This window comes from Kogia breviceps, chromosome 17, assembly GCF_026419965.1.
Source record: "Kogia breviceps isolate mKogBre1 chromosome 17, mKogBre1 haplotype 1, whole genome shotgun sequence".
Classification (NCBI taxonomy): domain Eukaryota; kingdom Metazoa; phylum Chordata; class Mammalia; order Artiodactyla; family Physeteridae; genus Kogia; species Kogia breviceps.
This window is the reverse complement of record NC_081326.1, coordinates 20,903,295-21,047,473: the sequence shown is the minus strand read 5'-3', so window position 1 is coordinate 21,047,473 and position 144,179 is coordinate 20,903,295. Positions and strand designations below refer to the sequence as shown.

At 35.5% G+C, this 144,179-nt stretch overlaps 2 protein-coding genes across 3 annotated transcripts; one reads left to right on the top strand and one right to left on the bottom strand.

The window, feature by feature from the left end:
* Nucleotides 1-10,280: 10,280 nt before the first annotated feature.
* Nucleotides 10,281-58,485, top strand: IL7 (interleukin 7). Its single transcript, XM_067017169.1, has 6 exons — nucleotides 10,281-10,434; nucleotides 16,332-16,465; nucleotides 51,154-51,234; nucleotides 52,318-52,449; nucleotides 54,847-54,900; nucleotides 57,274-58,485. Exons 1-6 carry the CDS (start codon nucleotides 10,425-10,427, stop codon nucleotides 57,391-57,393), a joined length of 531 nt encoding a protein of 176 aa, XP_066873270.1. The 5' UTR covers nucleotides 10,281-10,424; the 3' UTR covers nucleotides 57,394-58,485.
* A 13,630-nt stretch (nucleotides 58,486-72,115) lies between these two features.
* ZC2HC1A (zinc finger C2HC-type containing 1A) lies at nucleotides 72,116-125,029 on the bottom strand. Of its 2 annotated transcripts, XM_059042432.2 has the most exons (10): nucleotides 124,607-124,695; nucleotides 109,550-109,623; nucleotides 106,587-106,703; nucleotides 101,837-101,978; nucleotides 99,571-99,719; nucleotides 93,132-93,231; nucleotides 92,399-92,498; nucleotides 84,774-84,890; nucleotides 81,121-81,228; nucleotides 72,127-74,711 (listed from the first exon to the last, which is right to left on the bottom strand). In XM_059042432.2, the coding sequence occupies exons 1-10, from the start codon at nucleotides 124,620-124,622 to the stop codon at nucleotides 74,546-74,548; spliced, it is 1,089 nt and encodes a 362-aa protein (XP_058898415.1). In that variant the 5' UTR covers nucleotides 124,623-124,695; the 3' UTR covers nucleotides 72,127-74,545. The 2 variants fall into 2 exon arrangements, with proteins under 2 accessions (XP_058898416.1, XP_058898415.1); XM_059042433.2 differs by lacking the exon at nucleotides 84,774-84,890 and having other exon boundaries at nucleotides 72,116-74,711; nucleotides 124,607-125,029.
* Nucleotides 125,030-144,179: the final 19,150 nt, after the last annotated feature.

Below are 144,179 nucleotides of genomic sequence, written 5' to 3'. Positions count from 1 at the left end.
GGATACTATGCCCTCCTTCCGGTTACTGTAATGAAATGGGTTCTAATAAGCTCCAGACTCCAGAAAGCCAGCTACCTTCAACAGTATGCCTTCTCTCCTTCCAAAGCCCAGAGGCTACATGCAAACCTTTCTCTGATTTCACAAAGGGAGGAGGGTTCTTAGTGTCATCTTCTTGCAGTAACCTTTTTTCTTCTATGGGGCATGTTCATTTTTTCTCTCTATAGAATTACTCCAAAGTCCCTTTGATATCTTTTGCCTTTCTTTCTCTATCATCTCTTCAACTGATTCAATATGCCACTTGTGAGAGAGTAAGTCGTAGGAGTTAAGGACACAGACTAGAGTCAGACGGTCTGAATTCAAATACTAGTGCCACCATCTAATTCCTCCATGACCTTCAGCTGGCTACTTAGCCTCTCCATAGAGCCTCAGCTCCTTCTAAAATGAGGATAATAATAATGCCTATTTGTGGATCCATACACTTAGCACTTTTTTTTCACTTAGCACGTTGACTTTGTAGTTTTTCTCAGTAAGAAGCAGAGTCTATTTCCCACCTTTTGAACTTGGACTAGTGTTTTGATTTGCTTTGTCTAATAGAATATTAGAAAGTGATTGTGTGCAGTGTAAACTTAGGTTACAAGAAGCATTGCGTGCATCCACTCTTTCTCTTGGAATCTTGGTGTGGCCATGGGAATACTCCTAGGTTAGCCTTTTGAAAAATCAGAGACCACATAGAAAAGAGCCAGGTTGTCCTATCTAAGGCCATCCTAGACCCACAACTCCCATTCCAACTTGACAGCTGACTGCAGACAAATGAGCAAACAAAGCCAAGGTCTTTTGAGCTCAGCCCAGATCAGCAGAAACAGTGACTTGTAAAAAAACAATGCATTGCTATTGTTGTAAATTGTTTTACATTTTAAAGTTTTTGAGTGGTTTGTCATACAATATTATTGTTGCAATAGATAATTGATATGCTATCGCATAGTGTTGAGGTTTAAATGAGTTGATACATGTCAAGTATTTAAAACAATGGTCGACATTTAGTAAGTCTTATATAAATGTTGATTTTATTATTATTTGTACTAGTAATAGTAGTAGTAGAGAAATGGGACTTGGATTGGAAAGACAGATCTAAGAACAAGAATAAAGGTGGCTACAGAAAACATGACAATAGATGGGGCTCATAGAAAGCATTTAAAAACCTAATTTCGGGCTTCCCTGGTGGCGCAGTGGCTGAGAGTCTTCCTGCTGATGCAGGGGACACAGGTTCGTGCCCCGGTCCGAGAAGATCCCACATGCCGCGGAGCAGCTGGGCCCGTGAGCCATGGTCGCTGAGCCTGCGCTCTGCGGCGGGAGAGGCCACAGAAGTGGGAGGCCCGCGTACCGCAAAAAAAAAATAATAATAATAAAAACCTAATTTCATCTGCTTTTTAAAGCTTGGTAGATTGAAATGTGCATTTATTTTTTGCCAAGTCTAGAAACATTCCCAAAATTAAAGGAATAAAAATTGTAAAATTCCATAAAGACAAGGAGAAAAAGAGGTTAGCAGATGAAAAAAGTTATATCAATTAAAAGAGAACAGGTTCTCCTTAGCAAAAATTCTTTCATCAGCTTCTATGCATGGAAGACAGCAGTAAGAAGTGTGGCTGACAAAGCATTGGAGACAAGTGTCTATGCAACTTAGTTTGATTCCAGTCCCACAACCCTACCAAGCAAAGAAAGACTATTACTATTTCCACCCATCTCCCCAGCCCCTCATAGGAGTCTGAAGATAATTTTCTTGGGGAACAGGACCTAAGGGACTGAACTTTGAACAATAAGCAAAGTAGAAGGAGGTACTATGGTAAAGAGAAGAGATAAAGAAGGTTAAGAAGAGGGGCTTCCCTGGTGGCGCAGTGGTTGAGAATCTGCCTGCCGATGCAGGGCACACGGGTTCGTGCCCCGGTCTGGGAAGATCCCACATGCCGCGGAGCGGCTGGGCCCGTGAGCCATGGCCGCTGAGCCTGCGCGTCCGGAGCCTGTGCTCCGCAACGGGAGAGGCCACAACAGTGAGAGGCCCGCGTACCAAACCTCCCCCCCCACAAAAAAAAGAAATCCATACCTGGAAACACCATAGTAAAACTTTATAAAAATTAACACCAATAGGCAATATTTTTAGAGTCATAGGGAAAGGGACAGATTATTTTCAGAATAGCAACGTATCCTATGATCAGCAACTCTACACGCCTGAATAAGTTTTCCAATGTATATTCTCAATAAGCAGCTCTCTAAAATAGACCTAAATACCACCTGTGAGTTAGGCCATTCCATTGTTGGATAGCTCTAAATGCTAAAAAGTGCTTTCTTTCGCTAAGTCATTATCTGACTACTTGTGCCCAATGGTGTACTGGTAAATGATACATTTTTAGTATTTGCTGGTTTCTGTGGCAGAAGTACTCTCATCATGGCTTGCTTCAAGCAACCAATGGGACCGTCACTGAATGCAGAGCTGAGAAGAGATGCTTGTCATCAGCTCTCCCAGGACAGCAGGAGCCAGTACTGGAACATTCTTTTTTTTTTTTTTTTTTTTTTTTTTAATTTGCGGTACGCGGGGCTCTCACAGTTGTGACCTCTCCCGTCGCGGAGCGCAGGCTCCGGACGCGCAGGCTCAGCGGCCATGGCTCACGGGCCCAGCCGCTCTGCGGCACGTGGGATCTTCCCGGACCGGGGCACGAACCCATGTCCCCTGCATCGGCAGGCAGACTCTCAACCACTGCGCCACCAGGGAAGCCCTGGAACATTATTGATTGTACTCCTGATTGTACTCCTAATTATGTCTTTTCTTGTTAAGGTTAAATATGCCTAATTCTTTAGTTATTTCCCTGATGTAGTCAATTATCTGTGGAATATTCATTCATTCAATGAATATTTATTAAGAACTTAGTATTTGCCGGGAAAGGTTGTTAGAACTAAGCATACATCAGTGAATCAAAAAAATGTCTTCATGGAGCTTATGTTATAGTGAGGAGAAAAAGACGAACAAACAAGTAAACATGGAATCTGTCAAATGTTGATAAATGACATGGAGAAAAATATGTGGGAATATGGTAAGGGGAATTGCTATTTTATAAGGGAGAAGACCTCATGGATAAAAGACCTCACGGATAAAAGACCATTTCTTCTCTACTCTCACTCTTTGCCATAATACTATTGATTAATTAGAGAGGAAAACAGTTGGCATGAAGAAAGTTGAATTTATGAAAACTTTAAGACGAGCTTACATAGCGTATGCCGAAGACTGCAAATCAAGTGTTCAAAAGAACTGAGCAAGAAGATGCTTCGTACAGACATCCATGTGACTCACTCAATCACATATCAGTCTTTGTTTAAATGTCACTTTCCCACTGAAGCTCATTTAGAATCACAACACTCTTCCCCACCCACACTCCCCTCCACATACACACATTCTCTATCTTGATCCTACCCATTTTTTCCATAGACCTTAATAAATTTCTAACGTTTAATATAATTTTTACTTTTTTATTGTCTATTGTCTACCTCCTCCACTAGAATGTAACCTCAACTTAACAGAAATTATTTTTGTCTGTTTTGTGCACTGAAATATCCCACACAGCTAGAACAGTGATTGGCACATAGTATTACTTGAAAACTATGTGCTGAATTTTTTTTAAAGTATTATTTAGGGTTGGGAGAGACTTGAGCACATTTATGTCCTGACCTTGACTATTTCTAGTAAGATACAATGATTTCTTCAAACAATGCAGCGGAGTATTATATATTTCTTGAGTAACATGTCCTATGAAATGGCGGCTCTATGCTTTGATTTGCTTGTTTGTTTTACTATGTTAGCAATTCTCCCTAATGTTTAACAGGTTTTCTAACCATGTCTTCCTCATTAGATTTCTTTTTTTTTTTTTTTTTTTTTTTTTTTTTGCGGTATGCGGGCCTTTCACTGTTGTGGCCTCTCCCGTTGCGGAGCACAGGCTCCGGACGCGCAGGCCTAGCGGCCATGGCTCATGGGCTTAGTTGCTCCGCGGCATGTGGGATCTTCCCGGACCAGGGCACGAACCCGTGTCGCCTACATCGGCAGGCGGATTCTCAACCACTGCGCCACCAGGGAAGCCCTAGATTTCTTTTTTCTTTTTTTTTTTTTTTTTTTTTGGCCTATCTGTCTTAACTAAGACATTGATTTTGCCAGTGAAATGTAATATTTTCTATTTCTTGTTATTTCCCTCCTTTCAAAATGATTTTCTGTGTCATTTTCATGCTCTGCGATTTCTAAACTTCTATTCAGATTAGAAAAGGAAGGCTCCTTTGATTCTAACTCCAAACTAACCCATACTATAACTTTTTTTATCCTAAAGTAAGCTTTTGAAATTAGCTTATTTTAATGTAGATTAGCAAGTTTTAAAATGTGCTGTTTACCAAATACAAATATGTCCTTAATGTAGTAAGCTATTTCAATTTATTTTGTAAGTTTTCAGTATATATATTTTCATTTTGTAATACTTGCTCTAAGTGGCCTACAATGAGACCTAATAAAAAAAATAGGACCAAAAAATGGCTGTCGTGTGTACTGGTACATTGGTCATTTAAAAATGATCCTCTGAAACTAGCAGTTTTTGCAGGCATTCTCCAATAAGCGCCAGATTTAAATCAGTGACTTTAAAGTAAAATCTAAAAACAATCAAAACAAAATTGAGGATTTTCAATAGCCACAAAGATTACTATCAGAAAGAAAAAAAGAAAAAAAAGATTAGAGGCCCAAAGAAATTTGGGGAAGTTGAATCTAGGAAAGTGATGGAGTTGATCTTTTTTTTTTTTTTTTTTTTTTGTGGTACGCGGGCCTCTCACTGTTGTGGCCTCTCCCATTGCGGAGCGCAGGCTCCGGACGCGCAGGCTCAGCAGCCATGGCTCACGGGCCCAGCCGCTCCGCGGCACGTGGGATCTTCCCGGACCGGGGCACGAACCCGTGTCCCCTGCATCGGCAGGCGGATTCTCAACCACTGCGCCACCAGGGAAGCCCTGGAGTTGATCAAATTCGTACTTTGTTGGTGTTGGTATTGTTATCGTTGGTTTGTGTTCATCCTGATTGAGACTACCATCTTTATGACCTATCCAGGTCTTTCGAGGCCCTTGAGAAATATTTGTTTTGGTGACGTAAATTTGACTTCATACAATTCCTTCTTTTCTTTCTCCTGATAAATCTTTATCAAATATTAAACTGTAAAAGGAAATTAACCTAAAGGCAAACCTGTTCTTGCAAGTAAATCTCCTTGGCAGTTCTCTTTCGGTACTTTTCCTGTTGTGTAGGTGCAGCTAAGTCAATATACCATTTCAGTAAATGGAATGAACTGGACCTCCAATTGCCAACACATCCATTAGTGTACAAACAGATTGGATAATGCAAACTACATAAGCTACAGCTGCTCCTTCTGAAAGGCAATTTGGGCAGTATTTTTCTCTGAGACTAGCCAATACTCAATCCAGAAGTAGACAAGTGAGTGCCCTAGAGAACGTTTCAATAAGGAACATAAATTAGGCATAGTGGATTTATAGTGGATTCTGATTATTTAGAATTACAGAATTTAAGGAGTGAGATGAAAGCGGAGGGGACACAAGGGAAAAAAAAATAAATCTGCTGTCTTGGGTTTCTCGGTTCCAACCTTTCCTACTTCTTCAGAAAAACCCAATTTTAGCCATTAATATATAAATATGTTCTACTACCTCTCATACATGAAAACAGAAACTTCTATTATGCTTTACATGCCTTTCAAACCATTACCTGATTCCTTTTATCTTCACCAGACATCTTAAAGAGTTGTCTCCTCTCACTTTCTTTGATTCTCCCCTTAAGGTCTCAGAAACTGGAATATTGTTTCTAACTACACTGCTCTTCTCAAACGGTTGTCATGAGGACCACAGACAATCTCTACTATGCCAAACTCAGTGGGCACACTTTGCAAACTTCATTTTGTTCAATCTCTTTGTGACATTTGGAAATACAGACTACTGAATCTGTTTTGAAATTCTATCTCCTTTTGCTTTCTGGGATGCTAATGCCTCTCTTACTTCACGGCCTATTATTTGTCAGTTTGTTTCTTGGCACCCAATGCTCCATCTACCCTTAATGCCCATGTCTCAGGGTTCCTCTTGGCACTGACTGTCTCTCTCTTCTCTCTTTGAAGTTGCAGGTTGGATGATTTCGTGCATTTCCATGGCTCAAGCAATCATTGATATGCTGACATACACATTTCCAGCAGTTCCTGATATTTTGATGGGGCCATTTTGATTCAGCCTTCAGAAGAAACCTTTTTATTTTCACTCTTGAAATGTTCGAACCTGGTAGTCACATCCTATCCCTGGACTGCATCCCATGAAATTAAATGTTTCATTGTTGAACTCAAATCAATCATATAATGCTTAAACATTACAGTTTCTAGAAAACAACAGAATGCCCAAATCCTTTTATGAAGCTAAGAAAATTGGACAAAAATGGCCCTGGCTCAGTCAAACAGAATATGAAGAACAAACACTCCAATTATGAATATAATTGCAAACTTCTAAGTAAAATATTAACAACTTGAATTTAGCATTATGGTAAATTTGTGGTTTATTCAGGAATGCAACAACAAAAAAACATTACCATGTAAATTGATGCTGGGTAGTCATTTGACAAAACTTAAAATTCATCCTCAAGCTCAGGCTCGAAAATCAAACATATCTGATTTAGAGTTATAGGTTATTCACTTATAGCTATCTTTCCATTGGATGTACATTAACCTATTTTGGAGGCTAGTTCCACTAATTTTTAAAATTAGTCTAGACTGCCTTAATCCTCTGGTTTGAAATACATCTCAAACTTTCCTTTACATAATATTCTTTATCCTTGAAATTACACGTTTAACATGTTTTCTCCACCAGACTGAAACCACCTTGAAGACATGCCTTGCTATTCACCATGTGTAGCTTAATATGTGTGAGTATGCATGACCAATTACAGAATTTGTGGGGTCCAATGCAAAGTGAAAATGAGACTCCCCTTGTCCCAAAATAATTAAGAATTTCCAGACAGTGACTGCAGAGCATTAAATCAAACCCAGAGCCCTTGCTAAGCACAGGCCCCATGTGTTCTACACAGAACACATGCCCATGAAGAAGTCCTTCGTATGTCAGTGAGTGTGTGTGTGTGTTTGAAATATGTTGAATATTATGCCTGGAAAATTAAGTTATAGGAACTTCAGAAAATATCTATAGACAGGATGATATCTAGCATTCAGATCTCAGACTACAAAGAATGGTCATATTAAGTTGGGTAAAAATACTACAGATAATTATCAAGAAAAGATTTTCAGGTTACCCATAATGAACTATTTAGATTGAAGATTGTAGAACATTTAAAAAGACATTAGTTAGCCTTTAACAATTCTCTCTTTAAGTTGACATTCATATTGCTTTATTTCCATTTGTTTCACTACATTGAACTAATCATTCTGAAAATGTTGTCTTCCTTCTTAATGTTTATTGGTTATAATTCATAAACTTTATATACTACTTTGTTTACATATTGGCTTTTCTGCACAATTCTCGTGTCTGTGAGTGAACATAATGGTAACCACTCCATTTCTCTATTACAAAACATTGGCATATAAAAATTCATAAAACATTTCTTTTTTCCTTATCTATCTGTCTTATGAAAAATAATGTTCAGTTTATCAAAATATCAAACACGCATTTAAGACTACATTTGGATATCTTTTTAAATGGTATTACTGCTGTCATCGAAGAAAATAACTTGATGTAGTTAGAATGTGCCAATTTTCATAAAACAATAAAAATGCCAAATGCTTTACGAATATTGTCTTCAGAGTGATTCTTCACGTTTGGGGTCAGAGTCCAGTGTGAAATGTACATCTCTCCTGGAGCTCTGAATAATTTCCGTTCACGCTCCCCAAAAGTTCAGTTATGCACAAGCCCTTGCTCAACCAGGTTTTATGGTGATTGCATGAAAAAGGAAGATGGATTTCCTGTTGAGCAAGTTATTGGTGGATGCTCTTTTATCTGTCCCTGAAAAGTTTAAAAAATTTTAAAACCCTGCAGGCTGTGTGCAATTACATACCTCAATGCTGCTGTCAGGGAGTTTTAAATAAATCAACAGCCAAGCTAGCTGTGTTTAGTTACAGCATTCATTTTTACCAGTTACTCGGGGCCTCCTGTTTCTCTACTCCCCACCTCCAGGCTAGGTTCCAGTCAGATGGAAATAACTTGGCTTTCCCCACTGCATTCTGCCTCCTGTTCTCTTTTGCTTCCCTTGTTCTCTTCCCCTTTCCTCCTATTCCCCTCCTGCCCACACATACTTTCCCTTCCACACATGTTCTCACTCACGCATCTCGCTCAGTTGTCCTCTCTCGTTCCGTTACTCTCTGCGTGGCTGTGTGCTAGATATTGTTCTAAGTGGAAGTCAGTTTGGCTGAGCACAGGGCGGAAAAAGGCCATGGGTGCAGAGGAAGTCACAGAGGACAGCGGGGCCCAGATCACACAGGGCCTTGAAAGCCCAGTGTGCAGTGGGAAGTGGCCAGAGAGTGGTCACAGAGGGTGTCAAATGTAAATACATCTGCTGCTGCTGTGAAGAGAAGGAAAGGGTTGGGGGCAAGAGTGAAAGCTGGAAGATCCCCCTAGACAGCAGGGTTTTAATGGTTTACCCTTAGGCAATTCACAGAATAGATTCGGGATTTATTTTAGAGGTAGAGTTGACAGGACTTGCCTATGGGTTGGATGTGAAAAGTGAGACTCAAAGAGAAATAGAAATCCAAGTTTCAGCCTTAAGCAACACCGCCTCACTCTCTATTTCCTTGTTTTTCTCCCTTCTTTCTTTTCCTCTTTTCTTCCATCACACTATAGCAGAATCTGGAATATTCACATGGCCAAGTTAATTGACCTGCTCGGGTCTCAATTTAGAATTCACAAGCTCCAGAAACTTTCCCCGAGGTCCCCATGCTGCGGCAAAGGCACGTTCACATGATATGTGGCCCTGTCTCTCTCCTGGCAACAATGTCTACATTGTTCACAGGACTTCTAACACAGGGGTTCCAAGTGCACACTCTAGAAGCTGGTTTACAGTAGGTTTGTGTCCCAACCCTGTTACTAACCAGCAGAGTGAATCTGGCAGATACTTAAGGAAGTCTCAGTTCCTACATCTGTGAAGCGCAGATAACAAAATTGTCTACCACACAGAAAATTTTGCTTGAGATGACATACATAAAAGACTTAGCACAATTCTAGTACAGAGCAAATGCTAGATAAATGATTGCCATAATACTATTTTCACTGTTATTACTTTACATTACTCACCTTCATTTAAGCAGGATTTCTGCAAATATCAGAAATCAAATGAAAACAGAAAATACCTAAATAATTCAGACCTGAAAAAAAAAAAATAACCCTTCTGTAACAGACAGTCAAGATGGATAAGTTGATTTATTAGCTAATTCGGATAAATGCACAGGACGCAGTCATGTGTGCATTTATCTGTTACCGTCTATTGTCAGTCTCCACTTTCTCCACCTAATTTGGGCTTCGATTTTCAGGTCCAAAGATAGCACTTACCAGATTAGGTGGGCACACCGGGTTATTTTTCTTTGAGGTCTCACCTGGGCAGGTGCATGTACAAAAGACAGAGAGGAAGGAGACTAGAGAGGTTAGAGAGGCGTGGCCCGTGGCCCTCTTAATCATTCTTTACTTCCTTTTTTTTTTTTTAACAAGACGACAAACTTGGCGTCGTCCACCACCACACCCGCGGCAAGAGCTGCGACGCCTCCTCCCTGGCGTCCGCTTGCAATAGCCCAGTTTTCGCCCTACACGTTTGTGTCTTCTGTGGACACATTAGCAACCGATGCTTTCAGATCCTAGTCGCCTGCCTTTGCCAAGGCGTTTTAGAGGTCATCTGGAAAGTCTTTGCCTCGAATCGCCCCGATTTAGAAGGCCAATTCATTCCTTCTACAGTGCTTTGGGACTCCGCGCCCTCCTCTGGTCCTGGTCCAGGTGCACAGGAAGCGCTAGGGGAGGACGCAGGTGACCAGGAGAAGGAGGTGTGCGTGGAGGTGAAGGTGCCCCAGTGATTAACTCAGAGATCGAACCTGCAGACCAAGCGCAAAGCAGAAACTGAAAGTACACTGTCGGCTGATCCTACGGAAGTTATGGGAAAGGCGAAGCGCACAGCCGGTCCGTGGTGTGTGCCGCCCCCCTTGGGATGGATGAAACAGCAGTCGCGGCGTGGGTAGGAGGAACCAGCTGCAGAGACGGCCCTAGCCGGCACGGACTCCCGGCAACTCCGCGGAAGACCAGGGTCCTGGGAGTGACTATGGGCGGTGAGAGCTTGCTCCTGCTGCAGTGGCGGTCATCATGACCACGCCCGCCTCCCGCAGACCATGTTCCATGGTAAGCGCTCCTCTCCCGGGCGCATAAATTCGCGCGCGCGGCACGCCAGGGGACTCTGGGACATGCTGCGGGGCCCCGCGCCCAGGCGTGTCCGGGAACAGCCCGGCCTTGCACTTTGGACCTGCGGAGAGCCCTGGCTCTGCCCTTGGGCAGCCGGCAGCCTCACCCGAGTACTCTGGCCCATCACCACTTGCACCTGGGGCTGCTGAGCCTGGCGGGCTGCGTGGGAGAAGCAGTCCCCGACGCCTGCTCTCTGTCCCGGGACCGGGCGATGCAGCCTCCGAGCCGCTCAGCGGTGGCAGCCCGCGCCCAGGTCCCAATGCTTCTCCGTCAGTCTCCCCTCGCCAGCGCTGCCCGCTGTCCACCCGGCGCCCAACCCACCCTCCCGGGTCGCGCCACGGTACTCACAGGCGCCCCGGGACGGGCGAGGATCTGGGCTCTTGCAGCGCCAACCCCTTAGAGAAGCAAAAGCGAAGCTCCCACGGGACACGCTTTTAAACCTCAAGGGGACAGGTCTCCGGAAAACCCCGTTTTTCCTCATTGAGGCTGGGAGTTTCCAACTGGGGCTGTACCCTGTGTCTTTTGCTGGGAAACCAAGTGCTCGGGCTGGCACTGAGAAAGGCCACTTTCGGGTTTTGGTTTCTTTCCTATATGGGTACTCCTGGACGGAGGCAGGATTAACAGGCGTAATTCTAAATTCTAGACCCTTGCCGAGATTCAGTCTATTTTATCTGTGCGAAATACGGACTTAAAATGGACAAGGGCAGAGTTGAGGCGAGCTGGATTCCCGTTGGCAGCCATATGGCCAAGGTAACGGGTCCAGAAGTTGAATGGAAGAAAAAAGGGGGGAAAGAGATGTGAGTGGAGAGGATCTGCTGAGGGAAATTCTACTTTTTTATGGTAAATACTTCCTTAAGCAAAAGGAGACGGGTGCGGGAGGGTGCCAGAATAGGGAGCAGATCGTTCTTGTGTTTGATGCCTGGTCTGTGCCCTTTCCTGGCGGCACCGTTAGATCAAAAGAGCCCTATCCCTACTCACAGGTATTAAAGCATCAAAAATTGACAGTCAAGAAGTACCTGATCAGTAGCAAAGTAAAGGGGGGTGGGGAGTGGGTTTAGCATTTAGAAGATTTGTAATGGGCGTCCTCCAGAACTTTAATATAGAATTAGAAATTAGGTATATCCCTGTTTTCCTTACAATGCCCATGGATCTCCTGCAATTGCTTTTTTCTGGACCACTCCCAGTTCTAATCTTTCCATCACCTCTGATCTAGAGTGGAGAGGTAAAACAAGAAAAGGAGGCTAAGGTGCCCATTATTAACAAGGAACCTCTATTTCCTGAAGTATATCTATACTAATCGTGCATCATAAGTTATCAGCAACCAAAATATTAGAATTCTAAACTCCTAATAATAATAATTATGAGTGATTTTGATAATGATTTTTTTCCAGTAGATTTTACTAGAAGCTTAAGGATAGGGTTACTTTTTATCCTTTTACTTTGCCACTTCTTTTGGGAGTTGAGGTAGTTGAGGACCTACTATGTGGTCCTCAGTTGTGCTATCTAGTTTAGATAATTTAATCATATTTGAGGACCCCCAAAATGGAATAGTAATAAAAACAGAGAACTGAGAAAGATTTAAAAGCCTGAACAAGTATAAAGGAGGGTTACACAGGGTACCACATCAGTGCTGCAATACCTTAAACAAAAATGGAAAATGTTATTTTGTAGAACCAGCTTACATGTTGATGTCACACACATGATGTGAGATTGCTTTTCTGGCCTCATCTCTGACACATAACCTTATGCAATAAAGCAAATAATCAGTGTCTTTCTTCCTGAAATAGGAGTACGTGATGCCGTGTTTCAGGAATTGGCCAAGGAAGCGCTGTAGTGAGGTTCATCTGGAGGAAGACGGACTTTTGTATATTTCCCTTGACTACACACATGCAGTTATTTTTATAGGAAGCAGTGCAGCTCAGTGGCTAAAAGCTTAGTTTCTAGACTCTTGGATTTGAATCATGCCTCTTACAAGACATATTTTATATGGGGAAAAATGTTTGGGCCCCAGATTCTCCATCTGCAAAAATGTTAGTGATTGGTAGTACTTACCTCAAGAAATGGTTATGGAATTAAATGAAATATTGTATGCAGTATTATAGGATGGCTTCAGAAATGTCTTTAACTGTTGCTTATCATGGGACTTGTGGATAGAATTTATAATCCAATCTTAAAATGTTTGTGGAATGTATTAGAATTCTTTATGTGAGCATAATCACATTCATTTTTGTAACCTTAAAAAGCTGAGTTTCATATAACATATGGTTATTGCCTACAGTTTATTAACTTTTTCTTTTTTACTCACTGACTTGTGCCAATTGTTCATATTAAAGCCAAGTCTTATATATTCAGATAATGTCTTTCATTCCATCCTAAATGTCTTTTGACCATTTCTTTAAAATCTCAGTGAAAATAGGTCTATATAATGTCTATAATAGACAATCAATAAACACTGATTGGTCCTAAACACTAATGAAAGGTTGGATTTGAAGGACTGTTGAAATTAATTTGTTCATGTTCACTTTGACCCCATAACTTAAGCATCTGAGGATTAAATGTATTATTTGGCTTAATTTAAAAACCAACAAGAATTTTTTTTTTAGACAGCCATCATTCTGGTTTAACCAAATTCCCTACTGAAAACAAATTCTCCAGTTTCAATCCCTTCTGGAAATCTGAAGAAAATTCCACAAGCCCAAGCTTGCCTTGCATTATTCTTTATGGTTTGTCTTTTTTGTAACCTAAGGGAAAGTTCAAGATGGGGGGAAGGAATGGGTATCTATGTATAATCTAAAACAAAACAAAAATAAAAGCAGAGTCCTTTTCTATTGTGATAACAATGTCAAAAGCAGGCTCAAACTAGGAATATTCATATGTTACTGTCTATGTGGTGTGGAGAAAAGACTTCAATTGCAGACCAAACCATAAGTCATTAATGAGAAAGCTGGGAACCTCTGAGATGTGGGTTTGAAGCCCTGGGTGTGTTTGCAACATTGTTGGTCAGGCGATTTCAAATCTAAAGAGTTATTGTATTTGGATCGCTAGCTAGATTCTTAGAATTAAGGTGCTTGAGAGTTGAAAGCGAAATTAAGAGATCATTTAGTCTAAAGTGAAGCTTTTAAGGGGCTCTGTCCTTCAGTCAGTCACACAACTCATTGGCATACCAACACAAAACCCCACGTCTCCCTCTGTACTTTGCATTGCCCTAGTCTATCTGGGGTTAGCCTATTTAACAACAAAGATGGCAACCAAAGACATGCTTTACAGATAAAGCAAATATTGTTTTAGAATTGAGAAACTAGTTACTCAAAAAAGACTGAATTTTCCACTAAGCCGTCATTTGAAAACCTTGACAAAATGCCATCCAATGAGTAAATGGGTCGATGTGAATTTTGGGAGCACTAATTACTGCAATTTGGAGTGAAGAGGGCGCAACAACTAGTGCTCATAGAAAATAAAACCACCTCCTTTATTAAAACATAAAATGTGGGGCTTCCCTGGTGGCACAGTGGTTGAGAGTCCGCCTGCCGATGCAGGGGATGCGGGTTCGTGCCCCGGTCTGGGAAGATCCCACATGCCGCGGAGCGGCTGGGCCCGTGAGCCATGGCCGCTGAGCCTGCGCGTCCGGAGCCTGCGCTCCGCAACGGGAGAGGTCGCAGCAGTGAGAGGCCCGCGTACTGCAAAAAACAAACAAACAAAAAAACAAACAAAAAAACCCATAAAATGTGGACCTTTTAAATGATGTTTATGTATAATAGTAAAAATGTCTCTTTTTCATTCCAATATTTAATTATTTTGTTATATTTCTTTTAAAGCTCATTTCAAATTATATGCTGTATAAATTTTCCTTACCATCTACTCCTCGCAAAGTATCCCTGCTGGACATCTGTACGATGACAGAGAAAGTAAAAAGTTTGGCTCTATGCAATCTGTACAATCTATACAAAGCTAGGACTCAGTAAATAATTCGCAATTGATCGTTGCTTGAGAATCTTCAGGATGAAGGGAGTGTGGTGGAAGAAAGAGAGGTAGGGCTGTATAATAGTACATGGAAGTGGTTTTCATTCAGAAGATCAAAGTGATGACATGTTATCAGAAGATAACGGGCATTTCTGATCAAATCCTGGGGAAGCAACCAGCTCAGGTTAGAATCCAGACCTGACACCTTACTATTTATGTTTTATAAAAAGATTAACTAGGGCTTCCCTGGTGGCGCAGTGGTTGGGAGTCTGCCTGCCGATGCAGGGGACACGGGTTCGTGCCCCGGTCCGGGAAGATCCCGCGTGCCGCGGAGAGGCTGGGCCCGTGAGCCGTGGTCGCTAAGCCTGCGCTCCGCAACGGGAGAGGCCACGACAGTGAGAGGCCCGCGTACCGCAAAAAAGAAAAAAAAAAAAAAAAAAGATTAACTAGCAGGTAGGACCCTTTTGATCCTTAGATAGTAAGTATAAGGCACTAAACAGTGCTTGGTACACGACAGGCACCCAGTTAAAGGTAACTGGTATCATCATCATTATTAATCTCCAGAGTGAATTCTTGCTCATCACGCATATGGAAATTTAGTGGCACAGCTACGAATAGACTCCACACCTCATTTTGTTTCTCTTACCTTGTCAAGTGTCAGTGACATATTAAGATTAGATGTAGGATTCATGTTTGTTCCCCTGCCTGCTGCCCAGCCTACATTGTCTATTGTAAAAATATAGGTCACTAATGGCACATAACTTACTGGGGAGAGCTACTAATTTTTATTTGACAGATAATGATGTAATAGATGAGATTGTTATGGGAAATTTATGATATATTTGACAGTCTTTAGGTTGTTTTCACAATATTAGTTCCTTGGGTTCCAAGGAGTATTGTTTGTAATCTTAAGCAGGAGAAGGCATACATGAAAAATATCTTGCACTCGACAAGAACAGTTAAAGTTCACTGGGGAAAATCACAGGAAATATATTGTCAACAATACTCGAGGGTTTACAGAAAGATGCAAACAAGACACTCCAGCAGGCTTATGAAGAAATAAAATCAGTCCCTATAAAACCAGATTTTAACGCCTCAGGGAATCACTGGCTTTCTATCAGTGTATTACTACTGCCCCAAATGATACCATTTATAAATTCATTCCTTTTGATTAACAGTTGCCCCCTAAATGAGAAGACTTATTTACAAACAGATATAAATCATTAGTTAACAGGGATGAATTTATTTATTGGGTTTTCCTAACATGTCAAGAAGCTAAACAGGGCTGTGTTTGAAGAGAATGTGGGTCTCTGGGCATTTAGAAAAAGAAGATACGGAAAAGATAAGGAGTCTCATAATATAAATATCAACTTTGTCACAGTTCTGAGGAGGGTAAGCCTTCTAGGATCCATCGTTAAAAAGAAAGAATATAATCACAGTGCAGTACCATGCAGATACACTTCCTGCAATGTTGTTTCCAGGAAGCAGCTGGACACTTGAACGACCATCAAGTTTTACATAAATACACAATCACGTGCCATGGATCATAAAATTTCAGAAATGTATAATTGTTTACCTGTAGTTTACCTGTTTTTCTGTTGATAAAGCAAAGAGATTTTGCTGTCATCACTCTTGTTCTGTGCATTCCTAAAGAGTTATATCTGAATAAAAACTGAAAGAAACCTAGACTCTAAAATATTGCCTTTCTTTAGTAGTTCTATAATATCGAACTTTAAAGTTCTTCCTACACTATGTAAAACCAAGATACATTTTTAAAATTATTAGAAATAAGTGGTCAGGCCAATTGAAATACCACCATCAAATGATATAAAATGACTTATGACATTTAGCTTATTCTTACTTATTGTTGAATTTAGTTTCTTTTAGGTATATCCTTGGAATTCCTCCCCTGATCCTTGTTCTGTGGCCAGTAGCATCATCTGATTGTGATATTGAAGGTAAAGACGGTGGAGCCTATCAGAATGTTCTAATGGTCAACATCAATGATTTGGTATGTGTTTTCCTCACGTTTTAACTCATTGGGAAAATTTGAAATATACTGTTGGTATGCAGTTTTATATCCTAATATTTATGTATAGTCCATGAAATAGGCTGCTAACAATATTTCTTTTTAAGTTGGCATTATTATATCCTGTAAAAAGAATTCTTTCCTAGACCTCAGACTCCCACAGCTCTCCTCCTCAATCCTAATTCCCTTCACTACCAAAATTTTTCTGAACATAATTTAACATAATTATCTGCATTTCCTCACCTCCCATTGATGGTCCCTGTAAAAACAGATTATATTAGGAGAAGGAAAATAACAGAATATAATGTTTAAAAATCAACATGAAAAAGTTGTATAGTTATTTTATTTTATCTGAAAGTGTGTACATGCATATCCCTAGGCATTTTTATACATATGTGTAGATATATAAAATTTGTTGTTATTTTTTTACCTACTATGGACTTTTAAAATAATAGCTATTATTCTTTAGAGTAACTTTAAGTTTACAGAAAAGTTGAGGAGAAAGTAGAGAATTCCCATATACCCACTTTCCCTCTACACAATTTCCCCTATTATTAACATCTGGCATTTGTGTGCTACATTAGTTACAATTGATGAACCAATATTGATACATTGTTATTAACTAAATTCCATAGTTGACATTAGGGTTTACTTTTTGTGCTGCACGGTTCTATGGGTTTTGACAAACGCATAAGGTTGTGGATCCACCATTACTGTATAATACAGATTCGTTTCACTGCCCTTAAAAATTGCCTGTGCTCCACTGATTCACCCCTCCCTCCCTGCCTCTGAACCCATGACAACCACTGATCTGTTATGGTCTCTGTGGTTAGCCTTTCTAAAATGTCATATAGTTGGAGTCATGCAGTATGTAGCTTTTTTAGACTGGATTCCTTCACTTAGCAACGTGTATTTAAGGTTCTTCCATGACTTTTTGTGGCTCGATGGCTCATTTCTTTTTATTTTAAAATAAAATTCCATTGAATGGATGTACTACAGTTTGTTTATCCATTCACTGATTAGAGGATATGTCTTGGTTGCTTCTAATTTTTGGTAGTCATGAATAAAGCTTCTATAAACATTCATGTGCAGGGTTTTGTGTGGACATACGTTTTCAACTCATTTGGATAAATTCCTAGGAGAATGATTGCTGGATCATATGGTAAGACTATGTTTAGCTTTGTATTAAACTGCCATAGTGTCTTCCGAAGTGTACCATTTTGCATTCTCACCAGCAATGAATGAGAACTCCTGACATTTGGTTTTGTCAGTGTTTTAAGTTCTAGCCATTCTAATAGGTGTGTCTTGGTACCTCACTGTAGTCTTAATTAGCAATTCCCTAATGTCATATGATGTTGAACATCTTTTTATATACTATTGCCATCTATATATCTTCTTTGGTGAGGTATCTGAACTCACATCTTATCTATCTTAACAATATTGAATCTTACTATCCATGATCATGGAATATCTTTCTATTTATTTAATTTTTTAATTTCTTTCATCAGAATTTTGCACTTTTCCTTGTGTTGATCTTGTTAGTATTTTGTTAGAGTTATATCTAAGTAGTTTGTATTTTTGGTACTTTTGTAAACGGTGTTATGTTTTGAATTTCAAATTCCAATTATTTACTGCAGGTATATAGGACAGCAATTGACTTTTGTATATTAACCTTGTATCCTGAAACCTTTCTATAATTGCTTTTTAGTTCCAGGAGGTGTTGTTGTTGTTGTTATTGGTTCTTTGGGATTTTCAACATAGACAAATAAGTCATCTACCAAAATTAATTTTTTTACAGTTTAAGAGCTGTATTAAAATAATGGGATGTGTTTTAACAGTGACCAGTACTTGAAACCACAAATGACAAAGGAAAACCCTCTCAAATGTTCATAAGATGGGAGGAAATTGTCTAACCTTTCCCCTCCTTCCACTCTACTGTCTTCTCCACATACTCATAGAGAAGCGTCATGACACCTTGGGAAATTCAGTGTTATACCTCTTGGAGGGTTATGGGAAACTCAAGATGATATGTATTGAACACTGTATCACAGAGAACTGCTGATTTTGTCCACTGACCAAAAAAAAAAATGCTCACTACATGGTAATTGCCCCATTTTATATTTCTTTAACTGGGGCATTTTTTGCATTAAATTATGCTACTAAATTAATCATTTTGAGTTAAGATAATGTTTTTTACTTGTTACTTACTCTTATTGCCTTCATTTCACAGAGGAAAAATCTGAGACCCAGGGCCACCCAGTTGAGGGGCAGAGCCAAGATCTGAGCCTCTGCTGTTAACCAGCACACTCTCCTGCCTTCCAATAGCAATCTCTCTGTCAGTTTATTCATTCAGCAAACACTTATGTGGAGCCTGTTATGTGCCAGTTATTATGGAAAACTCATTTTTGTGGTGGGTAGTGGAGGTGTGGCAGTAGACACAAAGGTGGACCAGATACAGACCCTTCTTTTAAGAAGCTTACATTTGGTGATGGTTAAGTCTTGGTGTGAAGAATGCAAGTTGCAGCTTGAAAAGGAGTGGCTGCCATACTCTCATTTCAGACAGACTGGTTGTGAGTCAGATTTGGAAACAAAGATGTAAACTGTGTTCTAGGAGGAGTTGAATAGATCAGCTTGATACTAGGAGAGAAACCATATTGTGGGATGGTATGCTGATCTCCAGACTTTTTAGACAGTACACCCTTTAGTAAAACTATCTTGAGCCTGCACTTCCAATATACATTAGCATTTATTTATATGTCATAGCATTTTCATAGTAATTTTGCACACATTAGTAATGATAAATAACAAATAATGAAAATTTACAAAAGATAAGGAAAAAATGTAGAGTTCCTAAAAATTTTCCTCCCATACTTGCAGTGGATTGTCCATTGTGGACTCCACTTTGAAAAGACTGCTGACATAGTGGAAGACACAAGTGGATATATGTTATAACAAGATTGTCAGTGGTCTTCATGTGATGTATTTAGACAACCAAAAGTCAATAGTGATTTGATCATAAAAGTAACATTGAATTACAATTAAAATTTTGAGCATTTACTATGTGCAATGTGAGCCATTAAAAAATAAGATAGTCCTTGTTCTTCTACAATTTATGAGGATAAGGTATACACATGTCACTATAATATGAAATGATAATAGCAGTGCATTAAAAAACAGTTTCATACACATTATTTTATTTGAGCTTCATAATATCTCTATGAGGTGGTAATAATAATAACAACTAACACAAATTCAGGGTTTACTATGTGCCAGAACTGCTCTGATTACTTTCCATGTAATAATTATATAATTCTTATGATAATTCCATGTAATGAGGAAACTGAGACCTGGACCACAAGTGGCAAGGCTGGAATTCAAACCCAGGCAAACTGGTTCCAGAAAAAGCCCTCATTCTTATGAGGCAAAGCAGATAATAGCCCTGGTTTTTTGTTTGCTTGGTTTTTTGTTTTTTGAGGGAAAATACAAGATAGTTATGATGATAACATAATGAAAGAAGAGTATCAGGGACACTAGATGGTGACTGAACTGGTTGAATTGTAGGGAAAGGTGATGGGGAGCTGCATAGATGTTCTGAATACTGTTAAAATCATCCAGAGCAGGACAATAAGGTAGAATTGAGTTGTAGAAATAAGAAAATAGAATTGATGGGAACTATTACATAGAGTCCAAATAGAGCCTGGGGTAAGGGTGAGACTCATTTTTCTACCTAGCTCAGAGGGAATGGGAGGTTCATAATAAATAACAAAGGTCCTTTTTCTATATGGTCTACTAAATAAGGAATTCAGATTCCTAGAACTGGGATGACTAGGTTAAATGGAATCAGCACTTTAAGCTTCTTAATACATATTACCAAATTATTTTCCAGAAAGGACTCATCAGTTTACAGTTCTTACAACAATATATGAGATCATCATTTTTGTCAGCAGTGAGTATTTTTATTTTTGATAATATATGCCAGGGTAATGGAAAAATAACCTTCTGTTTTGATTTACATTTCTTTGACTGCTAGTGACATTGACTGTTTTTTTTTCAACATGTATCCATCGTTCATGTTTTCTGTGTTTATTTTGCATTGAGATAAAATTCCATGTACTCTCTAAAGTGTACAATTTAGTGGCTTTTAGTATATGCACAAGCTGTGCAATCATCACCATTATCTACTTCCAGAACATTTTCATCACCTTAAAGAGTGATAAAACCATTTGCTATAGCTTTCCATTCCTCATCACCAGACCCTGGTAGCTACTAATATACTTTCTGTTTCTATGGATCTGCCTTTTCTAGGTGATTCATACAAATGGAATCATACCATATAGAGCCTTTTGTACTGGACTTCTTTCACTGAGCATAATGTTTTCAAGGTTCACCCATATTATAGCATGAATCAGCATCTCATTTCTTTTTATAGATCAATAATCTGTTGAATGGATATACCACATTTCTGTTTATCCATTCATCAGTTGAATGGATAAGTTGTTTCCACTCTTTAGTTATTACAAGTAATGCTTCCTCAAATGTTAGTTGTACAAGTTTTTGTGGAATACTCGTTGATATACACCTACAAGTGGAATTGCTGGGTCACATGGTAACTCTATTTTTAACTTTTGAGGAAATGCCAAACTATTTCCAAAGTGACTGCACCATTTTACACTCACACCATCAGTGTATGAGGGTTCCAATTCCCCTGTATCCTCACCGAAACTTGTTGTCTGACTTTTTTACTCTAGTCATCCTAGTGGGTGTGAAGTGGTATCTCACTTTTCCATTGATGTACATTTCCCTGATGACTGATGATGTCAAGCATCTTTTCAATATTGACCATTCTTACTGGCCATTTGTGTATCTTCTTTGAAGAAAAATTTTTTTTTCAAATACATTGCTCACTTTTAAATTGGGTCGTCTTTTTATTATTTGGTTGTAAGAGGTTTTTATATATTCTGGATACTAGACCTTATCAGATGTACAATTTGCAACTATTTTTTCCCATTCTCTGTGTTTCTTTTCACTTTCTTTATGGTGTCCTCTAAAGCACAAAAGTTGATTTTGATAAAGTCCAATTTATTTATTCTTTCTTTTTTTGGTAATGCTTTTGGTGTCATATTTAAGAAACTATTGCCTATTCCAAGGTCACAAAGATTTACACTTACATTTTTTCTAAGAGTTTTACAGCTTTAGTTCATATTTAGGTCTTTGATCTATTTTTAGTTAACCTTTGTACGTGATATGAGATAGGGGGTCCAAGTTCATTCTTTTCCAGTTGTTCCTGCACCTTTTGTTGAAAAGACTATTTCCCCCCATTGAATTGTCTTGGCGCCTTTATTGAAAATCAATTGTACCAAAATGTATGAGTATATTTTTAGATTTCAAATTCCATTCTATTGTCTATATGCCCATCCTTTTGTCAGTACCACACAGTCTTGATCACTGTAGCTCAGTAGTTAGTTTTAAAATTGGAAGTGTGAGTCTTCCAACTATGTTCTTTTTTAAGATTGTTTTGGCTCTTATGGCTCCTCATCACTTATATTAAATCAACTGTTGATATTTATTCTACTTAGGGATTCTGTTGTTTAAAAGCTTTAGAATTTAAATGCAGTACAAAACTCTGGTGATGCCATTCCGTGCAATAATTATACCCCATAACTCCACACACCTGTAATCATGGCCGAGTCAGTGGCATGGACAGAGGCAATGACAGTGGACAAGGCAGAGACCAGCTTAAGGATATCTTCTCCCTTATAGCCCTCAAGATCCTTTGCCATTCTCCTATTGGCTTTTATTGATATTCCCATCATTTGGTCGGAGCTCATTATATATTAAGTATGATAACTTTACGACTGTCATATTTGATGAAAATATTTTCCAGTTTACAATTTACTCTTTATCTTGTTTTTATGATACACAGATTTTATTTTATGTAGTCACATCTATAAAATAGAATTACATATAAAATAGGGCACAATGTAGGCATCAAAATGGGAGCTGCCATTTCCATCTTTAGGGAGGAGGTCAGTTAAGACTTCATAGAACACATGAATTATTTTTTGCCTTGACTTTTTTTTCAAAGACAACTTTTTAGAGCAGTTTTAGGTTTACAACAAAATTGAGAGAAGGGTACATGTTTCTTCTGTACCCATGTTCCCACGCATGCATAGCCACCCCTATTATCAACATCACTCACTTTTTTATGAAGTACTTTTTTTATGAAGGATGCACCTACATTGACTTATCATAATCACCCAAAGTCCACAGTTTTCCCTTAGGGTTCACTCTTGTATTGTACATTCTGTGGATTTGGAGAAAGTATAATGACATATATCCATCATTATACTGTAATATCATACTGAGTATTTTCACTTAGCTAAAAGTCCTTTTTTGCTCTGCCTATTTATCTTTCCATTCCCCCCAACCTCTGGCAACCACTGATCTTTATATTGTCTCATTGTTTTGCCTTTTCCAGCTTTATGCCTCCTCTTCCAATCTGTATACCTTTTATTTCCTTGCCTTATTTCATTAACAAGGACTTATTGCATTAGCAAGTACTTCCAGTACAGTTTTGAAAAGGAGCGGTGTGAAGGGATATCCTTGCTTTCTACCTGATCTTAGTGGGAAATCTTCGAGTTCCTCACCATTAAGTAAGACATTAGCTGTAGTTTTTTTGCATAGTCTTTATCAAGGTGAGGAAGTTCCCTCTTTTCCTAGTTTGTTGAGAGTTTTCTTTCATGAATGGGTGTTAGATTTTGTCAAATGCTTTTTCTGCATCAAATGATAAGATCATGTGATTAAAAAATATGTTGATGTGGTGGATTAAATTAATTGATTTTCCAATGTTGAATCAGCCTTGCATGCTGGGAATAAATCCCCCTTCGTTTTGGTGTATAATTCTTTTTGTATTTTACTGGATTGGATATGCTAATATTTTATTGAGGATTTTTACATCTATGTTGATGAGAGATATTGGCCTGTAGTTTTCTTTTCTTATCATGTCTTAATCTGATTTTGCTATTAAAGTAATGGTAGCCTCATAGAGTGAGTTAGAAAGTGTTCCCTCTACTTCTATCCTCTGAAGAGATTGTAGAAATTTGGTCTAATTTCTTTCTTAAATGTTTATTAGAATTCACCAGTGAACCCATCTGGACCTGGTGCTTTCTGTTTTGGAAGGTTATTAATTACTGATTCAATTTCTTCAATAGATATAGGCCTATTCAGATCATCTATTTCTTCTTGTGAATTTTGGTCACAAATAATTCTTGAATCTTAAAATGCATGTAGGTTTTGCCAGATGGAGCAGAACAGGGTTGGGGGGGCTCCCCCAGGAAGGGGATAGATCACCTTGCAAATGAATGCAAATAAGAAAGCAACTGCATCGTGTGGTTGGGTTATAGGATACAAGAAGAGAACCAAATCCTCAGAGGAAGCCTGAACCACTGAGTGCTGGGCCTATTATACAAAGGAGTTTGGATTTTTTTATCTAAGCACTAGGAAGTCACTAAGGAATTTGGAGGGGGAATAAAAGGCACTGAATATAACCACCACAAGAATAGAAATCTTTGTTCTTTGTGTTCACTGCTGTACCCTGAAGGGTTAGAAGTCTCAATAAATATTTGATGAATGAATGAAGAATGAAATAACATCATCAGATCTTTATCTTATAACTGTTTTCTGGCAACCATGTAGATAATTTGTGTGTTAGGATGGAAAGCAAGGAGACAGTGGGAATCAACTTCAGTGATTTAGGTGTAAATCATTGATGGTTGTAGACTAAGGCAGTGATTCATAACTTTAGGGTCTTTCAGATGAACTGAAAGCCTTGGTAAAACACAAATTTGTGGACCCTACTCCCAGAGGCTCTTATTTTGGGGGAATTTTGGTGATCTGGGAATTCCACTGGATAACTTCACGTATGTCCTTGACGCATATGGAAAGAATTCATAAACTTAAAGGAAAAATTAGAATAGTACCCTGATTTTAATCTGATACCTAAATTCTATTGCATCAAATCTGCAAAGCCATATATTACGCTCTGGGGGTATCAGCTGCTATGAGGTTTCTTTGTTTTTTTCAGTATTTAGCTCAACCACAGTAAGAAAAGCTACACAATAAATTCAATTAGCCATTATTTTAAAGTTATCCATTTTATTTTAGAATCCATGATTAAACATCTATTTTAAGGATAAATAAAGCAATCTTTTGCAGGATGGAAAAATATTTTTTCATTGATAGCCTTGATTAGATTTCTTTTCAGTGAAATAGCATTGCAGTGCAGTGTAAAGGACACTGAGTGAAGGATCAGAAGACCTAGTTTGTTACTAGCTTTGTTATTAGCAAGCACTGTGATCTTGGATAGCTCATTTAACCTCTTTGGTACTTTTCAATCCCCTATAAAATGTGAAAATTGAATTATCTCTGGGATCCATCATTGCGCTCAAATTTTTTGAGACAGGGAAAAAAAAATCATGTTTTATTTTCTTCTTCCTCTTCCTCCCTTCCTTCATTACCGGCCTGAAATTGACTATTTTCCTCCTTTTATAAATATTTATCAATCTTCTACTATGTGGAATGCTCTGTGTCAAACATTATGCCTCTAAGTTAATAATAATAATAATAATTAATAAGCTATCTGTTGCCAATAGATATAAAATCAAGGACTGGAGTGAAATTTATTCAAAAATAATTATCTTATAAAGCAACAAATAAACCATATTTATAGAAGAAAAGACCATTCTTTCCCCCATTAATTAGTCCTTGCACCTTGTCAAAAATCAATCAGTTAACTGTAGATGTATGGGTTTATTTCTAGACTCTTCAATTCTATTCCATTCATATACATATTTATCCTGTGCCAGTACCAGAGTTTTATTACCATCGCTTTGGATTAAATTTTGAAAGCAGAAAGTGTGAATCCTTCTGGTTTGTTCTTTTTCAAGATTGTTTTGGCTGTTTCAGTCCCTTGCAATTCCATAAGACTTTTAAAATCATCTCTTTAATTTCTCAGAAGTAGTCAGCTGGGATTCTGCTAAGGATTTTGTTGCCCCTATAGATCAATTTGATGGGTATTGCCTTTTTAACAATGCATAACAATGCTTCTTATCCATGAATATAGGATGTTTTCCCATTTAGTTAGGTCTTCTTTAATTTCTTTCAACAATGTTTTGTAGTTTCCAGACTGTAAGCTTTGAACTTATTTTGTTAAATTTATTCCTAAATATTTTATGTGGCTCCAATGCTATTGCAAATAGAATTGTTCTCTTAATTTCATTTTAAAATTAACTGTGATTCTTAACTCTGTACTCCTTGTATACTTACCTAAGTCTGTGTCTTAGTTCCCCATACAAGTCTATAAGTATCTTAAGGAGAGTTTACATCTGATTCATCTTTGTATCCCACAGAATGCTCAGCACAATACGATGCACATTGTAGTTTTCCATGTAAATAATAATATGAATTGTGATAATGTGTAATAAATAACTTATGAATTGTAAATTGACAGCATAAGTTGATGGAAACCCAGAACTTTCAAATAGGCTAAGAAGTCTTTTTTTGTTGAACATCTGTTTGTTTAGAAATTTGTTATGAATCAAATGTCAAGTACTTTTCTGATATCCAATATGAGCTGGTTTTAGATGTTATACAACATTATTTTATCCATAAAAAATCGTTTTGCCTAAATATAACTCATATGATTAAATGATGTAACTCTTAGCCACCAAAACAGAGTCTGGTAAAAATAATAAAGGCTGCTAAAGATGGCCAAATACTTTCTAGGAATGACTTAGTCTAATTGCAGGCATATAAAGAGCTGTCCTTTAAGTTATTAAATTATAAAATCTAATGACTAATAGGTTATAATTGGCTTTTATCATTTCTAATATCTTTAATTCTGTCTCTGTCGCTATTCCAAGGGCCCCCACAGATTTAAATTCAATAGATAGCTCTCAAATACCCTCAAGTCTATACCTCTTTTGTGAACTTTAAAACCATTCAAGTCAAATACCAATTAGAAATCTCTACCCAGATGTATGTGGCACAATGGAAGACTGATTATCATCACTTTTAGCCTGTTCCTCCTTCTACATTCCCTGTCTTAGGGAACAACATTTGCCCGATCATTTAGTCATCAAAGCCTGGACTCACTCTTAATACCTTTGCTCCTTCATCTCATCCACCACCAAATCCTACCAAGTAGTATATACCCTTAATACCTGTATAAGTCATTCACTCTGTTGACTTCCACTAGCTTAGTCTTAGTTTAGGCAATCATCAAATTTCACTGGAACCACGTCTATAGCCTTCAGTAAGCCACAGCTGATCTCTCTGTCACCTGAGGGCATCTGTCCTCTTTACTGGCACTTGAGTTATCTTTCCAAAATCAAATCTAATACTCTTTCTCTCTCCTTTTCAAAAACTTTTTAATTCTTTAAAGTCTCTCTCCCCTAATACCTGTTGATCTTGTATTTGATTGGTTTGTTAACAGAGGCAGCTAAGGAAATAAATGATCAAATTCTAGTCGAATATTACTTTAGAAATATGTCTAAGTGTATTATGTTTAAATAACTGTAATTAACTGAGAAAAGATTTAAATTGACTAAATAAAGACTAAATTAGTTCTCTATTCATCAAGTTATGCTAGAAGATAAAACAAATTTCCTGTGTATACAATTTAGCAGCATGACTGAATCAGTTACAATTTAACAGGAGAAGTAACCTTTTAAGAGGTAAGTCTTTTCGTTCTATTAATGACTTTTTTTTTCTTTTTATGATATTGGAACTTCTTGGAACTATTCTATTTATTTATTTCTTTAACATCTTTATTGGAGTATAATTGCTTTACAATGGTGTGTTAGTTTCTGCTGTATAACAAAGTGAATCAGCTACATGTATACATATATCCCCATATCCCCTCCCTCTTGCGTCTCCCTACCACCCTCCCTACCCCACCCTTCTAGGTGGTCACAAAGCACCGAGCTGATGTCCCTGTACTATGCAGCTGCTTCCCATTAGCTATCTATTTTACATTTGGTAGTGTATATATGTCAGTGCTATTCTCTCAATTTGTCCCAGCTTACCCTTCCCCCTCCACACGTCCTCAAGTCCATTCTCTACATCTGCATCTTTATTCCTGTCCTGCCCCTAGGTTCTTCAGAACATTTTTCTTTTTTAGATTCCATATATATGTGTTAGCATATGGTGTTTGTTTTTCTCTTTCTGACTTACTTCACTCTGTAGGACAGACTCTAGGTCCATCCACCTCACTACAAATAACTCAATTTTGTTTCTTTTTATGGCTGAGTAATATTCCATTGTATATATGTGCCACATCTTCTTTATCCATTCATCTGTCAATGGACACTTAGGTTCTTCCATGTCCTGGCTATTGTAAGTAGAGCTGCAATGAACATTGTGGTACATGATTCTCTTTGAATTATGGTTTTCTCAGGGTATATGCCCAGTAGTGGGATTGCTGGGTCATACGGTAGTTCTATCTTTGATAAAGGAAGCAAGAATATGCAGTGGAGAAAAGACAGCATCTTCAATAAGTGGTACTGGGAAAACTGGACAGCTACATGTAAAAGAATGAAATTAGAATACTTCCTAACACCATACAAAAGAATAAACTCAAAATGGATTAAAGACCTAAATGTAAGACCAGACACTATAAAACTCTTAGAGGAAAACATAGGAAGAACACTCTATGACATAAGTCACAGCAAGATCCTTTTTGATCCACTTCCTAGAGAAATGGAGATAAAAACAAAAATAAACAAATGGTACCTAATGAAACTTAAAAGCTTTTGCACAGCCAAGGAAACCATAAACAAGATGAAAAGACAACTCTCAGAATGGGAGAAAATAATGGCAAATGAAGCAACTGACAAAGGATTAATCTCCAAAATATATAAGCAGCTCATGCAGCTCAATACCAAAAAAACAAACAACCCAATCCAAAAATGGACAGAAGACCTAAATAGACATTTCTCCAGAGAAGATGTACAGATTGCCAACAAACACATGAAAGGATGCTCAACATCACTAATCATTAGAGAAATGCAAATCAAAACTACAATGAGGTATCACCTCACACCAGTCAGAATGGGCATCATCAAAAAATCTAGAAACAATAAATGCTGAGAAAACCATAATTTCTACCCTGAGAAAACCATAATTCAAAAAGAGTCATGTACCACAATGTTCATTGCAGCTCTATTTACAAGAGTCAGGACATGGAAACAACCTAAGTGTCCACTGACAGATGAATGGAAAAAGAAGATGTGGCACATATATACAATGGAATATTACTTGGCCATAAAAAGAAATGAAATTGAGTTATTTGTAGTGAGGTGGATAGACCTAGAGTCTGTCATACAGAGTGAAGTAAGTCAGAAAGAGAAAAACAAATACCATATGCTAACACATATATATGGAATCTAAAAAAAGAATGGTTCTAAAGAACTAGGGACAAGACAGGAATAAAGACATAGACGTAGAGAATGGACTTGAGTACACGGGGAGGAGGAAGGGTAAGCTGGGACGAAGTGAGAGAGTGGCATGAGCATATATACACTACCAAATGTAAAATAGATAGCTAGTAGGAAGCAGCTGCATAGCACAGGGATATCAGCTCAGTGCTTTGTGACCACCTAGAGGGGTGGGATAGGGAGGATGGGAGGGAGATACAAGAGGGAGGAGATATGGGGATATATGTATAAGTATACCTGATTCACTTTGTTATAAAGCAGAAACTAACACACCATTGTAAAGCAATTATACTCCAATAAAGATGTTTTTAAAAAACCTAAATTAATCAGAAGAAAAGAATAAACAAAATTTAGAGAACAAATTGAAAACAAAAAATTAATAGCGAAACTCATTGAAACTGATATCTGGTTCTTCGAAAGATGAATAAAATTGGTAAACCGTTCTCCAGCCAGGCTCACCAAGAAAATAAGAAAGAAGACGAATTGCTAACATTTGAAATAAGACGGGTCATTACTACTAGTTCCATAGATATTAAAAGAATAATAAAGGAATGTTACTGTGATGGTTAATTTTATGGGTCAACTTGGCTTGGCTATGGTAATCAGTTGCTTTGTCAAACACCAGTCCACATGTTGCTTTGAAGGTATATTTTGGATGATATTAACTTTTAAATCTATAGACTATGAAGAAATCAAGTTAAGTTACCTTCATGATGTGGATGATCCTTGTTTGTTATGGACTAAATGCCTATATTATTCCCAAAATTCATATATTGAATCCCTAAACTCAACTGTGATGGTATTAGTTTGGGACTTCAGGAGGTAATTTTAGATGAAGTCATGAAAGTAGGATACTCATGATGGGATTAGTGCCCTTATAAGAAGTGGAAGAGACACCAGAGCTTCCTCTCTCCATCATGTGAGGACATAGTGAGAAGATGGTCCTCCGTAAGCCAGGAAGATTCTCATCAGGAACCAACTTGACTTGCACCTTGATTTTGGACTCTCCAGCCTCCAGAACTGTGAGAAATAAATATCTATTGTTTAAGCCACCTAGTCTGTGCTATTTTGTTATAGCAACCTGAGCAGACTAAAACATCATTCAGTCTCTTGAAGACTGTAAGAGTAAAGACTGTGTTCTCCCAAGGAAGAAGGAATTTTGCCTCCAGATTGCCTTCAGTACAAGGTTCCAACATCAACTTCCCTGGACCGCCAGCCTACTGACCTATCCTGCGAATTTTGAACCTCCCAGTCCCCAAAATCACATGAGCTAATTACTTAAATATATATATATATATGCCCCCATTGGTTCTGTTTTTCTGGAGAACCTTGCCTAATGAATTATGAACAATTCTATGTCCACAAATTTGATCATTTAGATGAATGAACCAATTCCTTAAAAGACACAGTGACCAAAGCTCACACATGAAGAAATAGATGATCTGGATAGGCCTATTTTCTTTACTAAAGAAATTGAGTCAACAATTAATAACTTTCCAAAACACAAAATTCCAGGTTCAGATGGTTTCACCGGTGAATTCTACCAAACATTTGGGAAGAAATTATACCAACTCTCTACAAACTCTTGTAGAAGTAAAAACAGAGAGAATATTTACTAACTCATTCTATGAGGCCAGCATCACCCGAATACCAAAACCTGATGATGGCATTACATGATAGGAAACCTCCAGATGTATATTTCCATGAACGTAGGTAGGAAAAAAACTCAACAAAATATTAGCAAATTAATTCCAATAGTGTATTAATTATGCATCATGACTAACTGGAATTTATTCCAAGTATGCAAGGTTGGTTCCATAACTGAAAATCAGTTAATTTAATCAATTAATCAATAACATAAACAGCCTAAAAAGAAAAATCATGTTAATAAATGCAGAAAAAGGATTTTACCAAATCCAACAGGGATTCATTATAAACACTTGCAGCAAACTAGGAATAGAGAGTAATTTATGCAACCTGGTAAATTTTATTTACAAAACACCTACAGCCAACACCATACTTAATTGTAAGAAACTAGATACTTTCCTTTAAGACTAAGAACAAGTTAATGATGTTACCCTCTCACCACTCGTATCAACATCATTTGAGAAATATAGCTAATCTAATTAAATGAGAAAAAGAAGTAAAATACATACAGAAGAAATTAAAAAGTGTTCTGTTTCTAGATGACATGATAATCTTGATTAAAAAAAAAACCAAAAGAATCACAAAAGAACTCCTAGAACTAATAAGCAATTAGAAAGGTACAGTTACAAGATACAAGGTTAATTACAAGAGACTATTGCTTTCTATATACCAATAATGAACAGTTGTCATTTGAAATTAAAAACACAACACCATTTACATTAGCATGAAAATGAAGTAATCAGGTAAAAATAAGTACAATAACAAAATAAGTACTATATATATATGAGTAAAACACTAAAACTCTGATGAAAGAAATAAAAAAGAACTAAGTAAATAGATATTCCATATTTATCAATAGAAAGACTCACTATTGTTAAGATGTCATTTCTTCCCAACTGTCATGCTAATGTTCATAGAGGTTTTATTTATTTATAATGGCCAAAATGGAAACAACCAAGATGTCCTTCAACAGGTAAATGGATAAACAAATGTGGTATATCCATTCAGTGGAATATAATTAGTGATAAAAAGAAATGAACTATCAAGCCACAGAAGGACATGGAGGTATCTGAAATGCATATTGTGCAAAAGAATCCAGTGTTAAAGGGCTACCTGCTATGTGATTCCAATTATATGACATTCTAGAAATGACAAAACTATGGAGACAGTAAAAAGATTAACGGTTCCAGGGATTGAGAAGGGAGGGAGGGAGGAAAGAATGGGTGCTGCACAGGAGAATTTTAGAGCAGTGAAAACTGTTCAATATGACACTTTCATGGTGGACACATGGCATACATTTGTCAACACCCATAGAACTTTATAGCACAAAGAGTGAACCCACATGTAAACAATGAACTTAAGTTAATAATAATGTAACAATATTTATTCATGAATTGTAACAAAGCCGCCACTAATGCAAGACATCAATAATAGAGGAAACTGTGGATGGAGGGGAGGGGATATATGTGAACTTTGTCCTTTTTTTAGGTAAACAAGGTCCTCTGCATAGCACAGGGAGCTATATTCAATATCCTATAATAAACCATAATGGAAAAGAGTATGAAAAGGTATAAGGTGTGTATATATATATATATATTATATATATATATATATATATATATATAATATATATATATATATGAATCACTTTGCTGTACACCAGAAACTAACACAGCATTGCAAATCAACTATACTTCAATTTAAAAAGAAAGTACAGTTTATTTTTTTACCAAAAAATGCAAAATAAAATAATTAAGTAAAAATAAAAGAAGACTAGTAATACTTATTTTATGGTGACATAAATTCTACAAGTCCAATATGCTTTTTTATGCACAACTGGTTGCTAAGGAGGAAATAATTACATTTCCATAGAGAGTTTCCTGGACAGAATGAGATTAAGAACCCAACCTCTTATTTTTTGAGGTCCCATGATGGTCTTTATGAAAGAGTGAGTTGTTCCTGACTGATATTCACTGACAGGGTGAATTCATCATGAGAAAAAGGAATACTGACTGGTCACCGGGACTCAACGCCAGGTTCAAGATATCTGTTGGGAAAAGTTGACTCTGGAAGAGTGTAAGGACTGGCATCATTTTCAGATCCAAGAACCCTAACATTGCAAATCTCTTTGGAGACAATGCTGGGCATATAAGTATGAATTAGATAATTGTAAATTTGGGACTCAGACCTGTGCACCGTTGGAGCTTGTACAGGTATCTGGACCAGCAAGAACATCAAACTATGTTGCACTGGTTTTCTGTGTTGATGCCTTTTAGCTGCAACAAAAATTTGAAGAAAATAATAAAACAGGAAAAGCATAAACCAAAAGCTGTGAATGGATCAGATAATCTTGTTTTCTCTAGATGGCATTTGGAAAGAAACCTAGTTTGTTCTCACTGAACAAACTCTGTATTCTTGGACAATTCAGGAGATCAAAAAGAGATTTCTACAAATTTAGCAAGTGGAGATAGAACTAGTTTAATTGGAAAAATTGAAAAGATATGACATCATGAGCACTCTCAATCTGCTGAAGTATGTCATACCTATTTTGATGGCATATCATGCTCTTTTTAAAACTACTCATTACAGCAAAGAAATGATATAACATAGATTCTGACCTTCATAATGGACTTTAACATACTATTCTAATGATTACACAATAGAGTCTAAAGGTATACGTATCCCTGTCATTCATGAAGTAAAATGTACTGGCGGGGTAAGAGGACAGATGGAAGCACATTAAAATGAGCTAAAATTGGGCACCTAAAACCTTACAAAAGTATAAAATAGAGAATGAAACTAAGTAAAAGACACTTTATGCAAAAAAGTCATTGAAAGCTGGCAGCCCGAGAATGAGAAGAATCTTTCAAGAACCCACATGACTAACAGCATCTCCTAAAATGACACCCCTCCAAAAATAATAATATAGGTAGTGTAGTGAATTGAGTGGTGGCACCCCAAATGATATGTGCACCTAGAACCTGTGAATGTGACCTGATGTGGGAAAAGGGTCTGTTCAGATATAATTAATTTAAAAATCTCCCGATGAGATAATCCTGGATCAGGTGGGTCCTAAATCCAATGACAAGCGTCCTTGGAAATGAAGAACGGGGGAAAAGAGACAAAGAGGAAAAAAGGCCATGTGAAGACAGAGGCAGAAATCGGAGTTAGGCAGTTACAAGCTAAGGAACACCAGCAGCCTCCTAAAGCTAGGAGAGAGGCATGGAATTCTGTCAACACTTTGCTTTCAAACTTTGACTTCCAGAACTGTGAGAGAATAAATTTCTATTGTTTTAAGCCACCCAGATTGCAGACATTTGTTATGGCAGTCATAGAAAACTTATATAGATGGTAACAAAAGTGGGTAAAATTCTGAAAATGATCTCAGTAGTACTCCACCTTGGAGAGAGGCAGTGGACATGTAGGCTGGAGAAAGGCAAGTGAAGTGGGCAGATGATCCCTGAATATCATAGTCTCGGTCAAAAGCAAAACACTTCACTCTTAATTGGAAGGAAATCTTGAAGACCAAGTGACCACTCTCTCACCAAGAAAGGCAGCTCATCAAACCCCACAATGAACTTTAAAAAATAAATTGTTAAAAAAGGAGCACACTCCTTGTTCACCAATATAACTGACCATAACTTTGCCTTCTTGCATTCCCCTGCTTTACTACCACCCTCACGCACCCCTATCCATCCACCGTGTGTTCCCAGGCTTCATAAGAGCAGATAGAAGAGACCATACCATGTCCTCATTTAGAAGTGCTGAGAAAAGACAATGTTGTCTGGTAGGTGAGAAGAGCATCATGAGATAAGGAGTAGAGAATAAATATTAGCACAGAGTTGTCTACTGTAAATTTCAGATAAAAACAACAGGGCAACTGTATAGAAATACCAGGGACAGTAATAAGGTAATTTATAGATAAATGTTCCTACAAAAGATAACCCTCAAATGGAAAAGTAAAATAATCTGTGACAGGGGAAAGTTTTCCTCCAAATGACTGAAACAATGGAATTAACAAAGGGGAATACCATATACTATTTAAAAATTAATATAAAATGATTGCCAGTACATTATATCATGCCAGCATGACTGAACTTCAAGATAAAAGAAGAATAATTCAAGCGTTCAGGTAGAAATGGCACGTCATCCTGGGGCTGGAGGGGGCGGTGATAAAAGTGGCTTCAGATTTTCCACACCTAAATACAAAAGATAATGGAATAATAGCCACAAAATTCTGAGGGAAGTAAAATGTGACTTGAAGAATTTTATACCTAGCCAAGTTATTGTTTAAGTATAAAGTGCATGGGTAGAAAATTATGCATCCATGTCAAAATGTAGAGGACAGAGCATTCAAGAGCCTTTTCTTAAAGAAGAAGAAAAAAACTACTACAGTAGCCACAAAATCCAACCAACTAAAAGAAAAATGCATACTGTGGTGAAAGGTGAATTGATGAGCATAAAATTCACTTCCTTCTAGAATGAGAGTGGCCTCTCCTCTCCCTGCAATGTCCTATATTCTTTCATTTTCCTCATGCCTCTTGCTACTATCTGAAATTTTCTTATTTGTGAGGTCAGAGACTCTCTTGTTAATCACTATCCCCCAGCATCTAGAATATTACCTAGCACAGAGTAGACCCCTCAAAAACAGTTATTGACGGAATGAATGAATGTACATACTTTACAATATTTATATAAAAAACTTGAAATGTCATTTTAAAATTATAGTGTAAAGATGTTAATGTACATGAGTGACATTGTAAAATTTATTACATGACTTACAGTTTTTGCCATACTAGCTATACTCATGACTTCTTACCACTCTTGGTTTATGTGCTACCAATACACGCAATGTAACTTACCTAATGTCTTGCTTATTGTTGCTGGACCAGGCATTGTTTACAGTTTTGCTTTCAGAACAAAGCTCTCCCTTGTGACTCTGCACGATAGTTTGGTCTACCATGCTTGGTTATATTGCTTTGCTTGACATTTTTCTTCAGTAAATCTTTATCTTTGTTCTACCCGTGACCATTGCACTTCAGCTCACCAGAATCTTTAAATAGATTCAGTCTAGTACTTGGCCACTCATTTTCTCTCATTCATAAAATCCTATGAGTCCTATAGTTGGACAGTGATATATAAAGTTCAGGCAAGTAGTAAGGCAGTTAGAGAATAGAGTATACAAGCACCGGTGATTAGAATTTTATATTTGGCACATTTGTTAATTGCTGATTGCCATGCTTATGACATAATATGTAACCATTACTGCATATGAACCTTAAGACTGATGAGTGATTAAAATCTCCTAAAATGATCATTGTGCATATGTTGGCATATTTGCAATGAGTTTTTCTAGATCTCTGTAAAATCTTAACTTCTGTTCCTTAATAGTTCAGTTTAGCATTTATTAAGCATCTGCCGATTATAATCTGCCAGTTCAAAGATGTATGATATGCACTCTCTCTAAGAACTCTAGTGACTGGAGAATTACAATTTTAATAGGACTTTGAAAAATGGGTATGTCTTAAGGAAGTAAGATTGGAGTCCAGGTTTTAATGCAATTTTGTATGCATCTACAAAATGTCTGCTAGTCATTACCTGCAAGTTGTTAATTTTTTTCAGTTATACATATATAGATAGAGATATAGATATATATCTCTCTATACATTCTTTTTCAGATTCTTTTCCATTATAGGTTATTACAAGATATTGAGTATAGTTCCCGGTGCTATACAGTAGGTCCTTGTTGGTTATCTATTTTATATATAGTAGTGTGTATATGTTAATCCCAAACTCCTAATTTATCTCTCCTCCCCTCCTCCCATCCCCTTTGGTGACCATAAGTTTGTTTTCTATATCTGTGAGTACATTTCTGTTTAGTAAATAAGTTCATTTGTATCATTTTTAAAGATTCCACGTATAAGTGATATCATGTGATATTTGTCTTGTCGGACTTCACTTAATGATAATCTCTAGGTCCATCCCTGTTGCTGCAGATGGAATTAATTCATTCTCTTTTATGGCTGAATGATATTACATTATATACATATATACTACATCTTCTTTATTCATTCATCTGTTGATGGGCATTTAGGTTGACTCCATGTCTTGGCTATTGTAAATAGTCCTACTATGAACACTGGGGTGCATGTATCTTTTCGAATTAAGAGTTTTCTCCGGATACATGCCCAGGAGTGGCTGGATCGTATGGTAGTTTTATTTTTAGTTTTATCAGAAGCCTCCATACTGTTCTCCTCAGTGACTACACCAGTTTACATTCCCACCAATAGTATAGGAGGGTTCCCTTTTCTCCACACTTTCTTCAGCATTTATTATTTGTGGACTTTTTAATGTTGGTCATTCTGACTGGTGTGAGATGATACCTCATTGTGGTTTCGATTTGCATTTCTCTAATAATTAGTGCAACTGAGCATCTTTTCATGTGCCTATTGGCCACCTGTATGTCTTCTTTAGAGAAATGTCTTTTTAGATCTTCTGCCCATTTTTTGATTGGGTTGTTTGTTTTTTGATGTTAAGCTATATGAGCTGTTTGTATATTTTGGAAATTAATCCCTTGTTGATAAGCTGCTAGATATTGAACATGAGTATAAAAAAGACCAGTCTACGAGACAAAGTTCCAGTCCTGTAAGATCACAGTTTTGAAGGAAAGACAAACTTTTAAATAAAGAATTACAACACAATCGGATAATGCTGATATTAAAGATAAAAGTATTTAGAAACAGAAACTTATTAAGTATGGGAGCTGGGGAGTTGTCTTTAACAGTCAATGGCCTATGTGGCTTGAGCTTTGGTTGAGATGTGAGTGTATAAAGTTTGGAAGTTAGGTTGTGATCAGATCTTGGAAGGCCTTGTGTGGCAACCTGAGGAATGTGAACTTTATTTTCTAGGACTTGGTAATAGGGAGTCACTGATGGTTTTTTAAACTTCATAATGGTAGAATTAGATCTGGGATTTAGAAAGATAATTCATATGGCTCATATAAAGTAAATTAGAGATGACAAACATTCAGAAAGATGGTTATTTCAGTATTCAGAGTTTACATGTGAGAGTGGATGTCCTCTGAAAGTTTGGGAATGTGTGACTATTGATACTGTCAATCAAGCAGTAACTCTTTAATTTTATGAAGATACAATGGAAAACTTAAAAACTGATGAAATGTAATTCTTGCACCAGAAACAAATAAATTAAAAGTACTAAATGCTAAGTGAGTGGATGGAGTTCTTAGAGCAACGTTCCCAAAAGGAGTAGTGGAACTGAAATATCCCCCAGCAGCTGGAGAGAAAAAGAGGAGATTATAAATTGCTTGATTTATCAGGGTGAAATTCTACTGAACTTCAAACTTATGCATGACGATTTTGCATCTATACAACTTAGAAGTAAATCATTAATAACTGTGATTTCAAATTTTTATTTATCCATGAAATTTTTTTTTCCAATGACCCCTACATAGAACTCCAGTGAGGCCCTGAATCTTGACTATTATGCAAAATCTCATGCCTATTTATAAGGGCCCCCCAAGTCATCCTGTGGAACCCCAGGATTACCTGGGGTAATCCTGTGTGAAAACTACTGCTCAAATTCAATGAACTCATTTTTGCAGATGAGGAAATTCAAGGAGAGGCTACCATATGTCAGCATGGTGTTATAGGTCTACTGGTCTGGAATGAAAATGTTTGGGTCAGAGTCCCAGCTTTGCCACTTTGGCTTTGAGACTTTGGACAATTCAGTTAACTGCTGTTGTGCCTTACTTTTCTAATTCATAAGATTAGAAATTTGGCTTGCATAATCTCTGAAGTCCATTACTGCTGAAAAATTATTTAATGTGAATAGTGGAAATGTTAAGATGTAATTATCCACACCTCAGTTTCAGTGTTCTTCCCATTGCACTGATGTAGGACTACAGTCTATTTAGAAGAAACAGAGAATGGATGCCCTGTATGAAACTTTTATATATGTCTCATAATAACATTCCTACACATCCAGAGTAGATATGCACAACTTCTTGATCTGTGGCACTACACCAGCTATAGGTGAATATGCTGTCAGGTTTCAGTAATTATTCAGTGTTTCTATTTGACATAAACATGGATATCTATGGAAATCTGCCAATTGCTGAATAATACCAGTCCTGGAACACTGTTTCTTATCCCCAAGCTTACCTAGCCACACCTTGATTAACACAAATGAATAAAAGATCATGTATCTAAGGTGTGTTGCTAACACTGGAAAGGCATCCCATAAATATAGCAAATATTCACTTCCAGAAAAGACATGCAAGGCACATACAATTTTATACAAGATAAAGAATGGGTTTAAAACTAAAATTTATTCATTACCCTTTTGTGGTATCCCCCTTTGTTTCATATTCATAACACTATAAGAGTTTCTAATGAATTTTGCTGGGTGATTGACTTTTAAATTTTTTTAATTGAAGTACAGTTGATTTACAGTGTTGTGTTAGTTTCTGGTGTACAGCAAAGAGATTCCATTCTACATATATATTTTTTTTTCATATTCTTTTTCACTACAGGTTATTACAAGATATTGAATACATTCTCTGTGCTATATAGTAGGATCTTGTTGTTTATCTATTTTATATATAGTATTTTGTATGATTGACTTTTTTATAATTGTGCCTCATCAAAGAAATTCTATAGAGGTATTTTCACAAGTTGAAATTCACATTAACAAATTTTCTTTTCTAACTTTTCTGCATAAAAAGCATATTGAGGGTACTTTTATTATATTATTTTGACACACTATATTTGATAATATAGTCATTTTCAATGTTATTTTTGGACTGGTGTTTTTTGCTTTTATTCCTGGCCTGTTCTCTACAGACTGACCATCAATATTAATTGTTAAAGCACTTCACTTTCTATTTCCGCTATTGTTTATGTACTATGGAGACATGCAATATACAACATACTATTTTATGAATGTAAGTTAAATGAGAAGCAAAATGATAATAAATTTCATTAGAATTGCTTTACTTTGGCTACTCTTGGTCATAGGAAGGACTGGAAATAACATAATCACACTTTGGTAGCCTCAGAGCTTTGATTAACTAACTTATAGTTGTTAATTAATAGTACTGTATATTCACCTTAGAATTTTAGCATAAAATTTAGTAGGAAACATTTTAGCTATTAAATTGCTGTATTAAATATCTACCCCATTTCTTGAATATCAGAGCATAGTTATTCATAACAAAGAATAAATGCTAAAGCCAACAATATACCAAAATTTAAAAACAAATGAAAAGGAGCATAAAGAAATAGTAAAGAATATCTCATAATAAATATGAATTATTTTAATCTCTGAACTTAAAACCAATTGTATTAAAAATATGCATTATGTAAGAAATACACCTGAAACAAAACATAGGAAGTTTTTTAAAATTCCTTATATAAAATGTAGAAACTGATCAGTAAAAGACAGACATCCTAAGAAAATTGTTAAGAACAGGCTATTCATAGAAAAGGAAATGCAAACTGTCAATTAACATGAAATGATGCTCATTCTCTAGTAGTCATGGAAATGAAAATTTAAGCTATAGTGAGGCACAAATTTTCACATCAGGATTGGTAAAATTATGAAAGGCTTATGACATCTGGTGCTGACAAGGATGTGACAAAATGGGTTTCTTTATTTGCTGGTGGAAGCATGAATCATTTTTACTGAACATAATGATTTTTAAATGAATATATCATTTCCTTCAGCAAGTCTCAATTATGGGAACCAATTCTACAAAAATGCAAACATTAATATAAAATGAGATAATATACACATACAAATATATAAACACACATACATATACAAAGATGTCTATTGTAGCATTGTTTGTTGGAGCAAATATTGACTTTTTTCCTCAATAAGAAAAGTGTTGAATAAACCTTGGAATACACTTACTGTAGAATATTATGTAGTTATTTTTGAAAAGCTGTTCTAGGCTTCCCTGGTGGCACAGTGGTTGAGGGTCCGCCTGCCGATGCAGGGGAGGCGGGTTTGTGCCCAGGTCTGGGAGGATCCCACGTGCTGTGGAGCAGCTGGGCCAGTGGGCCATGGCCGCTGAGCCTGCGTGTCCGGAGCCTGTGCTCCGCTACGGGAGAGGCCACGGCAGTGAGAGGCCCGTGTACCGCAAAAAAAATAAAATAAAATTTTAAAAATTAAAAAAAAAAATTTAAAAGCTGTTCTAGATATGTTTGACATAGAATGATGATCATAATATAAAGTGAAAATAATACAAAACAAGTTGAAGAGTAATGTATATATTATGATCCTATATTTTTAAATGGTAAAGGAAAGTGCCTTCATAATCCCTATATATGCATGTATATATGTGAATTTTGTATGCATGTATGTACATTACACATATGCATAGGTTTTTTGAGCAAGAAGGGTATTCTTACCAAACTGCTAATATGAATCACCTCAGGTAGGTGATTCTAGTGGGGGCAGTGGAGAAAAATTTTAAGGCATTATATATCTCAGTATTGTTTGAATAATGATAAGCAAGCAATATATATGACATTAAAATATTTTTATGTTCAAAATAATTTAAAAATTTAAAAGATAGGAAAACCATATCATGCAAACCAAAATCAAAACACCATAGTACAGGGGCTTCCCTGGTGGCGCAGTGGTTGAGAGTCCGCCTGCCGATGCAGGAGACACGGGTTCGTGCCCTGGTCCGGGAAGATCCCACATGCCGCGGAGCGGCTAGGCCCGTAAGCCATGGCCGCTGGGCCTGCGCGTCCGGAGCCTGCGCGTCCGGAGCCTGTGCTCCGCAGCGGGAGAGAGGCCACAGCGGTGAGAGGCCCGCATACCGCAAAAAAAAAAAAAAAAAAAAAAAAAAAAAACCACCATAGTACAAATAGGGTGAGAAAATACGTTATTGCCCAAACTGAAACACTTCTAAGAATGCAAGGGGGAGCTAACCAAACAGGTTGTAATTCTGGTATAATCCAGAATGATCCCAGAAAACTGGGAATTATATCTTGGGGATGTAATGTACAGCACAGTGACTACAGTTAATAATACTGTTTTGTATATTTTGCAAATTACTAATAGAGTAAACCTCAAAAATTCTCATCACAAGATAAAAATTGTAGCTATGTGTAGTGATGGATGTTAACTAAACTTATCAAACTATACTGATTGTGGTGATCATTTTGCAATGTATAAAAATTTCAAATTATTGTTGAACACCTGAAACAAATGTTATATGTCAATTATGTCTCAATTTTTTAAATGTCTGAGGTTTGACATAGCTAAGGCAGGAATCTATGGTTTCAATATATTCTGGGCCACTTTATGGGACCCTAGATGGCAAGAGAATGGTACAGTCCTATCTCGGTATTCACCTTGTCTAGGTAAAATCACCTCTGGCTGGAATGCTGATATTAAATGATATTTAAAAACGTTTAAGTTCTTAAGAAACCAGTCACTGTGGATGTAAGGCTAATCACAAATGCAGTCATTAAATGACAGAATGTTAATCTTCTGTTGATTCCCCACCTGTCTGTATGAACAACCTTAGTAAACAAGTCCTCTCCTTGCCTCTCCATATAAGTTTTAGAATCAGGTTGTTTGATATCACAAAATAACTTGCTGAGATTTTTGAGATTATGATAAATCTATAGGTCAAGTTGGGATAACAAACATCTTGACAACGTTGAGTCTTCCAATCCATGAACATGGACTATCTTTCCATTTATTTAGGTCTCCTTTGATCTTTCACCAGAGTTGTGTAGTTTTCCTCATAAAGATCGTGTACATATTTTGTTACATTTATACCTAAGTACTCTAAACAGTGTTGTGTTTTTAATTTCAAATTCCATTTGTTCATTGCTGGTATAGAAGAAAACTATTAACTTTTGTCTAACTTTGTATACTGCAACCTTGCATAATCATTTATTAGTTCCAGGAGGGGTTGTTTTTTTTTTTTTTTTTCTGTTGATTCTTTAGGATTGTCTGCATAAATTACAATGTCATCTAGTAAAAAAGACAGTTATATTTCATCCTTCCTAATTTTTATATCTTTTTTTTCCTTTTCTTTTCATATTGAATCACCTAGGTTTTTTCATACAATGTTGATAAGCAATGATGAAAGGGACATCTTTGCCTTGTTCTGATCATAGGAAAGTTCTGAGTTTCTCACCATTAAGTATGCTATTAGCTATAGGATTTTGTAGATGCTCTTTATCAAGCTGGGGAAGTTCCCCTCTAGTCCTTGTTTACAGAGAGGTTTTTGGTTTGTTTGTTTGTTTGTTTTTTAATGAATGGATGTTGGATTTTGTCAGCTGGTTTTTCTGCAGCTATTAATTTGATCATGTGATTTTTCTTCTTTACCCTCTTAAAGTGATAGATTACATTCTTTGATTTTTTTGAATGTTGAACCAGTCTTACATATATAGGTAAATATCACTTGGTTATGGTGTATAATTATTTTATACATTGTTGGATTCAATTTCTCATATTTTGATGAGGATATTTGCATCTATTTTCACAAGATATATTGATCTGTGGTTTTCTTTTTTTGTACTGTCTTCATTTGATTTTGGTATTAGGGTAAGCCTGGCCTCATAGAACAAGATAGGAAGTATTCCCTCTGCTTCTCTCTTCTGGAAGAGATTATAGACAATAGCTATGATTTCTTCCTTAAGAGTTTGATAGAAATAATCAGTGAACCCATCTGGGCCTGGTGCTTCTGTTTTGTAAGCTTATTGACAATTGATTGAACTGCTTTTATAGATATAGGCCTATTCAGATTGCCTATTTCTTGGTAAATTTTGGCAGATTGTGTCTTTTAAGGAATTGGTCAATTTCACCTAGATTATCAATTATCATCCAGAGTATCTATTATCCTTGTTAATGTTCATGGGATCTGTAATGATGTCTCCTCTTTCATTTTTGATATTAGGAAATTTGTGTCTTTTTTTTTCTTAGTTAATCTGGCTAAGGCTTATCAATTTTATTTATATTTCCAAAGGAGAAGTTTTTTGTTTTGTTGAGTTTATTGATTTCCTGTTTTCAATTTAATTGACCTCTGCTTTAACTTTTATTATTACTTTTTTTTTTTTTTTTTTTTTGTGTCTTTTGCTTACTTTGGATTTAATTTTCTCTTCTTTTGTAGTTTCCTGAGGTGGAAGCTTAGACTATTGATTTTAGATACTTTCCTTATTTAACACATTCAGTCAATACTATAAATTTCCCTCTAAGCACTGCTTTCACTGCGTCCCACAGATTTCAATGTTATATTTTTATTTGTTTCAAATATTTAAAAATTTCTCTTGAAATTTCTTATTCAATCCACATATAACTTCAAAGTGTATTGTTTAATCTCCAAATACTTTGGGATGTCCCAGCTATCTTTCTGTTATTGATTTCTAGTTTGATTCTATTGTGATCTAATAGCAGACATTATATGATTTCTATTCTTTTAAATTTGTTAAGATTCAATTTATGGCCCATAATTTTCTCTCTTTTGGAGAATATTCCATGTGTTCTTGAGAAAACTATGTAATCTGCTGTTGTTGGATGAAGTATGAAGTTGTCTATGCATGCCAACTATATAGAGTTAATTGATTGTGCTGTCAAGTTCAACTATGTCCTTACTGATTTTCTGCCTGCTAGATCTGTCCATTTATGATAGAAAGATGTTAAAGTTTTCAACTATAATAGTGGATTCATCTATTTATCTTAGTATTCTATCAGTTTTCCCTCATGTATTTAGACTCTTTGTTGTTAGCTGCATACACATTAAGAACTGTCATATCTTCTTGGACAATTGCCTCCATTATTATTATGTATGATAACTTTCCTTGCTCTGAAGTTGGCTCTGTTTAAAATTAATATAGCTACCCTGCTTTCATTTCACTAATGTTAGCATGGTATATATTTCTTCATTTTACTTTTAATCTATATGTGTCTTTATATTAAAAGTAGGTTTTTATAGACAATATATAATTAGGTTGTGTTTTTTTGACCCACTCTGACAATCTCAGTCTTTTAATTGGTGTATTTAGACTGTTGACATTTTAAAGTGATTATTGATATAGTTGGACCAATATCTACCATATGTTTTTTACTGTTTTCTATTTGTTGCTTTTATTCTTTGTTCCTATTTTTGTCTTCACACTTTGTCTTTTACGGTTGTGACATTTTATATTATTCCATTTCTGTCCTTTCTTAGCATAACGATTATACTTCTTTTTAAACTTTTATTAGTGGTTGCCCTAGAGTGCTGTATATATATTTGCAACTAATCCAAGTCCACTTTGAAATAACTCTGTGCCACTTCACAAGTACCTTAAAATAACAAAATATTCCTAATAATTCCTCTTTTCTTTCCTCCTGTCCCTCATATCACTGCTTCATTGATTTCACTTATATATAAGCATGCATTTTATAAATATGTATGTATATAATCAAATTATATATAGTCAAATGCATTGTTGCCATTATTATTTTACTCAGTGTTAGACCAATTCAGAATAAGAAGATAAAAGTTTTTATTTTTTTCTTCATTTATTCATTCTCTGATGCTCTTCCTTTTTCTATGTAGCTCTGAGTTTCTGATCTGTATCATTTTTCTTCTCTCTAAAGAACTTTTTTTTAACATTCCTTTCAAGGCAGTTCTACTGGTAACAGATTACCTCAATTTTTGTTTGAGAAAGTCTTTATTTCTTTTTTCCCTTTGAAGACTAATTTCTCAGGGTACAGAACTCTAGGTTGGTGGTTTTTTCTCTCAATATTTTAAATATTTCACTTCACTTTTTTCTTGTTTGAATGATTTCACAAGATAAATTGGATGCAATTTTTATCTTTGCTTTTTTGAAAGTTTCCCCCGCTGACCCCTGTGGCTTCTTTCAAGATGTTTTCTTTATCTTTGATTTTCTAAAGTTTGAATATGATATGCCTAGGTACATGATTTGGGGCATTTATCCTGCTTGGTGTTCTGTGAGCTTTCTGGATGTGTGGTTTGATGTCTGGCATTGATTTGGGAAAAATTCTCAGCCATTATTGCTTCAAATATTGCTTCTGTTCCTTTCTCTCTTTCTTCTGATATTCTTGCTATGCATATGTTACACATTTTGTAGTTGTCCACAGTCTTAGATATTCTGTTCCATTTTTTCCCCTGGTATTTTTTCTTTTTTCTTTTCAGTTTTGGAAGTTCTATTGTCATATGCTCAAGCTCAGAGATTCTTTCCTCAGCCATGTCTAATTTAATAAATAGCCCATAATTCTATTACAGTGCTTTTTATCTCTAGCATTTCTTTTTGATTCTTTCTTAGAATTTCCATCTCTCTATTTACATTATCCATTTTTTCTGCATATTTTCCCATTAAAAGCCATAGCATAATAATAATTTTTTAAAAAAAATTCCCAGTCAGATAATTTCAACATCACTGCCGTATCTATCTCTGGTTCTGATGCTTGCTCTGTCTCTTCAAATTGTGTTTTTTGCCTTTTAGTATGCTTCATAATTTTTTGTTGGAAGGTAGACATGATGTTCTGCATAAATAAACCTGTGGTAAATGGGCTTTTAGTAATATGGTGATAAGGTGTGGGGAGATGGGAAGCTTTCTATAGTCCTTTGATTAGGTCTCAGTCTTTTGATGAGTCTGTGCTCCTGGATTGTAAACTTTACCAGTCCTTCTCAATACCTCCTCTCACTTAGGTGAGAAAGGATATCTAGCAAGGACTGGAGCCGGGTATTTCCCTTACCCCAGATAGGCTAGGCTCTGATAAAATTCCAGCAGGTTAGGTTCTCATAAGGGGAGGCCTTGTTAAGAATAACGTAACACTCTGGCATATTTCAAAATCAATGTTTTTTCCCTCTCTCTGCCAGAAGCACATGGGGATTTTTCTCATATTCACTGTGAGGACCTCATAGAACTCCTGTAAGTAAAGCTCAGAAAAAGTGTGTGCAAAGGGGGACCTCCAATGATAGGTCCCCTTGGAATTTTAACTCTAAGACTTGTCCATTCTGAGCTTCCAGTAATTCATCAATTACAGTTCAGGTTTTTCTATCCCAGCACTGGTTCACATGGAGGTTTCTGCTCCTGAGTTTCTGGTTCTGTAAATTGTAATTATTGCATCAGCTGTCTGTTTCTCCAATATCTGGGGAGGCAGTTTACCCTGTGACCTCACTTCTCTGACAGATATAAGAAGAGTTGCTGATTCTTCAGTTTGTTCAGCATGTTATTTGTTGTTATGATGGAATGGTGACTTCTAAGCTCCTTACCTCCCAGACTGGAAACTGGAAGTCCTACACACAACTGTATTTTCATTCTAATGTTCTTTGATTTATATAGTACTTAATTAAGTGATCTAATTAAATAATAAGTATAACTTAGTGTTAAGGAATTGACTTAGTAAATATACAACTCCAATTGTGAATGCAAAAACACATGAGTATATCAGAAACTGGAGTTGGGAGTCTTTGGTATACTGTGAGCATTAGTCAATATGTTTTACAGAAGGAGTAGAATATTGATTATCCCAGCAAGTTAAATGAAGATTAATTAGTCAATTCTTATACATATGATCATGTTCGTGCATATGCATATACATTTGAATATATGCTTATATATAACACCATTTTCTTTTGAAAGATTTTTATTATAAGCATGTTTTATTATAAGCATATGTTCTTGCTTATAAGTATTTCAAAACAAACATCATATCTGCTTAATATTTCATTTTACCATCTATTATCACCTGTTTTTCTAATTTAGTTTTGCTTTCTTTATGTGAATAGATTTTGTACAAGACAACTTGACCTTTCAGTTGGCATTGTACATTATGGATCACCACCCTCTTAAAACAGTCTATTCCCCAGGTTTTCTAACTTTCTGGCTTCTTTATGTATGTTCTTGGATCTCTGAATGCCAACTCAAACTTCATCTGTTTAAAACCAAACATATTTTATTCACACCACCTCTACTACTATTCCCTATCTCAGTGAATGACAACACAGTATATCCTGCTGCACACACCAGAAACTCAGGAATCATCCCTGGTCTGTCAATCTTCCTTAACTTTAATTCTCAAATAGTGTTATATTTGCTTTCTAAATATTTCTCAAGTCTATTCACCTATCTGTACATTCTTTCCCACCACCAAGTCCAATAAACCATTATTTCAAGCAGTATGTAATAGTCTCCTAAAGATTCACACACATACTTTCTTGAACCCTTCCAAACCATTTATCATGCTGCTATTAATATGATCTTTGAAAAAGGTATTTAGTCATTAATTATTGATTTTAGTATCAAGACAAAGCTCCTTAACATGTCCTTAAGCCCCAGCATAATTTAGTTTCCTCCAGATCTCTTTCGTATGAAACCGGTGATTTCTCTTGCTTTCTCAGCTATGTACCGGCTTTCCCTTGCTCTCTTTCATCCAGCAGCCTATCTGCCATTATTCCCTCCCACTTAACTGAAGCTATACATGCTGTTTTCTACATCTTTAATCTTCCTCTATTTTCTTTTTGTCTAGTTTACTCATGCTTCAGATCTCAGTTGAAGTGTTCCTTTCTTAGGGAAGGCTTTACTGAGGTTCCTAAGTAAAATCCTTCTTTATAGGCTTTATGGTAGCATATACTTTTTATTCATAACAATTATTAATTTGAGATTTGATTGTGATTATTGGATTGATGTCTGTCTTTACCACCAGACAGTAAATTTCTTGAAGGAAGGAACCCTCTGTGATTTTGATAACAGTTCTCTCTCCACTACTCTATGGCACATGGTAGATGTTCAACAAGTATTTGATTGAAGAATAAATGAATGACTTTTAATTTAAGCAAGGAATTAACTACCAATTCTTACAATAATCTGGTAAGCTACCTAATGGTAAAATTTGTAACATTTGAAATAGGATTCCAAGAACAATACAGACCTTTTCAATTTTCATACAGGCTACAGATTTCATTAAAAATAAGTTTCACTTTTCAAAAGGTCCTCCAAATGAGTCTTTATATACCATAAGACTTTGGGCTGTAAGTGTGCTGTGATAGTGATATTCAGAAATGAAAAATATTTCTTTAGGGACCAAGTTCATTTTCAAAGAATAGTAAGACAGGAGACTGAATCTTTCTTCTTCATATCAAAACCCCAATCCTCAGGCCCAGACCTACAAAATAGAAGAATAGAAAGGAGACAGCTATCCAATGAGAATCCTTTATGGGCAGTAAATAGACATTAGTTCACTTAGAACACATGTAACCATGAGTGCCCCATTAGAACAAGCATATGGAAGACATGTTGGATTGAATCTTAAAAAATCAAAGATAAATATATAAAAGAAAAAGTGAAATAGAAAATCAACTGTGTATATAATTAGTGTTTCTGGGGAAGGGGCTGCTGTGCATGCATTAGAAAAAAATTCAAAGATAGAAGAAAACTATGCTAAAATGAAAGAAGATGCAATTCTACAAATCGAAAGAACATTAGGTATTTTAGGAACAACTTATGTAACATGTTTTACACTGGAAAATACTGAGTTCACAGTCAATGTGATCTTGGCTTGTCTCTTGTTTCTTTCATATTCATAATAAATATGAAGAAATATTCAAATATGTCAAGATGCCTGTAAGAAACTATTACTGATAAAGTAATTCTATTATTTGTTAAATCAAAAGATAGATATATAAGGTTCTTTCCAACTCCATGATTCTACATATCTTAGTCTGAGCCGTCCTTCTCACAGGGCTTAAATGGAAACAATTTCAGAAAGCAACTGTTGTTGGCACTCATGTATGCTTATGTTAAATCTATTCATAAAATACACTAAAGTCAACTAGTCAACTATAAATGTGACTTTTATAGAAGTCAACCTTTTAAGTCAACCTTTTAAGTGAGAATTTTATCTACTGCTGTACACATTTGGCAAATTACCTGGTATGCAAACATCCTTTCTGTAACTGCCAAAAATGAGTTTTGTTAAATACCTGGAGCAATGGCTTAACCAATATGGCTTTTCAAACAGTCGTGTGTCATGCAATTTGTCAAAATGCTCCAAGAAATAGGTACTAGTTCATATAGTATTTTTGGTATATTGGAAAACATCATACAGATTAGCTGCACATTTGTTTATCTTCTTTTTTTGACGGATGGCATGGCAAAAATGAAAAGCATGTCTTATAAGAGAGAAGTGTATACATGATTTATTGTCCTTCTTAGGGTTAAATGCAAGTCAATAGGAAAATGATTTAACAGGCAAACATTAATTTTCCACTGTCTTTTCAGGAATATGTATAATGGCAACATGAGGATAGTTATAGAAAAATATATCTATTTGCACTTGAGATATTTGCAGTATGACTGGGATGTTTGGCACTAACAAATCTTCTGTTTACATAAGCATACTTTTACAAATATAAGAAGTGATGTACAAGTGTCCAAGGATGCAGCATCTGCCCTTTACATCAAATGGCATAAGAAAATGGGACTGTATTTTCTTGTCTTTGTTCCCCTATCAAGCTTGGCAGAGGACTTTGCCCATTGGCCTGTAGTAAGTGTTGAATGGTTAAATGAATGATTACATGTTCAGGCTGTAATTCCTATAGGTAAAACAGATACATTTAAAGTCAGAGAGACCATTTATGCTTTTCAATGGTGAGAAGAGTAATGCATATTTTTCTGAGAGGCAGATGAAGATTAGAAGCCCATGATTACATCCTGCCATTACTCCACTTTTTATCTGTTCCTTAGATGACAACACATAGGCTAAGATTGCTTGAAGTCCTTCTAGAAGCTCTGATAGCATGGAATGGCTAGTTTGCTGGACAGAGCTAGTCCAATGCTGTGCATAAAAATCTGAATCCTTAGGAAATTCTTCCTAATATGTCAAGTACATTCTTGATTCAGCTAATCCCCACCTTCTAATACTACATTCCTTAGAAAAGAAAAATGAGAATGTGCCAGTCTGCCTTCCCCCCTCTTACATGACAATGACAATGCACATATTCAATCTCACTTTTTTCTCAGCTAAATTCTACCTCAAACATCCCCAACTGGATTATTTAAAATGCTGCAGAATGAATTTCAACTTTACTCACTGTCAAGAGGCTTTGCCTTCATTCTAAAGTAAATTCCCTTTGTCGCTGTTTGATAGTGGCAGGAAATTGGACCAAATAACCTCTTAAATGCATCTCAACTTCGTGATTTCAAAATTTATAGTACGTTGTCTATATAGTATAACTTCTAAAATAGGTATTGTTATTTCCCCCCAAAAGCCAGTTTCTCTCAATGATTTCTGAAATTAACCTATGGAGTCTGGGGGAAGCTCTAAATACATGAGGGTTTGTGTATATACTTGTTTATTCTCCAACTATAGACAACTATACTTCCTGCCTAGTCAGCTAAGTCAGACTAAAGTTATTTTCCTTAAAATGCACATATAAATACCAAGTATTATAACATTGTTATTTTTATAATTACTACATGCTAGAAAGGTCCCCAGTTTAACCATATTATTTTATATTATTTATTACAGGACAGCATGATAGACTTTGATAGCAATTGCCTGAATAACGAACCTAACTTTTTAAAAAAACATTCATGTGATGATAATAAGGTAATGATAATTATTTGGAGTTTATATGTCATTCAAGCTTGATTTCATAGAAGCTTATTTTTTTGTATCTCTGTTAATTATATTGATTATATTAATAACACAGTCTTTTGGCTCTAACCCAACAATTCCCATTGATATGTTAAGTTATACTACGGTCTTCTATACTTTCATTTTACAAATAGCCGTATGCTTATTTGATAAATATTCCTTTTAATTTTAGCATTTCATTTTTACCTTGAAAATACTAGAAGAACTGCTGAATTCAGACACATATCTCTTATTTCTGAAATTTTTATGCAGGAAAATGCTTGTCAGAGTGACTGCTTGCGCGCACACACACACACACACACACACACACACGTAATGGGTGTAATTTAGTTGTAGGCATTTTGAAATTTTTTCTTTCAATATTTACTTATCTTCAAACCACTACCACTTCTATGTGGTATAATATTACAATCTACAGAACTTCCAACAAAAATTTGTTTCATCTCTTTCTGCAGAAACTAGTGTGCTATTCAATAGACTTTTCTTAAACTCACAATAGCTGAGTTAACTTCATGGCATTTAAGAGTATATCCATAAATTCTTTTTTTTTTAAATTTCTTACATTAAATATTTGAAAAACTTGTTTTAGGTGAATAGGCCCTTTATTTTCTTATTGCCAGCTATTCGTCCATAGCTCAAAAAGGGCAAAAATAATAACAATAAGAAAAATCACACATACCTTTCACTATAATTGCTTCCAGAAGACCTCTCCTTTAGTTATCTTGTTTAAAATTGAATAAACTTGTTATATGTTCACTCATAAGTGATAAGATCACACATAGCAAAGAAAAGAGACTTTAAAAAGTCAGATAATCATTCGACTGGGTTCTAGGCACTTTAGACTGTCACCTGGGAGCTAAACAGTTTCAGTCTAGTTGCTCTTCAGTCATGCGATTAACTGGAATAGAAAAAAACTGGGGTGGAGGTGGGGTGTTACTTAGCAATACAGTTCTGGCCTTAGGCTCCTTAGGAAAGCTTATCACTTCTTAATATTTTATTTGAAACACAGCCCTTCTGATGTTTTTTCTGTAATAGGAAGCTTCGTTTTTATATCGTGCTGCTCGAAAGTTGAAGCAATTCCTTAAAATGAATATCAGTGAAGATTTCAATCTTCACCTATCAACAGTTTCACAGGGCACATTAACACTGTTGAACTGCACCAGCAAGGTAAGCTGAGGACTGTTTGAACAAAAATGTAAACAACTCCAGTGATAAGATACTATCATTCTCTGATGATCAAATCCGTTAGCATAGAAATCTAAGTGCTTATAAGAAAATTGAAATACATTTACTCAATTCTAGAAGAGCAAAGCCTCAACTTGTAAAGTACCTATTCATCTCTTGGCTAGGACAAAGAAATCGTTTTTAAAAAGGTACTAAAAATAAATGAAAGCAACATTGTAAGTCAACTATATTTCAATTAAAAAAGGAAAATAAATAAAGGAAAGAAAATAATAAATTTTATTGTCATAGTAACTTTCAAGGAGGCTAGTGTGATAAGTTGGGTGAGGAATGGTAAATTTTTATTTCTAAAATGTCTTAATAATTTTAATCCATATATGTACACACTTATAAGAACACATAGCCAATAAAATGGGTAATCAAATGTATTTAACACATATATTTGTATATAAAAATTGGGCATATTTATGTCCAACAATTTTCAAGTTTTTTGCCTCAATAATTTGGATAAGTATAGGGATCATTTTTTTCCTACTTCTCTGCTAGTGGTCATGAAATGTAAACAATAAAACAAAATTTGGCAGACATTATCTTGAGACTAGACAACAGTTTCTTCATCTGCAAAGTGGAGAAAAATATAGTACCTACATTATAGGATGTGAAAATGACATAATATAGAGTGCTTAGTACTAAAAAGTTTCAATAAATGTTTTATAATTACTATTATTATTATTTTTTTACTCCCTCTTCAGGAATTTTACCAGCTGCCACATAAAGCCAAAAATATTTCTTATAATTTTTAAAAGAAAATTTTAACATTTTTATGATAGAAAAAGGATTGTGTTTTTAATTTTTAATACTAGTAGTTGCCCACAGAAGGTAAAATGGTAAGATTGTCCATGAGCCCTACTGACAGTGATGAAAATATATGTTGGACCATATAAGTTGGACCACTTCATTTATCATTACATTATCTACTTGATGCAAGCCAGTCTCCTCTTGGTGTTGTGGATTTGCCAAGTTTATTTCCAATCTTGTCCCCTTACTAATGTTAGTTCCTTATATGGAATTTCTACTGTTCTCTTTTCTGTAAATCTGATCTCTCTTGTTCTATGTATCCTTTAAGGTCAAGCTTAAGATTCATGAAGACTTTACATTCTAGCCTACCATCTCTTAATCCTTATTTATAGTGATTTAAAGTACAGTCAGTCTTTCATATCCAGGGGTTCTGCATCCTCAGATTCAACCAACTGTGGATCAAAAATATTCGAAAAAAAATCTCTAGAAAGTTCCAAAAAGCAAAACTCGAATTTGTCAAGCCACATCGACAACTATTTACACAGCATTTATTTTGTGTTTACAACTACTTACATAGCATTTACATTGTATTAGGTATTGTAAGTAATCTAGAGATGATTTAAAGTATACAGGAGCATGTGCCTGGTTATATGCAAATTCAGCACTATTTTATATAAGGGACTTGAGCATCCATCTTTGGATTTTGGAATCCACTGGGGTCCTGTAACCAATCCCCCACAAATACAGAGAGACTACTGTACTATCTAATGCAGGAATAGCAAGTTCGTTTGATGTTGCTTACACATCCAGTTACTTAGTGATGGTTTATGTTGTGTGTAAGCTTCACGTCAGGGCTTCAGTGAAAAGACTGAAGAGTAAACTAGCAATATCACCTCTTGGCCTAGAAAGGGTTAAAGGTTATCGGTTTGCTGTATATTTGCAATTCTTTCTCTCATGTGTTGAGCTTTGCATTGATTACCATATCCCAAAATCAACTAATTGTAGAAAAAGAAAATACACAAATAATTTAAATCTTGAAATTAAATAAAATTATGTTACAAAATTAACCTGCTACAATCCACATTTTTCTTGGAATGAGAAGGCAAGATGTTAAAGATGGTCAGCTATATTGAATTTTCTTCGTGAGTTAGGCATGCTACAAGCTTTTTATAGTTATTTCATTTTGCTTCTGATGGGTAAAGCTTAATAAAATTTATGGTAAGGATTTAACAACTTAATGCTAATGTTATTTTCACGTTGATTAAAATTCTAGTTTTGTCTCTGTTAGTATACCCTTCTATATTAGTTTTTCATACCTCACAGCAATTAACACAGTGCTGGGCATATTTGCAAAATTATGCATCGAGGTTGTTCAGAAGACTAACCTCTCTTGTTTCTCCCTTTACCCTGTTATTCTATTTCTAAATGAAATTAGTATTCTGCCATAGTAACAATAAATAATTTAAAGTAGATATTCAAATAGATTAGATGAGCTGAGAGTAATATGAAAATTAGCAAATTACATTAATGAAGGGGTAATAAAGGATTAATAATCAATATTGTAAATATGACTTGGTTTTTAAGGGTAAAGGAAGAAAACCAACTTCCCTGCGTGAAGCCCAACCCACTAAGAATTTGGTAAGAGTGATTGTATAGTTTTCTTTTCCTATCAGCTTTTTACTCAACTTAATTCCTTAATATTTCTCTTTGAATTGTTTTCTTTCATATGTTCGATTTTGAAAATATTCATTATAATGTTGGTAAAAGGAGAAGGGAGGTACCCCTTAGAAATTGGATCCCTTTAAACTGCATTTTTAAAAACCACTATTTTAAAATTAAAGAAGCTAGGGAAAATGTCAGAGCATTGATTTTTTAAAAAGAAACAAAATTAAAACCTCAGTAGGTAATAGCAAAGGACATGAACAATATAGAAGAAAATAAACTAGACAACAAGATACAATGAAAAAAAGCTACTTTGGTAAAGAAATACATATTAAAAATGAGAACCCATTTTATACCTATTTTATTAGTATAGACTGTACAGTATATACTGTATATGGATAATAGTGAATATTCTATATTTATATATATTTACACACATTCTATTAGATTATTACACAAAATTATATAACAATGTAGAAAATATGAATGAAAAAGTCAGAATATTTAATTAAATCTGATTATACACTACAATGATATAAATATTAACTAGGATGAGACATAGAAAAATGAACACACCTGGTTCATGAGAGTGATATATTCCTTTTTCACACTTCTGTTATTATGTTATTTGACCACTATATATATATATTTATTTATTTATTTATTTTTATTTATTTATTTATTTATTTATTTATTTATTTATATATATACATACATATATATATATATATATATATATATATATGGAAATTCCTTATTCCTCTTAGAGAAGCAGGGTGAGTCTGTACACCCTGGGACTCAGGAAACACTAGGAATTCCACCTGAAGTGGAATAGTTGAAATGAATAACTGAGCAATATAAATAAATACATTGAGGGCCTATGGCTAAGGGAATTTAGAAAGAAATTTTAGAAAATGGAGATAACATCTGTGTTCCCAGGATTACAGAGGCCAAATCATGGCCCTTTGTTTTTTTGTCTTTTTAATGAATGTTCAATCTTGATCTTTGAGGAAAAGTCATGAAATATTCACATCTATGTATTTCAAACCTGCTTAGTCACATAAACTTCAATTTGTACTTTTTAAAGATGTCCTGGGACCCTCATTAAAGAGAAGAATATGAGAAATTCTCCTTCATATTTATCTTTGAAATCTGTCCTCTAATCTTTTAAATGCATTATTTAAAGGGTATGGGTTACTGTTCCTAAATATATAGCTAAAAGAGATCTGAATGCGACTAAACTAAAAATAGGACAAACAAGCTCAAGACCCAATCATTATATTTACTTGATGTGTGACCATGGCAGCTTATGTATCCTCTTTACATCTCAGTTTCCTCAAATGTGAAAGGTGAAATCATCAATTTCATAATTATTAAGTAGATAAAATGAAATAATGTATGTATAGCACTGAGCACAATACCTGACCTAGAAAACACCCAATAATTGGTTGTTATCTAAATGAAGAAATTACTCAACCCTGTACTAATCCACTTCCCAGAGACTCCCGGAAATATAACTGAGTATATGCACAGCTACTCTCTTATATGTCTTTTCCGTGTGAGGTATCTCTCCACTTTCTGTAGGTTGTACAGGTAGCCCTTATTAAGATTTTTCTCAGGGACTGAAAACTAGCTTATGAGGCAGGCATCTTCCATACTGTAGAGAAGACTAGGGAACAAGCTTTATCAGGTATGTCCTTATTAATCATCTTTGACAAAATAAACCGAATATTTTCAGTATTAATTATTCCTTCCATAGAAACATTTTTTCCATTGTAAAAAACTCAATTGAATAATGTACAAATCTTTCTCACAAAAGTTTTTTTTTTTTTTTTTTTTTTTTGCGGTACGCGGGCCTCTCACTGTTGTGGCCTCTCCCGTTGCGGAGCACAGGCTCCGGACGCGCAGGCCTAGCAGCCATGGCTCACGGGCTTAGTTGCTCCGCGGCATGTGGGATCTTCCCGGACCAGGGCACGAACCCGTGTCTCCTGCATCGGCAGGCGGATTCTCAACCACTGCGCCACCAGGGAAGCCCACAGGGAAGCCCACTCACAAAAGTTTAAATGGTACTCTTTTTGTCCACTGTTGCAGTGGTGAAAATGACATCCACCTAACATAGCTGTTTAATTAATCCTAAATCTTAAACCGTAACAACCTTGACTTTCCTACACATCAATGATCACAATTATAGTTAGAAACCATAGTTTTAAAAAATATCATTCAAGATTCTTTTTAATTAAACCAAATTTTTAGTATAAGCTAGCATAATGGATATTAAAGATTAAATATTTTTAAATGTGTATTTTTATAAAAATGTGAACTTAAAAACTTTTTTATATATTTCTCTAGGAAGAGAATAAGTCTTTAAAGGAACAGAAAAAACAGAATGACCTGTGTTTCCTAAAGATACTACTACAAAAGATAAAAACTTGTTGGAACAAAATTTTGAGGGGCGCTAAAGAACATTGAAAAATACGGAGTGGCAATGTGAAAACTTAAGAGCTTTATTTGTATCCTCCAAGAATCTATCTGCTTATGCAATTTTCAAGGGTAAAATGCCTTCTGGAAGTTACTAAATGCATCCTGGTAAAAACGGATTACAGCAATTGAGAAATCCTTACTGTAGTACTAGCAGATGGACATAAACAGTGGAAACCAAATGCTGCAATCAACAAACTATTTCACATGCATGAGGACATATATCACTCGGTATTAATTCTGAACTGATTTTTATAAGACAATCTATGTAAGATATTAGTTGCAATAATACTTCGGGCCTCTCACCGCCACGGCCTCCCCTGTCGCAGAGCACAGGCTCCGGACGCGCAGGCCCAGCGGCCACGGCCCACGGGCCCAGCCGCTCCGCGGCATGCGGGATCCTCCCGGACCGGGGCACGAACCCGCGTCCCCCACACCAGCCCAACCACTGCGCCACCAGGGAAGCCCTGCAATAATACTTTTTAAACCTGTTTAAACTTTTCAGAAGACATATAAATTCTGTGAAATGTATAAAGTTTACAAGGATTAAAAATTAACATTTCATTATTACCAAAATAATTTTATGGCCCACTATGCATCAGCATACTTCAATGAGAGTGGAAATTGTTGTCACCTGTGCTGGAAATGTTTCAGAGTTATAGTGAGATATGGATAAGGCCCATGAGAACAAGAGTCATACAGCTTAAAGAAGCAGTAGCATGAAGGAATCCAAGATAATTGAGAGATGTAATTAAACATGAATGTATAACACAGTGCCTTTAATAAATAACAGATGTTTTAAAATGAAGATAAATAATAATTTCACAAAATAGAAAGTCATCTGTTCTAAGGATGCTAAACCATAGTACTGAGTTACTTTTGTCATTTATGTGTAATAAAGTTTGTCTAAATGAGTTTGCAATTTGGGAAGTATATTTTTAAGAGAATAATATATGTTGGCCTTTTAATGGAATGTATATATTTAAATTTGACACTCTTTGTATATAAAAATATTTTCATACAGTATTACAATTGCTTACTTTGGATAACATTTCTCCTTTGATAATAAATGACCTATGTATTAACACTGTCAGATTCACTTAATGAATCCCAATAGGAGTTTTGTTTGTTTGTTTTTTGGCTGTACCATGCGGCTTGCAGGATCTTAGGTCCCCAAGTAGGGATCAAACCCGGGCACCCTGCAGTGGAAGCGCAGAGTCCTAACCACTGGACCCCCAGGAATTCCCCCAACATAATTTTTTTTTTTTTTTCCGTACGCGGGCCTCTCACTGCTGTGGCCTCTCCCGTTGCAGAGCGCAGGCTCCGGACGCGCAGGCTCAGCGGCCATGGCTCATGCACGGGCCCAGCCGCTCCGCGGCGTGTGGGATCCTCCCGGACCGGGGCACGAACCCGTGTCCCCTGCATCAGCAGGCGGACTCTCAACCACTGCACCACCAGGGAAGCACCCCCAACAGAATTTTTTAAGATCAAGATTTTTAATACTGCACCACTATTTGATTTCTCACTTTCACTGAAATATAACCTTTAATCTCTTTATTATTGAGAATGTACATGAGACCTGGACCACCAAACTATACAAGAACACAAACACTGCTTTACTTCCTATGTTAAAGTTTAGTCTTTTTAAAGACACTTTTGTATATACCAGACGCAGCTTAGAAAGGTTTGCCAACAGTCTTCACTTACTTATAAAGGGAACTGAAAACACTCTTCTAGGCAAACCAAGAGTTCTAAAACAGCCACCACGGCCTCGTCATCACCTGGTTAAGAGCTGACTGGCTTTATTTGATCTACTGATGATGCTCAGGTGCCATCCTCGATGTGTGGAGGTGACACCTTCCTCTCAGTTCGCGCCTGTCTCTCTGCATCTCTTTCTCACTCTCCCCAACCTATATGGAGTTTCTTCCTCACTGGTGCAGACAGCCGTATAGAATTGTACAGACTATTGTAGAGAATGCACTGATTACCCCATTAATGAGGTGTTGACCCAACTATGTTTTCTATTTGGTTTTCATTATTAACTCCAGAAAAGGGAGTTTACTAACACTTTTGAGGAGCAAATGATTCTTCACCAAGCTTCTTCTTCAGATGGACTTTTCCAAGTAGGCTTCTTCCTTCCACCACTAAACAGGTCAACTATGTGGTGGTACATTTCCACCCTGATGAACTGGTGCTGTTGGTAAACCATCAGCTATGAAATGGTGAAATTTTAAATTTCTAAAGGGAAACTTAAAACTGTTCTTTAAGATGTTTCCTTGAAGGCTGTCTATAACCTCCCCAACAGTGTTGAAAAAATTCTGAGATTGTGGCAAAATAAGGAACAGTATTTTAAAATGCTTTATTACAAGTTATTAAAATTTTCTTCCATTTTATTTTCACCTTTGACCTTGATTTTTATCATTTGTTTATGATAGAATTGAATTTTACAGAAAATTCGCACTCAAAAATTTTTATTCAGCATGGTGTGTCAAATGCTTGGAAAAAAATACCCAGGCTTTTATGGTTATGTTTCCCTTCTATGTTTCCTAGCTACTAGCAAGGTAAGTAAAGACAAGGCAATTATCTGAGGTCAGATAATTTTCTCTTGGGGAGACTCATAATTCATGTAAGGAATTTAAAACTCTGTAAACTCATAAAGCTTTTTTTAAAAAAGTTTAACACTAACATAGCATTTCCAAAATTTGACTACAGAACACTTTTATGTAAAAACCATTAACCTATCACGCTTTGAGGAATATTGCTTTATACAAAGGAACTCCGTTAAAAGTCTTTTAAAATAAGCTTTAAAGGGATCTGCTGAAGGAAATATTCCTTTCAGTATTAAGATGGTTCAATTACAATTAGAAGTGTTTCTTTTCTTTAAGCCATTCTTTTACTGACAGCCAGTTTAAGAAGGACATCTCATCAAATCTACTGTAAATATTTCTCCAGATACACACATTTCTACTCTACAGTCTGTATTGTACTCTGTCAATGCAGTCTTCATATCTTTAGTCATTATGTTCTTACTGCTTAGAAAGTTCTTCCAAATTCTATTCAGATCCTGCTCAAACTTCTAGGGGCATCTTAATTCCTTTCTTCTCAATAGCTGTGACTTCCATGATAGTTGTAGATAAGGGATAAACTTGTTTTATTGTGCTTCGCTTTATTGTGCTTCACAGATACTGGGTTTTTTACAAATTGAAAATTTGTGGCAACCCTGGGTCAAACAAGTTTATCTGTACCGTTTTTTGCAACAACATTTGCTCACTTCACGTCTCTGGTTACATTTTGGTGAATCTCGCAATATTTCAAACTTTTTTATTATTATTATATGTTATGGTAATCTGTGTTTTTTGATGCTACTATTGCAAAAAAGATTATGACTCACTGAAAGCTCGGGTGATGCTTAGCATTCTTTAACAATAAAGTATTTAGGGCTTCCCTGGTGGCGCAGTGGTTGAGAATCCGCCTGCCGATGCAGGGGACACGGGTTCGTGCCCCGGTCCGGGAAGATCCCACATGCCTCGGAGCGGCTGGGCCCGTGAGCCACGGCTGCTGAGCCTGCGCGTCCGGAGCCTGTGCTCCGCAAAGGGAGAGGCCGCAACAGTGAGAGGCCCGCCTACCACAAAAAAAAAAAAAAAAAAAAAAAAACAATAAAGTATTTAATTAAGGTATGTACATTGCTTTTTTTTTTAGACACGATGCTATTGAGCTCTTTTTAGACTACAGGATAGTGTAAACATAATTTTTACATGCACTGGGAAACCAGAAACGTTCACGTGACTCCCTTTATTGCGGTGGTCTGGAACTGAACACGCAATATCTCAAAAGTCTGCCTCTAATGCTAATGTTTCCTCCTTTAGTTGCCAGTAGAACTTAATTGCCTGCATTGTGCATTATTATTTGATCATGTTCCTCTTACTACTTTATCTTAAATACAATTATTATTAATTTTTCTATTCACAGTTGTTTAAAATGTTTTCTCTCTCCTGAAAGAATGTATGACCTTTTGTTTCCTTCAGCACCTAATGGATAAAGCCACATATATGGTAGTTAATAAAGATGAATTGTAAATTAATTAATAAAACCTATTTAAATAATCCAGAAAATACATTTCTATAATATAGATTACTTAAAGGTAGATAAGGCCCTAAAACATAACTAATTTAAATGAACATGACCCCTCAACGTCATCTTCTCACAATCTCAATGGGACTTTCTTTGATTTCCAAGTGCTATTACTTGTGAAACATCTTTCAGTCTTGATTCTGACCTAATAGGAAATCTTACAGGATAAGAGAAACAAAATAGGTAGATACATTGATAATTGTCAATTCCAACAGTTTTTAATGTCTAAATATCAAAACATATGTATTCATCTAGATCCACAAAATTAGTATTTGAGAAAGATGCAAAAATGGTTATTCTCGTTTAGGGATAAACTGGGGTTTGTTTTTCTACCTCTCCATACAAAATGGTAAGGAAGAAGTATATTTTTCTGTATAAGAAATTTTCTAAGTGGGGGATTGGTCAGTGTTCTTTAAGATACTACCCTAGGGCTTCCCTGGGCTTCCCTGGTGGCGCAGTGGTTGAGAATCCGCCTGCCGATGCAGGAGACACGGGTTCGTGCCCTGGTCCGGGAAGATCCCACATGCCGCGGAGCAACTAAGCCCGTGAGCCATGGCCGCTGAGCCTGTGCGTCCGGAGCCTGTGCTCCGCAACGGGAGAGGCCACAACAGTGAGAGGCCCGCATACCGCAAAAAAAAAAAAAAAAAAAAAGATACTACCCTAAAGGTGAATTAATTTCCTATCACATTTAAAATGAAGAAAATGTAGACAGTGGCAATATTCACAATTTAAGTTTAGCTACTCTTGCATGCTGATTTATTCCTTTTCCTTCAAGACTCATTCTAAGGGCCCCATCCTTTCTGAAGTCTTTTCACACCTTCCCAGGTGGGGTTGACAATTCCTTTGTTTGTGTCTCCACTGCTCAGCTCAGCAAATAACTCAATCACCAGATGCTACCATGTGGAAAATGGACATGTGTTTGCCAATTTCCATCTTTGATGCTTATCACAAACTTTCTTATGTCTGAAATAATCTGGTTCTAACAGGAGCATTTTACTTAAAAATTAAACAGAATAAAATCTAATAAATTATCCTGGAAGTGGTCCAAATACTATCACAAATAAAAGGAGCTTAGTTTGCAGAGCATCCAATATGGTGAGATAAAAGCCTTCTAGTAGAACCAGAAAGATCTGACAGAAAAGTACAAAACAACAGTTATTTACTCTGTCATCTCCTTGACTCCTTCCCAACAGAAAGGAGGAAAGGGATTTGTCTTTTGCTGTGAAAAATCTTAAGTGTGTAGACCAATACATCTTTCTGCTTAGGAAAGAGTTTCAATGAGGGGAAATTACTAGGGTTGGGACTAATATATTCAGAGCCAACGGGTTTAAAGAAGCTCCAACTTTTAAATACTGACCACTTAACAGGAAGATGCAACACAAATAGATAATTCATTCACTCAACAAATACTTATTAAGCATCCATCTCTAATGTGATAGTCCTGATCCTATTGGTACAATAGAGTCTGTGCTTTCATGAAGCATTATTCTAGGAGAGGAAACAGTAAACAATAAATAAACAAAATTACTACAGAAAACAAGTTCTAATGGAAAAGAAAAAACAGATTGGTGGAAAGAGGTGGTATTTTAGGTTAGATAATCAAAGAAGACCCCCTTTTAAGAGAAGACTTTTGAAAATATTTCCTTAGTCTCAAAAATTTTAGCATTTAATACATGACTGGCAATATTTACACATTTAATAAATTTCATTGAAGGATTCAAGTCATTTTGCAACAGAAATCAAAACAGGATGCTTCAACTATAGTACATGATGCTGTCATAGAAATAAATTATGAAATTACCAAATGTTTGACTTTGAAGTAGTCTGCTACCCTAAAGTAGTGATACACAAGCTTTATTTTTTAGTTTGAAATAGTTTCAGATGCATAGAAGAGTTACAAAAAGAGTACAGCATGTTCCCATATACCCTTTACCAAGTTTCCTCTAATGCTAATATCTTAACAAAACCATAGTACATTTATCCAAACTAAAAAATTAACATTATTTCTTGTGGGTATGGTTGTGCTGTACATTGTAGGATGCTTAGCAGCATCCCTGGTCTCTACTCACTTGACACCAATAGCATCCTCCTCCAAGTAGTGACAATCAAAAATGTCTCCAGCCATTGCTCAACTGTCCCAGAGAGACAGTTGAAACCACTGTCCTAAAAGTTTTTAGAGTCATATGTTTTACAGTTAGGTCTATGACTCATTTTGAGTTATTTTTTTTTAACTGGAGTGTAGCTGCTTTACAATATTGTGTTAGTTTATACTGTACAGCAAAGTGAATCAGCTATATGTAGACATATATCCCCTCTTTTGGATTTCCTTATAATTTAAGTCACCGCAGAGTACTGAGTAGAGTTCCCTGTGCTATATAGTAGGTTCTCATTAGTTATCTATTTTATACATAGTATCTATAGTATATATATGTCAATCCCAATCTCCCAGTTCATCCCACAGCCCCTTTCCCCTTGGTATCCATACATTTGTTCTCTACATCTGTGTCTCTATTTCTGCTTTGTAAATAAAATCGTCTATACCAAATTTTTTCAGATTCCACATATATGTGTTAATATACGATATTTGTTTTTCTCTTTCTGACTTACTTCACTCTGTATGAATATAAGGTGTGTATTAAGGTTCACTTTTTTGCATATGGATAATCATTTGCCATTTGTTGAAAAGACTATACTTAATCAACTGAATTACGTTTGTGCTTTTGTAAGTTTCAATTGACTGTTTTTGTGTGGATTGAGTTATGGATGCCCTATTCTGTTCCAATGATCTAAATGTCTATCTTTTCTACAAAACCACACTGACTTGATTACTATGGCCTTATAATATCTAGAAATTGGGTTGAATGAGTCCTCCAATTTTTTCTTTTTCAGAATTGTTTTGGTTATTCTAGTTATTTTGCCTTTCCATATACATTTTAGGATCAGGCTGTCAAACCACAAACTCCACCCCCCCCCAAAAAAAAACCCCAAAACTTGCTGGAATTTTGATTGAGATTGCATTGATTCAACTGGGGAGAACTGACATCTATGCTATGTTTATTCTTTGAATTAATAAACACAGTATATATATCCTTAAATTTTTGTGTTCTTTCATCAGTCAGTGCTTTATAGTTTTCAGCATACATAGTTTGTTACATTTATGCATAACTATTTGTGTGTGTGTGTGCGTGCCTGCATGCTATTGTATTTAAAATTCAAATCCCTATTGTTTATTGCTGGCATATGGGATTAACTGAGTTTTGTATATTGTCCTTGGATCCTATGACCTTGTTAGAACTAAACTTCTAAGTTCTAGGTTTTTTTGGTAGATTCCTTGAGATTTTCTACATAGAAAATCATGTCATCTGTAAATAGAAGTCATGTGTTCCATGAATGTAGAAACTTCTAAAATCACTTTTTAAATTCTTAATTTACCTTCAGCATAACCCCACCAGCCAAGATTTTATCAAGCTTTACTTTTTGAGGTATTATGAAAGTAAAAGATACAATGAATTTGCTTTTTTAAACTATACGTTACTCCACTCCATCATCAGAAAATTTGGATACGTATTTCCCAGAGGTTTGTCTCTCTACTGCCATTGAGAATCTTTGCACCAGATTAATATTAATAAAGTTATTAACAAATTTTCTACAAAAACATTTCACTTCAGTTTTCAAATTTGCTAGTTTGACGACTATTACAAATATAAACAAATACTTGTTTTCTAAACATGTCAGTCATTCCCTGACATATCCACGCCTCCTGTAAGGGAGTCTGCACCACCCATGACTTCTGCTAAGTGACTCTGTTCTTAACCATGTGAACTCATGCCTCTATCCCAACTAATGGGAAGAGGGTATAGGGCATCTGCTCAACGTACAACTGATTGATAGACTGGGTAATGATCTGTGATGTATGTCACATAGCTTGAGAAGAGGAACTAGTTCAGGTGCTCTGTTCCAGAAATTTGAGCCACAATCCTAAATAAATTTGCCCAAAGTTAAGTCTGAAATAGAATGTTTTAAGGTTTTATTAAGTTAGGCATTGGCAAGCTAAGGAATGGAAGAACAGGAAAAGTACAAAGGAGTGAGTGAGGAAGGTAGGCAATTAGAGAATGGACAGATGAGCTAAGAGAAGCATAGAGGCTGGCAGATGAACCAATACTTAGAGCTTCCTCAGGACCTAATGACCTTCCAGTTTTAGTCCACATGCATCTTTTATTAACCCTCCCTCCTGCTTTTCAAGGTATCTTAGAAGGATCTCTGTTCCTCCCATTTGAAGGTTATGTTCAGATTATTTTACATCGATGAATGAGGAAATAAGAATGAAATATAAGTTTATGAATATTAGGTACTATATTAAGAAGGTAAAATTAACGACTAAACTTTGCCTCCCTGATTAAGACAAAAATAGCTGAGTCAATAACAAATAGGGCTTCATTTCTAGTGTGTGGAAACCTGTGAAATGAAGAAGCAGCTCATTTTGTGTTATACTCAGGTGGGGTTGGAAAGTTTCAGTCTGTTTCAACTCTAAAATGCATCATGTAATTCTTTCATGATAGCTGAGTGTTAAGAGAAGTTAATTTGATCGACACACACAGACATTTTAGCATAGAATGGGTGACGACTATTTTCTTTTGCCTTTTATTTCTCATTCATTTAGGGGCCAAAGAACACATATTCAGAATATATGTTTAAGGCACATCACGTCACTCCCTATTCCTATCTTACTCTGAGTAAGCCAAACTCATTTTGGTGGCCTCTACAGCATGAACAATCTGGCTACCTTACATTTCTAACTTTCTGTTCCTTGCTCACACCATTCCACATTTACAGGGGTCCTACCTCAGAGCCTTTGTTCTTTTTTATCTTCTGCATGAAATACTCTTTTCACTCTTGTCCACCTGCATGCTTCAAGATATTAAATACTCTTAACAGAAAGCACTTAAAATTAGGGGCAACGATCCAACAAACAATTCAACACAGTAAACAAAAAGGACAAACACTAAGGGCTCACCTCTCTCGAAGTTGTGCACTCAAATGTCACTTTCTCATTCATCATCCTTCAACACCCTACTTAAAACTGCAGCTCATGTCCACTCTCCCTCCTATCTCATTCTAACCATCTCTTCCCCGCTTCATTTTTCTCCAAAGCACTCATCACATTCTAATACAACATATATTTATTGATTTAGCGTCTTTATTTTCAATCTTCCTCCACTAGAATGTAAATTTCAAAAGGTCAGGGACTTTTGACTGTTTTGTTCACTGCCCCTAGAATAGTGCCTGGCACATAATAGAAATTAAATAACTATTTGAGGAACATATAACATGTACATATATCCAAAATTATATAATAAGTAATTTATATCATTTATTGAGAACCTGTTAAGTGTCAGACCTTGTGGCAAAGATTTTATACACATTTCTGATAATCCTAAAATTAGCCCTGCCAGATGGATATAATTACATTAACTTAAATACATTTCTTAAAATTCGGTTTGTGATTATCTAACACCATGCTTGGGATGAGGAAAGTTGTCTTAACTCAGTACCTTGAAGAGTCCCGCTGTAGAATATGGTTTTAAGCACTTTTCAAAAGGGAAGCTCAAGGTCATACCAAATTCTACCTTTGCAAAGTTTTTTTAGTTCAAATAACAGATGCCAGTCTACTTAGTTTAAGCAAAAAGGAATTTATTAAAAGCTATTGGGTAACTCACAGAACCTCTGGAAGAGCCCGCTAATCAAGTCTGGCAGTTGTTCAGCCAGAAACAATGCCCAAATCATAATGAAACACTACTCCAGTGGAGGACAGTCAGCTAAAGTGCCACACGGGGACATGTGACTTTAAATTTTCAAGTTAAAAGTAAAACAACTTTAAATCATTTAGCATTTGGACTTAGATCTGAAGCTCTGGACTCACATTCTAGGGCTGCTTTCACAGATATTGCGTATACAAATGTAAAAAGAAAGATTCCCAATTGCCTTTGAAAAAGCATCATTTAGCACTGATATTTTAATAACTCATTCCCTTTAGTCCATTTGACGTCATTTGACTTCTTCAGATGAATCAGTGTGTTCTTCCTGCTTTTCCCCTTGGCATAGTCACTGGTTCAGAGTTAAAGAGTAACAAGTCACATCTTGCAATAAGGGTGCCACTTCTTGACTCTGCCACAGTTCCCTTCAAAGGGAACTCCCAGTGTCTCCACACCATCCTCAATAGAGAAAGATGCTATACAGCGTCTGCTTCCCCGCGTTACTTGTTTCAGAATCTGAGTCTGGTCGGTAGTTCCCAAGTCACATGACTACTCCTTAGCCACAAGAAAGGATGGAAAACTAAACTCTGGCTATGATTTCGAGGCAATGGGATTCAATACAGAAAATTCACCGAACACAGGATTTTCAAAAGATGCTGTCCATAAACAGGACAAATGCCCATTACAGATAGTAAGAAAATTTAGGTTTAAAATTAGAGATAATTTTTCACTACTAGCTATGTTTTGAGCAATGTTTAACTTCTAGTATTGTTCAAAGTTTTCTATTTAAATTATAGTAAAGTATCTAAGGCAGTGAGTAATAAGTGCCCCTCCTCCTCATATCAGCTTTCTGGTAATGGCATCAGTGAGAAACAATCTTTCTAGAGATACTTGAGGGAGAATCATAACACGGTTTATCAAAAGCAAAGACCATGAGAATACAGTGCCTCACCAAGGATACAGAGCTGATCTAGCAGACGTGTTGCTCATTCAAATGGTGTTTTGATTTTGTCTACAGTAAGGAATAAATTGAAAAACAAACCTATTGTTTTAAATTTTCAAATTAACAGTTAGAATAGCATGTTTCCAAAGAGAATCACCCTTGAAGAATTAGTTTTCAAAATAAAGAAATTCTGATGTTTCTTGTGAGCTACATATGAGTTTTCCCTATAAGGACTCTTAAGTTTGGGAAGATTAGTGAAAATGGAAATCTATTTTTAAAACTTTCTGGTTCTTAAAGTATTCTTCTTGATTAAAATAACAAGGAGAAGAAAGTAAGATAACTTTAAAAAATCTTTAAAGTTTTAAAGTATAGTAGGTATGTGAAAATAGATGTGAATGTTTCAAATACACACATACACATATACACACATACTTACACACATACATACATATATACACATACACACATACATATACACAATACACACATACATACACACACATATATACACATACATACACACACATACACAAACACATATTTTTAGCCCCCATAGCTCAACAACAGAATGGCAAAAAACAAAAAACCTCTAAAATATTTAGACCAGGTTTTTTACTTTATGCTCTATAAATTAAAAATTCACTTGTATTCTTTGGACTCTTCAAATCACAGGTAATAAACAGTTAAGGGAGGGAGGGCTATACAAGAATATAATATGACTAAAATTCAAGAAAAATTATCTTATTAAAATTATACACAGGGCTTCCCTGGTGGCGCAGCGGTTGAGAGTCCGCCTGCCGATGCAGGGGACGCGGGTTCGTGCCCCGGTTCGGGAAGATCCCGCATGCTGCGGAGCGGCTGGGCCCGTGAGCCATGGCCGCTGAGCCTGCGCGTCCAGAGCCTGTGCTCCGCGACGGGAGAGGCCCGCGTACAGAACAACAACAACAACAAAATTATACATAGAGTTGACAGAAACCACTTTCAGCAACAGAGGTATCAGAAACAAACTAGCTTAACTATATTACAAGGACTATCATCTACATTTGTGAATGTCAGAAAACAAATAAGATGAGGTAGTGATTTTAAATAAAAGATTATCACATACCAGTGATACTGAAAAACATAACCCTCTTCATTTTTTAAAGATTAAAAAAGAATTACATATTCATTTAAAATTGACAATACAAAAAATATAAAGAATATGTAACATCACAAATACTTAGAAGAAACAAGGAAAATATGATGAGGAATATATTTCAAGCCTTTTTATTTGTGCAATCTTTTATATAGCTGGAATCATATTTTACACACATTCCCTATTTTAGGCTAGCTATTTGTCCTAATAATAAAACATAACCTCATCATGCCATTAAAAGTTATTTGAAAGTGCTTTATTAACTAAATTAATTTTTGTCACTACAAATAGTAGTACTATTAAATGTATTCTGCACAAATATTTTTCTTTAGATTACTCCTTCAAGAAGAAATACATCTTAGAAATAAAATTACTGGGCTATGAGGCATGTGTATTTTAAAGGCTTTTAAAGTAAATTTAGCCAACTTCTTCAAAAGGTATCATCAATTTATATCTCCACCATCCGTAGATAAGGACATTTATCTTAATGCCCCAGACGGTTTTCAGTTTTATTACAATTTAAGATCGCTGATTTGATGAGTGAAAATCAGCATTTCATTGTCAAGTATAATCTACTCACCAATACTGGCAGCCTCCTATCCCCGGCCTTATTGTTGCAGATTCAAAATAGGCATAGAAACGGAGCAAAGAGAGGAAAAAAAAAAAAAAAGACAATGAAAGTGAAAGTGAAGAGTTATGTCAGATAGGATTGAACAGCTGGAATTTTCAGTAACTTCTACTCAATACTGATCTTCCTCAGTCCTCAGGACAGTCGACGTAGTTCACATTTACAGCTCCCACCACACACATATCCTTCTCCACTGCCACCTGCCTTTTCCCCACTAAAAGGTGGTGCAGCTCTCACTTATATTCTACCAAGTTTTCTCCTAAGCACTGGGACAAGGAAGGCAAAAAAAGAAAATAGGAAATGGTCAACTGTATGACTTGTGATAAGAAGCTTCAACACAAGCATTTTGTTGGTACTTTTATAAGGAAAAGTTCCATTAAGATGAATCCTTTCACAACATTGTAAATCAACTATACTTCAATTTTTAAAAATCCTTCTTTTTGTCCTAAGTTGTAATTGTCTGTTTATATAACAGCTTTTCCAAATAAATTATCAACTTCAAGCCAGGGACTAAATCACATTTTACTTATATCTCTTGATTCCTAGCATTTCATAGATTTAAGAACATGTAAAGCATTTTTTTTAACTGTTTGGGAAGTTTTAGCTTTGGGCATCTCACATTAGTTGGTCTAACCACTTACTTAGCTCCTATCTAAATCGATGTCACTTGTGTATGTTAGATATAATGTTAAGGCTAGCTGATTGAAAGAAAAAAAAAATCCCCATCTTAAAGGAAATTGTAACTGTTATACAATTAAGATGAAATGTTAAAGTAACAGTACAAGAATTATTTGGTAATGTGCATAAGTAATATGTTTGAGATGTATAATTTCGCTAACAAAATTATGTGAGGTATTAATATGAACTATTTCTATCAAAAACTGCCAGGCTGGTACCCAAAATGAGCTACACTAGGTTTCTTAAAGACAAACAAACAAAAAACATATGGTATATCAAAATCATGACAAACTAATCAGCAAAAAACTACATCTTCTAAATCTCTGTAATTTCACGTTATCAAAAAAAAAATCATACTTATTGCTGAGGGGCCTTCAAGTAATAACTGGAGGCTGGCAATATAAATTATCCAAAAGCACCCTCTAGTGGCAAAAAAGCAATTCACATATAAAAGCAAAATTGTATAGAAATAATGAATGACAATAATACTTAACTAAAATTTTTCTAAATGAAAATAAAAATGTGTGGCTACCATAAACTTTGTTTCAATGATTCTCCACTGCTCTATGCAATAACATAGTTGGAAAAATCAACTTATTAGTACTAAAAATACACTTACCATTAAAAAACTGAAAATATACTTAGCATATAAAAATACATATATCTGCAATGCTAATAAAGACATAAGAGTTCTGCTGACTTTCTGTAGCTATGTACCTATTCTACTATTTTTTCATTCCCTGAGCTTCTACTCATGGTAGAAAGTGTCCACCTCTAGCCTAAGGAAAACTGAGTGCAAATTAAGCATGTCTAATCTGATATTTTCACTAGAGACAGCTCCTGTTTAAAATTTTAAATATGATGATCTAAATCACTAAGTACTCATCACAAATGCTTTCTGTCATTGAACTGTATATTACCTAATTAGAAATATCCATAATGTTTCCTATCAACCTTGATTTCCCTAATTTTTTTTTTCGCGGGCCTCTCACTGTTGTGGCCTCTCCCGTTGCGGAGCACAGGCTCCAGACGCGCGGGCCCAGCGGCCATGGCTCACGGGCCCAGCCGCTCTGCGGCACGCGGGATCTTCCCAGACAGGGGCACGAACCCGCGTCCCCTGCATCGGCAGGCGGACTCTCAAGCTCTGCGCCACCAGGGAAGCCCTTCCCTAATGTTTTAAAACTGCTAAATTTTATTGGCTATGAAGAGAATGTTTCTATGCCTTAATAATATTGTGAAGAAACAATGCTTTGAAGTTATAAAACACTTCAATAAAATCGTAATAATTCCTTTAAAAGTTGACAGCACAAAAAAACTGCCAATGAAAACTCTTTTCTCATTAAAAAGTCTATATTCTGACTTCGAATATTTTCTTTATATTTCAGTACATTCCTATCTTTCTACCTGTTTCTGGATAAAAGATAAGACATCAATGAAAACCTACTAGCATTTTTTTGCTTCATGTCTTTATTGAATAGGTTCAAAAATGAAGACATTATTTGTAATTAAAAAACAGTGAACAAGAGACAACAGCAGCCATAATAATCTTACTTTTCCAAGCTAATGACTTTCAGAATATTACATAAGCAATTTTTACATTTTTAATTTATGCTTACAGTCATCTTTTTTATCCTACCACAATGGAAAATACTTGTGAAAATAAATAAAAATAAAATAAATGATGCATAGATCAAGGAAAATTTCTTAAAAACTGAACTATTGCACAAGAAATCAACATGAGAATAATATATGCAAGTAATATAAAAATGCATTTAAATACACTGCATCATGTTTCATAATTCATAAATATATTTCACCTACTTACTGTTTATAATAATCTCTGGGGTCTGGAATTAGATGATTTCTTACCAACCCATTTCCATGTAGTACATTATAACATTTACTTGCCACAGTAAAATTCAGTGAGAAACAAACATGTGCCACTTTAAGCTCATTCACCTATCCCTTCCTTGGGCAGACAAAAAATGTGATCTTTAAAAATATATTTGAAAGAAGACAGTGCTCAATTCTAGATCAAGACAAGAGTTTGAAGTTCTTCTTCAGATGATTTATAATAATTAGAACAGAAGAGCAAACTACTGAAATGGAATCCTAATATGTACATTATTCTCCTAAATTTATTACAGCTTATTCTAGTTGATGGAAAAAGCTGTAATAAATTTTTTGACTTTTGACCCTTCCTTTTGACCAATATGAGTGAATAAAAGGCAACCAGAAAACAAATTAATAGAAAGGAAAGAAACTATAAGGTAAATAATTCCCATTACTACTCAGTTATCCCCTGCCCAAATGGAAAAAACAAAAAAACCCCAAAACAAAAAAACTAATTAATAAAATTATAAAGTATATGTATAAATAAATTTCAGAGAAAGTTATAAGCCACAAATTTCTACACTGATCCTTACAATTGATCAGAATCATAAATAAGAAGTTAGAAACTACCTATAAAAGATCTGCTTGTACCTTTATAATAAGATCAAGGCTCTGTTAGGTTTGATTCGACAAAAACTACTACTGAATTACTGAATATGGCCGCACAAGCAATCAAAGATGTCTACGACTAAATACTATGTTACACTGAAAGTGACAATGATTAAAAGTGGTATTTTAGTCAAAGTTAAAGAGGAAGTATAATTACATTTTTGTGAATGTTTAATTACATAATAAATCAGCTATCCATTAAAGCAATGCATTTTCAGTGGCTTTTTATTGTGATGTGAATGGTGATTCAGTGCTAAACACTAGCAAGGAAATATGAGTAGGAAAAATTAGATGTTCTCTTAACCTACCCATAACTACATATAACTATACTTCAAGTGACTACAATTCAAATCCCTTTAAACCTGCATGCCCTGCACTAATGATTAATTGCTGAAGTTACTGTCTATTAGGTGAGATGGTTTGTTTTAAAATCCATTAATATGATTTCTTCTAAATCAAGTACATAGATATAAATGCAAGATGTTGCAAGGAATTTTTTGCATCTTCTATTAATTAATATGCAAACTTTGCAAAACTGAAGTAGCAAATTAAAATTACTGTTCAGACATGAGTTTATGGAAAAGAAAGGAAAAAAGTGAAATTTGAAGACAATTAGCAGTAGAAAGAATATATGTTCAATACACAATGAGTTAAAAAATCATTCAGCTATAACTAGAATAAGATACATCTGTATTTTCAGCCTTGTATCTCTGAAAAAAACATTGCATAATTAAAGAATTGAGTAAAGATCTCTAAATTATATAATCAATAATACACCGAGTAAAGGACAACAGAGACCACAGGGGGTTTTTTCTCCTCTCTTTCTAAAAAATATTTATAAAATTATTAAAGAGCTCTACAGAAGAACGACCTCACATAACTAAGTATAACTAAAAATATTCTCTTCAGTTCCAAAATTCCAAGCATCCCATCCTTAAATGATACTATCTGAAAATAGGCACCAATAATAAAAATGTTTATTCTGATTTTTTGCTCAAAGTAATGATCATCCTAAAGCTTAAAGGGCTAAGCACTAGTGTTTGAGAGTTTGTGGAGGTATGCTTAATGTGCTTTACCAACAGAAAAGTAATACCTAAGTTAATGATTCCACTTGAAAGTATTTTCTGACTGATAAGTGAATATCTCCTTGTATGGCACAGTTTAGGTTGTCAGGTATTTATTATATACAGTATATGTACACACACATATATACACACACACACTACACAGCCAAAGGATTATGCTCCAAAAACTGTTGAAAAAAGTAATATGAATGATTTTAGCACAAAAATCACTAAAGGAAGTGCTCTAGATGTCCAAGCAGCAACAGTCATAAAATTCTGGACTTAGCTCTTTTTCTTTCTGGATTCTGTTCACAGAATCATTCTTCGAACACCACATTCACAGCAGAACTTTGCCCATTCTACAGGGTATTTAGTCCCACACTCATGGCAGAATTTTGGTAAGTGTCCCACTGAATTTCCTTCAATGCCTTTAATGTTTCCACCATTAAGTGAAGAGACATAGTCTCCATCTGGCCTGGAGAGGTATAGAAAGAAAGTAGAAACACAAAGTTCATGTCAGTAGTTTTCAATCTGTAAGCCTTGGGAAACAGTGTAACTAAAAGCTTGCTTAATCTCATTGCTAACATTCTTCTAGTTCAGATTAAACAATATCCATGGGGTCTTTTTCTAACCGCTCCATCATGATCCATTGTTCTATTTGTCTACCCTTAAATCAGTATCACACAAATTACTATAGCTTCATAAATCATTCATGCATTATTCTTTAACTTGTCCTGCCTAATGTTAGGCTTTTGTTCTTTCATATGAAAAGAACTTGTCAGGATTCATAAACTTTGTTTGAAAATTGAACAGAATTTAAACACTGATTTAGGAGAGGATAGATAGCTTTATAATATTGAATTTTCTTTTTTATAAAGAAGGTATATTTGTACTTAGGTTTTAACATCTTTGAAGTTTTGTAATTTTCTCCATCAAAATTAAACTTCTTGCTTGGTTTTTAAACTGATTCCGAGAGAGAGAGAGAGAGAGAGAGAGAGAGAGAGAGAGAGAGAATTTCTAAAGACTGAATTTTCTGTTTGTTGCTGATAAACAGACTGCAATAACTTTCAATATAATGATAACAAAACCGGCAAATTTATTAAAATACTTCATTATTATTTATTCATTAATTTGTTTTTTTTGGTATTCTATATATAATCATTATATATATATGTAAATATAACAGCTTTGTGTCCTTATTTCCATGTCTTGTAATTTTAATTTTTTAAACTACACTAGCTAGATTAAAATAGAAATCATAGCCGACATTCTTGTGTTATTTCTGCTTTTACAGAAAATGCTTCTTACATGCCACCACTAAATATGAAGAGTGACGTAGGGTTCTAGTAAATCTAGCATTCTTGTCAATTTAATGACATTCCCTTCTATTCCAAATTTTCTAAGAGCTTGTTTCAAAAAAATCAAAAATAGATGGTAAATCATATATTATTTGACGAATATTTTTTAATCCTTCTACCTGTTGATGTGAAAAATTATATTAATAGACTTTCTAATGTTAAATCAATCATTTTCTGTGATGAATCTACAGTGTCATGAATTTCACGCCTGTGGCTTGGGTTTGATAAATTTCTTGGAGATTTTTATATGTATTTTGAACTTTATAAGTAAGCCTGATCATAATTTTGCATTCTCTCATTACTCTGGATATCAAGGTTTCACTAACCTTTGAAAAAGAAGTTGAATAATGTTGTTTTTCACCTCACTCCCCTGGAAAAGTTTGGTAGAACTTAATATATAAAACTATCGTGAGCCCATTTTGTGTGTGTGTGTGTGTGTGTGTATACCGTGTGTGTGTGTACGTGCACTCGTGTAGTGAGGAAGCAAGCATAGTTTAATTACTGATCCAATTTCTTTAATGATTATAGTGTCTAGTTCATTTGAAATCAGTTTTCAAAAGTTATATTTTTCTAGGAAATTGTGCATTTTATCTGTTTCAAGTTACTGGCAAAAAGTTGTTCTTATAATTTTTAATCTCTGCTGCATCTGTGGTTGCATTCCTCTTTTCATTCTGCATATTATTTGTACCGTCTCTCCTTTTTTGCTGATCCATCTTGAGAAGTTTATCATTTTAAATCAACCAACCTTCTCGTTTTGAGTCTTCATCATGTATTATTCATTCACTTATTCATTTAAAAATATTTACTGGGAGCCTAGTTTATGTAAAGTACTCCTCTTTGATCCTAGAGTTAAGAGCAGCAACAAAACATAAAAATCCCTGTGCCCAGGGAGCTTAGTTTTATGGAGAAGACAAGAAACAACATAAATAACATATATAGCATGTCAGCTAGAAAGCAATAAAGCAAAGAGGACATGGTACCGGGTGGCAGAGACTGGTCAGAGCCATTAGGATTGCAGTAGAGGGGATGAAGAATGAAACAGTTTGGAGCATTTTGTGACAACAAAGTAAATTAGAACAAAGGGCCTGACAAAATTCAACCTGATGACAGCAGGTTGATGAGAATTTGAATTAAAGGTGAAGTACCACACAGAATCCTGAAGCTCCCTCTCTACCTCCTGCCAACAAAGATACAGAAGCCAAGATTCAGATCTACAGGTCTAATCAGGATCTCTAGCAGTTGCTCAGCACCATCTGGGAGGAAACTCCTATTTGACCACCAGTTTTTTTCCTTAATGCTCTCCATTATAATCTTTTTATTTCACTAATTTCTGTTTAATCTTTATTATTTCATGTACTCACTATTAGTTTAGATTTATTTAATTACTGATTTCTTCACCAGTCCGCCTTGCAAAATTCCTCCTCTTCTGTACACTTTACTCTTTTCCAAGGTACTGCCTTTGAATGTTCTTTTAAGTCACGGTCTATAGCTGGTAAATTTTCTCAATATTGTTTGTCTGAAAATAGCTTTATTTCATTTTCATTCTTGGACTGACAGTATAGCTTCTGTGGTTCACAAAGTGATGTCCTTACTCTGGCAGCGTCAGCATTACGTGAGCATTTACTATAAATGCAAACCTGTGCCCCACTCCACACCCACTGAATCTGAAATCCTCAGGTGGGGACAAGGAGCTGTGTTGAAATTAGTGCTCCAGGGGATTCTGATGCACATTAAAGCTCGAGAACCACTGGTTCAGCTGATGAACAATCAAAGGTCCACAGTTATTTTCCGTCAGCACCCTGAATGAGCAGCACCCTGATCGACTCCATTGTCTTTTGGCTCCAAGTGTTGCAAGTGAGCTCTGTACCAGCTGGGTGATCCTTAGGTTGTCTAAGTAACGTCTTTTCTCTGTGGCTGCTTTTTAAGACCTTCTTTCTCAGGGTCTGTCTCCCCAAGTTTCATTACAATGCATCTACATGTTGTTTGCATTTCATTTGTCCTGCTTGGGATTGTTGTTCTTTGATTATGAGAACTCATGTTTTTCATTAATCCTGGATTATTTACAGGTATAAATTATTCAAATGTTGCCTCTCACTCATTCTAGTTTCTTCTTTCGACCTCTGACTCAAATCTTAGACCCTATTTTACCACCTATGATTTTTAATCTCTCTCACGCCTTCCTTCTCTCTTAGGACTACACTCTAGATAATGTCTTTGAATCTTTCCTCTGGTTCACTCCTCTCTTCTTCAGCTGAGTCTAATCTACAATTTAAACACCATCTTTTGAGGGTTTTTTTCCCTTGTATTGAGTTGTTTGGTTCTTTTGTAAAGATGCTCTAATCTTTTTTTGATGTATATTATCACTGTTAATGACTTCAATTCCCTGTCTTATTTCCTTATATACTTCAAACTGACTTATTTTATAAGTCATAATTATGATGATTTCAGTATCATAAGTCATGGGGACATGTGTTCATTTTTTTGCTCTCATTCATGATTGATTCCTTGTTTCCTTGTACAGTTTGAAATTTCCATGTGTGTTCTGTAATTCAGAATTGCAAGCTCACGTTTGTTTACCTGTGAGAATCAGGAGGCCTGGGTTAACAGCATTTCACACCAGAGATGATTCTTTTTGCTGTTGCTTTTACAAGCTCCAAGGAAGCTCGTAAACCAAGGGTATCGAAGTTATTTTTTTCAGTTAAGAATTTCTTAGAATATGCAGATGTTGTGCTTTCAAACCTTAAACTCACGGGAAGGTGCACCTATAGTTATGAATTATCTGTGGGAATTCTCACATCCCTCTGAGCCATGGCTGAGACAGACAAGTTTCCTTGGAGTCTCTTATTCCTGGGTGGTAAAAAAATTTTTTTTTCCTAGTCCATCCTTTCACTGAGAGATAACCCTTTGAATACTGTGAGAGAAGGGTTAACACACTCTTTCTCCTTTTCCCTGGACATATTTGACCTTGGGATAACTTCCTAGCTCTGTTTAATGAAAACCCAACATAGGTGAAATGCCAGCTGTGTTTCTAGGCAATGGTGCTTATAAGCAGTCCACTGAAACTGGATATCTCCCTCAGGATAACCTGAAAGCTATGCCTACGAAACTGTTATATGAGATACTGGCTCCCTTTGGGGACAAAGGATTTCTCATTAAACTGTCCCTACACCCACCTATGAGAACTTATTCTCTCACACCTAAGCTGTCAGCTAGACAGCCAAGGAAGACAAGCTCCAGGACCGCTGCAAGGGCTCCCATGAAAGAGAAACACCTGACACTGCCCCGCTATTATCCTATATTTCTGTAAACAATTCCAGTGACAAATGTAATATACTGTCATATAAGTATCTCTGGCTGAGTCTAAGACTCCTTACTGAACCTTTCAAGAGTCTTGGCTTAGAGCAAGAGGCACGGCGGAAAGGGTAAGGAAAAGTTGTTTTTAACACTTCATTTTGTACAAGTCCAAGAAGTCAACTCCTCTCTCCCACAATGACCTTAAAACCCGTCTCTACATAGTGAAGATCACTGAAAATCTCAAATGTAGCTGCAGTGTCACAGTTAATTTACAATTTGACCTCTAGCTTCCTTTATATTTTTGTTCCGTAGAAGTTCCCATTACTTTTCTGAGAGCTAAGCTATACATTCAGAAAGATATTTTTTCTTTTTTATCCAGCATTTCTAGGTGTTTTGGGTGGGAGGGGTTGTCCTGGAAATGTGGTCTATCACACTACCAGAAAAGTAAATCTCTGAGAATTCTCTATCTGTTATGGTTATAATTATTTCTGTCTGGGATGGGGGTAGAGTATAAGTCAAGTGAATAAGGTTCAGGCCTTCCTATCACATATAAAGATCTAAAAAGTAAAAAAAAGAATAAGACAAATAAGCTTATTAAAAAACAAGCCATTTTTAAATGTGATTTTTGCTCCTGCCTGTTGACACTTCTTTTGTCCACCTCTTTGGAAAGATAAAATGATCCTTTTATTCAAGCATATGTATTTATTACGTTTTTCATTTTATAAGAACGTTAATCTTATACTCAGCATTGATTCAAAACACATGGTTCCACACATATACAACAACAAAGTAAAACCACACTCCAGGACTCTAAGAAACATAAGTTCACTTCTTTGATATCTAACATGTATTAAAACCTCAGGTGAGACAAACAATATTTATTAAAGAATCTAGCTGAAAAGACAGCAATTCACCAATTCCTCTATGGTCCTCATCTTATGCATAGGTATCACTCTTAAAACTTTCCAAATGGCAAGTGCCCAGATCCCACTCTCCAAATTAAAGACATCAAAATCTCAGGGAGGGACCCTGACATGTTCATTTTCAGAAAGCTCCACAGATGCTTCTTTTTAATGGGCAACCAGAATGGAGAGCTAGCATCTTAGATACTTGAAAATCTATCCCCCGATTAAATCTGAATAATGACTATGTACATGTTACATACTTACAACAAAAGCAGACAATATATACTTACACATAACATACCCACATCACAACTGGTTTTGGGGAATCATAGGATGTCATGTTATAGGCCTGCATTGAGGGCATCTTAAAAAAAAAACACCCTATGAAATCCACTGCCATATTTAGTATGGATTCAGTAGGGATGTTAATTAAGAAGTTAACAATTAAGTTATCCAATGTCTCCTTATGAGAAATCAAAGGAGAACTTTTGAGCCCTCAGAACTAGTTGTACTTTCACAGAGAAAGTGATTTATTTTTCTGTTTTAGACATCATGAATTATGTAACTACTCCTATCCTCTCCTGTACTTAGGCTCCTAAAACAAAGTTCAAACTCCACTTTGTGGCCCAGGGCTAGTCCATCTACAGGGTCTCATGACACACATTTTGTGGACTAACCCCATTCCTTTTTCCAGTGTACCTTTTAATTCTCATCTTTCCTTTTCCTATTCTTCCTTCATTTAAAAAAAAAAATGCTGTTATCTCACTAGACATCATGGCCTTCTGTACCTTTCCTTAAAACTTTCTGGAATAAATTGGGATACATATAAAAAATAAATATGTATAACTGAAATGATTTCATTATATGCTTAAAAACAGAGTGAATGTCGAAGCTGTACAAATACTATAACAGATTAGAAAGGGAAGTACATAGATAATCACAATCTCAGCAGGGGAATTTAAATGTATTAAAATGCTGCTGAAAATTAAAATAGCAGTGGTGTAAAGGGTCTATTATTCAATTTCTAGAGGTAAAAATAAGCATGTTGCAGTTAAAATAAGGACATAAAAAACAAATGCATCCAGTGTAACTGAACAAACATCCTTGAGTATTTACCATAAAAATTGTAACTATAAGGTATGAGAAAACATTATTTATGCCCAAACTATTTCTTTAGTATATAACATAAAAGCCAAATTAAATCATATAGCAAAGGAAAAATTAGATTTTCTATAAATAGCTTGATAGAAATTTTTGTATATGGTCCTTGGAAAACAACATATACTCATTTTTATTTTAGTTATTAGAATATCAGAGCTAAACATACCTGGCCATGTAGCTCTCAGTATATGTTTTTCTTTTGCTTGCAAGCATACTTGAGGCAGGATTTCTAGCCAAACTAGGTGGTGTGGAATTTCGAGGTTTGACGTTAGCTCTAGAAGAGAAAGAGAGGGCATAATGAAAAACCTACTGAATAGCAAGCATTTATTTCTTGAATTGCTTATTTACATGACTAGAAAAAATAATTAGGTACATATATACAATGGAATATTACGCAGCCATAAAAAGGAATGTAATTGGGTCATTTGTAGGATGTGGATGGACCTAGGGTCTGTCATACAGAGTGAAGTAAGTCAGAAAGAGAAAACAAATACCATACATTAACACATACATGTGGAATCCAGAAAAATGGTACAGATGAACTTATATGTAGGGCAGGAATGGAGACGCAGATGTAGAGAATGGACATGTGGACACAGGGGGCAAGGGAGGGTTGGACGAATTGGGAGATAAGGTTTGACATAAATATACTACCATGTGTAAAACAGATAGCTAGTGGGAACCTGCTGTATAGCACAGGGAGTTCAGCTCGGTGCTCTGTGATGACATAGATGGGGGGGGGGTTGGAGGGGGTGATAGGAGGGAGGTCCAAGAGTGAGGGGATGGATATAGGTATACATACAGCTGATTCACTTCACTGTACAGCAGAAACTAACATAACATTGTAAAGCAATTATACTCCAATAAAAAATAATAATAATTAGAAGCTGTAGAGAGGCAAATTCAAAAGATTAAAATCCAAATGATTATTTCAAAACGGAAATCCTTAATACTAAGGATAAACCAAAGCATTCTGCATTTACTAACATTACCTTGATGGTACATAAAATCATTTGACATATGTATATATTCTTTAGATGAAATTTATAAGTTAATCATTCTAAAAGGTTTCAAATTTTTTAAAGTTGAAATCTATAGTTCCCTCAAAATAGAGATGTGTTAAGTGCCTATGAATAACTGTTAAATAATAATGTTAAAAGCGTATGAGATGTGGTTCAAAAAATCAGCTAACCATTTTAAAAGGATAATATTCTATTTACAAAAGTCTGTTGTTGGAAAGAGCAACTAAAATAAGTGGGTTAATATAAAGATTTAATTTCACCAACTATACAGCCCGGACTACCTGTTGTTACCAGTAAAGAAGAAGTTGTGGTTGGATCACAACTGAATTCCCTTTCTGAAACCGTCCAAATCAAAGAAAGCTTGTAAACTATATGAGTTAATAATGGTAAAAGTATAGGCTTTGGAATTCAGATGAATCTGGATTCAAATTCCAACTGCTTCTCAACAGCTCTGTGGTAGTGGCAACCTCTCTGAGTCCAAGTTCCCTCATTTATAAAATATGACCATCATCGCTTATCTTATGGTGATAATACTACTATTACTACTATGGCTATTGCTACTACAAATTAACATTTATATAACAGTGCTTACTATGTTTGGTATAGCTACATTTCTAATTGCCTTCATATAAAACTTATTTAACCTTCATAATAATCCTATGAAGTAGAAGGATTAATAATCCCATCTTACAAAGGAGGCAACTGAGGCAAAGAGTAATTTACCCAAGGTCACAGACACAGTCAGTATGTTGCAGAACCAGGGGTAAGTTGCTCAATAAAGTGTTAGTTCCCTCCCACTCTTTAGAAATTTAGTCAAATCTTTTCATTTCAGAGATAAGCAATGTTGTGTTATATGATCAAGTAGGATACTTTAAAAAATGACTTTATATTGGAAGTTCTCATACTGGCTGAAATTCTTCCTTTTCTACTTATACAAAGTTGGAGAGAGTCTCCCCAAATTTTAAAGGGCTATCTCCAAAATACATGCAGGAAATAACAACATCTACTATTTTTCAAATGCCCATTACATGCCAAATATGATACCAGGTACTATACAAACTTTGCTTCTCTAATCTTCACAAAAATCTCAGAAGATATTATTCCCATTTTAAAGTTGAAGAAACTCATATTCAGAGAGATTAAGTAAAGTGCAAAGCTATTACATGACCTGAGTGTCTGAACTTGAATTTATATAGGTGGGTCTTATTACAAATCTTATATTCATCCATGAGGTGTATTCTACTCTACTTTTATACAGCCCCTCTAGGGAGGTTGCAGAACTATCACATGCCTTTTTAGGAACTCAATCTCTGCAAATTCATTGCCAAAGGACGGCAATTCCTCCAAGTAATAAGAGTTATAAGAGAATCAGGAAGGACACATTTCTTTTTTGGGGGGGCTCTAGAATAAAGTCTTGTTAGAAATACTATCACCTTCATATAATATTTACATGAGATATATAGATAATGCAAACAAACCCATGCATATACACACACAACTTCATTATCAATAGTTATTCAAATAATTAGAAAACTTTAAAAATTAGAGAAAAATATAAGGTTATCAACTACAGCTGCCATTATTCAATGCCAATTGTGTACTTTTAGTAACATCTACGAAGTAGAATCAGACCCATTCTTAAGAGACTGGAGAACTAGAACCATTTTGAGCAGTACTTAAAACATGTAACCCCAGTCTCACATGGTCAACGCATTTTTCTTCCTGGCAAGAGTCTGAAAAGTGCTACCCATATTATGTATCTCTAGTCTGCCTGCTGTAGTTCAAGCAATAATAAAGAAGGTTTAATTCTGGAACTGCATTTAATCTACCTCACTGCTAATCACTGTTTCTTTGAGATCTGCTTCAGAGGGTATAGAGAGCTGGAGTATAAAGAAAAAGGCTCAGGGCACAAATTCTTCCTTCTAGGATTTATTACTAACTACTTAAAAATAACACATGACGGCTGCTAATGCATCAGAGACTTTTCCCATCTTTGTTTTATTGTGTATCTAGTTAAATTTATTATAATCTAGTGTTAAGAGAATGTTGTAGCGGGCCTTGGTTTAAAATTTAAGTAAACTCTATTTAACAACATATTTTTCAATGTTAATAAGTAGTTTAACTTATGAGACCCTAAGCTCATCATTTTAAGATGAGAGGGCTAGACTTGGTTTGGGGGCCCAAAAATAGTAAACCTTGAAGGCCTGGGTGGGAGAGCTCCAAGACTGCCACTGCCTCTCTTGCCTCACTCCTCAGTCTGCTAGGCCAGTACACAGAGGGGAGTGTGCTTGGCAGTGTCATAACCTTTTTCCTGTTTTATGTGGAATTTGTAACCATCTAACAAAAAGACTGAGGATCCTGGATTGAATGTTTTCTAAGATTTCTTCTTTATCCAGCTTTTTAATAATAATTTATCATCTGCTTAACTAAAAGATAATCTAACAATGTTATATATGATGTAATATTCCCCATATTCTTCTTTAAAAAATGTTACTCCTAAAAAAGAGCTTCATAAAAATAACAATTATTGAAGGTGACTCCTATTTCAACCCCCTAAAAATTAAAATTTAATGGAATAAAATGAAAGCTCTAAAAACAGATTTAGGACAGTAGAAATGTTCATCAAAAATCAAAGTGTGATAAATCCTAGAAGAGTATGTAGTACTTCTTGCCTTAAAAATGATTAAAATTAAAAAATTTTAAGTATAGGAATGTACAAATTTACAGTATTCCATTATATAAAGCCTTTAAGGAAATATCTGAAAAAGATTAATCAAACTGAGTTACAAATACTTACTTGTAAATGGGTAATAACTCATGTCTTTTGATGGCACTGTCTGATTTTGTATCACTGTCATGCAACCTTTGCACATGTCTTCCAGTTCGAAGTGGAGGGCCTAACTTGTCCATCTTACTATTAAAATATATAAAGGTGTACCCATAAGGAGAATGCTACTGTTTGTTTCTTTATATTAAAAAAAAATTTTTTAAGACATTATTCTGGTTCATCAGAAATCCAACCCCCAAGCTCTTAATTATCTGCCAGGGTAAGGACTAATGTCAAAAAAGAATCCTCAGAGAGTTCATACAATTGTCCATTATTAGATATGAATATTCTGACTACGCAGGCCACCCTGCCAGTTTTGATAAATATCCTAACAAATCCCACACTTACACACAGCAGGGCAATGGAATCAATACAAAAAACTTAAGGATTTGTTTCAAATAAAATTCGTGAAGCCAGAGATGAACTGAAAGTTGTTAGTCTGGTAAATAAAGACAGATTTGACGTTTGCTCTTGTGGAGCTCACAAATAATCTAATTTTCCCCTTCCTTGAATCATAGAACCTTTCTCTGTTTTCTTCTTTATTATTTTATGATTTCCCCTACCTTTAAAAATTCCAAATATAAAATAATGAATCAAATAATGTATTTTTATCTTTATTCCTATCTGACTTTCTAACAAAGAATGACTATTTCTAAAATTTATCCAGAGAAACATAAAACATGATCCTATGAAAATGTGGATGGCAATTCTAAAAATCACATGTAAAAATGTTAAGTGGCCATGCCATCTAAAGCTTACTAATTTTTTTTTAACCAGAAGTATAAAGGATTTCCAGCTAGTGAATAATAGAAAAACTACAGGTTTGCAAAGAACTCACTGTTTTACATCAGCCAAATTATATTATCACCAACCAATATCCATTCATAGTAGGGAGCAGGGAAAATTAAATTAGGAAACTAGAACTATCTTAAATGACTACTGAATGACCCATCACTGCCTGATAACTTAAACAGTATAGCTTTTTTTTTTTTAAAGTTTTTTTTTTTTTTTTTTTTTTTTTTTTTAACTCATTTAAACCCTGAGCACCTACTATGTATCAGGCACTGTGCTAAATTCTGGGGATATTGTGGCAAATAAGACAGACCTGATGCTTTGTTCCTACTAAGGAGTTTAGTATCTAAAAAGAATTTGTTCATTCCTCTAGATAATAAGGGTCTCTAATGAAGGACACATTTTATCCACTTTCTGTTCCTTCAGTATCCTATACATATCAGGCATTTTGTTATAAAAGGTGATATTAATATTTTGCTGGTGGTGATACTTAAATTAGGTGTTTACATCATACTCCTAAAAACATTTTAAATTTTTTTAGATGCCTCCATTAAATATATGTATATATATCAAAATTTCTAAAATTTCCAAGATATTAGTCTCAGAACATTAATTCTGAGACTCATGTCTCAGAATATTAATTTTATGGGCTTTATTTGTGAGAGATTACTAGAAAATTCACCTATTTAGAATTTTAATTAAGAAATCAGATTTTTCTTTAAATTACTTAATAACAATCAAAACATTATTGTTCCAAACAGTGTTTATCTCACAAAAGGCATCTGTGGATTTGGAAAAAGAAATAAAAGATCTTACTTTCTTCCTCAGAAAAAAGTTATTGCAATTAAAATTTTAAAATTTAGAAACATTTAAAAAATGGATTCCTCTAACATGATAAGAACTATTAAAATCTTATGTACAATAAAACAAAGGAGATGAGTAAAATCTAATAAAAATCTAAAGGTAATTGTCTAGTGGGGATATTACATATTTTCCATGTGTGAAAAAACTGCTAGTATTTTCAGATTTTAAATATAATTAAAAGGCAGTTCCAATGATGATTTTACCGTACCACATACCTGTGTTATGAAATTCAACTCAATTGATATATCTACCTATGTATATGTATGTGTATGTTCAAATGTTACTTCGGCTAAATGTTAGTATATGTTATATTAAGCTCATATCACTTGAACTTCTGTTCCACTAAAATCTGCTACTGTTATGCTATGTTATTATCAAGGTCTAACCGTACAAAAATAAAATTTAAAAATTTCATAATGTAATAAAGATTATATAATATATAAATTTATACATAATGTATCTTCTATAATTTTTAATAAATATAATTTTATATAAATGAATTTATATATTTAAATGTTTTTACATATAAATTTTGCTTATATATCTTAAATACCATGGAATAATAGTCAATGTTGGGGTAAATAAATAAATTTTAAAATTATCCTGGGACCTAATTAAACTTAAAGGCTTTTGCACAGCAAAAGAAACCATCAACAAAACAAAAAGACAACCAACTGAATGGCAGAAAATATTTGCAAGTAATACAACCCTTAAGGGGTTAATATCCAAAATATAACCAGGTCATACAACTCAACATCAAAAAAACAAACAAAAGACGTGAATAGACATTTTTCCAAAGACGACCTAGAGATGGCCAACAGGCACACGAAAAGATGCTGATCATTGTTAATCATCAGAGAAATGCAAATCAAAACCACAATGACCTATCAAAACTTACACCTGTCAGAAAGGCTACCATCAAAACGACCGCAAATAACAAATGCTGGTGAGGATGTGGAAAAAAGGGAACCCTTGTACACTATTGGTGAAAATGTAAACTGGTGCAGCTATTGTGGAAAACTGCAAGGAGGGTTCTCAAAAAACTAAAAATAGAACTGCCATATGGCACAGTAATTCCACTCTTGGGTACAGATCCAAAAAACACTAATTCAAAAGGATACATGGACCCAATGTTCATAGTGGCATTATTTACAATTGCCAAGATATGGAAGCAACCTAAGTGTCCATCAACAGATGAATGGATAAAGAAGATGTGACATCTACCTTGCTCCAGAGGCCTTTCCCGATTCCCTCTGTCCAAATCAGGTCCCTCTGTCCCCATCCCCTGCCTTATTTTTTCCCAGCCTTCTGTTATGAAAATTTACAAACACGCAGAAAAATTTAAAGAATTTTATAGTGAAGACCCATATATCTATCTACCACTGGGTTCTGTAATTGACATTTTACTCTGCTTGCTTTATCACACATCTCTTCATCTAATGTTTAAATATAATTTCCTGATAACTAAGTTGCAGATACCAGTACATTTTGCTCTTCAAAACTTAAAAACAGTTCCATCCTTGGGAATAAATGAAGAATCCTTAAAACCCATACCTTCAAATTATAAATATCTAATTCCTATGATAATTCGCTCATTCAGAAAAAAAGGGAGTGGCAAACTTTTCCTGTAAAAAGCCAGACAGTAAATATTTTAGGCTTTGTAAGCCACACCATCTCTGTCACACTCAACTTTGTCACTGTGGCATGAATGCAGCCACAGACAATATATAAACAATTGGGTGTGGCCATGTTCCAATAAAAACAATTGTTGGGCAGGATTTGGCCCTCGGGCCATAGTTCAAAAAGATCACCTGTTCTAAAATATCAAAATTCCATACATGAGAGCATTCCAGTATTTTAAGATTTTGAAAATCTAAATGAAAGGCAGATTTCAATTATGATCTTTAAAATTTTACTGTAAAGAGTTATGATAAATATCACTAGATTATCCTGTATTCCTAGACAAAAACACTTAACTTTTTGTCAAGCTATTGCATTTCTATAGATGCTAAACTCTTCAATTTTGACCTAGACTTTTTAAAAGGACTATCTCTAGTTGCATGTAATTGCTATGATATGATTAGTGTTTCTAGAAAGGAACAATACTTTGGCAGGCCTTCCAAATATTCACAGCTGAATGAGCATTTTAAAAAATATTTGGCAACAGTATCAATCTATTTCTAATTTGAGACAAACTTTAACCTAGGGAAGGTCCTTGTTTATGGTTGATACCATTAGAATGAACCCTTAGAAAATAAGCCACTCAGTCCTGTACAACTGCAACAAAGCAGAATAGATAAAATTTTAAAATGATGTCTGAAATAATTGGGGGAAAAAATGTATCAAGTGGTATTTTGTATCTTTGTAGACATCTATAGCTCTGATACTTTCAGGCACTCAAAGTTTTGAAATCCGTCATAAAATTAATGACACATTAATTTTAATCCTAAACGCATCAATCCTATACAGATAATGTAGTATTCTCAATTCCATGGCAAAGTGAGCTTCCCTAGTCCAACAGCCTAAATCACTGTTATCCACAAAAGAAGCCAAACTGAAATTCTAGGTTGTGGCATTTCTCGATCATTAATAAAAGACAGAGAAATTCAGAAAAATGTAAATAATGATCCACACAAACCACATACATCAAAAGACTGGCTTATAAGAAAAGCCTGCTTCCACTCATACAAAAATATACTTAAAAACTAGACATTTATTTCTCACTTTTGGTAATATAAAGTATGAGAAACCAATTTCTTTTATTTTTTTAATGCTCCTTACATACATTCTGTTTCTCTAGTTTTACCACATATGTCTACTACATTGTATCTCCAAAGTAAACTCCTGTTTTTCAGAGTAACTGAACAGAAGTAAATCTTTGAAATTTGATAGTTTAGCTATTGAAAATTATCAGCTGAAGTATTCATTTAAGGTAGTAATTAACCATTAAGAAAACACAATTCTCAAGGCATGACTATGTAAACTCTCTGACACAATTCAAGCATGGCAATATTTATTTAAAAGCTCTGTGTTTCATCATATGTCTAAAACCTCTAGGAGTAAAGAAAATCACCTTTTAGCTAAGAAAAAATTTTCTATCAGGGGTATGTTTTGCTTAAATAAAAATTCTGTTTAAATCAGTCAACCCACAGGTTGTCTAGAATTATCAAACATGAGAATTTTTCCAAGTAAAAAGATAAATTTTTCTGTGGTATGACTCCAATATATGCTAAACATTACAGACCACTGATATGTATGATTAAAGCTGACCACAATAAAGATTATATATACCAGGCTCTAAATAATCAAGCCACTAAAACAACTCATTTTACTAATCTCAGAAGGGTGCTCAACTGCTTGAACATCACAGCTAGTCAGATGTCTTAATTCTATCTTTACTCAATCCTGAATTATCTGTGTCAATAAAAATGATTATTGTCATACAAACCTCTAGTAATTTTCTCACCACTACCAGACCATGATTCTGTGATGGATCAAAAAATTGACAAATGAGGAATTTATTGATTCACTATTTTTTTCATATATTCACCAAAAATTTGTGTGCCTATATGCCAAGCATTATACTATTTACATTTTGTAGTTATATCTGTAAGCAAAGCAGACACAGGGCTTTGCTATCACAGAGCTTATAATCTAGTAAGGGAAAGAAACAAATCATTACCTCAATAATCTAAAAAAAATAACCAGTTGTGCCACTAAATAGTCCTGAAGAATTCTATTCAATATAGTAATATAGTAATGTTCCCGTTAATACAGTAAAATATTGGTCAGAAGCACACATCACCACTCTCCTTCCAGTAGTTGGAAACGCCTTTAACACATAAGGATCATATATAAAATTGGGATTTAAACAGTTATGTTTGACAGTTTAATATAATATGGGACCACCAAAAATTTTAAATTTTTATAGCATTGTAGCAGTGCATAACATAAAATTCTTGTGCCTAAAGCCTTTGCTAGTTAGTAAAAACATTTTCTCCTAAAGATCAATAAATGTCGGTCAGATTTTCTTAGATCAGTTGGTCAAGGTGTAAGCAGAGTCAGAGAAAGTTGTCAGAGCGAGACAGAGAAAAGAGATATGCACAAAGTCATATAGGTATTTAGGGGCAAAGTAGGATCTAGCTTTCTAATCCAAAGTCAGTAACTCTTTTCATTTTACCAGCCAGCTTCACATGTCCTCTTTTAAAAAGATTCAGTACAACTTAATAGTGTCAACTGATAAAATTACCAGGATAGGAAAGGTACTAAAAAAAATACCAGCCTTTAATCATAATCAACTAAATGAAACTACTGTTTGTAAAGTTAAAACATATTGCTATGTCTATACTTCAGTTAAATATCTGGTGGGTCAACTCAGCAGAGAAGCAAAACAAACAAAAAAAATCGATGAGTTTTTTTTTTTTTTAGCACTGGAAGACGAGAACTTTTTACTTTTCAACCACCTGTTCTACTGATAGCCTGTCTCTTCTTTTTGGAAGCACAACAAAGAGGAAAGACATTTAACTAATCAGATCTCGTTCTTTTTCTACAATAATTACACTAAACTCTTTTTAGGTCTTATACTTTCTATGTAGTGCAAATTAGGAAACAAAAGGCAGTTAGTCTCTATGGATAGATACCATCATATGTATTTCTTACATAAAAACCAAAGTGAGAACCTAGATCTGAAAACAATGTATGCTATGTTTCCTAAATCAACTTTATCAGTATGTGTAAAGATAAAAAGAATAAGGCTGCATTCTAATAATCATATGGCAATTCCTTAATTTTCTAGTTTATCAGAATGGAAAGTGAGTTTCTACTGGAATAGAAAGACTTCTATTAAAAACTCTAGTGTTATCTACAAATTTTCCGAGATTAAAATAATTGTTGAAAGCTTAATTATGCTACTTTATTAAAAGCCATATATATAAAACCATAGAAAGATAAAAAGTATTTTAAAATTATTAAATTGTTATAGCTTCGGGGTGTTCTATAGGATAAGAAAAAAAAAAAAAAAATTGTTATAGCTTCTATCAAAGTATACATGGAGTTTGTATCCCACATACTTCTCCTATAATATAGCAGGATCATCTTTTTTTTTTTTCTTTTGTGGTATGCGGGCCTCTCACTGCTGTGGCCTCTCCCGTTGTGGAGCACAGGCTCCGGACGCACAGGCCCAACGGCCATGGCTCACGGGCCCAGCCGCTCCGCGGCATGTGGGATCTTCCCGGACCGGGGCACAAACCCGTGTCCCCTGCATCGGCAGGCGGGCTCTCAACCACTGCGCCACCAGGGAAGCCCAGGATCATCTTTTTAAAATTATATATATTTTATGATTGTGTAATATACTTTTGCAGATTTTCACAATTTGCTATTCAAACAAAGCTAGACATTTAGGTGATTTTATTTTACTTTATAATAAAAACGTGAAAAGAGACCAGCGTTTACTGCCAAAGAGACTCCAATTTGTATCCTGCTTCCAACTCTTAACAGCTGTGTATCTTTGAGAGAATTACTCTGCTTCTCTGATCCTCTCATCCTATGGCAGTGGGTAGTTTTAATAAAAATAATGTAAAATGTCTAGCACAGTGCCTGATACGTGCTTAAAAAATAATGATTATAAAAATCTACCATATTTTAAGTGATTTCCTTAGACTAGATTCCCAGAAATAAAATTATTCAATCAAAGATATGAATGTTTTTAAGACTCTTGATAAATGCCACCAGAATTTCTTCCTAACTGGTTATACTAATTTAGATTCTCAATAGCAGTGTGTAAGCTCCTGACAAGAAATATGTTAAAAGACAAACTTAGAAATTAAGATTAATGAAAAAGCCAATTACCTAAACAAAATAAAACCTTAGTATCGTGTATATATATATATATATATATATGTGTATGTATCACTAATAAATTAAATTCAATGTAGACTTACCCTACATGAGGGACTGCTATCCCTTTATGGGAGGGAGACAAAGTCTGAAGTTTGTTTCCCAAAGAGCTGCTAACTGAAGACACTTTACCTGAAGGAACACCTTATAATAAAAAAGGTATTAGTTTTAATGACAGTCTGAAAAACAAAAATCACATAAAACAGAGCATCTGACAAGGAAAACAATGCTTTAGTGGCAATAAATCTTCGTGGCAAAGTAACAAAATGAGTTACCAAATAAGAAAAAAATTAAATAAAATTTCCAGGGAACAACATACACATCCTTCATTTATAATTTCTGTATTTCTTTCCTACAATTTATATACAAATAAAGATACACTTCAGTAATCAATATTTTCTTCAAACCATTAAATATTTGTCTATTAAGGATAACTGTCAAGTTCAGAGAGGGATAGGTAGAAACGAGGGGAAAAATACTGTGGTCAAAGAATCAAGAAAAGAACTTGGTTGACTATTCTCAAGAGATGATATATCACTACTACACTGAGGGTAGATATATAGCTTAAAAAAAAAAAAAAAGACTATAAAATATATAAAGTAGAAGCTACTGAAAGTTACTTTATTTCTAACCAAAATAATTACTTATCCTCCATATCTCATCCTAATTATAAATCTACTTTGAATAATCCAGAACAGAATACTATATTCATTTCCTTCTGTACCAACACTGTTAAAAGAAAAAAAAAAAATCAAGTTATTTTATGGATCTCATTACCTACAACAGTTTTGTTAGTGCCACTTGGCTGTGGTAATCGTGAAGATCCTGATGAGGTGGCTCCAGGAGAACTGGACTTTTTAAGTGCAGGAGGCTTATACTAAAATAATGAAAATAAAATATTTGATCAACATCACTCTTTGATTATGGATTATAAACCAGTATTTCAAAAGCATACATTACCTTAAATGAGCAATCTTTTTATTAGTTACTGAATTATCCAAATTTAGAAAGTATAGGTTAAAATATATCACCTCACAGAGAGGTTTCCCAAAATATGTTTCTTCTCAAAACTGGAGGACTAAAAGTTTGGCTCAGATGTTGTACTGCTAAAATAAACTAAGAGCAACTTTTCCCAATTCAAAGAAAAGAAAATGGATGAAATGGAAAAAAAAAATCTCCTCAATGTTAAGATTTTAAATGCCAACCATAATAACAGAAAAACTTTGAAACACCCAATGATGCTCACTCAGTGGTGTAGCTTTAAAGGTCAAAATTTTTACATGTTCCTGGGTATGGTTTTATATTTCATATATATAATCCAGTCATATTTCTTACTGATAAAAATTCATAAGAGTCCCTATCAGTATGAACAAGTTTTACAACAGCTGCTTAATGGATTATTGCCCCAATGTGGAGAGAAAAAGCTAATTCTGGCTTTATTAACCTCACCAGACCATGTTAGATGAATGGAATGTGGGCTGAGAAAGATGGGGTATTTTAGCTTATCTCATTTATTCTCATTTTTTCTCTAGAGATATCACCATTAATTTTATTTTACTGTCTCTTACTTGAGCCAAATTTTGCTCTGTTACTGAATTTAAAAGAATCTTATTTAACACCCACTCCAATATAAAGAAATGAATTTGCCCAGGGTTATACCCCAACTTAACAACAAAATAGGAATTAAGACTCACTCCACCTAGTTCTAGCCCTATACTCCAACTATAAGGTGATTACTGTGCTTGCATGTATGTGTAGTTGAGCCCAATGCATTATTTAGATTGCTTTGGACTTAACGAGAAAAATTGGTTTTAAACCTAATTTTCAAAAATCAAATCATATTTATAACTTATAATCAGTATAAAATTTAAGATGTGCTACTAATGAAAACTGCTAAGCACAAATTTTGAAGTCAAATATTGTCTCTCTTCAAAATCAGTATCTGACTTTTTACAAAAACAAATCTTGGTAAAATGGTCTCTCTCTCTCTCTCTCTCTCTCTCTCACACACACACACACACACACACACACACACACACACATATAACATGGACATTTGGCAGTATAATGCCAGAAACTGCAATTTCTTAAGCACTTGGCAACTAGAAAACCTTCTGTAACTGTCTGTCAAATGAACAAATGACTCGGAGACTTTGGAGATGAACCATATAAATATAACTGTTTCTTTGAAAACCTAAGGGGTACTTCTGGTTAGTGTCAGTCTCTCCTACTAAAATACCAATGCTAATGAAGACATTAGTCAAGATTTTAAAACTAACAATTTGGAAAAAAAAAAAAAAAGACCTAACAAAGATTTGTCAAAATATTAGAGGAATGTCTACTAAAAATAGGGTCAATAAAATTGGATTAAGAAACAGGATTGGGGGCTTCCCTGATGGCGCAGGGGTTGAGAGTCCGCCTGCGGATGCAGGGGATACGGGTTTGTGCCCCGGTCCGGGAGGATCCCACGTGCCGCGGAGCGGCTGGGCCCGTGGGCCATGGCCGCTGAGCCTGCGCGTCCGGAGCCTGTGTTCCGCAACGGGAGAGGCCACAACAGTGAGAGGCCACAACAGTGAGAGGCCCGCATACCGCAAAAAAAAAAACAAAAAACAAAAAACAAAACAAAACAAAACAGAAACAGGATTGGTGACCCACTCATATTGTGCTAATTACCAAAAATAGAGCAAAATGATTAGCATTAATAAAAGATACTGGTATAGCATATTACACATTGAGAGGTCAAATTTTAGGCAGGAAGGGCCCTGGCAGCATTATATACTGGTACTAGAAATTTTTATTCACATATTAGGAATTACTATTATTAACTTAATGGCTTGCAAACAGAAAAAGGCAGAATATTCCTTTCAAAAGGTGCTTTGTTTTTCCTCTCCGTAGAGACCTCCTACTATTTTACTCAATTTTTTGGTCAGATCTTCTGAGATGACCAGAACCTAGCCCAACTTTATCTCCTATAATATTTCCTATTACTTTCAACCAAAACTAGTCACGTTAGTTTCCTTACTGAATCCTCATACTACTCTGAATGCCTCTTGTTTAAAACATATTCACCTGTCTCTCAGTAACTTGCTGTTCCCCTGACCTAGATAATATGACTCCTTCCTTACTGACCTGTATTTTATCTATTCTACAACATAAAGCTGAAATTCTACTGGTAGGCTTTCAGGATGACTCTTGCTAGCAACAATTTTGTATAAATTTACTATAATGGTCAAAAGAACAAACTCTGATTTTATAGTTATACTCAATACATATTTCATTCATCATATAAGTATTTCTTTAGGTGATTATTTCATGTGTTTTTATACAGATCACAAATCTAATAAATTTTGTTAGTAAAATATTTATATTTACAAAGACTTTTTATTGAAATTGGAAAAAGCTTAAAGAACGTGGAGGACGTTCATTTCTGATAAAATGGTAAAAGGTACTATTTGTACCAACCCTTCAACTAAAAAATTTAAAATGCTCAGGAAAGTATAAAAAATCATTTTAAAAGCACTGAATGTCAGATGAGAGGAAAAAGAACTGCCAGGCTAACACCATGTGAGATTGTAACAGGGTCTGGTCATCACATGGATTTGCTTTATGATTATGCATTTCTAGATGGTACAGCAAACTAAAGCCAGTAATTTAATTTAATGTGTTTCCAGACTGGTAGATACCTGGAAGAAACAAGTACAAATTTTCTCTGAAAAAGGCACTTCACAAGATTAATCCTCGTTAATAACATTTTAAGGGCAACAGCAGAAAATGGTCAATAATAATTACAAACATAATGATATAAGGAACCACCAATGAAAAAAGAAAGCAAGAACATATCCATAAAGGTCACATGATGTAACAATTATCAGACACATAACATAAAACAAATATGCTTACTACATTCAAAGATATAAAAGACAACTTTGAAAATATCAATGGGGAATTGGAAACTATAAAAAGTAACAAAATTAGAAGAAGAAATTAAAAATACAATAACATTACAAATTCAATGGTGGAGAAATGAAGCAGCTGTATAATCCTCCTATAGATAATGATTTTAAAAAGAGGATTTTAAAAAAGGATTTTAAGAGATTAGAAATCATCCAAAAGCAGTCCTTCTGGAAACTGTGTATCTCTGAGTTTAATTTCAGGAAACGAGAAAGAGAAGGAAAGCGGAAGGGAAGAAGGGAAAATGAAGACAGGAAAGCATGACCCATATTCAGCAAAAAAAACTCAACAGAAACTTAATTCAAGTGGGCACAGTTGTGTAAGACTTTGTAATTAAGAATTTCAAAACAGTTATTATAAATACGTTCAAAAAGTAAAGGAACATATACACAAGAATTAAAGGGAAATATGGTAACAGTGAATGAACATATAGGGAATCTCAAAAGAGAAATGAAGGTAAAATATAGGCATTTTTTTCAGATAACCAAAAACAGAGAATTCATTGCCAGCAGATCTGTACTATTAGAAGGCTAAAGAAACTTATTCGAGCTGAAGGAAAATGACAAAATATGGCAACAGAGATTTATAAAAAGAAATGAAGAGGTCTGGAAATGATAATATATGAGTAAATATAAAATGCAGAGTATACACATGTATGCATAAATATATATAGTGTGTGCCTATATACATATAAATATATGTTCACATATTTTCTAATTTCTTTAAAAGACAGATTTTAAAGCAGTAAATATAACACTTATAACAATACACATCAAGAGTATTGATGGCTTTATAATGTCTACAGAGTTTTACATATACACAATAACAGCACTAAGATTGGTGAGAGGTATATAAACATATCAATAGACAGGATTAAGTTAAAGATGCATTTTGTTATGCCTAGAGTAACGATTTTTTAAAATACAGACTTATGGCTAGAAAGCCAATAGAGAAAATAAAATGTCTTTTACTAAAACAAGAGAGGCAAGGAAGAAGTAACAGAAGAATAAAAACAAAAATAAAAAAAGACAAAATAGAAAATAGCAACATAGCAGACCTAAACACAAACGTATCAATGATTACATTAAGTGTAAATGCCAAAACATTTCAACAAACAGGTTGAGGTTGTCAGATGGATTAAATAAAATTACAGTCTGTCTACAGGAGATGCTAGGAGTGAGAGAACATTACATTCTGGGAGTGAAACACTAGTAGAGGCTTTTGTAAGACTAACAATATTCTATTTCTCAACTTTCTTGTGGTTATGCATGTATTTATGTTTTGTGCTTTTTTTTCTATGTGTGTAATTTACAAAAAAACAGGAAAATTGTAAGAAAAAATCAGAATAAAAGTGTTGTAAAAAATAAGAGCTTAGAGATAAATATTTAAAATGTTAACTATGTTGATAACTTTTAAAATATATATTTCTCAAATTTTCCATAAAGAATAGGAATCCCTTTAATAATCAGAAAAAAATTTATTAAAAACTGCACATCATCTTTCCAGACTTAAAACTTCATTATTTTAAAATAAGTAGGGTAAGAATCAATCAGAATACTGATTTGGAAATCAGAATATGATTTCCTATCAGAATATGATTAGGAAAATTCCTAAATCATAAAATACTTATCGTATTGCTTTAAACTCATAAGGTAACTCAGCCTAGCCTAATCTGATCAAAGAGTACTACAGGATCTAAATTATGCATGAGTTATTTCAAAATAATTTGTTCTTTTAAAATAACAAGACATGTAATTTAGCATACATTAGATGACATTTTTGGTTTGCTATGTCTTCATGGGTCTACTTTAATACAACCATGCCTGAATTTGATAAAATTCCTAGTGAAGAAGAATTATGACAGCTTAACTGAACGGTAGAACTTCTTGTTTTTACCTCTAGAAACCTGATCTTCACTGTGTTTGTATCATTATTTTGATTAGGGTCAAAAAGTTCACTGTAATCAGGCCAGATTACAGTTGCTAAATATGACAAGGAAGCATTTAAGCATGTTTAGGAAAAGTACTTGGTTTACTCATGTAGATCCAGTACCGGGTACAGTGTCTAGTTCAAAGAGAGTACTCAAGAACTTCTTGAATGAATACAGATGAGAAAATATGGGGTCAGACTGAAAGAAATATATATGACTAGGCATGGTATCAGAACTGATCAAATTTAAGGTGGGAACTTAAAAACTACTTGGATTTTACATTTACGAATCATTTGGCACCAAGCTGCTGAAATACACACATTCTATTGTATTTCCTTTGCTCTACTATTTTATTCTTAAAACAAAACAAAATCCTACTGATGTTCTTAACTGTTCAAAAGATATACATTGTTTGCTGTCTGTTTTGGAAATTCTTCTAAATGAGTTTTCTTCGCTATTCTTTCCCCACAATGATGATGGTAATAATGATATGCTCCATTTCCAATAATATTAACAAAAATTCAATAGGAGGATTCTCTCAAGGAGGTCTCAATTGCAATGTGGTCTTTTAATCCAATATTTTATTCATAAGTAACAAAAAAATAGATTTGATTTATTTACTGTTTGCTAAGTTTACAGTACTAAAAAATAGTTTACAAATGAAACCTTTGTGAAAAATAAAATTTGCTTAAAAGTATGATATTGTCAAAGTTTTTATGTAACAATATGCTTAAAGAAAAATAACAGTAGTGTAAAAATAAATTTATTATAACAAAATCCTTATATGGTTTATGGTTCTCTAAGTGCTTTCACATACATCATTTCATTTGCTTCTCACTATAGTTATGTAGATTACCACTTCACAGATGAAGAAATGAAGGCTTACATACATGAATGTCATTTGCCTAAAAGTTCAAAAGTAGCAGTCTGGATGTGATCCCACGTTTTCATTTCCTCAAATGTGTTACTCATATATAACATGGAAACATTCACAACTTACATGATTTTCAAATGTGGATTTTTACTGCCATTTTCTCACTCATCTAACCCCTCTAGTTTCCTCTGAATCTGCTGCATCTATTTTAAACTAATTTTCTCCCTTTTTTCCCTAATACCTCTTTAAATCTGTATATTTTTAAGTCTTTACTAACTCAAGTCCACTTCAAATTTTCTTCTCAACTAGCCATTCAAATTTCTTACTAAATCCCTGAACAGTAATATATAAATTTTAGCAGGTGAGAAAACTATAGTTAAATGTTCTGTAAAGAATAAACACAAAACTGTGAACTTAAAGTCATTTTCTCATTTATTTGTAGAAATGACCACAATGATTACCTGTGTCCGAGAAGTCGATTTTCCTTTGGTATCAGTAGAAAATTTGCCTTTATTACTAATACGTGCTGCCTGTTCTTTACAGAAATTTATATGTCTATCAGCTGCATTTTCATTAAATCTCCTCTGGCAATATGGACACTGAATATAATCTAAAACAGAAAAAAGAAACAGATTAGTAATACTTGAAATGGGACATAAAGAGTTATAAGTTTTATGAACAGTAACTCAAGACATATAACATAAATAACAATTGCTAAGCAAAAACTCTCATTTTCTTATAACCACCCAACCTGACTTATCTAAATGTAGTAAAGACATTTAAGAAAAAAAGTATGCTAGTATATGATAAACTACTATTTTCTCCCAGCTTAGAATCAAATTTGAGGGGAAAAAAAGATAAATCGTCCCTACATAAAAATAAGGAAAAATGTTAATTATTTTTTGCTTCTATATTACCATATGTTTTCATCACAAATATATATTTTCAAAAGGTAGACTAGGTTAAGTAGTTAATAACACATTACATTAAATAAAAATTTACATAAAATAAAAATTTAAAATTTGGGCTCATCTGTTAAAATCTTTAATTTCAATTAGAGGAAAGCTGTCAAGAAATAATTTAATAGACTTTATACAGTTTTATTTTCTCTTAGAGATCCCAACAGATGGAATAATAAAAATATATCTCCTTAACATAATTAATTCAAATTTAAGAAACAGCAAATGTTGCAGATTATATATTCTCCCCAAATGCAATATATAGTACAAACAAAACTTCTTACAAAATAAATCTTAAAGTTATCCCAGAAAGAACCAAATTTTAGAGCACTGTGAAAGATTTCAACTCTATGAGATACAGAGAAGAAATAAATATAACAACTTAGCAGTGTCAAAAAAAATCTTCAATTTATTTCCACAGGTTTACTTTTTGAGATGGAGTTTGCCCTTTAGAATTTACACTCATCTGAATCTCAGAAATTTGTCCTGCTAACTAGTGAAACAGGTCTAAAATCTCTAATAACAAAGAAGTTGTTCTGTCAGGACTAAGAGATCAAAAAATTTCTGAAGTCCAAATTATCCTGAAGAACAGCCCCCCGGCCCTTGCTCTGACTTACGTAAACATGAGAAATATAGCTGTGTTGAATAAGATACAATATACAAATACCTCTAAACAAAGAGAGAATTCAACTTCATGGGGAAAATTAAGGTCGAAATAGAAGAGACACAAACCCAAATGGAACATTCCAGAAATACTCATAGCATTAAAGTTGATTACTAAGACTCAAACAGGAGTTGGCAAACAAGGGCCCATGGGCCAAATCCAGTCTGCCTGCTGCATGTTTCTGGAACACAGCCACATTCATTCATTTACATATTTTCTGTGGCTGATTTCTTGCAACGGTGGCAGAGTTGAGGAGTGGAAACAGAGACCTTATGGACTGCAAAACCTAAGATATTAACTATTGGTCCTTTATAGGAATTGTTTATCAACCTCTCCTCTACAATAAAATGTTATAAAGGATCATACCTAACTTTCTCTTTATTAAGAAATTAATCCCAACTTAGAATATTAACACAATTTTAATGCAGCTAACCTGTTATAATATAATAACTACCTCTTGAGGCTACTCCATTAACCACTGTCAAAATGTCAACGGTGCTATTTTAAATCTTTCATCATCTCAATTATCTCCTATGTGGTAGCCAGCATCTTGCCTTGCTTTTGGGAACAATAAACAAACTTTCACCCAGCCAATGAAGAAAATATAAAAATACATGAATTTAGGGCATAATCTAGGTATATCCATCTATGTGGTGGTTACCCCATGAGAATAATACATTCTTAGAAGCAAAATTATGATTTTTTTTTCCTTCCCAGATTAGAAGATACCAAACAACCAGGCAACATAATTATTTGAATCTTACTGAATGACTACATTTCAATCGACATTATGCATGATTAAAATATTTCCTGGAATATTAACGTTTAATAGTTGCTACAATTTTTAAATGATATTAAATGCTCTATAAAGTATTGAGATAAAAAGATAATGCATTTCTATGTTCAACACTGATGTGTCTTTATAAGCCTAAATGCCTGGACTGTCACCATTATTTTATAGGAAAACTTTTAAAGATCATGCTTCATTAGGTTCAATTATTATAAGTTAAGTTTAATAGTATCTTAAAATTTATAAGAAATCTATCAATACTATCGATATTTTCTTCCCACATGAACAATTTCTGTCAACAATATGACATATACCAGGATCATAAGAAGGTGGAGGAGGGGGAGGAAGTTTGCCACCCTCTTTAAGGGCCTGACCAAGGCCTTTAGCTGCTCTTATGGTGGCTATGAACTCTTCATGCTTTCTCCTCCAATTAGATGGCTTCTTTGGTGGTTCAGGCTGCAAACAAATTAAAAAAAAAAAAAAAAAAAAGTTTCAAAACAATTTTTAACAAATTAAAATAAAACTCAAGAAAATGCCATATTATTTTAAATGTCCCCTCATCAGGAGTCCTTAAATGATCTCCCTCCCAAATTTATAATTTTAAAAAGAAATTTTAGGCAACTAAATTATATGCAATTTTTAAAATACAATTGTAATTGTGACAGACACTGCTAAATTGCCTCCCGTAGGTGTTACAAACACTTAAGCCACCACTAAGAGTGTATTTCCTTATTTTCCCATAGTTTCTCCAACACAGTATGATACTAAACTTCTGTTTTTTTAACTGATTAGAGAGGTGAAAAATAGTTCTCTCTGTGGTTTTAACTGCCTTTTTTCTTATAATGAGAGTGAACATCTTTTCATATCATAAAGAATCATTTGTATTGTTTTTCCTGTGAACTGTTTATAAGCCTGGTCAACATCTCTATTGGGTTATTGGCCGTTTTTTTTTTAAACAATTTCTAGTAATTCTTTATAGGAGACTAGCCCCACCCCCTCCCACAATATATCTCTTTTAACCTTGGTTAAGGGTCTTCCGATACGCAGAATTATTTTTAAATGTAGTTTAACTTACTTTTTCTTTTATAGTCTCCAGATTTGCAGTCAGTTAGCAAGGCCCAACCTCACACCAAGGTAAAATAAAATTTTTCCATGTTTCTACCTAGAACCATTATTAAATCGTTTACTCATTTGGAATTTATCCTGATTTATGACATATGGACTCTATTTTCTGTTTATTTAACGTGGCTATGTGGTTTTCTCACCATCCTTTATTAACTTTTCTCCCCAGTGAATTGAGAGAACACCTTTATCATATTCTCTTTGGCATCTGGGTCTATTTCTGAATTCTCTGTTGTATTGTTCTGACTGTATGTGTGTCAGTACCCATGTTTTAAATATTGAAATTTATAATAATAATATTTTAAAATCCACTAAGGTAGCCCTACTTTATTCTGCTTCTCTTTCAATCTTTTCTGGTTATTCTTATATGTGTATTTTTCCATATGAACTTTAGATTCAGCTTGTCTATTTTTTTAAACTACATTTTAACTGGAAAAATTAAACATTACATTCATAAACAACTTAAGGAACTTAAGGACTCTATTTTGCTAAGTTTACCTATCCAAGAATGAGATATATTTCCATTTGAAGAAGTGTTCGTTTGCGTCTTTCAGTGGTTTTTTTAAAGTAGTCTTTGTGGAAGTATTTCACCTTCATTATTATAATGTCTATTCCTAAATATTTTATATTTTGTGTTTTTCTTTTATAAGGGTCTTCTAATCATTTTTATATTTCAAGGAGTTGTTTGTTGAAGTATGAAACCTGGTAATTTCTGTATATTAACATTACATCTCGTTACTTCACTGATTTCTCTTATTGTCTGTAGTAATTTTTCAGTTAATCCTCTTGGATTTTCCAGGTATATCATCACCTAATAATGATAGTTTTACCCCCTCTTTTCCAATTCCTATGCATCTAATTTCTTGTTGTTATTTAACTCTATTGACTAGCACTTACTGTATTGGTTGGAGCTTAATCTTGTTCCTGACTTTAATGCAGCTACCTCTAAGTATCTTTCCATTAAACATAATGCTGGCTTGTGTGCTACAAAGAAATTTATTTTGTCATAATATGGAAATTTCTGATTATTCCTATTATATCTTTGTTTTTTAAATCAAGAACATTATGTTGAGCCAACAAAGTCAAAAGATTGTTCTTTAATAACACTAACAAGACTAATCTAGAAAAAAAGAGAAAACAAAAATTACCAAGGAATGGAAAACAGTTCTTACAAACATGAGAAAGAAAAGATATTATAAAAAAACTTTATGGTAATACATGGGACATTTAAGATGAAACGGATAATATCCTTGACAAACACCACAAAACAGATACCAGAAACAGAAAAATTATAATAGTCTTATATTTATTTTTTTAAATGAATCTATTATTAAAAGACCCACAAAGAAAACTCCTGGCCCAGATGCCTTTACTGTTGAGTACTTGCAGACATCTAAGGAAGAAACAGCACCAATCTTTTAAAAACTCTTTCAAAAATAGAAAACAAGAGAACAACCTTCCAACTAGTCCTAAGAGAGCAACAAAACTGATGAAAAGAAAAATCACAGGCCACTTTTCTCATGAATATAGATGCAAAAACCTTAACTAAATAAAAGCAGATTTAGATGTCTGAGATGACTGATTCTTTAGTTTCTTACTTTATAGTGAGATTCCTGATCACAACATTCATCTGCTCCACAGCGAGTATTACTAATTTTTGCTGCTCTCATCTACCTTTTCTTCTCAAAGTATTATTATATATATTATTATATTAATACTTAGCTAATGTTTGTTATTACCCATCATTGAATGAGTTAGGTTTTCCTGGTACAGCTATTTACAAGAGATTCTGGGAGAAAGGAGCAGCCCAGGGTAGCTTTCTAGGCTACAAAAAACAGTTCTCTTCTCTGATGTACCAGATACAGATACAAATAAGGCCTCTGTGTGTGATTACACAGACATTCCTCTTCTGCTTCTCTAAAACAATATGTGTCCAGGAGGCCTGCTGCTGCCATCCATACTTCCCTCAGTTCTTACACTAACCACTTGCAAAATAGGACACAGCCCTTTTAAAGTGGGCCCCTCACCTTCAGAAAGGGTATTTTATTTTCCATTAGTGCTTTCTGAGAGCCTCTGCTCGGGCCTCTTCAACTCTCTGTGGCTCTTCTCCCCACTTCCTCCCTCCTGGCTTTTGTCCAGTTTCAGCCAGGCTTATTCCAAGTTCCTGCATCTCACCCCAGTTACTGCCTTGGCTGTGATAAACAAGAGATATATACTTCCAGATAAGAGCCCTCATCTTTAAGGAGTCACCTTTAAAGGTGAGTAGACCCTTTCACCTTTAAGGTGGCAGGTTCCCAGATTCTGGGCCATGGGCTCCCCAGCAACTTCCTGCCCTTCCTCTATGGGTAGCTTCTCCTGGATCTCAGTTGTTTTGGGGCAGCTCTAACATATATTTTGTAGTCCCTGGATTATGCCTGCCTTTCTCAAAAAATGGAGCTTGTATTTGCTTTGCTCCACTCTGCTTTTCTGACTTTGTAGGAGTTCCTTGATACAAGTAAAGATACTGAGAGCTACACCATGATGTTCAAAATCTTCTAACACGCTGCTTCTCCAAGTAACATGCATATGATTCACCCAAAGATTTTGTTAAAATGCAGGTTCTAATTCAGTATGCTGGGTGGGACCTGAGATTCTGCATTTCTAACAAGTTTCCAAATACTGCTGATGTAACTGCTCTATGGACCACACTTTAAGGAGCAAGAAAATAAAACTACTTAATGCAAAGTAATGGTTCTTACTTTACTTTTTCCTAAAGATTAATTTTTTTAAGCATACAAACCTCCTCCCTTAAAGAAACAAGCTAAATAACATTTACTGAGAGATCACCATGTATAAACTTAATTCCCCTAATAATTCCACAAGATAGATACTACCACTAATACCTCCATTTTACATACAGAAGTATAGATTAAGTAACTCACCCAACACAACAAAGTAGCAGAGCCAGGGTTAAATCCAGGTAGTCTGAATCTTGAACCAGCTTTCAAACCCACTATGCTGTACCAAGATTTAATTAATTTATCTAAGCTAATTAAAGCTAATATAATCATACATCTGGCAGGTTACCAAGAAAAACTTTAAATAATAATTTATGTACCTTATTCAAGCTTCTCCATCCTTCCCTTAAATATTCATAAACTGAAAAACAAAGATGAACTGACTTTTCTGTTATCAAAGGATTTTATTAGTAAGATTAATTGCCCCACAGGGAAATGTTTTCCTGTACCACTGGGAAAAGTTATTACCACTTAAAGTAGTTTGTTTCAAAAACCTATTTAAATCAAGTACTCAAATTTTGACTATTACACTGAAATAACTCTTTAAAACTATGTCAGACAAAGCATTTATGTGATTTATTCTTAGCAAATAACATATCATGACAGGTGGTATTAAGGAGAGATTAGCATAGGAGATTTATTGCTTTTAGTTACAAAGAAGAAAATAAGCTGACAATGACTATATGTAAACAACTGAGCAATGGATAAAAGGTTTCCCCAGAAAGCATAATAAGATGATAAATGCTGACAAATCAATCAGTCAAGATAATATTTATTATGCGAAGATGTTTGTAGCTAATAGCTTTCCTTTTGTATACTACAGGGATTACATTACTGGTAACAGTGTAACATATTGAGACATAAACCTAATTACAGCTGAAGTAATTAACGACTCACAATGAAAGTATGAGGACTTCTCAGTTATTTCCAGCCTATAGCTAAGCAATTGACTTTCCAATGCTACAGAAATCTCCCTGTAATAGTTGGACAGCACTTTGGCCTCCCTTTTGCTGAAATTCAAAATAAACAAGTTTCTGATCGCTTCTAAACTGAGAACATGACACGGAATTCTGTTTATTCTTCAATCTTAGTATAACAGATTATTATAATTTTTTCATTACACGTAGCAGCAAGGTTCATACTGTTCACAAGGTCATATAATTACCCTAGGTTTAAGAGGCTTTACTGTTGGAATATCAGTTCCTTCAGCTCTTTGTCTGCTTGAATCAAAAGTCTTCCGTTTTTTAGTGGCCGTTTTCTGGCAAATAGGTCCATGTTTTTTCTGTCAAGATGAGGAAATACAACATGTCACTTTCTTTTCTACAAAAAGACTACAGAACTTTAAATTGTCATTTGAGACCAGTTTAAAAACCTGAAAGATGAAATCAGTAATAATCCATAAATAAGAAATGTTTTAGCTAAAATTGTTAAAAAAAAATATGCAACGCATGTTACACGTTATCTTTCTCACAAGAAAGTCTTGATAAATACTCTCCCAAAATTTTTTTTAAAGTTATTTAATAGTCTCCTGGTTTTTACACTGCTAAGATTAAGGAAACTAATGTAAGCAAGTCAAAGCTATTTAAGTGGGAAAAAAGTTACCTTTATTACAAAATACTTGAAAATAGATACTAGAAAAAGGAATGTAAATGGAAAACACATTAGCATTAGGATTACAAAAGCTAACATATACAGCCACTATGGAGAACAGTATGGAGGTTCCTTAAAAAACTACAAATAGTACTACCATATGACCCAGCAATCCCACTACTGGGCATATACCCTGAGAAAACCATAATTCAAGAAGAGTCATGTACCAAAATGTTCATTGCAGCTCTATTTACGATAGCCAGGACATGGAAGCAACCTACGTGTCCATCAACAGATGAATGGATAAAGAAGGTGTGGCACATATATACAATGGAATATCACTCAGCCATAAAAAGAAATGAAACTGAGTTATTTGTAGTGAGGTGGATGGACCTGAAGTCTGTCATACAGAGTGAAGTAAGTCAGAAGGAGAAAAACAAACACCATATGCTAACACATATATATGGAATCTAAGAAAAAAAAATGTCATGAAGAGCCTAGGGGTAGGACAGGAATAAAACACAGACCTACTAGAGCATGGACTTGAGGATATGGGGAGGGGGAAGGGTAAGCTGTGACAAAGTGAGAGTGGTATGGACATATATACACTACCAAACATAGGGTGGATAGCTAGTGGGAAGCAGCCGCATAGCACAGGGAGATCAGCTCAGTGCTTTGTGACCACCTAGAGGGGTGGCATAGACGATGGGAGGGAGGCGCAAGAGGGAAGAGACATGGTAACATATGTATATGTATAACTGATTCACTTTGTTGTAAAGCAGAAACTAACACACCATTGTAAAGCAATTATACTCCAATAAAGATGTTAAAAAAAAAAAAAGCTAACATAATAATAATAGTTGGGATTACTCAAGTTAACAAAATAGTAGTAGTTTGTTAACACAGAATATAGGACAAGGTGTCCTTACTCCACTATCATCCCTTCCCCCTCTCTGGAACTCAAGTTTTCCACCTTGTTTTTACCAAAGATTTTTCTTGTGCTACCTAGTGTTCCACTAGGTAGGGGGGATGGGGGTTTGTTGTTGCTGTTGCTGTTTTAATATGGCTGCCAGCTCATTCAGTCATTCATATATTCAGTTTAAAGACATTACAATGGAAGCTCTCTTAACTGACCTCAAATTAACCTACTGGATAAATAATAATTCTCCTTCCCCTAAATAAAACATGCTGACTAATAACAGAGAGGATACTAAATGCCCTTTTTGCCTTCTGTATTTTGATAAAAAATGAACAAGTCAGACTGTTAAACTTTATCTGGGAAAATAGGAACCTCAGAACTGGCTGATTCAATGTTATGGAGCCTCTAATATTTTCAATACACAACTGTTTTACATACTTGTTTTTGGATATCATTCTGACAAACAAACACAGTAACTGTAATTATTAGAATAAAATCTCTTAAATATTAAAAAAAAAAAAAAAAAAGGATGGCTAACGGGTGACTTTCTAGAGATGTCTGTTCTCACATTGAGCTGTATGTGTCAAAAGTATGTATAGTGCCTGTTCCCAAAACTGATGTATACAAATTGTAGGTGTTATCGTGATTATATCATTTAATTAAATATTAAATAAATACATAAATGAGGGCCAAAAAAAGGGCATATTTTTCCCAGTGAAAACTCAGCTTAATGCTTTGAAAATGGTTTGAAAAATAGTTAATTAATAACCAACAAAATTGATGAATTAAGCATGGGCAAGAAAGGTTTAAGAAAGAAAGCTGTTAATATTTAAGAGGAGTCTGCAGTCAGGTGGACATTTTGGGTCATTAATTCCTCACTGCTCTAAAGAAAAACTGGAAACAATGAGAGGATGCAAAATAAAATGTAGCAAAACTCTAATCAGCAGACCCATACTCAAAGAAAAATCTTTATTCCACGTCAAAATATTAATAAATACATATTTATATTTGAAGTTACATAAGGCATATTGACTCTTATTCTCCATTTAGCTAGAGGTTTTATATTAAAATCAGTTAAATGTGCTTCTATTTGTATATACTAAGCATTTAAAGAATGCATAATATATTTTAGGTGCACTTTTAACTAAAATATTTTTCCCTTTGGGATATTTCAAACATACATAAGAATTGACAGAATAGTGTAATTAGTTCCATTTACTCATCCCTGCCTCAACAATTACCAACATTTTAGCAATCTTGTTTCATCTATCCCAGCCCCAGCACTTTTTCCTGAAGTTTAAAGAAAACGCCAGACATCATAGCCTTCTGCGTCTTTAAATACATTATTTCTAACAGTATTTCTAAGAGTTTATTTTGGTTTTATTTTTGTTAATAGTCCCACAAAGGGAGAAACACCTTATAACAGAGAGGGGTTTTGAAGACCAATCAAACTCTGAAGGAAAGAGAGCATTCTGAAAGAATGACAAAGATGGAACTGATATTCTTGAGCAATGAATACTAGCCAGTATCTCTTTAAATTATCCCAAAGGTTCTTTCCATTGTCCTGAAGTATTAAACAATTAAAGATCTACCAAACTCCAAAACAAAAAGGTACTCACTAATGCCACTGGAAAGAATGTTCTTCCACAAATCTTGCAAGGTAACAATTCTCCAACTTGGACACTTCCATTTTCTAAAATCGAAAAGAATGTAGTCAATATACTCAGTGGCTCAAATTGTGAAACTTCCAAATTTTAATGTCTTCACTTAGTCTCATATATATGTAAGTTGTCAGTTCTTGTGAAAAATGTCATGTCATTCTGAAATAAGTAACATCATCAATTAAAATGGGCAGAAGACTTAAAGTTATCAGTGGTCAAAAAGGCAAATGCCAAATACAGAATTCATAATTTAAAGAGAACCAAACTGATAATGTTGGAAATATCTGGTTTTGTTCTATTTTAACCAAATCAATTTGTCATAGTCTCTTAATTTATAGGCTGTCTCTATTGTAAATTACTGAAGTTTAAAAACCAAATTTATCTGAAGGTTAAATACATTATTTATCTTCAAAACATTAAAAAATAACATTGGTGGCTAGTGGAATAGAGAAGATGAGTAGGAAAACCCTGAGTTCACCTCCTTCCATGGGCACAACAAAATTACAACTATTTACAGAGCAACTATAATGATGAGAACAACCTAAAGACTAGCAGAAAAGATCTTCCACAACTAAAGATATAAAGAAGGATCCACAATGAGACAAGTAAGAGAGGCAGAGACATGGTACAGTCAAGACCCACACCCACAGGTAGGCTACCCACAAACATGAAGATAATCACAACTGCAGAGGTTTTCCCCAAGGAGCAAGGGGTCCAAGCCCCATTTTGGACTCCCCAACCCGGGGGGTCCTGCAATGAGAAGATGAAACCCAAGGGGCTTACTTTCGGGAGACCCAGAGGGCTGTGGGAAATAAAGACTCCCATCGTTAGAGGGCATACAGAAAATTTACATGCTCCAAGACCATGGGCAGAAGCAGTCATTTTAAACTGGCCTGGGTCAGACACACATGCTGATCTTAGAGAGCCTCCCAGAGAGGAGGAGCCATGTGGGACTCACCCTGGGGACACAGACACTGATGACAGCCATTTTTTTGGAGCTCATTCTACCATGAGGAATGCTCGTGCTGGCAAGAAACATTATGGAATCCTCCCTCTAGCTTTGTTGTGCAAGGACCCAGCCCTACCCACCAGCCAGTCTGCAACAGTCTTTGGGACCCACAGGCCAAGCAGCTAACTGTGGGGGCACAGCTTCACCCAACAGCAGGCTGTCAATGACTATAGGCACCTTGATTCCCCCAGCCACCCAGGGACCCAGTCCTGCCACCAGAGAACCCAGGACCCAGCTCCACCCACCAGAGGGCTGGTACTAACTCCAGAATCTGGCCTCACCCACCAATGGGCAGGCACCAATCACTGGACTCCCTTGGCCCCAGTGCTGCCTATCAGTGGACAGACCATCTGTGAGGCACCTTCAGCCAGCCACACCAGGATCCAGCTCTGCCCACCAGTGGACCAGCACTAGACTTGGGACCCCTAAGCCTTCACAATCAGCCACCTTGTGACCTGGCCCTACCTACCAGCAGCTGTCAGCATCCACAAAGGCAGAACCTGGCAACCAATGAGACCAGGGGCCATCCATGCCTACTAGACCACCAACAGAAATCAGCCCACCACAAAAGAAGGGCCCATGAAACCCACATAGGGGACATTCCTGGAACATAAAGCTCTGGTGACCAAAGGGAAGTGAGCTGCTGGGATGCACAGGACCTTTCCTATAAAAGACCACTTCAACAAGATCAAGAAATGTAACCAACCTACCAAATACATAGAGATAAAAATAGCAAGTTAGGCAAATGAGGTGACAGAAGAATTTGTTCCAAACAAAGGAATAAAACACTAGGAGAATTAAGAGAAGTGGAACTAAGGAACTTACCCAATAAAGAGTTCAAGGTAATGATCATAAAAATGCTCAAAGAACTTGGGAGAAGAATGGAGAAACAAAGTAAGAAGTTTAACAAAAAGTTATAAAATATAAAGAAGAACAAAACAGAGCTGAAGACAATAAGTGAAATAACATACTAGAAGGAATCAACAGATTAGATGATACAGAGGAATGGATCAGCAAGTTGGAAGACAGCAGCAGAAATCACTCAAGCTGAAGAGAAAAAAAAAAAAAAAAAGAGTTTAAAAAATGAGGACAGTTCAAGGGACCTTTGAGACAACACTAAGCATACTAACATTTGCATTATAGGGGTTCCAAAAGGAAAAGGGGAGGCAGAGAACATATTTGAAGACATGATGGCTGAAAAATTCCCTAACCTGGGAAAGGAAACAGATATACAAGTCCAGGAAGCACAGACAGTTCCAAACAGGATCTACCCAAAACCAACCACACCAAAAAAAACATCGTAATTAAAATGGCTAAAATTAAAGACAGAGTATTAAAAGCAGCAAGGGAAAAGCAACTAGTTACATACAAGGGAACTTCCATAAGTCTATTAGCTGACTTTTCAGTAGAAACCCTGCAGACCAGAAGGGAATATCATGATACATTTAAAGTGATGAAAGAGGGGCTTCCCTGGTGGCCCAGCAGTTGGGAGTCCGCCTGCCGATGCAGGGGACGTGGGTTCGTGCCCCGGCCCAGGAAGATCCCACATGCCGCAGAGCGGCTGGGCCCATGAGCCGTGGCTGCTGAGCCTGCGCGTCCGGGGCCTGTGCCCCGCGATGGGAGCGGCCACAGCAGTGAGAGGTCCGCGTACCGCAAAAAAAAAAAAAAAAAAAAAAAAAAGCTTTAAAGTGATGAAAGAAAAAAAAAACCTATAACCAAGAATACTCTACCCAGCAAAGCTATCAAGATAAAGAGTCTTGCAGACAAGCAAAAGCTAAAAAGGGGCTTCCCTGGTGGCACAATGGTTAAGAATCCACCTGCCAATGCAGGGGACATGGGTTTGAGCACTTGTCCAGTAAGATCCCACATGCCGTGGAGCAACTAAGCCCACATGCCACAACTGCTGAGTCTGCACTCTAGAGCCCGCAAGCCACAACTACTGAGGCCCGTGCACCTAGAGCCCACGCTCTGCAACAAGAGAAGCCACTGCAGTGAGAAGCCCACGCACCACAAATAAGAGTAGCCCCTGCTCACCATGACTAGAGAAAAGCCCGTGCGCAGCAAGACCCAACACGGCGAAAAATAAAATAAATAAAATAAAATAAATAAATTTTAAATATTAAAAGCTTAAAAAGTTCAGTACCACAAAACCAGCTTTACAAAAAATGAAAAGGCACTTCTCTAAGTGAAAAAGAAAAAGCCACAACTAGAAATATGAAAGTTACAAAAGGAAAAATCTCATTGGTAAAAGCAAATACACTGCAAAGGTAGTAGACCAACCACTTACAAAGCTAGTAGAAAGGTTAAAAGACAAAACTAGTAATATTGTCTATACACAAAATAAGTAGTTATGAAATACCCAAAAGATGTAGACTATGTTGTCAAAAACATTAAACATAAAAGGGGAGTAAAAACTCAAGGTTGTTAAAATACATTCAAACTTAAGAGGACATCACATCAACTTAAAATAATCACATATATATTGACTGCTATATATAAACCTCCTGGTAACCAAACTAAAAATCTATAACAGATACAAACACAAAAAACTGAAAGAAATCTAAACATAATATTAAAGACAGTCATCAAATCACAAGGAATGAGAGCAAAAGAATAACAACAAAACTACAAACTAAACCTGAAAACAATTAATAAAATGGCAGTAAGTACATACGTATCAACAATTACACTTAAAGTGTATATGGACACAGAGTGCTCCAATCAAAAGACATAGGGTGGCTCAATGGATACAAAAACAAGACCTGTATATATACTAATCAAGAGGTTCAGTCCAGATCTAAAGGAACATACAGACTGAAAGTGAGGGAATGGACAAAGGTATTCCATGCAAATGGAAATTTAAAAAAAACCAAGGTAGCAATACTTATATCGGACAAAGTAGACTTTAAAACAATGACTGTAACAAGAGACAAAGTAGGAATTTACCTAATAATAAAGGGATCAATCCAAGAAAAAGCTATAACAATTGTAAATATATATGCACTCAACATAGATGCACCTAAAGACATAAAGTAAATATTAACAAACAAAAGGGAGAAATGGACAGCAACACAATAACAGTAGGGGACTTAACACCCCACTTACATCAATGAACAGATCATCCAGAGAGAAAATCAATATGGAAACACTAGCCTTAAACAACACATTAGACCAGATGGTCTTAATAAATATAGAATATTCCATCCAAAAGCATCAGAATACACATTATTTTCAAGTGCACATGGAACATTCTCCAGTATAGATCACATGGTAGGCCACAAAACAAGTCTTGGTGAATTTGAGAAGACTGAAATCATATCAAGAAACTTTTCAGGCACATGCTATGAGACCAGAAATCAACTACAAGGAAAAAAAAACTGCAAAAAAACCCGTAAATATGTGGAACTAAACAACCAATGGGTCACTGAAGAAATCAAGGAAGAAATCAAAAAAATAACTGGAGACAAATGAAAATGAAAAACTCAACGATCCAAAATCTATAGGTTTCAGCAACAGCAGTTCTAAGAGGGAAGTTTATAGCAATACAAACCTACCTCAGGAAATAGGAAAAATCTCAAATAAACAACCTATCCTTATACCTAAAGGAACTAGAGAAAGAAGAACAAACAAAACCCAAACTTAGTAGAAGAAATCATAAAGAATATAGCAGAAATAAATAAAATAGAGACTAAAAATAATAGAAAATGTCAATTAAAATAAGAGCTGGTTCCTTGAAAAGCTAAATATAATTGATAAAACTTCAGCTAAACTCATCAAGAAAAAAAGAGGGCTCAAATTTTTTAAAAATTCAGAAATGCAAGTGGAGAAGTTACACTTAATACCACGCAAATACAAAGGATCATAAGAGATGATCATGAACAATTATATGCCAATAGAATGGACAAGTTAGAAGATATGGACAAATTCCTAGAAATATACTATACCCCAAGACTGAATCAGTGCTCATCCAGAGAGGAACGGATAAAGAAAACAATACACATGCACACGCATGCGCACACACACACACAAATACCACTCAGCCGTAAAAAATGAAATCTTATCATTTGTGACAAAATGGATGGAACTAGAGGTATTATGCTACATGAAGTAAGACAGAGAAAGACAAATACTGTATTATTTCACTTATATGTGGAATCTAAAAAACAAATGAACAAACTTAAAACAGAAACAGTCATAGACACAGAACAACAGGTAGTTGCTGGGGGGTGGGGGGGAGGAAATAGGTGACGGAGATTAAGATAAACAAACTTCCAGTTACAAAATAAATGAGTTACAGGTATGAAATGTACAGTGTGGAAAATATAGTCAATAATAATGTAATATCTTTGTATGGTGATAGATGATAACTAGACTTATCATGGTGATCATTTTGAAATGCAGAGAAGCATCGAATTACTAAATTGTGTACCAGGAACAAAAATAGTTTTTGTAGTCAAATATACTTCCTTAACAAACTCATAGAAAAAGAGATCAGATTTGTGGCTACCTGGGGTGGGGGAGGATGGGAAACTGGATGAACCATCATCAAAAGGTACAAATTTCAAGTAATGAGATAAACAAGTACTGGAGATGTAATGTACAATATGATAAAGATAATTAACACTGTTCTATGTTGTATATAAAGTTAAGAGATTGGATCCTAGGAGTTTCTCATCACAAGGAAAAAAAAATGTTTTTTTCCTTTTATTTTGTATCTGTATAAGATGATGGATATTCACTAAATTTATTGTGGTAATCATTTCATGATGTATGTAAATCAAATCAGTATGCTGTACACCTTACACAGTGCTCTATGTCAATTATATATATAAAACTGGAAGAAAAAATAAGATAAAAACACGTGCTACAATTTGGGATGATGAAAACGTTCTGGGGATGGATAGTGATGATAGTTGCACAACAATGTGAATGTACTAAATACCATTGAATTGTACACTTAAAAATGGTTAAAATGGTAAAGTTTATGTTATGTCTATTTTTCCACAATACAACATTTTTTTAAACTAAAAAAAAAAAAAAAAGTAAGAAATAACCCTGAAGATCAGTGAGGTGGCTTCCTGATATGATTAGGGAGTCTAGAATAAAAAGAATGTTGTCCTCCCCAACAACAGAAGTATAAAGCTTTAAGGAAAAGACCTAGTTACTACGCATTATGTGAATTGTTCATTATTTTATACATATAATATTATGTTAAGATTCACTGGACCAACCAATTGAGATAATCTGACCTTATGGGCACAACTGATTAAATAAGGAAGAAGTAGCTGCAACTTTTACAAAATCAGAAGTCAATGCATCTATCATGTACTTACACGTAACAAATTTTGTCACATATACACACACACAAACTACATTCTTTGGGATCCTACATAACTAAGTCAATCTTGTCATTTTATTATCTAGCCAAACATCACACCTCAATTTATTTTCATACCTGTAATTTTCATAAAAATGAGAAAAATTATATCCTTTTATCTTCTGCTGAATTTCTGTTAAAAATTTTTTATCACATGAAAGACAAGTAAAAAAACATTTTCTTTTAGAAGTAACAAACTCATGAAAAAAGTATGATTATGGACTTCGTGTAATGTGTTGTTCCGAGGCATTTAGTGAGTCCACAGAAAACTTACCAGGAGAATCAAAAAAGACATTGGTGGGAACGCAATCAAACAGTAACAGAAGAATTGTTTTGTTCTCTCATTCTCCAAGTACTCTACTGCATTATTTCAGTGGTAGACAGATGGAGGCCAAAGTCTGTATGGTAGCGTGTAAGCTGTGAACACTACAAAAGCAAAACTAAGATTTGCCTGATTTGTCCTTTCCAATAGCAAAGACGAGGTTATTTAGGGAGAGAGAGCAAAAGCAACTTCATTTATCTGGATCACTTAATTCCATTAACTATCCAAACAGTTGAAGCAGTTGCTGGATGGAATCCATTAGGTATATGAGGATTAGAATGTCTTCATATCGACTGTCAAACTGATACCACATACTGCATAATCTATTAGGCTTGCCTATATTTATAGTTTTCATGTCTTCCTTTAAATTCCAAATAATTTAAAAATGTATCCATATAAAATGTTGAAAAGTACCACTATGTTATTGCTTAAAGGTATATTTCAGTATTTCCTTGTTAAATAAAGCAAAATCTTATAAAAAATTAACTATTGAGAAAAATTAATTCAACACATGGAAATAATGTGAATGTCTACTTGAGTACCTACTATCAATACTTTCCAAGCATGTACCAAGTAACAGTGACACGGGTGGAGTCACACAATCTTTGCTTCATAAAGCCAACAGTCTACATGATTTACTTCTTCACTATATCTAAGAGGCAAAACATCATTTTTTTTAATACAAAAGCTTAAAACTTAATATAACAGCAACTAGAATACTAACATAAAATAAAATCCAACTCCTGGGATTAATTCCTACAAGTCATCAAACATGTTCAGATTGTCTTTAAAGGAAAAGAAAATTATTATCGAAAAAAGAGAAAACAGCATTAAAGAGAAAACATTTAAAAACAATTATCACAAAAAATTTTTTTATTACTTTATTCAAAATAAAATAAATAAATAAATTTACAGTTTCCTCTTATAGAGTACAGCCCTATAATCCACAAAATATGTCACGTGTGTTGATATCAACATCCCCTGAAAAGAACTTCTACCTACAGGTAACGATAAGCAGCTTAGGGTTTAGAGTCACACCACCATTTTTTGTTCTAATGGTATTCATTAAAAGACATGAGAGTGTAGTAGAAAAGGCACTGGAATTTGTCTCATGCTATCTAAGTTCATATCCCAGCTCTGTCACTTAGAGCTATGACTTGCTGGGCAAGATATTTAACCTAAGGTTCACAGTCCTCTTGTATAAAATAAGAAAGTTAGATTAAATGAACTATGTGGCCCACTTCTACCTCTATTACGCCATAATAAATATAGCATATTTATTTAATAAAATCTACCTTAAGACCACATTAATAAGAAAAGTAAATGATGGTAAGACACGTCCCTTACTGATGTTATATTAAAAAAAAAAGTTGGTCACATATAAGAATGATTAAACCAATTGACCAATTGTGGAAGGTAGAATGAATGTTTCAGGTAGTGTGCAGGATACTGAGGAAATCACTTCCACTTGTCTATATATAGAACTGAGAATCTGCGAGGACCTACAGCAAAGAACATGATGTCTCTCTCCTTGTTGGAAAAATTTTCACTATATGAACTACAAGAAAATGTATGACTAATCATATAGGTAGCCTGAAGTTTAACATCTGTTAAATGAAGATAACATCCGCTCAATCTACCTTAAAATTTAAAAGGATCAACTGAGATGTTATATATAAAAATGTTTCACAACCAATGAAATAAAAAATACTACTCTCCAGGGCATGCAGGCAAACTCCACTACTTTCTCCTGAGTGGCGAATGCTAGAGAATTGTGCGGCTTATAAAAATACAGTAGAGAGAGATGATATTCACTGTTGAAAGAAGCACTCAAAGTGATGGACAGAACCAAGTGAATAAGTATTTAATATTCTAAAACTTTAAAGAAGCCAACCTCTCCAACAAAATTTATCCTGTACATACTGTTGATTCTGTTATGAGTTACTACACTGAGCAATTTCAAAATCTGCACGATAATAAGACTTAAAATGGTATCTTTATATAATACTATCATACAGGTGATGTGAAATAATATGCTCTTATCTAAAATAGTTATGACATTATAAAATGTATATATTTAAGAAAGAGAACATTTTCAAAAGAAAAATCTTGGAAATCAAGAACAATTCTGGGCTCTGTGTTTCATGTCTATTCCTTCATCACTGGTCACTGCTTATCTGAAACCAACCTTTAAAACTCAACAAAACTCTCCTTTGAAGTACACAGCACCTGTTTTACTACTTTCTTCCTACAATCCTTTTTTAAAACCGAATTACTTCCAGGTCAACAATCTCTAATATCTCACAAGATATTCCTTTTCAGCTCATCCTAGATTTCAACATTCATGCTTAACCTACTCAGCACACATCCTTCACTCTCCACTCCACTTTAGTGACCTTCACTCCAGTTCAGCAAAAACCACCACTGCTAAAACAACTTAGAAAGATCCACCTCTGGACTCTTAAAATACACAAGGTCCCTCCGGAACCACAGGCTTCTACCATCTACCTCTAAATCACTTTCTTGATCTCAGAGTGACTTGCATTTCTTGATAACCCATTCCTGACTGCACTTCCCTTCCTATCCAGTCTGAACCTGACTAGTCATTTCCACTACTTCTACCAAGCACCCTCAAATCCTTTGCTCATGGTCAAATGTTTGGAAAATGCTAAATTAAAAAACAGGTTTTCTTAGAACAAAACTTCCTCAGTCTTACAAAAAAAAAAAAAAAGGAAGATTTAGTATGCTGTTATTTCCCCAAGAGAAATGCTTTCTGCCCCTAAAAGGTATTTAGGACTGATGCCCCGACTATCATATTTTTTGAAACACTGGCCTACATTTACTGACTAGCTCCTCTCTACCTCTCATTCTCCCCCTATCTGAACTGCAGGCAAGCTTTATCAGGACTAAACACTATATTAAAATAGACCCATTTGTTGATTCAACAAGTATTTATTGAGCACCTAGCATGAGACAGGAACTGTTCTAGGAGTTAGGCAAACAGTGATTAAAAAACAGACCCTTATCTTATGGAGTTTCTATTCTTTGGGGAAAAAAAATCACTTTTTTTCACTACCTGACATTTTATATATTTTGCTATGTGTGTGTTTGAGAAGTGGGCAAGATCAGTGAAAGCTTCTTTAATAAGGAGGCATTATGTCTCTAGAGTCCGTGAGCCACAACTACTGAGCCCGCGATCCACAACTACTGAGCCCGCGATCCACAACTACTGAAGCCCGTGTGCCTAGAGCCCGTGCTCCACAAGAGAAGCCACCGCAATGAGAAGCCCACACACACAACGAAGACCCAAAAATAAAATAAATATATTTTTTAAAATTATATGTATTTTGTTTCCTACCAATTCAGAGTGTGCATTTTGTATGACTATAAAACATGGAGAAATTGATGGTGTATTTGACCACAAAGAAAACTTTTTAAAACTTTTTGAAAGGTAGGCTACTCATAGAACACACAAAATTAGAAGTAATTAAAAACTAATGACTAAAAACATCTTAACAAAAAAAAAACTTAACATTTTGGAAGTTAAGGAACACTCTCATCAATAACCCTCTGAATCAGAGAGAAATTTTAAACTGAAATTACATACTATCTAGAAAGAGTGTGGAAAGGAGAATACTTCACATTTAACACTTTATATTAAACCAACTGAGTTTATATTCAGGGAACAATGCATAGACTCAAATTCCTTCATGTTTGAAGAAATTTGAAAATAAAGTAATTTAGACTCACTGTTTTAAAAAAAATGAGGCATTAAAGACCTTAAGAAACAGAGGCAACTAATCGCTGTTAATCTATTAATTGTCAAACTGAAAGCCCTCTTTTGAATCCTCATCTTACTAGACCTTTCTACATCATGAGGCTCTGCTGATCAATCCCTTCTGCCTTTAAAGTCCTTTCTCTCTTGGCTTCAATGGTATTTCTCTCTCTTAAGCCCAAGTTTTTCAGATTTCACAACTAAGCAGAGTTTGATCTAGTTAGTACTTAGATCTCCAGGAATACCAGGTGCTATAGGCTTTTTCTAGCATATTCATTACTCAATAAATATTTGTTCTCCCCCGATTCCCTTTTTTTGACAATCTTAAACCTTTTTAAAGACTGTTCCCCACTCCAACTTCCTTCCTTGCTCAACCCTAAAGCATCAATCCCTCACAAATTTTTTTCTTTGTTTTGTTATATATAGTTTTCCTGGGCAAACGCATCCATTTGCTGTCACTTATATGCTGATGACTACTCAACTAAAAATTCCAGACAGATATTTACAAGTAGCTATAAAACTTTTCCACCAGATATGCCCCAAGTACCATACAAACACAACACTTCTAAAGCCAAAATCATTACCTCATCTTCCAAACTTGTCTTTCTCTTGGTTAAAGATCTTAATGTTAACTCTAAGTCCAAGCTAGAAACCTGCTTTATCTCTGATTCCTTTTCCCTCTCACTTCGAGCAGTTCTGTTTCATCTTTCCATCTCAGAAATGTCTTCTAAATCTATACCCCTTTTAATTTCTGCTACTTTTGCCTTAGTTCAAATCCTTATCACATATATGTATTTCCAGTCTCTCCCTTCTCCAATCTATCCTGCTGCCATAATTATCTAATGAGATTGCCCACAGTCCCTTCCAAGCCTGCTACGTTTTACCTATACTGAACCACTCTCAAGGTCCTAACACATGTGATTTTATCCTGTGATTTTATCCATCCAATAAACAAGTACAGGAGGGGGCCTCCTATGTACTAGGCAGCTTGCCAAATGCTTTATACATGTATTCATCATTAAATTCTTTTTTTTTTTTTTTTTTTGCGGTAGGCGGGCCTCTCACTGTTGTGGCCTGTCCCGTTAAGGAGCACAGGCTCCAGATGGGCAGGCTCAGCGGCCATGGCTCAAGGGCCCAGCCGCTCTGCAGCATGTGGGATCTTCCCGGACCAGGGCACAATCCCGTGTCCCCTGCATCGGCAGGCGGACTCTCAACCACTGTGCCACCAGGGAAGCCCCTAAATTCTTAATATAGTTCAGGTAGATTGGTATTTACTAGCTCCATTTTTTATAGCTGAGGAAACTGAGGCTCAGATTAACCAAATCACAGAGCTAAAAAAAACAAAACAAAACAAACAAAGCAAGAATCCAAACACAGACCTGTCCAATACATTGACTACTAAAATAACCTAGCATCAGATTCAGCACACACACAAAAAAATGAATCTAGATAAATTAATAAAGATGAAGAATTATTCAGTTAAACCATTGCTTAGATTAGGAAAAAAACAAAACAAAAAACCCTAATGGGACAGCATGGCTGTCTTCAACTACATCAAGAGCTACATTAGAAAAGAGCAATCAGACTTCTAATCAAGTTTTAGAGGGCAGTACACTAAGATCTACTAGTTTTAGCAGTCCAAAAGAGGAATAGGCAGCTTGATCTCTGTCATATTTGTTAATAACCGCTTATCAAGATATTATGAAAAGAATGAAAATAATATGGATAAAATCTGCTTAGGGTTTGTCATCTCTCCATTTTACAGATGAAAAGCTTATGAGAGATTGAACTCTCCCAAATCTAGAAATACTTCTATTGCCTTCAGACATACCTATAGGGCACGAGCTTTAGGTGAAAAGGAATTAAAGGCTTTACTCCAATTGCACACACAATGCAGAAATGCTCAGATACAGAGTATACAAAATCATGAGCAATAATTTATATTTGATTTTGAAACACAGTGTTCAAACTAACAGCTCAACTCCTAACAATCCAGGAAATATAAAAGTCCCAGAAAGACCAAAAATAATGTAAGCGATATATGATCTACATGCAAATAATTTTAAAAATAAAGAGTATGATAATCTTCAATAAAATTTTTCAGGGGTCCGTATATTTTCTGGTTTTACAATCAAGATTAGTCTGCTAACTGGCTTCAACTAAAAACATGGGTCTAATGCCAAGCAGTACAATATTTGTTCAATTACTATGCTATATATTAAGCAAACTCTTAAAGATTTTCTACTGGATGCTGTAATATAATGTTCATTAGACACCTTCAAAGTGCTAGGTTTTAATTTCCAATACGGAAGAACTATCTTAACCATCACTGTACCAATGTATCACTGTTTATTAAACGAAGGCATAGATGAATGAATTAATGAATGGTAACCTTGAGACTCAAAGTTCATCTTTATAAAGTATGACCTAACAAGGACTAATTTTGAAAAAGGAGTAAAAGAAAGGCACTAACTTCAACAAAAGACCCTTAGAGCTTTTATTTTATTAAAATAAAAAATTTTATTTCATTACTACTTGAAGTTACCAATATTCAACCGTTTTGGCCTACAAGAATAATTTCATATATTTTAACCTAATTCATTACAATTAAACACATCATAGTTAATGACAGCAACTTATTTTGTTTAAAAAAAAATGAGTAAAGAACAAGTACTGTTTAACATGAAACATCACAAGCTGGCCCCCTAAAACACGCCCGCGATAACATACCATATTACACCAGAATTCATGTTTTCTTCCACCTATGTAATTAAGCATTATAACAGGTTTTCATTATATTTTAAAAGTATCCTTGGTAAGATTTCATTAGTAATGTCTTAGCACTGCTAAAACATAAGATTCCCTAAAACGTAGGCTCAAAGAGAGAAGGGCTTTGAATTTCAATTTTTTCTGCATCTCCAGAGCCTCTCATAGACAAAGTCATTTATCTAACAAGAAATATTTACTGAATACCTACTTTGTGACAGACACTGTTTTAGATGCTTAGAATACATAAATGAAAAATCAGATGAAGATCTTTGCCTCAATTATAAATGTTGAATAAAATAGAAATCTGCAGAAAAACAGCTATTCTAAAGCATTTTATGTATATTATAATTTCATGAGAACTCCAGGACCCATGATCCTACCCACTATGCTATAATACCACGTTTGAAAATTTATCAAAAAAAAAAAAAAAAAAAAAAGCTGCCCCCAGGAGTTCTCCAAATAAAAGTATCTTGAGTAAGGAATACTTTCATTACAATTCTTATTTCATGGAAACTTGAGTGATCTGCCTAAAATTAAACAAGCAAAGAACAAGAACTTCATTTGTCATAGTATACTGCAGCAGCTCACAAAGTGAAAAAATCATCAGAATTCTTGATTATCTATCATCCTCAAGGTGTTTACTATGAGAGCTTTGCCTAGGAGCAAAAGCATGAAATACTATCATACTCATTACTGCATTTGTTTTTTGGTGACCCTAGGTCACTGCAGACAGTCATCAGTTATTACTTTTCCTTTCATAACACAACCTGAAACAATTTACTCTCTAGCATGCAGCAATACACAGGACTCAGTGCCTCTGTTTATTAATTCCACCTGAATCTATGTAAATTAAGAGGGGGGAAAAAAATCAAGGCTAAATCAAGACAACAGGATCTGTCAATTCTGCAGGCTTACTCTTCATCAGAAGGATTGACCACAATTTGAAAAGGAATTTTGACACTGTTGTTGCTAATGCTAGCTGGGTTTTCTTCCCCCCTTTGTTGTTTCTAAGCGAATGCTGTATTACACAAGATAAAATGGGTAAAGAGAATAGAGAAGTGAAAGAATTGGGAACAAAGCAAAATGTGGAGTCGTGGTTACAGCACAAAGATAAACCTAAAGATAACGAATCAATGCTGGCTCTTCCTTACAGAGTCCTCGTGAATAAACCCTTAAATCCGGCGGTTAATCTATTGTCCCGGCTCTAAAACTGATCAGAGACACTTCCTTGGGAGATGCTCTTGGCACCCCTCCCACAGAAGATGCTGTAGAAATGGAAAAACGGTTACCTAGGGAAACCAAGGGAAGTGGCCAGGAAAAGTATCAGAAGCTCGAGGTTGGAGACACACCACAGGCCTCCAGCAAAGGCTGGCGGTGGGGAGGCGGTAGACATTAACGAAGAGTCCACTTTGCAAGGAAAATAAAATCTGGCCGAAGGCTGTGATTACCAACGGGACCCTCAGGGAGTCAGGCAAGACCAGAAAATGGTAGGAAGGGATTTTGCAGGCGTTTACCAGAGACAGCATCAGGCCCGGGGTGGGGAAGCATCAGGTGAAAACCGTCTGAGGAGGAGCAGCCTGAGGATAATTAGCTCGACCGCGTTGGGGCTGCAGCGCGCCCGCCTGTTCCCCGGGCCTCCGAGGAGCGGCGGGGTCCATCTCTCCGGACCTGCCCTGGCCTCCGCGGTACCGAGGTCCAGGGCAGCCACTCCTGCCAGCCACCCCACACCCAGACGCCAGGCCCGCATCCCTTCGCCTTCTCACCTTCCAGTGACTCCATGGCGCCACCGCCTCGAGCTCCGCCAGACTCCTCCAACAGCACGCCGCCGCCGCCGCCGCCGCGCAGCTCGGGCTGTAGCAACCCGGCCGCGCCTCCCACCCGCTAATATTCCGAGCGCCCATTGGTCCGGAGCCGAAGGGGCGGAGCCTCGGGGTGGAGTTCCTCCCGCTGCCGCGGCACAGCTGCTTCTCGTCTCTAGGCTTTCGCGGTAGTCCTCCGAGTAATCCTAGAGCGGTTCGGTTTGCATCCTGCCGTCCCACGGCTCCTTTGTTTGATTCCAGTCTTGTTTTCCTCACGCCTTATCCTCCTGTTTAGAATATCTTAGCACCTCAGGGTTCCCGTCCGTAGTCCCTCAGTCAGTGCAGTTTTGAATTCCCGTCTGTCCCTGTCTGAAGACTTGAAGCAAACAAGCAGAGCCCACGTCCTACACACTCCTGAGCAGCACCCTCTCTGTTACCCGCTATTGTCACACTCTACCTGAGTGTATTCCCTATACTTTATCTTCACACACAGATTTATGAGTTAAGGGACCTTTTTTTCCTACAGAAACCATACTTTCTAACTGGGATTGTAGAACTGAGATTCCTCTCAGTACTTAGAAACAATTTCCTCAGCATGAAAGCTTGGGCCAAAAAAGAGGTGAAACCCAGCCCTCCCTTCATCTTCAGTTACTCTTGGCCTCCCCTGGCCCCAGATTTGATCATTCTTGAACTAAGGTAGAATGCAGGTCTCCCAGCTGATGAGGTAACATCAAAACTACGCTTGATCAGGAAGTTTAAGGCGGGAACGAACCTATACCTGACAGAAGGAGGCCTGTTTCTGTGAAAACCTCTTGCTGATGAAGGTAACTTCAAAACTCGCTAAAACCTCTGCTTAACAGTCTAACACATTTCACCAGAACGAAATGTCTTCGGAAATTTGATTTAGCAGTGATAAGCAAGCCATATCGTCGGGTAACTGCAGTATACCTCTCGGCAAGTTATCGGTATTCATGTAATTTCCATAAAAAAACCTTACATTAATTTTCTTATTAATCTGTTCAGTTGCAAAGTTTTGACATCATATCTAACTTTGTCTGTTAGAAGTATGTGTCTTACGAACCAGTAGCCTTTATGAAGCGAGAGTTCTGATCTCCACCCCAATGATATAAACAAGTAAACAAGCACTTGAGGGCAGCGCCATCTCTTATTGGGAAGATGACCTAAGTATATTTGAATGTGGTACAGTCCAGCTCTTATATGGAGTCATGAGACAGCCCTGTCTCAACTCCTCCCGTACCCCTGGTTCTGCCCTGGCTCTTTTGTTCCTCTGAGATCCTAGGCCTAACGGGCCAGCCCACAGCCTTTCCTGCCTCTTAGTCACCCTGGACTGAGTGTGGAAAGGTCCTTTCTCCTTGGTGCTGCTAAGGCTGAAGTGAGAATCGTGGGGGCACTGAAGTGCTTTAAAAGAGCACTAAGAAGGAAAAAAAAAAGCACACTTGGAAGAAAAAACAAAAATAAACAATTTACTTTACAAATCACAAACGGCCGCCAGCCGCGGCGGGTCCTCAAAGTGCAGCAACAATCGACGAGAGGAGGTAGGGAACTGAACGCACCAAGGTATGGGATCAGAAGGGCACAGACAACTGATGGTTGCAAGGCAAGTTTAATAACAAAGCGTAGCCGTATATATCCCCCTAAAGCAGGGAATTTGCTTAGTCATGCCTTATCGGCATCAGCTGGTTGATTGGCTTCTCGGCTTCTCCCTCAAAGGCACCAATTTCCCCTCCAGGGTTGTTTTTCCTAGCTTTGGGGAACAACCAGGGACTCCCAGTGACTGAGCAGGTCCCTGGAGCGATTTGGCCAAAGGCCATCTCCCTTTTTACGTTCATCCCATAAAGTCCAGGATGCATACCAAGGAGAGTACAATCGGGCCCTGAGGCTTATGAGGGTCTTAATGGCGCCTTCCTCAGAGGGCAATGCTCGCCACAACAAATTCTTGAAGTCAAGCCAAAAAATGGGGTTGGCTGATACACACCCTATTGGGCATAAATGCTATAGTAACAGCAAAAACAATAATAATGATAATAGTAACAATTTTTAAAAATCATATTAGGCATGTTTTAGGTCCTTTTCATATATTCACTTATTTCATCTTCAAAACAGCTCTGCCAAGTAGATAGTATAATTTTCATTTTTGAGAATTTAAGTCTTCAATTTCTAAATGTCTCAGTGAGATTAATTTTTTTGCTAATATTTTATACTCTTAGTGAATGGTAGCTTGGATTTAAACTCTAGTCTGTCTGAATACCTATGACGATTTCATGGGACTCCTCACTTCCCTTCCTCCTCACATTGCTTTCTAATTACCTTAAATGTAAATCCAAATATTCAGATTCATTGTTTAAGGTGTATTTGTGTAGGCCTTACTACTGTGAATCTTAATCCTTTAAAATGTGCCTGTCAATCTCTACAGGTAATGGTCTCTCAACACTTTGATGCTCCAGCTACCCTGGCTTCTTCAGCTTTTCCTGGTCCTGATCCCTAGGTGAAGAGGACAATTTCTAACTGCCTTCCTAAGTTCCTCTATCTCTTACATGCCTGGCCTGAGAGTCTCTTTGGTCTTGATGCTCTCCTCTGGCTTTTCTTCTTCCTGATCTATTCCATTTTTCTGATGCATTCATTCAACAAATATTTGTTGAGTACCTACTATGTTTCAGGCCCATTTCATTACTATCCAGTTACTAAAATGAATGAAGCTCAGTTTCTTCTCTATGTTCCTAAGCTTTTATCTGTTCATAATTTTCTTTTGCTCTCCAGTGATCTTTTTAGCTAATGGTAACATTCATAGAGGAATATGAATTAGAGATCTTCCCACCTCCCTATCACACAAAAAAGAAAGGTTCAGAGATGTTTACTGACTCGATCCAGATTACAAAACTACTAAGTAGCCGAAATAGATATTGCACACTTGTCTGATTACATCATATCCCTGATTCTTTACACTTTGCAGTACTTTCCCTTCAACCACCATTCCCTGGATCCCATCCACATCTCATTTGCACCTTCCAAAGGGCTAAGCAAGCTGCTTATATCTTCTTGTCTCAAAGCTCCAACTTCCTGTTGGATCTTACACAAAGATCAATTTCCCTTTCAGAGACATCCTTTGGCCCTCATTCAAATCATTTTCAGAACACAGCTAAATGAGATTCTGAATCTCAGTGAAAAACCAACTCATTTTCTAAACCCACTCTGTAAGGTATTTTTTTCCCTCCACAGTCTCCAGGGGACTGACCCACCACAATTTAATACATAATTTACTTATACATTTGGCAATCATAACAAAAATTATAGTTTTCATCAAAAACAAGAGACATATTTTCCTTAAAAATGGGGAGAAGGGGCCGAACAAGTGTTCTAGACTGAGGAACCATATTCTGAGTTAGGTCTTATTAGTTTTATTTTGTAGATTGAAGCAAAACAAAATCTTTAAGTGTTCAGGGACAAAATAACAATAGTCCTGAACAAGGAAACACGAAGAAAAGGAAAAAGCGAGGATCCTAAATCAAACTTCATTGCCTTCATTGATTGGAGGATTACTCCGTTCACAGTGTGATAGTGATTAGTCTACCTCTTTCTCCTCTCATTCCAGAAAGAACTCCAATTCCTTAAGGAGCCTCTATTCTCTTCCACTTTCAAAACTAAGTCCCAGCTGCAAAAGGATGAATTTTTTAAACTTTCAATTATGATCTCATCTATCTGTCTCTTGCCACCACAATTCCAAATCTCAGATGAAAGTCTATTAGTTCAAATACTTACTGACATACTCCTACATATGTAACACTGTTCTAGGCACAAGGAGCTCCAGAGTAGTCTCTTTGGTCTCTAGGAAGTTAACATCTAGTACAGGAAGCCTGGGCAAGACATAATACAGAACAATAGATGCAATGGATTATTAAGTCTTAGATGTTGTGGTACAGCTTATAAGAGTAATTGGTTTTAAGTAAATATTCATTTAGAGATTCACCTATGCTGCTGTATATAGCACTAGTTTATTGCTTCCGAATGCTGAAAAGTATTTTACCATATGCATACACTACAGTTTATTTTCTCATTCCTGCAGTGAAGGGCACCCAGCTGCTTCTAACCGGCTGCTACAATGAACATCTTTGTGACTGTCCCCTTATGAACCTGGGCTCAAGTTCCTCTGGGATGCATCCCTGGAATGGATTACTGGGCCATATTCATTTCCAGTAAGTATGCCCCGACTGTTCTCTGCAATGTCTGTACCAGCGTACACTGCCATCAGCAGTGTGTAAGACGGCCCATCTTCCTATATCTCATTAATACCTGGCTTAGCTCTAATTTTTGCCAATCTGCTGGGAATCACGAGTTGGGAATATATATCTTCACAAACTTGCTAATTCAGACTTGCCTTTCAATGAATTGCCTAGTTTTATCCATATTTTATGTTGTGATCTCATCTTTGTGTTATGGATTTTTAAATTCCTTGTATATTCTAGATATTAACTTCTTGCTGATTTTGATTAGTTAAAAAATCTTTTTCTAGTGTGTCAAATATCTGATAACTGTCTATGATCCCTGTCATTGAATAGAAATCCTTAATTTTGTCAAGTCCATCAATATATTCTTTATGAATTGTGCATTTGATTTTTTATTAAAGTTCTTTTCACCTCTAGATTATGAGGGTATTTGTTTACATGTTTTTCTGTTAGTGAAGCCAAACCAAATCCTAAGAAAATGGAGACAATTTAGATTCAAACTGGAGAGGACAACAAAAACATTTTTTTCTAGTGTCTTTTACGTTATGGTGTAACTCTAAAAATTCAAGTAAGAACCAATGCCCAGAATGTTTCGAGACGTTGTGAATTTCAGCTTTATCCAATTTTGCCTATTGTCGCCAGGAAAGCAAAGTTTTTGGGTGCTCCTTTTCCCACCTGGAGGAAGAAAAACAGAAAAAAAAAAAAGTGGGGCTTCCCTGGTGGCGCAGTGGTTGAGTCCGCCTGCCAATGCAGGGGATACGGGTTCGTGCCCCAGTGCGGGAGGATCCCACATGCCGCGGAGCGGCTGGGCCCGTGAGCCATGGCCGCTGGGCCTGTGCGTCCGGAGCCTGTGCTCCACAACGGGAGAGGCCACAGCAGTGAGAGGCCCGCATACCACAAAAAAAAAAAAAAAAAAAAAAAAGTAAAAATTTACTTCTGGCGTACAACAGGCTAACCTTTGACTCGAGGTGGGCTGAGGCCAGTCTTCAGATTCTTACCTTTCTTCTTCCCTACTGCCCTACCTGCTTCCTTCACTCAAAAGGAGTCATCTCTAACAAATCGCTGCCTCAAGAATCTCCCTCAGTCCTTGCTTATAGGGAACCTGACCTAAGATCCCTTTATAGATAAATAGTAATGCCAGTTGAATGACCTAGTGCTATTATTAAAAGTTACTGCATCCCATGCCCAGTAGTAATTGAGTTGATAAGAACTATGTAGAATACCAACTATTCATTCAGTGCTTTTGATAATTCTCTACATTTTTGTAGGACGTTGTTTTAGAAAAACTTGGCTTAATATTTCAATCAGTGGTATTCAATACATACTTGCTAAATGAGTGAAGAGATATGAGTGAATGGTGTGGTCTTCAAAACAGTTCTTTTAGGTAGGCAGAGAGGTTTTATTTAATGCATAATGGTTATGGTTAATTGCCGCCAGCCGCGACGGGTCCTCAAAGTGTAGCAACAATCGACGAGAGGGGGTAGGGAACTGAACGCACCTAGGTATGGGATCAGAAGGGCACAAGCAACTGATGGTTGCAAGGCAAGTTTAATAACAAAGCGTAGCCATATATATACCCCTAAAGCAGGGAATTTGCTTAGTCACTGTCTTATCGGCATCAGCTGGTTGATCGGCTTCTCGGCTTCTCCCTCAAAGGCACCAATTTCCCCTCCAGGGTTGCTTTTCCTAGCTTTAGGGAACAACCAGGGACTCCCAGTAACTGAGCAGGTCCCTGGAGCGATTTGGCCAAAGGCCATCTCCTTTTTTATGTTCATATCATAAAGTCCAGGATGCATACCAAGGAGAGTACAATCGGGCCCTGAGGCTTATGAGGGTCTTAATGGCGCCTTCCTCAGAGGGCAATGCTCGCCACATTTTCCCCCTTTTATTTTTTAAAGCTTGATAATGCAATTTCAACCCATACACCTCCTGACGAAGAGCAGCGAGACGGCCAACAATAAAGCGTAATAAACAAGGTAAGGCAATTAACATCAACAATACACATGACCCCACGGTAATCAATCCTGTGAGCCCAGTTTGAAACCAATGCATTGGGTTTAACCATTGAAGCTGATCCAAGAGTCCTTGAATTAATTGTTGGGGCCCGTCTTCTTGTAGATGAGCTTCTTGAATTGCCTGTGTTTCCGCATTAAGTTTTTGTATGTCCAAACTAATGTGTCCATCAGTCCATACACTTAAAAGGTGCATTTTTACTTTGTTCCAATCCCAGTCAGTTTCTTTATAAGCGTGTTGAGTCACACAAATCCAAGTATATTTAGCATGGCAAATCAAACGCATTTTCAATTTTAAAGCCATAATTTGGTCTCCTAAACCTATGAGAGCATTTTTTAACTCATCAACCTCAGTTTTTAGTTGAGTATCAATATGACTTTGTAATGCTAATGCAATACTGGTATTTTTAGACAATTGATTAACATAATATGCTTGTTGTATAGTTTTACTTAACGCTAAACCGGCGGTAGCGGCTGTGGCTGTTAAAGCGGCTAATACGCTACATATTAATATTCCAATGAATCGTTTAGGTCTTTTTAAAGCTTCAGATAATTCTAGCCAAGCTTGCATGCTAGTACTATGATACCATGGTTCAGAAATACTTACAGGCAGCATTACATAGGAAGGTTGTTTTAACATCATAACAGAAAAAGTTCCTTTCATAGGCAGAATGCAAGTACTAAAAATACAATTCTGACAAGTTATATTATATCCTAAGGAACCAGAAGTAAACTCAATCTGTAAATCTATTAGCAAGGCATATGAGGGTGTAAGACAAATAATAACCGGTTGATAAGAATAAGACAATGCAAACTTCCCAAAATCCCAATGCTTATAAAAAGCCAAACTATTATTAGTAACAGAAAGAAATTAAAATGGTACCATTATTATAATTTAAGGTGCACCAGATTTGAGAATTCAAAATCAGATTGGGGAAAATCAAAAGGAGTTTATACCTTATAGGCAGGCAAGATGTTGCAGACAGACATCATAATTTCCAGCTATGAAAGCCTAGAAAGCACTGGTGGACAACTCCTCTTGATCAGTGATCTCAGGCCGCTTCTTAGATACTTTTTGTCCCATATTTTTTTACTTCTGACTATTGCCCCGAGTTACTATCAACTTTACTACGTGGCCACACTTTCACTCTTCACTCCGGGGATTCACCTACCGAGATTCAGATGTTCCTCTTGTCAAGTCCCTGTTCGGGCGCCACTTGCCGCCAGCCGCAGCGGGTCCTCAAAGTGCAGCAACAATCGACGAGAGGAGGTAGGGAACTGAACGCACCAAGGTATGGGATCAGAAGAGCACAAGGCAAGTTTAATAGCAAAGCATAGCCATATATATACCCCTAAAGCAGGGAATTTGCTTAGTCACGCCTTATCGGCATCAGCTGGTTGATTGGCTTCTCGGCTTAGTCACGCCTTATCGGCATCAGCTGGTTGATTGGCTTCTCGGCTTCTCCCTCAAAGGCACCAATTTCCCCTCCAGGGTTGCTTTTCCTAGCTTTAGGGAACAACCAGGGACTCCCAGTAACTGAGCAGGTCCCTGGAGCGATTTGGCCAAAGGCCATCTCCTTTTTTTATGTTCATACCATAAGTCCAGGATGCATACCAAGGAGAGTACAATCGGGCCCTGAGGCTTATGAGGGTCTTAATGGCGCCTTCCTCAGAGGGCAATGCTCGCCACAGTTAATATGTCACTATGAAGACCATTTCCCATATAGTTTCATGTGATCCTCATAACCTATGTTTGAGGTAGGTGTTATTCTTTCCATTTTTATGTCAAAGAAACTGAGATTCCATAAGACTAGGTGACTTTTTCAAAGTTATAGTGAGGGAGTAAGTGGCAGGGTTAGAATATGTAAATATATTCTCTAAATTGAGATCCATGTACTGTGGCATAACTGATTTTTCTAAGTAATGACACTGAATCTGATGAGAATGACAAAAGGGAAAGTATTGGATTCCTGTTCTGTCTCAGATCATGAAAGAGAGGACTCATAAACTGTCCATGGAATGAAATAAATGGGAATGAAGTAAATGGGAGCCATCTGAATTATTCTTTATTTCCTTCAATGACAGAATCTACGTCTGATGGTTAGTTTTATGTGTCAATTTGGCTAGGTCAACAATTACTCTAGATATTTCTGTGAAGGTGTTTTCTAGATGAAATTAACATTTAAATTGGTGATTTTTGAGTAAAGCAGATTGCTCTCCATAATGTGGGTGGGCTTCATCCAACCAGTTGAAGGTTTACCTCCCCTAAGAAGGCATTCTGTCAGCAGAGTGCCTTTGGACTCAAACTGAAATTCTACCCTGGGTCTTCAGCCTAAGGACCTACAGATTTTGAACATTACAAGCTTATACAACCACAGGAGCCAATTGCTTAAAATCAATCAAGCTCTCTCTCTTTCTCTTTCTCCCTTGATATAGATATAGATATAGTTATAGATAGGTTCTGTTTCTCTGGAGAACCCTGATTAATACACTATGCTTACCCAGGTAGTTGGGTAACCAACATCTGGAAAGCAGCAAAGTAAAACCAAGAATATTCTCTGAAAGAATTCAAATCTTTATATAACCTTTGCCCTTATTCAGATACCCCATTGGCTGCTTCCAGTTGTCAGAGTTCTCCTTTGTTCCCATCCTCTTTTCAGAGGTAGATATTTCATCTCTTTGTGTCTCAATTTGAACACCATAGAAAGAAGCAAACTATGACCCAACTTTTAAAAATAAACCTATAAAATATCTTAATCTCCTTCCACACTTTAGAAAGACCCAGAAAGATTTATTAAAAGATTGCCCAACGTGGATGGTTGGTTGGCTAAACCATGGACTAGAACCCAGGTCTTCTGACTTCTGGCCCTTTGCCCTTCAGGCTGTAAACTTGTGTCTCTTTTTATACAAATTATTACATAGTTCAGTTCTAGGCATTGTAAGCATAAAAGTCTGTGACTTCAAGGAACTTAAATTCTAGTTCATTGAGCAAGAACATGTGAAGATAATAATAAATGACTAATAGCAAATAACATTGGATATAATTTAAGGGATAAATGAAGGGTATAGAAAATATGTACTAAATAGTCAAAGTAGAGAGATTATTTCAGGCTGAGTTTCTAGGGAAAGATTATTGAAGAAGAATGGATACTGAGAATGGAAACCCTACAGAAGTTTACAATCTAGATGGGGTTAATAAGATATAAAAAATTGCTAGGACTATATGCTCACACACAGAACACGAACAATGCTAGAATGAAAAGTTTAGGTCAAAAAGGCAGAGGAGTTATAGGGAAGAAATATTCATATGGTTTGGAATTGGAAAATGGATTGTAGTTAATGAATTTTGTGTTTGTTCTTTTAAGATGTGTAGGATTATGACAGATATTTTGGGTAGGGAGTTGATCACAGGATGAACCAAGGCCAGAAAAGCAGGAATGATAAGGGCAAGTTCAGAGGACAGTGAGAACATGGTGAAGATGGAAAATTAATTAGACAAGTATTTAGTGAGCATTATATGTGGGAAATTTAAATTGGGCCCAGATTACAGATGATCATGAGTGCTAGGGTTTCAGATTAAAATTTATTTTATAGACAGTGAAGGCTCTTCAGCCTTGATGATTTTTGAACAGGATGAAACTTTTTTTAAGGTATAATTTAAGATGACTAACTCTGGTAGAGACAGTGAGTGGAGTGATCTTTTGGAAGGACACTGAAATGACCCAAGACTAACATGATGATGGTTTAGCTTATTGTTGGTAACAGAGTTGTTGGCAGATCCAAGGCTGTGGTTTTATAATACTTGATATTATCATTCTCCAGGACACAAGTTTATGAATCTTCCCTTGTCAACTACTCCAGCCACCAGTGGGTTACATTAAGTAGGTTATCCATGAAAAATAGTAACAAAATGTAAAACACTTTATCAGTTGGGCTAATGTTCAATAACTCCATTGTAGAGCTATTGGTGGGACTCCACAGTATAAGCATTGTATTAATCAACTCAGGCTGCCATAACAAAATACTATAGTTGGGGTAGGTACTATAGAAAAAAGAAACTTATTTTCTCACAGTTCTGGAGGCTGGAGTCAGAGATCAGGTTGGTTGCAGTGTTGAGTTCTGGTGAATACACTTTTCATGGCTTGCAGACACCAGCTTCTTGTTGTATTCTTACATGGGAGAAACAAAAAGATCTCTCTCTCTCCTCCCTTCTTATAAGGCCAGCAGTAATATTGGGATAGGGCCCCGCTCTTATGACTTCATTTAACCTTAATTACCTCCCAAAGGTCCTACATCCAAATATAGTCACATTGGGGGGTTAGGGCTCCAACTTGTGAATTTGGGGGTGGGGGAGGGACAGAATTCAGTCTATAGCAGCATTTTTTTCGATATACTAGTAAAAAATTAAAAGGTGACATACAAGGTGCATGACACTGTAATTTACAATGACTAGAATAAAATGGCTATAATAATTGAAGATTAACCATAGCTCCATGACTTTCTGACAGTTAAGGTTACCTCAAAAGAAATAAACCGAATTACAAGATCTCTTTATCAGATATTAAGAAGTATTCTGACTCTTCAGGAAACTTTCTCCTAAAATTGAATTATAAAAGCAATTTATGGTCGGACATGAGAATTGAAGGCAAATTAGAAAATAAAGATGACTAGTTTGGAGGATTAAAAGGATGGAAATTCTAATGGAAGGAAAGGGAAATTGGCAGAGTTCACTGGAAACAAAAATAGGCATTTGGTAATTTATAATGATAAGATATTTTACAAAACGAAAAATAAAGCTAAATATGGTATTTTCAACAATACACGAGATATAGTTGTCAAAGTTAACACTTTAGTTTGTGTTGCTGTTTAGAAGTGAATTGTTAAAGTCATTGTGTTTTTTACAAATGTTTCTGTGGCAAGATATGAAGTAGTAAAAGTTTTGGTGCTTATTAACAAGTCAAACCATTTGTATCAGGGAAATTATAAAATAAAGATAATGAGGTCTTATTGAGTTAATTATCACAAGATTGGTGGGCAAATTTCACCACCTTTCTACAACATGAGATTCAACCTTAAGCAAACAGACATTTACAAAGATATCCTGGTAATACCAATGTAGCCAAGACATTTAAATAAAGTAAAATTTATTTTGAAATTTAAAATGACATTTAAATATTTACAAATATACCTTAGAAATGCAAAAATGAAAAGGGACATTTTGTTTTCGTTGGGATTCTTAAAATTTGTTTCCTTTACACAGAATGAAGCATCTTCATAGCAAACACTTTATAGTGTTTCCTTAGGGACAAAAACAGAAAGAAATTTCAAAATTACTTCTTGTGCTCCAACTGAATAATGAGCACTTTGCCCACTAATTCTGTGAAGTCTGTCTAAAAATTTCAGCAGCATCACAGTGTTTGCACAGCTTTAGAACAGAATTGACCTATTTGAAGTCAATCTGTCCTTTGGAAATTTATTTAAATTGAACCCTGTCTTCTGTGGGAAGGCCAAGAGTTTTGCCAATTTATAGATTTTATATTTTCTTGGTCACATCTGACTCCAATGACATAGTTCTGCTGAATTATTAACTGTATCCCTGGTGCTGGGTCTCTTCCCCATGCTCCATGGTGATTACTTTGTGGAAATCAGACTCTTTTTCCTTGAATCCCTGTATGCCATTCCCATAAATATCTGCATGTACAATATAGTGGATTTATGATAACCCAGTCTAAAGAATAATACACTGAATTAATCCCTAATTTATCCCTCTCCCTGCCTCCCCTTTGGTAACCATAAATTTGTTTTCTATGTCTGTGATCCTGTTTCTGTTTTGTAAATAAGTTTATTTGTTTTTGTTTTTGTTTTTGTTTTCGATTCCTCATATAAGCAATATATATTTGTCTTTTTCTGGCTTACATCACTTAGTATGATAATCTGAGTTCGGGATTAAAATACACACACTACTATATATAAAACAGATAACCAACAAGTACCTATTGTATAGCACAGGGAACTATACTCAATATCTTGTAATAACCTATAATGGAAGAGAATGTAAAAAAAGAATATACATATATTTGTATATATGTATAACTGAATGACTTTACTATATACCTGAAACTAACACAACATCATAAATCAACTTCAGTAAAACTTTTTTTAAAATTTCCAGAAAATCCTAAAAAAAGAAAGAATAATACACTGAATCACAAGTTTTTGTCACTAAACTTAGAAACTAAAATATTAAAGATATAGTTGAAGACTCTTCTACAAGTGTCTCCAATTTAGATACAAAGTAGCTATTAAATTTTGGTTTTAAATAACAATTTTAACAAACTTATTTAACAGGTGAAATTAAAATAGATATCTGAGCCAGATCATAAATTAATAGCATTTTTTTATCATTGGAAATTTCTATTTTAAATCAAATCACTTCTTCAAATTTTAAAAATGAAAAGATAAGTATCTATTCTTTATTGTTTTAGATGTGGATAAAACTTTCAACATATCCAAATGATTTACAGGACTTTTCACATCTCAGTGTAATGGTTCACTCTTAAACAGCAGTGTCATCTAATTAATTTTACATTAACTTGTAGGAATATGGGGTATAAAATTGAATGAAATATAATACTGTTTCCAAGTAAAAGGATAAACACAATAGAAGGCACAGTAATATGGCAAAGTTTAATAAATTTTATGAATTGTAGGACACTAAAAACCTTTAATTGATAGAATTAGATATGAATACCATTGAAAATAATAGGATTTAGAAAAACTTATAAACAGATTGAGTCAAATGTTTTCTCTAGGGAAAGACAGGTTGAATTCACTTTTTTTTTCTCTTCTCTAAATTGTCTTTACTGTTTCTCAATTTCTCAAGGCAGAAATTTTATTTGGCTGCTCTCTAGATATCAGCTTCAACATAACTTTGTACTTATATTAAAGAACATTACTTGAAATTTCAGAAGGTAATAAAATCAGTGACCATTCCTGGATAATATTTTCTGGCTGACACTCAACAATGTCAGAGTTGAGTATTTACAACAGAGGTTGCATGGCCCACAAAGCCTAAAATATTTACTACCTGGCTCTTTAAGAAAAAGTTTGCCAATCTACCCCTGCACCACAAACCTGGATTTGCACCCTTTGTTTCCTTGAAAAATAGATTGAGCTTCTCTGAGGCACCCATTTCACACTTGTAAATATGTATAATAGTAGCTAATTCATGAATTATTATGTAGATTAAATGTGGAGGTTCAGGTGAAGCACTTAGTACATAGTAGGTATTAATAAATGTTAGCTGGAATTATGAACTTGAATCAAGCCACACTTTGTTCTGTATTATCTCATAGATTTGTCTATAGATACTTCAATCATTAGCCAACACAATTCATAATCTTCACTAGTGTTATAAGTAATAAGTTGTTAACCTGTGTGGAATGTTTTAAAACAAAAAAGTTATATTCATTCATAAAATTTAATATAACATACATAATCATCTTTCTTACCAAGTAGCTTTATTCTGATTTAAAACACTTTGAAGAGCCTCCAGTACTGGTTAAGATAGAGTAAGTATATTCCACCCTGTCTCTCCCACTGAATGCAATTAAAATCCCTGGACTGAAGCTATGGAACAGCTATCTGAAATATATGGCAGCCGGGAGATTAGAGAAGAAAGGTACTACTTGATACATGAGCAATTTGGCAGTGGGTTTCCTTGTTTGTTTTAGTTTTTTAACCTCCTGACCTGAGCTTGAAGGCAGCCCAAATGTCAGAAGTACATACCAGCATGGACCAAAAAAAGAACAAAGAGAAGCACTGTCTTTCTGGTTTGAGAAGTGAGAAGGGGAACCGTCATGGAATAGAGAGAGTGGGGGCACTTTACTGTCTTATTTTTACTGGTATTTTTTCTGTCTTAGCCCTGCCCTCAGGTAAGCTCCAGTCCTGAAACTACAGTTCCATGGTGGCAGGGCAGTAGCAGGGGCCAGGAAAGCACTTATACCTCTCACGGAGAGATTCCTTCTCTCTGACTAGAGGGACTGTGGTTGAAAGAGTATGGAGAAAATCCCCATTGCTTTTGTTTTTTTTTTCTCTCTATGCACTTGCCACTTGGCTCTGGAGGGCAACTTAGCCACTGGAAGTGGGTGATAGAGTGGGGAGACTAAAGTCAAAATTACTCAACACAAAAAACGTGGGGGGCTTCCCTGGTGGCACAGTGGTTGAGAGTCCGCCTGCCAATGCAGGGGATATGGGTTCAAGCCCTGATCTGGGAAGATCCCACATGCCACGGAGCAACTAAGCCCATGAGCCACAACTACTGAGCCCATGTGCCACAACTACTGAAGCCCACGCACCTAGAGCCCGTGCTCTGCAACAAGAGAAGCCACCACTATGAGAAGCCCGCGCACTGCAATGAAGAGTAGCTCCCACTTACCACAACCAGAGAAAAGCCCGTGCACAGCAACAAAGTCCCAACACAGCCAAAAAACATAAATAACTAAAATAAAATAATAAAATAAATTTATTTAAAAACAAACAAAACAAAACATGGGGACATTTTGAGAAATTACAAGGGAAAACTCACTCAACAGACAACAACTCTGAGAGGAGCTAGATGCTGAAAATAATTAAAGACTTTAAAGCAGCTGTTAAACTGTGTCCTGAGAAATAAGGAAAAGCACTGTTGGAAAGAAAGAATAGAAAATCACAGGAAAGAAATAGAAGCTATAGAAAAGAATCAAATGGACTGTAGAAGAGACAAAGAAAATAAATCATAATCAAACCACTGAAAACCAGGCAAAGAAAGAATCTTGAAAGCAGCCAGAGAAAACGATGAACTACTGATTTAAATGACTATGGATTTTTCGTCAGAAACCGTGGACCTCATAAGGCAGTAGAAGAACAATTATACAGTGCTAAAGAAATGATGTTATCAACTTAAAATACCACATCCAGCAGAAATATTCTTATTCAAGAACAAAGGAAAAATAACAACATTCATAAATGAAGGAAAACTAGGAGAAATTTATGGCCAACAGACCTGCTCTAAAAGAGATGCTAAAGGAAATAATATCAGAGGGAAAGCTGGAAGGTCAGGAATGCAGGAAAAGTAACAGATGTGGTAAAGGTCTGGGTGAATATAATAATTTTCTGCTCTTAATTTCTTTAAAATATATATGATGATTAAGAACAAAAGTTGTGATGGGGTTTTCAGTATTTGTACATATGATATAAATGACAATCACAACGTAAGGGGAGAGGATAAAGATATCTCTACAGTGGTAAGGTTTCTACATTCCACTTGAAAGTGGTAAAATACTAAATTTAAGTAGAATGTAAAAAGCTAAGTATGTACATTATTATGCCTAGAACAACTGAAATAACTGAACAAATGATTATAGTCAAAACTCAATAAATAAATTAAAATGGACTACTAAAAAATATTCAAATAATCCAAAAGAGAACAGGAAATGAAAAAGACAAACAAACAACAGGGAGACAAACATAGAACAAATAATAAAATGGTAGACATAAATACAAACATATCATAATTACATTAAATGTAAATGGTTTCAACACACACTTAAAATATAAACTTATAATCAGTAAAAAAGAGAACCAACTATATGCTGCTTATAAGAAATCCACTTTAAATAGAATGATGGTAGTTTAAAAGGATGGGAAAAGATAAACCATGCGAACACTAATCACATGAAAGCTTGAGTATTATACTGACAACAGGCAAAGTAGACTTCACAACAAGGAAAATTACAAAAAATTGAGTGACATTACATAATTAATTAAAGAGTCAGTTCATCAAGAACACACAATAATTAGATTATGTCACTAACAGAAGACCTTCAAAATGCATGAAGCAAGTACTGATAAAACTGAAAGGAGAAATAGAGATATTCAAAATTAGATTTGGAGATTTCAGCTTTCTTCTCCTGTTAATTAATAAGACAGGTAGAAAAAACAATCATCAAGAATGTTTAAAAGTTGAGCAATCAATTGAGCCAATCAGCTGTAACTAATTGACATTTGTAGATATTCCACTCAAGAACAGCAGAAATAAAAATTCTTTTCAAGGCAAATGGGGCATTTTCCACAATATATGAAAACATTAAGAAACTTGAAAGAATTGAAATCATTGAAGTATATCTCTTCCATAATGAGATTAAATTAGAAATTAATTTTTTTTAATGATATATGGAAACACTTCCTCACAGTTGGAAATTAAACAATACATTTCTGAATACCCATGGGGCAAATACAATATCAAACCACAGTGAGATACCACTACACAATATTACACATTTCTTAGAATGGCTAAAACAATAACTAATCGACAATACTAAGGACTGGAATGCAAAGAAAGTAACTGGAAAGTCTCCTATTTTGTTGATATGAATGCAAAGTGCTACAGCCACTCTGAAAAAGTTAAGCAGTTACTTATAATGTTAAATATAAATTTAACCATTTGACACTAGCAATCCCACTCCAAAGTATTTATCCTAAATAAATGAAAAACTTTGTTCATACAAAATCCTGCACCTAAATTTTGTAGCAGTTTTATTCATAATTTCCAAAAGCTGGAAACAACTCAAAAGTTTCAAAAGTTAAAATAGATAAACAAACTGTTGATATGCCAATAAAATGGAATACTACTAAGCAATATAAAATAACTATTGATACACTCAACAATGTGACTGTATCTCAAAGGGATTATGCTGAGTGAGAGAAGCCAGTCTTAAAATGTTGCATTCTATTTATTTCGTTTTATATAGAAAAGTTAAGTCTACAGAAACAGAAAATGCACTAGTGGTTGCTTGCCAGTAACAGTTGGCGGGGGGAGAGTATATAACTATAAAGGGGTGGCAAAAAGGAGTACTTTGTGGTGATGGAAATATTCTGTATCCTGATAGTTATCATGGTTACATGACTCTATACATGTGTTAAACCACAATGAACTGTACACCAAACAAAAAAAAAACTTGACTGCATGTAAATTTTAAAAAATTATGACAGCAAACCGAAGGGCCAGTTTGTAATTTCTTTATTTACTTCATTAATTAGAATAGCAAAAATTATGAAGCAGGCAAAGATTAGGTCAAAGATGAACTTGTGGCTTCTTCAAGCAGCATAACAGACCAAGTTGGTTGACCATTTGACAAAATGTTGGAATTAAGAATGCATTTTTATATAAATCAATGGAACAGGATAGAAAGCCCAGAGTTAAACCCACACACCTATGGTCACCTAATCTTTGACAAAGGAGGCAAGAATATACAATGGAGAAAAGACCAGTCTCTTCAATAAGTGGTGTTGGGAAAACTGGACAGCTACATGTAAAAGAATGAAATTAGAACAATCCCTAACACCCCACACAAAAATAAACTCAAAATTGATTAAAGACCTAAATGTAAGGCTGGACACTCTAAAGCTCTTAGAGGAAAACATAGGCAGAACACTCTTTGACATAAATTGCAGCAAGATCTTTTTTGACCCACCTCCTTGAGTAATACAAATAAAAACAAAAATAAACAAATGGGACATAGTTAAACTTAAAAGCTTTTGCACAGCAAAGGAAACCATAAACAAGATGATAAGGCAACCCTCAGAATGTGAGAAAATATTTGCAAACGAAGCAACTGAAAAGGGATTAATCTCCAAAATATACAAACAGCTCATGCAGCTCAATAACAACAACAACAAAAAAACCACAAACAACCCAATTAAAAAATGGGGAGAAGACCTAAATAGTCATTTCTCCAAAGAAGACATATAGATGGCTAACAAACACATGAAAAGATGCTCAACATCACTAATTATTAGAGAAATGCAAATCAAAACTACACTGAGATATCACCTCACACTGGTCAGAATGGCCATCATCAAAAAATCTACAAACAATAAATGCTAGAGAGGGTGTGGAGAAAAGGGAACCCTCTTACACTGTTGGTGTGAATGTAAATTGATACCAGCACTATGGAGAACAGTATGGAGATTCCTTAAAAAACTAAAAATAGAACTACCATATGACTCAACAATCCCACTCCTGGGCATATACCTGGAGAAAACCATAATTCAAAAAGATGTATGTACCCCAATGTTCATTGAAGCACTATTTACGATAGCCAGGACCTGGAAGCAACCTAAATGTCCATCAACAGAGAAATGGATAAAGAAGATGTGATACATATATACAATGGAATATTATTCGGCCATAAAAAGGAATGAAATAGTGCCATTTGCAGAGACATGGATGGACCTAGAGACTGTCATACAGAGTGAAGTAAGTCAGAAAGAGAAAAGCAAATGTAGTATATTAGCACATATATGTGCAATATAGAAAAAATGGTATAGATGAACTCACTTGCAAAGCAGAAATAGAGACACAGATGTAGAGAACAAATGTATGGATACCAAGGGGTATGTGGGGGTGGGTGTAATAGACTGGGAGATTGGGATTGACATATATACGCTACTATGTATGAAATAGATAACTAATGAGAACAGACTGTATAGCACAGGGAACTCTATTCAGTGCTCTATGGTGACCTAAATGGAAATGGAAATCCAAAGAAGACAGGATATATGTATACGTATGGCTGATTCACTTTGCTGGACAGCGGAAACTAACACAACATTGTAAAGCAACTATACTCCAATTTTTTTAAAAAGACTGATTTTTTTTAAATGGTTGAAGAAACAAACCATGTGAATAACTTCTACTTGATAAAATTTTTCTCTCTAGTGGTTACATTTAGGGGTGTCTTGGTATATATTCTTTTCTACTACAAATCACATATTTTATTAAAAAAATTAGTGAAAATTTCTTATAAATGCAAGGTTCCTCCTGTAGTAGTTTGGACTTGACTTTTAAAAAATGTTTGCCAAGGGCTTCCCTGGTGGCGCAGTGGTTGAGAATCTGACTGCCGATGCAGGGGACATGGGTTCGTGCCCTGGTCCGGGAAGATCCCACATGCCGTGGAGCGGCTGGGCCCGTGAGCCATGGCCGCTGAGCCTGTGCGTCCAGAGCCTGTGCTCCGCAACAGGAGAGGCCACAACAGTGAGAGGCCCGCATACCAAAAAAAATTTAAAAATAAAAATAAAGTTTGCCAAGAGGTTCAACATTAATGATCTTGTTCCTTTTGAATTCCAGTAAGTCTAGTCCAAGTTTTGTTACTAACTAGCCATGTAATCCTTGAACAAATCATTGAACAACCTCTGCCTTCAGTTTCTTCCTTCATAAAATAAAAATGTTAACTATAGGATCCA

Bases quoted from the DNA above. Each gene is read 5' to 3' on its own strand.
- IL7 (XM_067017169.1), top strand. The intron at 51,235-52,317 runs GTAATGATAATT...TTTCTGTAATAG, and splicing joins ATTCATGTGATGATAATAAG to GAAGCTTCGTTTTTATATCG. The intron at 54,901-57,273 runs GTAAGAGTGATT...ATATTTCTCTAG, and splicing joins CCCAACCCACTAAGAATTTG to GAAGAGAATAAGTCTTTAAA.
- ZC2HC1A (XM_059042432.2), bottom strand. The intron at 93,232-99,570 runs GTAATCATTGTG...TCATTATTTTAG, and splicing joins AATCGACTTCTCGGACACAG to TATAAGCCTCCTGCACTTAA. The intron at 92,499-93,131 runs GTAATGAGATCC...TTTTATTATAAG, and splicing joins CACTAACAAAACTGTTGTAG to GTGTTCCTTCAGGTAAAGTG.